The sequence below is a fragment of the Rutidosis leptorrhynchoides genome, chromosome 9, assembly GCF_046630445.1.
Source record: "Rutidosis leptorrhynchoides isolate AG116_Rl617_1_P2 chromosome 9, CSIRO_AGI_Rlap_v1, whole genome shotgun sequence".
Lineage (NCBI taxonomy): Eukaryota > Viridiplantae > Streptophyta > Magnoliopsida > Asterales > Asteraceae > Rutidosis > Rutidosis leptorrhynchoides.
This window is the reverse complement of record NC_092341.1, coordinates 103,720,037-103,864,215: the sequence shown is the minus strand read 5'-3', so window position 1 is coordinate 103,864,215 and position 144,179 is coordinate 103,720,037. Positions and strand designations below refer to the sequence as shown.

Sequence of the window (144,179 nt, the reverse complement as noted above, 5' to 3'; positions counted from 1 at the left end):
GCACCGAAAACCTTCAGATTACGTAACTCATATTCCATTTTTCTGATCTCGTTTCGAGGACAGTACTCCTCGATTAGCATCTTTTTCAGTTCTTCCCAAGAGATATCGTATGCCGTATCTACTCCTTCTGGTTTAGCATAATTGTTCCACCAAGTAAGTGCACCGTCTTGCAACGTGCATGAAGCATACTTTGACTTGTCTCCATCCTCACAATTACTGATTTTGAAAACGGACTCCATCTTTTCGAACCATCGGGTTAGACCGACTGGTCCCTTGGTTCAACTATGCTTGAAAAGTTTTGTATGAGCATCCGTTTTGTGAATTTGTGTTCACGGCTGCTGCTTCGGTTGCTGCTTTTGTAGTGACCCGAACTTTTCCATGTTTATATATATTAATTGAGATTGATATTTACATGATTAAATGTTTCCAACATGTTAAGCAATTAAACTTGTTAAGACTTGATTAATTGAAATATGTTTCATATAGACAATTGACCACCCAAGTTGACCGGTGATTCACGAACGTTAAAACTTGTAAAAAAACTATATGATGACATATATATGGTTATATATATAGTTAACATGATATTATGATAAGTAAACATATCATTAATTATATTAACAATGAACTACATATGTAAAAACAAGACTACTAACTTAATGATTTGGAAACGAGACATATATGTAACGTTTATCGTTGTAACGACATTTAATGTATATATATCATATTAAGAGATATTCGTACATCGTAATATCATGATAATATAATAATTTAAAATCTCTTTTGTTATTATAAACATTGGGTTAACAACATTTAACAAGATCGTTAACCTAAAGGTTTCAAAACAACACTTACATGTAACGACTAACGATGACTTAACGACTCAGTTAAAATGTATATACATGTAGTGTTTTAATATGTATTTATACACTTTTGAAAGACTTCAATACACTTATCAAAATACTTCTACTTAACAAAAATGCTTACAATTACATTCTCGTTCAGTTTCATCAACAATTCTACTCGTATGCACCCGTATTGGTATATGTATGTACTATTGGTATATACACTCCAATGATCAGCTCTTAGCAGCCCATGTGAGTCACCTAACACATGTGGGAACCATCATTTGGCAACTAGCATGAAATATCTCATAAGATTACAAAAATATGAGTAATCATTCATGACTTATTTACATGAAAACAAAATTACATATCCTTTATATCTAATCCATACACCAACGACCAAAAACACCTACAAACACTTTCATTCTTCAATTTTCTTCATCTAATTGAACTCTCTCAAGTTCTATCTTCAAGTTCTAAGTGTTCTTCATAAATTCCAAAAGTTCTAGTTTCATAAAATCAAGAATACTTTCAAGTTTGCTAGCTCACTTCCAATCTTGTAAGGTGATCATCCAACCTCAAGAAATCTTTGTTTCTTACAGTAGGTTATCATTCTAATACAAGGTAATAATCATATTCAAACTTTGGTTCAATTTCTATAACTATAACAATCTTATTTCAAGTGATGATCTTACTTGAACTTGTTTTCGTGTCATGATTTTGCTTCAAGAACTTTGAGCCATCCAAGGATCCATTGAAGCTAGATCCATTTTTCTCTTTTCCAGTAGGTTCATCCAAGGAACTTAAGGTAGTAATGATGTTCATAACATCATTCGATTCATACATATAAAGCTATCTTATTCGAAGGTTTAAACTTGTAATCACTAGAACATAGTTTAGTTAATTCTAAACTTGTTCGCAAACAAAAGTTAATCCTTCTAACTTGACTTTTAAAATCAACTAAACACATGTTCTATATCTATATGATATGCTAACTTAATGATTTAAAACCTGGAAACACGAAAAACACCGTAAAACCGGATTTACGCCGTCGTAGTAACACCGCGGGCTGTTTTGGGTTAGTTAATTAAAAACTATGATAAACTTTGATTTAAAAGTTGTTATTCTGAGAAAATGATTTTTATTATGAACATGAAACTATATCCAAAAATTATGGTTAAACTCAAAGTGGAAGTATGTTTTCTAAAATGGTCATCTAGACGTCGTTCTTTCGACTGAAATGACTACCTTTACAAAAACGACTTGTAACTTATTTTTCCGACTAGAAACCTATACTTTTTTTGTTTAGATTCATAAAATAGAGTTCAATATGAAACCATAGCAATTTGATTCACTCAAAACGGATTTAAAATGAAGAAGTTATGGGTAAAACAAGATTGGATAATTTTTCTCATTTTAGCTACGTGAAAATTGGTAACAAATCTATTCCAACCATAACTTAATCAACTTGTATTGTATATTATGTAATCTTGAGATACCATAGACACGTATACAACGTTTCGACCTATCATGTCGACACATCTATATATATTTCGGAACAACCATAGACACTCTATATGTGAATGTTGGAGTTAGCTATACAGGGTTGAGGTTGATTCCAAAATATATATAGTTTGAGTTGTGATCAATACTGAGATATGTATACACTGGGTCGTGGATTGATTCAAGATAATATTTATCGATTTATTTCTGTACATCTAACTGTGGACAACTAGTTGTAGGTTACTAACGAGGACAGCTGACTTAATAAACTTAAAACATCAAAATATATTAAAAGTGTTGTAAATATATTTTGAACATACTTTGATATATATGTATATATTGTTATAGGTTCGTGAATCAACCAGTGGCCAAGTCTTGCTTCCCGACGAAGTAAAAATCTGTGAAAGTGAGTTATAGTCCCACTTTTAAAATCTAATATTTTTGGGATGAGAATACATGCAGGTTTTATAAATGATTTACAAAATAGACACAAGTACGTGAAACTACATTCTATGGTTGAATTATCGAAATCGAATATGCCCCTTTTTATTAAGTCTGGTAATCTAAGAATTAGGGAACAGACACCCTAATTGACGCGAATCCTAAAGATAGATCTATTGGGCCTAACAAACCCCATCCAAAGTACCGGATGCTTTAGTACTTCGAAATTTATATCATATCCGAAGGGTGTCCCGGAATGATGGGGATATTCTTATATATGCATCTTGTTATTGTCGGTTACCAGGTGTTCACCATATGAATGATTTTTATCTCTATGTATGGGATGTGTATTGAAATATGAAATCTTGTGGTCTATTGTTACGATTTGATATATATAGGTTAAACCTATAACTCACCAACATTTTTGTTGACGTTTAAAGCATGTTTATTCTCAGGTGAATATTAAGAGCTTCCGCTGTTGCATACTAAAATAAGGACAAGATTTGGAGTCCATGTTTGTATGATATTGTGTAAAAACTGCATTCAAGAAACTGATTTCGATGTAACATATTTGTATTGTAAACCATTATGTAATGGTCGTGTGTAAACAGGATATTTTAGATTATCATTATTTGATAATCTACGTAAAGCTTTTTAAACCTTTATTTATGAAATAAAGGTTATGGTTTGTTTTAAAAATGAATGCAGTCTTTGAAAAACGTCTCATATAGAGGTCAAAACCTCGCAACGAAATCAATTAATATGGAACGTTTTTAATCAATAAGAACGGGACATTTCAGTTGGTATCAGAGCGTTGGTCTTAGAGAACCAGAAAATTTGCATTAGTGTGTCTTATCGAGTTTGTTAGGATGCATTAGTGAGTCTGGACTTCGACCGTGTTTTCTTTAAAAATGATTGCTTAACATTTTTGTTGGAAACTATATATTTTTAACATATGAATATTATGTGATATATTAATCTCTTAACGTGTTTGATATTATGTGATAGATGTCTACCTCTAGAACAAGTCCCATTGACTCACCTAATAATAATGAAGAGTCAAATGTAAATTGGAATAATTTGTGGACTGATTCACAAGTTCCCGAAGAGGAACCGGAAGAAGAGTCGGAACCGGAAGAAGAATCGGAACCGGAAGAAGAATCGGAACCGGATGAAGAAATAGAACCGGTGGGGGAAATAATAAAACGGTTAAGTAAAAGAAAATCCTCAACCAACCGACCAAAGTTAATTATGGTCAATGGTGTTTCCGCCAAGGAAGCAAAATATTGGGAGGATTACCAATTCTCCGATGAATCGGATTCCGACGAGAATTCCGATGATGTTATAGAAATTACCCCAACTGAATTTAAAAAGGCAAAAGAAAATAATAAGGGAAAGGGCATAAAAATAGAGAAATCTAATTCCAACCCCGATGAACTTTATATGTATCGTCAACCCCCGAAGTCCTTAAGTTGTAATAATGACCCGGGAACCTCTAAACCACCAGGTTTTTCTAAACCAATGTGGACAACGACGGTTCGTATTAGGGGAACATCATATATCCCTAGAAACTTGGCAAAACGAACCAAAACCGAAGAAGAAGAAACGAGCGAGTCGGAATAAGATAGTTGTATTCGTGTGGTGTAATATATGGAATATAGTGTTCTTATGCTTTATGATATATGTAAAAATTGCTTGTATTAATAAGTATTTTTTTTATGAATCTAACTCTTGTCTATTTTACAGTTTAAAAATACAAAATGGATAGACAACCCAATATTTTAAGAGACCTACCCGGAGACATGATTGATGAAATCTTGTCTAGAGTCGGCCAGAATTCTTCGGCACAACTATTTAAGGCGAGATCAGTTTGTAAGACATTCGAAGAACGTTCCAAGAATGTCTTGGTTTATAAGAGACTTTCGTTTGAAAGATGGGGGATATCACATTGGGAAACCCATAATTTACGATGTGTTTACTTTGACGCATATATTGCGGGGAACCCAAATGCTATTTTACGCAACGGGTTAAGAAATTATTTTGACTCAATATATCCGAATATTGGACTTCGTGATTTAGAAAAAGCGGCTAACATGCAACATAAAGAAGCATGTTATGCTTACGGATTAGTAATGTTCGCTTCTCACCAAAGTGAGAACAAGAACATCGGGCTACAACTATTAAACAAAACGTTTCCACAAGTGACGGAGTCGGTAATTGGGGTAAGAAATGAGGTTTTTAGATTATTACGGGACTGTTGGACATTACGTAACCCTCGTCCCTTTGATGACGTTACAACACGCTGTCTTATCAACGGCCATAACGGTTATGTTGCACAAGACCAAGGATGGGAAGTAGTCCTAGTAAAACCAGAATGCATGACTTGTTTCTGGACGTATGAATTACGTGTATTTATTGCCTTTGCTGAACGACTTGTGTACTAGCTAGAATTGTCTTCACAACTATCTTGTATCAAAGTTATTGTGTGCTATATTTCATGCTTTATGTAAAATAAGCGGTATTGTAAGTTTGTAAAATATTGTATAAAAGTTTGAACGCGAAATATTATTATAATCAGTTTTTCATATAGAATTGTAGTAGTTGAATTGTATATTAGCTACTAAGTATGAACTTAACGGGTAGGTACTACCCGAATTTAAACTTATAAAACGCTAATATGAAGAAAAAGCTTTTATAAATGAGTTCATATTATGCTACGAAATACTATTAACTACTCTTAATATTCTGTATGATTAACTTGTTCCATTTAACTATTTTGAAGGAAATGGCACCGACTACTCGACACACCGTGAATATGAATGAAGAGGAATTCCGTACTTTTCTAGCTTCAAACATAGCCGCAGTACAGGCTGCGCTACATACCAACAATAACCTTGGATCTAGCAGTACAGGAAATCGTGTAGGATGCACCTACAAAGAATTCACTGCCTGCAAACCTTTGGAATTTGATGGAACCGAAGGACCGATCGGATTGAAACGGTGGACCGAGAAGGTTGAATCGGTGTTTGCCATAAGTAAGTGTACTGAAGAGGACAAAGTGAAGTACGCTACGCATACCTTCACAGGTTCTGCGTTAACATGGTGGAATACCTATCTAGAGCAAGTGGGACAAGATGATGCGTACGCACTACCGTGGTCAGCATTCAAGCACTTGATGAACGAGAAGTACCGTCCCAGAACCGAGGTCAATAAGCTCAAGACAGAACTTAGAGGGTTACGAACCCAAGGATTTGATATTACCACGTACGAAAGACGATTCACAGAATTGTGCCTATTGTGTCCGGGAGCATTCGAAGATGAGGAAGAGAAGATCGACGCGTTTGTGAAAGGATTACCGGAAAGAATCCAAGAAGATATAAGTTCACACGAGCCCGCCTCCATACAACAGGCATGTAGAATGGCTCACAAACTAGTGAACCAGATTGAAGAAAGAATTAAAGAACAGACTGCTGAAGAGGCCAATGTGAAGCAAGTCAAAAGAAAGTGGGAGGAAAACGGTGATAAGAATCACCAATACAACAACAACAGCAATTACAACAATAATCGCAACAATTATCCCAACAATCGCAACATCAATCGCAACTACAACAAACGGCCCAACAACAACAACAACAACAACAACAATAGCTACTACAACAATCATCCCAACAACAATAATAACCGCAACAACAACAACAATCAGAAGCAACTATGCCAAAGGTGTGAAAAGAATCACTCGGGGTTCTGCACCAAATTTTGCAACAAGTGTAAAATAAATGGTCATAGCGCGGCGAAGTGTGAGGTCTACGGACCAGGGGTTAATAGAACGAAAGGAACAAATGGGGTCGGAACGAGTAATGGCGGAGCAAGTAGTGTCGGAGCAAGTTATGCCAATGTAGTTTGTTATAAATGTGGAAAACCAGGCCACATTATTAGAAATTGCCCGAACCAGGAGAACACGAATGGACAAGGCCGTGGAAGAGTTTTCAATATTAATGCGGTAGAGGCACAGGAAGACCCGGAGCTTGTTACGGGTACGTTTCTTATTGACAATAAATCTGCTTACGTTTTATTTGATTCGGGTGCGGATAGAAGCTATATGAGTAGAGATTTTTGTGCTAAATTAAGTTGCCCATTGACGCCTTTGGATAGTAAATTTTTACTCGAATTAGCAAATGGTAAATTAATTTCAGCAGATAATATATGTCGGAATCGAGAAATTAAACTGGTTAGCGAAACATTTAAGATTGATTTGATACCAGTAGAGTTAGGGAGTTTTGATGTGATAATCGGTATGGACTGGTTGAAAGAAGTGAAAGCGGAGATCGTTTGTTACAAAAATGCAATTCGCATTATACGAGAAAAAGGAAAACCCTTAATGGTGTACGGAGAAAAGGGCAACACGAAGCTACATCTTATTAGTAATTTGAAGGCACAAAAACTAATAAGAAAAGGTTGCTATGCTATTCTAGCACACGTCGAGAAAGTACAAACTGAAGAAAAGAGCATCAATGATGTTCCCGTCGCAAAAGAATTTCCTGATGTATTTCCGAAAGAATTACCAGGATTACCCCCACATCGATCCGTTGAATTTCAAATAGATCTTGTACCAGGAGCTGCACCAATAGCTCGTGCTCCTTACAGACTCGCACCCAGCGAGATGAAAGAACTGCAAAGCCAATTACAAGAACTTTTAGAGCGTGGTTTCATTCGACCAAGCACATCACCGTGGGGAGCTCCTGTTTTGTTTGTCAAGAAGAAAGATGGTACATTCAGGTTGTGTATCGACTACCGAGAGTTGAACAAACTTACCATCAAGAACCGCTACCCACTACCGAGAATCGACGACTTATTTGATCAACTACAAGGCTCGTCTGTTTATTCAAAGATTGACTTACGTTCCGGGTATCATCAAATGCGGGTGAAAGAAGATGATATTCCAAAGACTGCTTTCAGAACACGTTACGGTCATTACGAGTTTATGGTCATGCCGTTTGGTTTAACTAATGCACCAGCTGTGTTCATGGACCTTATGAACCGAGTGTGTGGACCATACCTTGACAAGTTTGTCATTGTTTTCATTGATGACATACTTATTTACTCAAAGAATGACCAAGAACACGGTGAACATTTGAGAAAAGTGTTAGAAGTATTGAGGAAGGAAGAATTGTACGCTAAGTTTTCAAAGTGTGCATTTTGGTTGGAAGAAGTTCAATTCCTCGGTCACATAGTGAACAAAGAAGGTATTAAGGTGGATCCGGCAAAGATAGAAACTGTTGAAAAGTGGGAAACCCCGAAAACTCCGAAACACATACGCCAGTTTTTAGGACTAGCTGGTTACTACAGAAGGTTCATCCAAGACTTTTCCAGAATAGCAAAACCCTTGACTGCATTAACGCATAAAGGGAAGAAATTTGAATGGAATGATGAACAAGAGAAAGCGTTTCAGTTATTGAAGAAAAAGCTAACTACGGCACCTATATTGTCATTGCCTGAAGGGAATGATGATTTTGTGATTTATTGTGACGCATCAAAGCAAGGTCTCGGTTGTGTATTAATGCAACGAACGAAGGTGATTGCTTATGCGTCTAGACAATTGAAGATTCACGAACAAAATTATACGACGCATGATTTGGAATTAGGCGCGGTTGTTTTTGCATTAAAGACTTGGAGGCACTACTTATATGGGGTCAAAAGTATTATATATACCGACCACAAAAGTCTTCAACATATATTTAATCAGAAACAACTGAATATGAGGCAGCGTAGGTGGATTGAATTATTGAATGATTACGATTTTGAGATTCGTTACCACCCGGGGAAGGCAAATGTGGTAGCCGATGCCTTGAGCAGGAAGGATAGAGAACCCATTCGAGTAAAATCTATGAATATAATGATTCATAATAACATTACTACTCAAATAAAGGAGGCGCAACAAGGAGTTTTAAAAGAGGGAAATTTAAAGGATGAAATACCCAAAGGATCGGAGAAACATCTTAATATTCGGGAAGACGGAACCCGGTATAGGGCTGAAAGGATTTGGGTACCAAAATTTGGAGATATGAGAGAAATGGTACTTAGAGAAGCTCATAAAACCAGATACTCAATACATCCTGGAACGGGGAAGATGTACAAGGATCTCAAGAAACATTTTTGGTGGCCGGGTATGAAAGCCGATGTTGCTAAATACGTAGGAGAATGTTTGACGTGTTCTAAGGTCAAAGCTGAGCATCAGAAACCATCAGGTCTACTTCAACAACCCGAAATCCCGGAATGGAAATGGGAAAACATTACCATGGATTTCATCACTAAATTGCCAAGGACTGCAAGTGGTTTTGATACTATTTGGGTAATAGTTGATCGTCTCACCAAATCAGCACACTTCCTACCAATAAGAGAAGATGACAAGATGGAGAAGTTAGCACGACTGTATTTGAAGGAAGTCGTCTCCAGACATGGAATACCAATCTCTATTATCTCTGATAGGGATGGCAGATTTATTTCAAGATTCTGGCAGACATTACAGCAAGCATTAGGAACTCGTCTAGACATGAGTACTGCCTATCATCCACAAACTGATGGGCAGAGCGAAAGGACGATACAAACGCTTGAAGACATGCTACGAGCATGTGTTATTGATTTCGGAAACAGTTGGGATCGACATCTACCGTTAGCAGAATTTTCCTACAACAACAGCTACCATTCAAGCATTGAGATGGCGCCGTTTGAAGCACTTTATGGTAGAAAGTGCAGGTCTCCGATTTGTTGGAGTGAGGTGGGGGATAGACAGATTACGGGTCCGGAGATTATACAAGAAACTACCGAGAAGATCATCCAAATTCAACAACGGTTGAAAACCGCCCAAAGTCGACAAAAGAGCTACGCTGACATTAAAAGAAAAGATATAGAATTTGAAATTGGAGAGATGGTCATGCTTAAAGTTGCACCTTGGAAAGGCGTTGTTCGATTTGGTAAACGAGGGAAATTAAATCCAAGGTATATTGGACCATTCAAGATTATTGATCGTGTCGGACCAGTAGCTTACCGACTTGAGTTACCTCAACAACTCGCGGCTGTACATAACACTTTCCACGTCTCAAATTTGAAGAAATGTTTTGCTAAAGAAGATCTCACTATTCCGTTAGATGAAATCCAAATCAACGAAAAACTTCAATTCATCGAAGAACCCGTCGAAATAATGGATCGTGAGGTTAAAAGACTTAAGCAAAACAAGATACCAATTGTTAAGGTTCGATGGAATGCTCGTAGAGGACCCGAGTTCACCTGGGAGCGTGAAGATCAGATGAAGAAGAAATACCCGCATCTATTTCCAGAAGATTCGTCAACACCTTCAACAGCTTAAAATTTCGGGACGAAATTTATTTAACGGGTAGGTACTGTAGTGACCCGAACTTTTCCATGTTTATATATATTAATTGAGATTGATATTTACATGATTAAATGTTTCCAACATGTTAAGCAATTAAACTTGTTAAGACTTGATTAATTGAAATATGTTTCATATAGACAATTGACCACCCAAGTTGACCGGTGATTCACGAACGTTAAAACTTGTAAAAAAACTATATGATGACATATATATGGTTATATATATAGTTAACATGATATTATGATAAGTAAACATATCATTAATTATATTAACAATGAACTACATATGTAAAAACAAGACTACTAACTTAATGATTTGGAAACGAGACATATATGTAACGTTTATCGTTGTAACGACATTTAATGTATATATATCATATTAAGAGATATTCGTACATCGTAATATCATGATAATATAATAATTTAAAATCTCTTTTGTTATTATAAACATTGGGTTAACAACATTTAACAAGATCGTTAACCTAAAGGTTTCAAAACAACACTTACATGTAACGACTAACGATGACTTAACGACTCAGTTAAAATGTATATACATGTAGTGTTTTAATATGTATTTATACACTTTTGAAAGACTTCAATACACTTATCAAAATACTTCTACTTAACAAAAATGCTTACAATTACATTCTCGTTCAGTTTCATCAACAATTCTACTCGTATGCACCCGTATTCGTACTCGTACAATACACAGCTTTTAGATGTATGTACTATTGGTATATACACTCCAATGATCAGCTCTTAGCAGCCCATGTGAGTCACCTAACACATGTGGGAACCATCATTTGGCAACTAGCATGAAATATCTCATAAGATTACAAAAATATGAGTAATCATTCATGACTTATTTACATGAAAACAAAATTACATATCCTTTATATCTAATCCATACACCAACTACCAAAAACACCTACAAACACTTTCATTCTTCAATTTTCTTCATCTAATTGAACTCTCTCAAGTTCTATCTTCAAGTTCTAAGTGTTCTTCATAAATTCCAAAAGTTCTAGTTTCATAAAATCAAGAATACTTTCAAGTTTGCTAGCTCACTTCCAATCTTGTAAGGTGATCATCCAACCTCAAGAAATCTTTGTTTCTTACAGTAGGTTATCATTCTAATACAAGGTAATAATCATATTCAAACTTTGGTTCAATTTCTATAACTATAACAATCTTATTTCAAGTGATGATCTTACTTGAACTTGTTTTCGTGTCATGATTTTGCTTCAAGAACTTTGAGCCATCCAAGGATCCATTGAAGCTAGATCCATTTTTCTCTTTTCCAGTAGGTTCATCCAAGGAACTTAAGGTAGTAATGATGTTCATAACATCATTCGATTCATACATATAAAGCTATCTTATTCGAAGGTTTAAACTTGTAATCACTAGAACATAGTTTAGTTAATTCTAAACTTGTTCGCAAACAAAAGTTAATCCTTCTAACTTGACTTTTAAAATCAACTAAACACATGTTCTATATCTATATGATATGCTAACTTAATGATTTAAAACCTGGAAACACGAAAAACACCGTAAAACCGGATTTACGCCGTCGTAGTAACACCGCGGGCTGTTTTGGGTTAGTTAATTAAAAACTATGATAAACTTTGATTTAAAAGTTGTTATTCTGAGAAAATGATTTTTATTATGAACATGAAACTATATCCAAAAATTATGGTTAAACTCAAAGTGGAAGTATGTTTTCTAAAATGGTCATCTAGACGTCGTTCTTTCGACTGAAATGACTACCTTTACAAAAACGACTTGTAACTTATTTTTCCGACTAGAAACCTATACTTTTTTTGTTTAGATTCATAAAATAGAGTTCAATATGAAACCATAGCAATTTGATTCACTCAAAACGGATTTAAAATGAAGAAGTTATGGGTAAAACAAGATTGGATAATTTTTCTCATTTTAGCTACGTGAAAATTGGTAACAAATCTATTCCAACCATAACTTAATCAACTTGTATTGTATATTATGTAATCTTGAGATACCATAGACACGTATACAACGTTTCGACCTATCATGTCGACACATCTATATATATTTCGGAACAACCATAGACACTCTATATGTGAATGTTGGAGTTAGCTATACAGGGTTGAGGTTGATTCCAAAATATATATAGTTTGAGTTGTGATCAATACTGAGATACGTATACACTGGGTCGTGGATTGATTCAAGATAATATTTATCGATTTATTTCTGTACATCTAACTGTGGACAACTAGTTGTAGGTTACTAACGAGGACAGCTGACTTAATAAACTTAAAACATCAAAATATATTAAAAGTGTTGTAAATATATTTTGAACATACTTTGATATATATGTATATATTGTTATAGGTTCGTGAATCAACCAGTGGCCAAGTCTTACTTCCCGACGAAGTAAAAATCTGTGAAAGTGAGTTATAGTCCCACTTTTAAAATCTAATATTTTTGGGATGAGAATACATGCAGGTTTTATAAATGATTTACAAAATAGACACAAGTACGTGAAACTACATTCTATGGTTGAATTATCGAAATCGAATATGCCCCTTTTTATTAAGTCTGGTAATCTAAGAATTAGGGAACAGACACCCTAATTGACGCGAATCCTAAAGATAGATCTATTGGGCCTAACAAACCCCATCCAAAGTACCGGATGCTTTAGTACTTCGAAATTTATATCATATCCGAAGGGTGTCCCGGAATGATGGGGATATTCTTATATATGCATCTTGTTATTGTCGGTTACCAGGTGTTCACCATATGAATGATTTTTATCTCTATGTATGGGATGTGTATTGAAATATGAAATCTTGTGGTCTATTGTTACGATTTGATATATATAGGTTAAACCTATAACTCACCAACATTTTTGTTGACGTTTAAAGCATGTTTATTCTCAGGTGAATATTAAGAGCTTCCGCTGTTGCATACTAAAATAAGGACAAGATTTGGAGTCCATGTTTGTATGATATTGTGTAAAAACTGCATTCAAGAAACTGATTTCGATGTAACATATTTGTATTGTAAACCATTATGTAATGGTCGTGTGTAAACAGGATATTTTAGATTATCATTATTTGATAATCTACGTAAAGCTTTTTAAACCTTTATTTATGAAATAAAGGTTATGGTTTGTTTTAAAAATGAATGCAGTCTTTGAAAAACGTCTCATATAGAGGTCAAAACCTCGCAACGAAATCAATTAATATGGAACGTTTTTAATCAATAAGAACGGGACATTTCAGCTTTGGCCGCTTCTTCGACTGCTGCTTTTGCCGCCTCTGCTGTAGCAATTATTTCATTTCTCGACTAGTTCTTCAAATTCAGCATCCGACATTTGAGACATGTTTCTTCAATAAACACAACAGAGATAAATTAATCATATAGAATATTATAGATATAATGAGTAGCCAATAGTTAATCGTAGCATATTAATAATATGAACCAATTATAAAAGCCTTTTCTTCTTATTAGCATTTTATAATTATTTCTAGGGTATTACGTACCCGTTAAAGTTTATACTTAATAGCTTAGTACAACAATTAACTACTACCATTCAAATAATATTCCATTATGAAAAACTAATGCATTTTCATTTCACGCTTTATTCTTCAATGCATTATGGTACAACGATACAATACCACTTATTCACATAAATTTATTTTACATAAAACATATGTAGAATAAATTAAAGCACACTAATTAATATTATACAATGCGTGAAGTGATGTCGTAGCAGAAATGGTTTTTAAAAGCGGCGAGGCTTCTTGTTATCAGGTACTGGAATAACGCTTATTTGAGCGGTACGTTTATATTTTAGTCGGGGTTCTGAGGTACTTGATACCTCAATAGAGTTGGTAAGAGAAGGGTGACTAGGGGTAGCAATATTAGGAGCAACAATTGCTTTATAAATTTTTGGATTTGGTAATTCTGGGTTGGTGACTACAGGTTCCTTTCCTTTGTTAACTTCTTTTTCAGTAATCTCCGTTACTTCCTTCTCCTCCTCCTCACTGCTCTCACCTAATGAACTGTCTGAGTCATGTGTAGGAGAATATGTGCGACCGATGGTCATGATCCGATATCTGCCAGGCGTAATCGGCACAACCCGCCCGTCGGCGGTGTATCTGGCCCAGTGTCCATGTTCGTTTAGAAATGGACGGCCCTCGTTTATTCCAGGGATCACGGTACCATCGAAACGATACTGTGGCTCCGGAAAACTAGGGCTGGAAAACTAGGGTGGAGTTGGGACCTCCTCTGGGTTTACCGGGAGTTGAGATTCCCCGGCTACCACAATTTCTTTTTTAATAGGTATTGGAACTCCCTTTTTAGTTATGGAGAAAATAGATTCAATGTCTGATAACGAGTCGTACAAAATGATAGGATTAGAAGAAGTCATCTATCACATAATTGAAACAATAATTACGTTAGCATATAAATATATCACATATAATATTTTTGACAAAATGATAAGCAAAAATCGGTAAAAACAAACATGGTCATAGTCCAGACTCACTAATGCAACCTAACAATTACCAGTTGATAATGCTAAAAACGAACATATATTTAATAGCATTATTCCCCAAGAAAGACAAGCTTTTAGTTGCAATTGTTCTATTTAAAAGTGATATTCGTTTAAATAATAAAAGGTGAAGACAAAAGATAGATTCGATGAATTGAAGACGCAAACGACCAAAAAGCTCAAAAGTACAAAATACAATCAAAGAGGTTCCAATTATTGATAAGAAACGTCTCGAAATTACAAGAGTACAAGATTCAAAACGCAAAGTACAAGATATTAAATTGTACGCAAGGACGTTCGAAAATCCGGAACCGGGACCAGAGTCAACTCTCAACGCTCGACGCAACGGACTAAAAATTACAAGTTAACTATGTATATAAATATAATATAATATATAATTAATTATATAAATTATATATATATTATATTATATAATAAACCGTCGGCAGACTAAGATCCAATTTGGAGTGAGCTGGAATTTCAAACTCCGCGACTCGCGGAGTTTGAAGAGCAAAAATGCCGCGAGTCGCGGAGCCCCAAAAACTGAAACTCCCTATAAAAGCAAACGAATTCTGATCGCAAAAATAACATATATATCCATCCATCTATCTAAACGTATATATTTATATTTATATTTTAATTTTAATTTTAATTTTAATTTTAATCCTAATAATAAGGGTATGTTAGCAAATGTTGTAAGGGTGTAAGTCGAAATTCTGTCCGTGTAACGCTACGCTATTTTTAATCATTGTAAGTTATGTTCAACCTTTTTAATTTAATGTCTCGTAGCTAAGTTATTATTATGCTTATTTAAAACGATGTAATCATGATGTTGGGCTAATTACTAAAATTGGGTAATTGGGCTTTGTACCATAATTGGGGTTTGGACAAAAGAACGACACTTGTGGAAATTAGACTATGGGCTATTAATGGGCTTTATATTTGTTTAACTAAATGATAGTTTGTTAATGTTAATATAAAGATTTACAATTAGGCGTCCCTATAAATTACCATATACACTCGATCGGACACGATGGGCGGGGTATTTATATGTACGAATAATCGTTCATTTAACCGGACACAGGAATGGATTAATAGCCACTAGAATAATTAAAACAGAGTTGAAATTATGTACAAAGACACTTGGTATAATTGATAACAAAATATTAAAACCTTGGGTTACACTCAGTCGACATCCTGGTGTAATTATTAAACAAAGTATTAAAATCTTGTTACAGTTTAAGTCCCCAATTAGTTGGAATATTTAACTTCGGGTATAAGGATAATTTGACGAGGACACTCGCACTTTATATTTATGACTGATGGACTGTTATGGACAAAAACCAGACGGACATATTAAATAATCCAGGACAAAGGACAATTAACCCATGGGCATAAAACTAAAATCAACACGTCAACCATCATGATTACGGAAGTTTAAATAAGCATAATTCTTTTATTTCATATTTAATTTCCTTTATTTTATATTTAATTGCACTTCTAATTATCGCATTTTTATCGCATTTTTAATTATCGTACTTTTTAATTATCGCAAGTTTATTTTATCGCACTTTTATTATTCGCAATTTCATTATCGTTATTTACTTTACGCTTTAAATTAAGTCTTGTATTTATTTATTATTTTACATTTGGTTTTAACTGCGACTAAAGTTTTAAAATCGACAAACCGGTCATTAAACGGTAAAATCCCCCCTTTATAATAATAATATTACTTATATATATATTTGTATTTTTACAAAAGTAAACTAATATAGCGTTAAGCTTTGTTTAAAGATTTTCCCTGTGGAACGAACCGGACTTACTAAAAACTACACTACTGTACGATTAGGTACACTGCCTATAAGTGTTGTAGCAAGGTTTAAGTATATCCATTCTCTAAATAAATAAATATCTTGTGTAAAATTGTATCGTATTTAATAGTATTTTCTGCTAAAAATTAATAGCTATTTTATATACACTCCGCTACCACATCAAGTTATTTTTGGCGCCGCTGCCGGGGAACTCTTAAACGCCAGAAGCGCAACGCTAATATAAAGAAAAAAAAGATTTTTAGTTTACTTTTATTAAAATTCGTTTTTATAAAAATACGTTTTAAATATTCGAAAATATAAAAAGAAAAACAAAAATATAAATATTTTTTAGAGTTTGATAAATATTTAAGTTTTATAAAGTTTCATTAGTTTGTAAAAATATAAGTTTTATTTAATTAAATATTTTTATTTAAACAGAATATAAAAAAAAACGCGTCAAATTTAAAACTGTACCAGAGTTGAATTTTGGAACCCCGCGACTCACGGGGTTTGCTGCTTGGAATACCGCAACTCGCGGAGCTACCCTGACACCGACAGAAACCCTAATCTGCATTTAATTACGGGTAATTATTAATTATTATTATTATTAACCCTAATTAATTATTATTATTATAATTAGTTTTACTTTTTATTTAATTTATATTTTAGTTAAATTAGTTTAATTAAATTGTAAAATTAATAGTTTTAATAAATAAATAATATAAAAATAATATTTTTATAAAAATTGTATTTTTTTTACAACTTTTTGTATATTTTTATATTTTGTCCCTTTTCAATTGTTTTAGCGTAATATTTGTATTTTTCGCTCATATTTAGTTTTAAACTTAGTTTTTTGCCATAGTTATGTTTACTTCTAGATTTTTAGGCTTTGCCGTAGAATTCCTTAAGTGCTTTTTCTTTAGACTAAGATTTAGGTACTTTAGAATTTTACGACGCCTTTTTAAGTTTTAGTTTCTTTTTTAAGTTATTTCCATTTGGGATATAGTTTTTCCTGTAAGCTTTAATATTTTTAGACGACTTTTACCTATGTATCAATTATCATTCCAATTAGTAATCTCAATTTGCGATTATAATTTTAAGTTAGTTGTAGTAATAAGGTTAGGTTAGTCAAGTGTTTTTAAGTGTTATAAGTTTCTTTTATTTTTCCGTCACCTTTTATTTTTCAACCATTTTTCTTTTTCGATCTTTTTCGACAAACTCTTTTTCTTTCTTATTTCTCGCTATTCTAGTTTTAGGACATAGATTTTTATTCTACTTCTTATCTAAATTTCTTAAAATTACGAAAATTTATTTTAAGTGGTTAAATTGATAGACATCAAAATTTTCTGGTTCGTAGTAATAGTTGGATTTGTACGTGGACCGGGTTATTGGAGCCAAACAGTCCTCAATTATATTGAGACCAAACGAATCCTGCCCCTCTGCTGCATCTTTTGGCTATTCGAAACGTGGGCAAAATCAGAAAAGTCTATTGATGGATAACTTATTATAATTTTTCTTTCCTTTTAAAAACTAATAGGATATTCAGTGAATGCACCGAGCAAGACGTTCACCACCTTTTGTACGTTCACCACCTGTAACTAGATCAAGACATTTAGCAAATATTACTACCGTTGATTTTTCTTTAGAATCGTCATCCAGTCGACCAAGTACTCCAGTTCAAATTTCCGATAATCCATTTTTTGAACCCGACCTCACAATTGAGAATCCGGAGAATATTCAGGAACGATTCATAGATCCTGAACCACTAAATTTTCCTCCGGAACCACCAATCATTCAAACAGAGATTGTTGAGGAACGAACCATTAAATCAGAATCCTCTAGTGATTCCGATTCAACAAATTCAATTATGGAGAATCTGGAACCTTTAAGTATGGAAGACCGAATGAGAGCTAAACGCACTGGCCAAGGTCACGCAATTACTCATCCAGACATTAATGCGCCAGATTATGAAATCAAAGGACAAATTCTACACATGGTGACTAATCAATGCCAATTTAGTGGTGCGCCAAAGGAACATCCAAATGAACATCTACGTACCTTTAATAGGATCTGCACACTATTTAAAATCCGAGAAGTGGAGGATGAACAGATATATCTCATGTTATTTCCCTGGACTTTAAAGGGAGAAGCCAAAGATTGGTTGGAATCGTTACCTGAAGGGGCGATTGATACATGGGACGTTTTAGTTGAAAAATTTCTTAAACAATTCTTTCCTGCATCTAAAGCCGTAAGACTTCAAGCAGAAATTGTTACATTCACACAGAAGCCAAATGAAACTCTATATGAGGCGTGGACTAGATTTGGAAAGTTGTTAAGAGGATGTCCGCAACATGGTTTAGACACCTGTCAAATAGTACAAATATTTTAACAAGGATGCGACATCACTACAAGGAAGGACATAGATATAGCAGCTGGTGGTTCTATTATGAAGAAAACCGAAACTGATGCTTACAAAATTATTGATAACACTGCTTCCCACTCACATGAGTGGCACCAAGAAAAAGATATCGTTAGATCATCTAAGGCAGCTAGAGCCGATTCTAGCCATGACTTAGATTCCATTTCCGCAAAGATAGATGCTGTGGAGAGACGAATGGAAAAGATGACTAAAGATATTCACTCAATACGAATTAGTTGTGAGCAGTGTGGAGGACCACATTTGATAAAAGATTGTCTCAGTATTGAATTAACAATGGAACAAAGAGAGAATATTTCATACATAAACCAAAGGCCTGGAAATAATTATCAGAATAATTATCAACCGCCAAGACCGATTTACAATCAAAACCAGAATTATAACAGAAATATTCCATACAACAACCAACAAGGTCCTAGCAATCAACAAGTATCCAATAATACTTACAACCAGCAAAGACCTAATTTTCAAAACAAACCACCACAACAAACTGATGATAAAAAGCCGAATTTAGAAGATATGATGACGAAGCTAGTTGAAACTCAAACGCAGTTTTTCACATCTCAGAAACAAACTAATGAATAAAATGCTCAAGCATTTAGAAATCAACAAGCTTCTATTCAAAATCTGGAACAAGAAGTAAGTAACCTAGCAAGGTTAATAGGTGAAAGAAAACCGGAAAGTCTACCTAGTGATACAAATGCTAACCCCCGGAATGAAACAGCTAAAGCCATTACCACAAGAAGTGGTACAACACTTAAACTACCTGAAATACCTGTAACTTCTGATGAAGCTATTCCTACTCCACAAGAACCACAACCTAATCAAGATAAGGAAAAAGAACCGGTAGTTGAAAAGGTTAATGAAGATAACACAGTTAAGGCTAAACCTTATGTTAAACCATACCAACCACCACTTCCTTACCCGAGTAAAATGAAGAAAGATAAACTTGAAGCCGAGCAATCCAAATTCTTGGATATGTTTAAACAGATAAATGTAAATCTTCCTTTCATTGATGTGATTTCAGGAATGCCTAGATATGCTAAATTCTTGAAAGATCTAATCTCAAATAGAAAGAAAATGGAAGAACTCTCGGCTGTTACTATGAATGCTAATTGTTCAGCAGTGCTGTTGAATAAGATACCAGAAAAATTATCTGATCCAGGAAGTTTCACAATTCCATATTTTCTGGGTAGTCTTAGTTCAATAGAAGCATTGGCAGACTTAGGTGCTAGTATAAATCTAATGCCGTATTCACTATACGCTAAACTAGACCTTGGAGAATTGAAACCAACCAGAATAAGCATACAACTAGCCGATAGATTAATAAAATATCCTAGAGGGATAATGGAGAACATGCTAGTTAAAGTTGGTACTTTAGTATTTCCAGTAGATTTTGTTGTTCTGAACATGGAAGAAGATTCTCAAGTTCCTCTCATATTAGGAAGACCCTTCTTAAACACGGCTAAAGCAATGATAGACGTGTTCGGTAAGAAACTGACCATAAGTATAGAGGATGAGAGTGTTACCTTTTCAGTTGATAGAGCAATGCAACAACCACAATCTGCAGATGATACATGTTATTATATTCAAACTATAGATGTACATGCAGAATTATTAGAAGAATTTTCAGAATTACAAGGAACAGGAGAATGTTCTTTAGGAGAAAGTAATGAACCAATTGATGAAGCTGAAATGTTAGCTACACTTATAGCTAATGGATATGAACCAACAACATAAGAAATTCAAATGCTAAAAGAAGAAGACAGATATCGATACAAATCATCGATAGAAGAACCTCCGAAATTAGAGTTAAAGCCACTTCCAAACCATTTGGAATACGCTTATTTACATGGTGAATCTGAATTACCTGTAATAATATCGTCTTCTCTTACTGAAAATGAGAAATCACAACTCATTTCTGTGTTGAAAGCTCATAAACCAGCCATTGCATGGAAGATTCATGATATTAAAGGAATAAGTCCTTCGTATTGCACACATAAAATCCTTATGGAAGAAGGTCATAAAATGTATGTGCAACGCCAACGAAGACTAAATCCTAATATGCAAGATGTAGTTAAGAAAGAGATTATTAAACTGCTAGACGCAGGTTTAATTTATCCAATCTCTGATAGTCCATGGGTAAGCCCAGTACAATGCGTGCCTAAGAAGGGTGGCATGACTGTCATTACAAATGAAAAAAATGAGCTTATTCCTACTAGGACTGTAACAGGATGGTGTGTATTTATTGATTATAGAAAATTAAATGACGCCACCAGAAAAGATCACTTTCCCTTACCTTTCATTGATCAAATGTTGGAAAGATTAGCCAGAAATAGTTACTATTGTTTTCTAGATGGATTTTCCGGATATTTTCAAATTCCAATAGCACCCGAGGACCAAGAGAAAACCACATTCACATGCCCTTATGGTACTTTTGCTTACAAACGCATGCCATTTGGACTTTGTAACGCCCCTGCAACCTTTCAAAGGTGTATAATGGCGATTTTTCATGACATGATAGAAGAATGCATGAAAGTTTTCATGGATGACTTTTCAGTCTTCGGTGATACATTTGAATCATGTCTAGCTAATCTTGAACGAATGCTTATTAGATGCGAACAATCAAATCTAGTGCTTAATTGGGAGAAATGCCATTTTATGATTAAAGAATGCATCGTTCTTGGACATAAAATTTCAAAAGAAGGCATTGAAGTGGATAAAGCTAAAGTAGATGTAATTGCTAAACTTCCACATCCCACCAATGTTAGAGGAGTTAGGAGCTTTCTAGGGCATGCCGGTTTTTACCGACGTTTCATAAAAGATTTTTCTAAAATTGCCACTCCTATGAATAAACTCCTAGAAAAAGATGCTCCATTCATCTTTTCAGATGAGTGTATCAAATCTTTTAATATTCTTAAAGAGAAACTCACTAATGCGCCGATCATGATAACACCAAATTGGAATCTACCATTTGAACTAATGTGCGATGCAAGTGATTTTGCAATGGGAGCCGTTTTAGGACAAAGGATTGAAAAACGATTTCAACCTATATATTATGCTAGTAAGACGTTACAAGGAGCACAAACGAACTATACAACTACTGAAAAAGAACTCCTTGATATTGTCTTTGCTTTTGACAAATTTCGATCATATCTCGTTCTAGCAAAAACGGTGGTCTATACCGACCATTCTGCTCTTAGATACTTATTTTCAAAACAAGATGCTAAACCAAGATTAATCCGTTGGATCTTACTCTTACAAGAGTTTGATATTGAAATCCGAGATAAAAAAGGAGCAGAAAATCTCGCCGCTGATCATCTTTCTCGTCTTGAAAATCCTGAGTTAGAAGTTCTAAATGAATCGGCCATACAAGACAACTTTCCTGATGAATATCTATTGAAGATAGATTATAAAGAAATTTCATGGTTTGCAGACTATGCAAACTACTTAGTTTGTGGATTCCTTGAAAAAGGATTATCGTACCAAAAACGAAAGAAATTCTTCAGTGATATAAAACACTATTTTTGGGAAGATCCACATTTGTTTAAAAGTTGTCCCGATGGAATAATACGTCGATGTGTATTTGGAGATGAAGCTAGTAAAATATTAAACCATTGTCACACAGGACCAACAGGAGGGCATTATGGGCCTCAACTAACAGCAAGAAAAGTTTATGATGCTGGATTCTATTGGCCTACAATTTACAAAGACTCACACCTTCTTTGCAAATCCTGTGATGCTTGTCAAAGGGCCGGAAAAATAAGTCAACGTGATGAAATGCCACAAAATGTCATTCAAGTATGTGAAGTATTTGACATTTGGGGTATTGACTTTATGGGTCCATTTCCAAAATCTTATAATAATCTATATATACTCGTAGCCATTGATTATGTATCTAAATGGGCGGAAGCACAAGCTCTCCTAACTAACGATGCACGAGTTGTAGTCAACTTTTTAAAACGTCTTTTTGCAAGGTTTGGAACACCGAAAGCTTTAATAAGTGATCGGGGTACTCATTTCTGTAATAATCAACTTGAGAAAGTTCTTAAAAGATATGGAGTAACTCATAAAATCTCCACCGCATATCATCCACAAACAAGTGGACAAGTTGAAAATACCAACCGAGCTTTAAAACGTATTCTAGAGAAAACCGTAGGATCAAATCCGAAGGAATGGTCCATTAAATTGGAGGATGCACTCTGGGCTTTTAGAACAGCCTACAAAACTCCAATTGGAACCACACCTTTTAGACTTGTTTATGGAAAAGCATGTCATCTTCCAGTAGAAATTGAACACAAAGCATTTTGGGATTTGAAGACATGTAATCTTGATTTACATGAAGCCGGACGTCTACGATTAAGTCAACTAAACGAATTAGAAGAATTAAGACATGAAGCATACGAAAATTCGTTAATCTATAAAGAAAGAACGAAGAAATGGCATGATAAAAGAATCAGAAGTTCAAAAGAATTTAAGGAAGGAGACAGAGTTCTTCTTTTCAATTCATGATTCAAGCTATTTCCTGGAAAATTGAAATCAAGATGGTCTGGACCATTCATAGTCAAAAGAGTTTTCCCATACGGAACGATAGAATTAATAAATTCAAATGGGATTGAATTTAAAGTTAATGGTCACAGAGTTAAACACTACATAGATAGTCCAATGGAAGTCGACAACGAAGTTAATCACAATTTCGACACCACAGCTAACTAAGTGTGGGGAGAATCAAGTCTTTAAAGGATAATATGTATTTCTGTTAGAGTTAGATTGTCTGTTTTCGTGTAATTCTCGAAAATGGAACCCGAATGGTCTATCCCTAGCAGACCCTAAAGAACTAGTCTTCTCCCCCCATTCTGAATTTTTATTTTTTTTAGGAAATGAAGACTGCCTGTGAACTAAACCATGGTCTAATGCTACCCGCTTTGATCACTAAACGTAATAATGACACACTACCGAGTGAAATAGTATCAGTAATCAGAGAAAGATTGGACGGAGTTAGAAAAGAATCCAGATGTGAAGATAATAAGTTACAATTTGGTAAAGGAAAATCAAAATCCGCAGCGAAAAGAAGAGCACGACACCTAGAAAGATGTCACAAATGCGGAAAATGGTCACATGGAGGTAAATGTTCAAATAATCAAACCTATTCAAACACCGAATTTGTTACTTTATGCAGAGACGGACCGTTCATATGTTTAGAAGAAAAGACACTGAATGCTCGAGGTTACGCCTATGTAGCCATGGAAAACCAATTAAACCGACTATCTTATGAATGGGATGGATCATATAACTAAGAAATCTATTTCACAGGTATGTTTGTACAGTTTTTATTTTTTTTATTTTTATTTTTAACCTTTTGATAATAAACGCTAATTTGTTCGCTATAAAGTATTAAATTGGTATTTAATAAAATTAGGTTTGGCGACCGAAATTATTGATATCATTCAAAAATTTATTACATCACTGCGAAATTTAACGTTTATTCTTAAGGTATAAATATCTTTAATCAATCAACCCAAAATATTTCAAAAATTCGTCATGAGTTAAATTAGGTCTTGGAACCGAAATTACTTTACCGAAAAGAGGGGCGTATATTTTTGATAATATTTGATTGATTAAAGTGGGATAAAAAGCCAAAAAGATTTTTAATTTTATTTTTACCATGTTTTTAAAATTAATATATAAATTTTAAATTAATATTGTACACTTTGTAAAAACAATATATTTAAAATTGTAAATATTTGAAAAATTAATATAAGTTTGGTGTGAATTTATAATATGAATTTTTAAATTAAGTTTGGTGTGAATTTTTAATTTTTAAAAATATGAATTTTTAATTTTATGCATTTCAAATTTTAAAGTTTGGTGTAAATTTTTAATATTAATTTTGAATTTTATATTTAAATTGTGAGAATTTAAAAACAAAAATTTACTTTATCTCATTAAGTTAAAAATATGATTTTTAAAATTCGTCGTAAGTTGAAGACTAGGTCGTTGAACCGAAATTGCTTTACCCGAGAGAGGGACGAGAACTTTTATTATCATTATTTTTAATCTTATTGAATTAAAGTATGCCAAAAACATTAAAAAAAAAAAAAAAAAAAAACCCCAAAAATCTTAGCTTTTAAAACAATCGCTACAAAAAGACAAATTTTAAAATTTTGTCGAAGGACGGACTAGGACATCGATCCGAAACGACCTCGTCCTAAATAATAAGGGAAACAAAATTTTAAAATTAATTACTTAATTGTTTTATAAGTTAAAGATTGTAAAAAAAAATAACAAACTCCGCGACTCGCGGAGTTTGAAGGTTTAAACCCCGCGACTCGCGGGAGGACCAAAATACAGAAAAAAAATAAAATCGAGCTGAACTGATCAGTCCACACACAACTCAAAAATAATGCGAAAATAATACCCGAAAAAACCCGAAAAACACCCTCAAAATCACAATTTTTAACCGTTAATCATCAAATCTTTTACTAAAATCATGTTAAGAAGGATGCTATCAAGGAATTACTCAAGAAAAACGGTAAATTTCTACACCTAAACACCATTTAATCTGAAAATTAGTGTTCTTGAGCAATTTTATACCCAATTTGATTTTGATGCTTTTTAGTGTAATTATGCTTAAATTGTTTATGTATTATGCTTGTATAACCTAGATTGATGCTATTTAACATGATTAGAAGCCTTAAACTTCAAATTTTGTGTAATCTAGGGTTTGTGTTCTTGAGCAATTTGGGGCTTTTTGATATAAACAGGTTATGGCCGATTTTTGTCATGAATTGTTGCTAAATTAAGTAGTGTAACATGTTTAGGTAGTTAAATGATCCAAACTTTGAGCCTAAACATGATTTTGAGAATTAAAGTGGACTTTTTCAAGTCTAAAATTCATGAACTTGATTTTTGAGAGATAATGCCATTTGAAACTTGTTTAATTGCTAGTAATGATTATTTTGACATGTTATTTGAGTTGAATGCTTATGAACTTGGCGAACATTTTCATATATGCTTATTTGAAAAAGTGTAGATTTAATAAAAATGTAAAATGAGCTTAAGTTTGATATAAATTGATCATGTCATTGTAATTATTTTGATTGATGATTTTACTGACACTAATGCATATTTGGATGCACAAAAATTGTATTTGATGTATTTTGCAGACTGAAAGGGGTGAATCTTCATCCCAAGCTCGCAATGCTCCTGCTGAGAATGCGGAACAACAGGAGGTGAATAACTACTACAAACAAGATATACCTCATCCAGTCATGACATTTTCTGATATGCACTTGGAAGATTTGCACCCGAACCTGAGATTTGACAGACTTTGGATAGATTATCCAAAATACCAAAGGGGTTTGCATACTCTTCATTCTAAAGTTGTTGAGGTACCTAGGGTCATAGAATGGGGACCATTAGAAGCTGTAGAATTGGCCGGGCCAATTAGGGAATTACTTGCACAGAGGTATGGTAATTCTACTTTTAACGACTGGGTACGTTTATTCACCATGCGTAGACCTGTATATAAAGTATGGTGTGAAAAATTGTTGTGTAGTATAGAATTAAATGATCGGGTAGCTAGTTTAACCGATCGATCTTTTATTAGATTTTTGTTAGGAGGTTCGATGCGCCACATGTCTTTACTAGACATGGCTCAGGCTTTACGTATATATACGCCTGAGGAGTTAGCATCTGCCGATTGTAGAGGGTTGATACTAAATGGTAGAAAGATAGATGAAAATTTTGATACACATGGTGTATGGAGTCAAATGACAAGCCATCACCGATTCAAAGGGGGAAATTACTCTTATTTGGATATAGATAGAGCTGAATTAAGAGTAATTCATAGGTTTTTAGCTAATTCGATTACACAAAGAGGTAAGAACAAGGAAAAGGTAAATGAACAGGATTTGTTTTACCATATGTGTATTCGAGACCCACAAAGCGCTGTAAGTATACCTTATTGTGTGGGTTATTATTTATCAGCTATGGTTAGGGGGATGAGACCACATAGCATAATAGGAGGTAGTATATTTATTACTTTGATTGCTGAATATCTCGGTGTGGATATAAGTCGGGGGGGATTATTAGTCGAAGAACCAGAACCCCGCAATACAATAGGTTTAAATGTATACCATGGTGCGAAAGTTTTGAAGAGGCGAAATAACGCCGCAGTACAATACCATGGTAGACATCTGTAGCGACCCGACCAAATCATGTTTGACGGCGCCGTCTACTTAGGTCCCGTTACGTGGTCATAAGTCTTTAAGACAAAGTTTGACCAAAATATGTCGCCTTCATTTCATAATAAAGATTGTTCCCAAAGTTTACAAGAATTGTTCAACCAATAGTTAAGTTACAACGTTATAATACGAATGAAATCTAGGCGACATGGTTTAAAGTAAAGTCAAAAGACGCTCCATGAAATGCACATATACTCGACATCCAATGCAAGTATCAAATAATGAGCGGAAGCATGTATCATGTATCGTTCAAGGACCTGAGAAAAACATAGAAATCTGTCAACGAAAACGTTGGTGAAATCATAGGTTTAAGTAAGTAAGTACAAGTGAACCACAAGATTTACATCAATGAAATAATAGTAATACATTCCAAAAGTTTGTTTCACGAGCACCCAATTATCAATGCTTAACATTTCCTTCCATTGAACCCCATCACTTAGTGCTAGAACATACACTGTTTCTCGAAAATATATTCCATTCGTAAACGGTAGCGAACCGTTTGAATGAGGGTTTGTCAAACCCATATGGATCCATACAACATAAGTTCTCGCTTACACCCGGCAAGTGTAACTAATGATAATCGAATTGAGGATTTTGTTCTAAACTCGTATGTAGAATGTTTGTTTTCCTGTACTTGTGTTCACTTAGTTCAAAAGAATCGTTTATGTTTTCTCATCCCAAATATAAGTTCAAAAAGAGTAAAAGTGGGACTATGATCTCACCTTGAGTGCACGAGTAGTAAAGTACTTCAACAAGTAAACGTGTGCAAAGAACAATGCTAGTCTTGACCTAAACAATAGGTTGTGTCAATAACGGTAAACACGATAGGTCAAATATGTTCAATTAGTCCTATGGCTCGTTACGACTCGATTATTTAGCATGTGAAATCAAATTGCCAAGTTTCATGCAAGATACAAGTATATAAATAAGTTAGGAAGGTTGCATAATCATTTGGTTAAGTTTGACAAAAAGTCAAACTTTGGTCGGTCAAAGTCAACGAAAGTCAACACGTTCGGGTCGGGTTCCGAACTATTTTTCTAATCTTAGAAATCATATATGAGCATGTTGGCCAAGTTACATGTTAATCGAAGGTCCGTAGCATAGCAAACATTTTCATGTCAAATGACCAAGGCGAACAGTCAGTTTTAGCACAATGGGACGGCGTCCCAAAGAGCTAGACGGCGTCCCACAATGAAGGGTGGGACGGCGTCCTGCCATCCTAGACGGCGTCTAGGTTCAAATGGTGGGACGGCGTCCCAAGTATCTGGACGGCGTCCCAAATGCCTTACAGGCCCTGTTTGCTGAATTTCTCAATTGCACGAACCAAAACACAAACCAACACATTTTACAAACCGCGAACAATTAGAACATGTATTTTATATCATCGGAAAGCTCTTTCGACAAGGAACGCAACTAAGCACTTTTCATCAAGCAAAAACATCGTATACTATAACCGAAATCCCGTCAAGCGATCAATAGAGGTTTATTTTCAAGTTTCAAGTTTATCAATTTTAATTTAAGTTTCGGGAATCCAATTTATACATATGATATGCCGTTTTGAAGGTAATTAAGCATACAACACAACCTAACACTTACAACTAACATTCCATGTCATTCAAATCATTAAAAAATCCATTTTAAGTTCATGAAACCTTAATCTAAATTCACCAAATTTCATAATCAAGTTTAGGAGGTTTCATTAATCAAACTATACATCATAATGAAGCTAGTAACACTAGAAATACAATTAAAACATGATCTCTTAGCATCAAACAACATATGAACACTCAAATTTCAAGATCAACACACCAAAATTCAAGTTCATGCTAGTTACACTAAAACAACGAGATCGAGCATATAAATCACATAAACAAACTAGACTCGAGCCATAGACACTAATTAACAACCTTATAACTTAAAAATCTCAAGAACACAAGGATTAGTGATTTTAGAAAGTTACCCAAAATTGATGAAATCGGTATGGAAACGAAGAGGAGATCACGAGGAGTTCAAATATGCAATTTGTTTTGATCGAATCCTTCTTGAACGAATTTGGATGATGATTGAAGGTTTGAGGGTTTTGAGAGAAAAAGGGTGAAGTATTATTTGGGAGGTGATAAAATGAATGGAGAGGAAAGAGTTGACTAGTTGACCTAGTCATCTCTTTCTCCATTTGGCAACTTTAGTCCCTCAACTTAGGAAACGGGTACGGGAATTACCTAAACGAGATAATTCAAACGCGTATTAACGAGATGTGTTATAAACATATAACGGAACTTAAATAGTTAAACGGAAAAGTAAATGGAAAAAGGCGGGATGTTACATTACCTACACCTTAAAAGAAATTTCGTCCCGAAATTTAAGTAGGCGTAGTAGTCGTTGTTTCTTCCTCGAGATCTTGCGTTTCCGAATTCACGAATAGATGAGGATACTTCCTTTGCATTTGATCTTGTCTTTCCCAAGTAAACTCGGGTCCTCTTTTGGCATTCCAACGAACCTTGACAATCGGGATTCGGCTTTGTTTCAATGTCTTGACGGAGGTGTCCACAATTTCAACCGGTTCCTCCACAAAATGAAGTTTGTCATCAATAGTAAGTTCTTCGAGAGGGATGACGATATCGGGTTCGGCAAGACACTTTTTCAAGTTAGATACATGGAAGGTAGGATGAACGGAGTTCAATTGAGGCGGAAGATCTAAACGATAAGCAACGGTTCCAATACGCTCCAAGATTTCGAAAGGACCAATATACCGCGGATTTAGCTTCCCGCGTTTCCCAAAACGGATTACACCCTTCCAAGGTGCGACTTTTAACATTACTCGGTCACCGACTTGAAATTCAAGATCGTTGCGTCGTTTGTCGGTATAGCTCTTTTGACGACTTCGGGCCGTCCTAAGCCTATCTCGGATTTGAACGATTTTCTCGGTGGTTTCGTGAATGAGTTCGGGTCCGGTGATTTGTACGTCGCCTACTTCGGCCCAACAAAGAGGTGAACGACATTTGCGGCCATATAGCGCTTCAAAAGGTGCGGCTTTAATACTCGCGTGATAACTATTGTTGTAAGAGAACTCGGCGAGAGGTAAGTGCTTGTCCCAAGCTTTTCCGAAGTCAACCACGCAAGCTCGTAACATGTCCTCTAAGGTTTGAATTGTACGTTCGCTTTGTCCATCGGTTTGAGGATGATATGCGGTGCTCATGTCTAAACGCGTTCCCAACGCTTCTTGCAATGTACGCCAAAATCTAGAAACGAAACGGCCATCTCGGTCGGAGATAATCGATAAAGGTACACCGTGTCGGGCTACGATCTCCTTAATGTAAAGTTGTGCAAGTTTCTCCATTTTGTCCGTTTCTTTCATGGCAAGGAAGTGTGCGGATTTGGTGAGACGGTCAACAATAACCCAAATGGTATCATAACCGCCCGTCGTTTTTGGTAGTTTGGTGATAAAATCCATCGTTATCCCTTCCCACTTCCATTGCGGGATCTCGGGTTGTCGAAGTAGTCCGGACGGTCTTTGGTGTTCGGCTTTGACTTTGGAACATGTCAAACACTTGGAAACATAAGTAGCTACTTCCCTTTTGATATTCGGCCACCAATATAGCTGTTTAAGGTCGTGGTACATCTTATTGGCACCGGGGTGAATCGAGTATCGTGACTTATGGGCTTCATCTAAAATAAGGCTTCGTAGGTCCCCATAACTAGGCACCCAAATTCTTCCGGCGAAATATCGGAGTCCGGTTTCTTTAACTTCGAATCGAGAGGTGAGGACGTTCAAGTGTTCGAGAGAGATGTTTTCATCCTTAAGAGCCTCATCTTGGGCTACCCGAATTTGGCTATTAAGGTTTGTGTGGATGGTGATGTTTAAAGCTCGGACACGGAGAGGCACCGCTCTTTCTTTTCGACTTAAGGCATCGGCTACTACATTTGCCTTCCCGGGATGGTAACGAAGCTCGCAATCGTAATCGTTCAAAGTTTCAATCCACCGTCGTTGTCTCATGTTTAGTTGCTTTTGATCGAAAATGTGTTGGAGACTTTTGTGGTCGGTAAAGATAGTACTCTTGGTTCCATAAAGATAGTGTCTCCACATTTTAAGTGCAAAGACAACGGCTCCGAGTTCGAGATCATGTGTCGTATAGTTTCGTTCATGAATTTTGAGTTGTCGAGAAGCATAAGCAATGACTTTCGTTCGTTGCATCAATACACACCCAAAACCATGTTTTGAGGCATCGCAATATACAACAAAGTCATCATTGCCTTCGGGAAGTGACAAGATAGGAGCGGTGGTTAGCTTCGTTTTCAAGATTTGGAATGCGGATTCATGTTCGGTCGCCCAAATGAATTTCTTTCCCTTGTGAGTCAATGCGGTTAGAGGACGTGCAACCAAAGAGAAATTTTCGATGAATCTACGATAGTACCCGGCGAGACCCAAAAATTGACGAATGTGAGTAGGAGTAGTAGGAGTCTCCCATTTGCTAATGGCTTCGATTTTCGTTGGATCGACTTTAATACCTTGGTCACTTACAACATGACCAAGAAATTGAACTTCCTTTAACCAAAATTCACACTTGGAGAATTTGGCATAGAGTTGTTCTTGTCTTAAAAGTTCAAGCACAAGTCGGAGATGTTGTTCGTGCTCTTCTTCATTTTTAGAATAGATCAATATGTCATCGATGAACACAATAACGAATTTATCGAGATACGGTTTGCACACGCGGTTCATAAGATCCATGAACACCGCCGGTGCGTTAGTGAGACCAAATGGCATGACAAGGAATTCATAACTACCATAACGAGTTCGGAAAGCGGTTTTGGAGACATCTTCCCCCTTAACCCTCAATTGATGATAACCCGAGCGGAGATCGATTTTCGAATATACACAAGACCCTTGTAGTTGATCAAAGAGGTCATCGATGCGAGGAAGAGGATATCGGTTCTTAACCGTCAATTTATTTAGTTCACGATAATCAATGCATATTCGTAGGGATCCGTCTTTCTTTTTAACAAACAAAATAGGAGCGCCCCAAGGTGAATGGCTAGGTTGGATAAAACCACGATCAAGTAGTTCTTGGATTTGACTTTGCAATTCTTGCATTTCGGATGGGGCGAGTCTATATGGTGCACGTGCTACGGGTGCGGCCCCCGGAATAAGATCGATTTGGAATTCAACCGGTCGATGAGGCGGAAGACCCGGCAATTCGTCGGGAAATATATCGGAATAGTCACTAACAATTGGCACATCATCGATATGCTTATCATCGGACTCGACTTTCTTAACGTGGGCAAGGATCGCAAAACAACCCTTACGGAGCAGTTTTCTAACTTTAAGGCACGAAACGAGGTTGAGTCTGGTGCAACTCTTATCGCCATAAACAATCAAAGGTTCACCATTCTCGATAGGAATTCGGATTGCGTTAAGATCACAAAGGATGTGAGATTTCGTTTTGGCTAACCAATTCATACCGATTATTACATCAAAGCTTCCTAGTTCCATGGGTATCAAGTCAATTTCAAATTCCTTACCCAAAATGTTTATCGTACACCCTCGGTAATATGTGTTGGCACTTAATAGTTTCCCGTTAGCCACTTCAATGGTATAAGCGGTATCTAATGGAAGAGGTGGAGTGCTAAAAGAATGAGTCAAAGTCTCGGATACAAAGCATTTATCGGCACCCGAATCGAATAAGCAAGAGACATAAGAATTGTTGAGAAGAAACGTACCCGTGACTAGTTCAGTGTCATCCCGGGCTTCCTCGGTGTTGATGTTGAAAGCTCGGCCGCGCGTATTGGTGTTATCTTTCCTTTTCGGGCATGCATTTCTATAATGACCCGTTTGACCACATTCGTAACAAGTGCCCGTCTTTGGTGCATTGGGCCACTTTCGAGCAACGGGAGTGGCACTTTTACAATCGTTGGCCTTATGACCAACTCCTTGGCACCGGTGGCAAATTAACTTGCCACATTCACCAAAGTGATGTTTGTTGCATTTGTTGCAAAGAGGTAGGTTCCCGGCATAACCCTTCTTGCCGTCGAAAGTGAAGGATTTCTTGGCAAAGTTGTTGTTGCTTGATTGGGAGGGTTCCCACTTTCTTTTGTTGCCGCCCGATTTATCCTCGGCCTTAGGTGCCGGAACTACGATTTCGTCAACCGTTTCAATTAGTTGGCGAGCCATGTTCATAGCGGCTTGATGAGTAGTGGGTTTGGATGACATCACCCCTTGTTTGATGCTTTTTGGAAGACCGAGCATGTAGAGCTCAATCCTTTGAGATTCGGGGTTAACAAGATTAGGACACATCAAGGATAGTTCGGCGAAGCGTTGATTATAAGCTTTGAGATCGTTTCCGACCGCTTTCAAAGCTCTTAGTTCTTCCTCAAGTTTTCGGGTTTCTTCGCGCGGAAAATATTCAACAATCATCTTTTCCTTTAGATCGGCCCAAGAGAGGGCATGAGCTTCATCGGTACCCACCGATTGAACATAGGTGTTCCACCATGTTAGAGCAATTCCGGAGAAAGTGTGAGTGGAGTATTTGACCTTGTCTTGGTCCCGACAACCGCTTATGCTAAAGACGGCTTCCGTTTGCTCAAACCATCGGGTGAGCACGACCGGTCCCCCGGTTCCATCAAAAGTGTGAGGTTTGCATCCCATGAAAGCTTTATAGGAGCATCCCTCGTTTGAGTTTCCGGCTCCATTGTTGTTGTTGTTGTTGTTATTGTGGTTGTTATTATTATTGTTGTTAGATGAGTGACCGGCCATGGCCGCATCTACGGCGGTTGCTATCATCCGTTCGAGAGCTTGTTCAGGAGTTTCATTGCGGCGTACACGACGAGGAGCCATTGTTCCTTCAAGACACAAGAATATCATTGATTAGTATTCTCAATAATACTAACCGTGATATAGAATAAAGATAAAGAGAAGTTTTTCCTCGACTCGCCTTAAATTCTTTATGTCAAAATGTCGGAACGTTCATATGAGTCACCGTAATATAATCCCGGAAATTATATTACCCTGATTCATATGTGCATTCGACATCATTTCATATAGTCAAGGTGGCGCGTCGATCAAATTAAACAACGTGAGATTAAGATGAACTAAGAGTAGGTATGAGTAGAAGCGTTCGAGTATAAATGCACAAGTAGTCAAGTAATTCCTACTTCAAGTCTATATGCCGGTTGTAGTCTAGACTCACTAATGTACCCTATGACTCGGGGTTGACACCAATGAACTCTAAATCCCTACAACCAACGCTCTGATACCATCTGTAGCGACCCGACCAAATCATGTTTGACGGCGCCGTCTACTTAGGTCCCGTTACGTGGTCATAAGTCTTTAAGACAAAGTTTGACCAAAATATGTCGCCTTCATTTCATAATAAAGATTGTTCCCAAAGTTTACAAGAATTGTTCAACCAATAGTTAAGTTACAACGTTATAATACGAATGAAATCTAGGCGACATGGTTTAAAGTAAAGTCAAAAGACGCTCCATGAAATGCACATATACTCGACATCCAATGCAAGTATCAAATAATGAGCGGAAGCATGTATCATGTATCGTTCAAGGACCTGAGAAAAACATAGAAATCTGTCAACGAAAACGTTGGTGAAATCATAGGTTTAAGTAAGTAAGTACAAGTGAACCACAAGATTTACATCAATGAAATAATAGTAATACATTCCAAAAGTTTGTTTCACGAGCACCCAATTATCAATGCTTAACATTTCCTTCCATTGAACCCCATCACTTAGTGCTAGAACATACACTGTTTCTCGAAAATATATTCCATTCGTAAACGGTAGCGAACCGTTTGAATGAGGGTTTGTCAAACCCATATGGATCCATACAACATAAGTTCTCGCTTACACCCGGCAAGTGTAACTAATGATAATCGAATTGAGGATTTTGTTCTAAACTCGTATGTAGAATGTTTGTTTTCCTGTACTTGTGTTCACTTAGTTCAAAAGAATCGTTTATGTTTTCTCATCCCAAATATAAGTTCAAAAAGAGTAAAAGTGGGACTATGATCTCACCTTGAGTGCACGAGTAGTAAAGTACTTCAACAAGTAAACGTGTGCAAAGAACAATGCTAGTCTTGACCTAAACAATAGGTTGTGTCAATAACGGTAAACACGATAGGTCAAATATGTTCAATTAGTCCTATGGCTCGTTACGACTCGATTATTTAGCATGTGAAATCAAATTGCCAAGTTTCATGCAAGATACAAGTATATAAATAAGTTAGGAAGGTTGCATAATCATTTGGTTAAGTTTGACAAAAAGTCAAACTTTGGTCGGTCAAAGTCAACGAAAGTCAACACGTTCGGGTCGGGTTCCGAACTATTTTTCTAATCTTAGAAATCATATATGAGCATGTTGGCCAAGTTACATGTTAATCGAAGGTCCGTAGCATAGCAAACATTTTCATGTCAAATGACCAAGGCGAACAGTCAGTTTTAGCACAATGGGACGGCGTCCCAAAGAGCTAGACGGCGTCCCACAATGAAGGGTGGGACGGCGTCCTGCCATCCTAGACGGCGTCTAGGTTCAAATGGTGGGACGGCGTCCCAAGTATCTGGACGGCGTCCCAAATGCCTTACAGGCCCTGTTTGCTGAATTTCTCAATTGCACGAACCAAAACACAAACCAACACATTTTACAAACCGCGAACAATTAGAACATGTATTTTATATCATCGGAAAGCTCTTTCGACAAGGAACGCAACTAAGCACTTTTCATCAAGCAAAAACATCGTATACTATAACCGAAATCCCGTCAAGCGATCAATAGAGGTTTATTTTCAAGTTTCAAGTTTATCAATTTTAATTTAAGTTTCGGGAATCCAATTTATACATATGATATGCCGTTTTGAAGGTAATTAAGCATACAACACAACCTAACACTTACAACTAACATTCCATGTCATTCAAATCATTAAAAAATCCATTTTAAGTTCATGAAACCTTAATCTAAATTCACCAAATTTCATAATCAAGTTTAGGAGGTTTCATTAATCAAACTATACATCATAATGAAGCTAGTAACACTAGAAATACAATTAAAACATGATCTCTTAGCATCAAACAACATATGAACACTCAAATTTCAAGATCAACACACCAAAATTCAAGTTCATGCTAGTTACACTAAAACAACGAGATCGAGCATATAAATCACATAAACAAACTAGACTCGAGCCATAGACACTAATTAACAACCTTATAACTTAAAAATCTCAAGAACACAAGGATTAGTGATTTTAGAAAGTTACCCAAAATTGATGAAATCGGTATGGAAACGAAGAGGAGATCACGAGGAGTTCAAATATGCAATTTGTTTTGATCGAATCCTTCTTGAACGAATTTGGATGATGATTGAAGGTTTGAGGGTTTTGAGAGAAAAAGGGTGAAGTATTATTTGGGAGGTGATAAAATGAATGGAGAGGAAAGAGTTGACTAGTTGACCTAGTCATCTCTTTCTCCATTTGGCAACTTTAGTCCCTCAACTTAGGAAACGGGTACGGGAATTACCTAAACGAGATAATTCAAACGCGTATTAACGAGATGTGTTATAAACATATAACGGAACTTAAATAGTTAAACGGAAAAGTAAATGGAAAAAGGCGGGATGTTACAACATCCGCAGGTTGAGAGAAACCAACAGCAAGGTAATGTAGGAGGGGGAAATGAAATGCAAGAAATGCAAAGGTTTATAGCTTCACAGGAGTACGAAAATGCTAGACAGAGAGCATTTGAAGATTGGCAAGTTCATCAAAACCAAATCATAGCTTATTGCCAACGTATAGGTAGAAACTATATTCCTACTACAAAGCCCATATTCCCTCCCTGGTCTATAGAGATTAAACCACCGTATCCTACGTATAACCCAGCCAAAGCATTTTATAGCACCTATGGTTATGCGTGGAACCCCTATTGGTATCAGTATCATCCCTAGTCTACTTAGTTTTATTTATTTTGTAATTTGTAATGTTGATACGTTTAATACTTATTTAATATTGTAATAGTTTTTATAATTTTCTAACTTTTATTCTTAGATTTTAATAATTTTTGAATGTGGGGTAATATACCAAACTTCAAAAATATGTATATATGTTTGCAGTTTATCTTATGTACACAACAGAGTAAAACAACGCATTTTCAAAGACTGATATTAAGTTCAGCAAAAGCAACTAATTTTGACGACAAGATGCAAAATATATGTGAAATAACAACAAGACGGAATGAACAAATGATATGCACCATTTATCATTCAGCAAACAAACACAAATATGTTTGGAAACTTTGGTAAAATTTAATCATTTTCACACAAATCACCCTCAATAATTTAAATTGTTACTGATTTCTTGCAAATGAGGGCATTGCAAGATCTTAAGTGTGGGAAGGGGTTAAATTCTTTCGGATTTTAAAATTTTTACTTTATACACTTGGTTACCATTAGAAATACTAGTAAAGTAGTAGTTGTATTAGAATCTAGTGCTCTCTGATAATAAAGAACAGCCCTAGTCTTATATACTGACTACCCAATTCTAGTAAAATTTTTCAAAATTTTCAATTAAATGAACTCAAAATCATGTTTATACATATTTATGAACGATAAAACTAGGTTTTAACACCGAAATTATTGTTACCTCGGAAAGGGCATAAATTGAGAAACAAACCAAAATGTTAAAATTCATTTAAAATAGAATAGAGGACAATAAAAAGGAAAATAAAAGCCAAGTGTGGAAAAAATTATCAAGTTATCTTAAACATATGTCACATATTTCTGTAACAAATAACTGAAAATACTTTTGCTTTGGACTAAACTAAACTGTTTTACCCAATGAAAGAAAAGAAGAGATGGATCTACACGATGAATCAATTCCATCATTAAAAGGAAGTAAAGTCTTCCGAAAAAGACACGCGCTTTGTGATTTAGGTCAAGAAGTTGTCGTCCAGACCAGCTGTAGGTTGACGAAAAATCTAGAAAAGTCATCACTAAAATCAGCAGGAAATCCACGGACCTCAGCATTAAACAAGGTCGCCAAGTGGTCAGATTTATCCTAACCATGAGAAGGATTTATCTCGTACAATGGGGGGCACCATGCAAATTAGCTGGATAAGACTAATGAATCAGATCCCCAGAAAGGATAATCTCCTTAAAAGATCAAAAATCAGCTTTTAAGCCTGATATTACTCAATCCTTGAGATTGACCTTAAAGATTGAGAATTACAAACTCATGGAATTCAATGATATCTAAACTCGAGCCTGAACGAGAAAATATTTTGATAAAATTACAAACCGATTTGTTTTCTGAAAACCCATTTTCAATGCGTTCATTACCATTGAACGTAAAATCCTAGGAATTCACCTGGAATTCATTAGGTCACCTGAACCAAATCAGGTGTCAACCATAAGAACGGTGGTTGCATAGCATGGTCAAGGACAGGACCTTGTGCCAAACCTACAAATTATAAGGGTGAGCTTTACTATTGCTCCTACCAAGGATAGTAATTGCGTTTGACACGTTATAGACCATAATTAAAAGCATGTCAGGGGACATTGCCATAACAGTTGCTTGTTCAACGCTTTCCTTTACAACCGGACGGTAGTTTACCGAAAGGTAATATACGGGACAAGTAAACTGAACGTGTTACTTTCCAAATACAAGGTTAGCGAGTGGGTGACACAAAACCATAAGTTTTGAGCTAAAATTTTCAAATCTTAAACCCACCAAACCCACAAAAATATTTTGCAAACACCGGTGAAGGGTTATTCCGGAAAACTTATCTAGGGTAAAAGCTAGATTTAATTTTCAAAAGATCAAATGTTTTCATAAAGATCCAATTTCCTTAATGGATCTAAATTTTTATAGTCATGTGGGACTGTAAACCATATCGTTACTACCATTGTTTATACCGCCGTATAGAAATCACTGATGTACAAAGTGTGAAGAATAAAGAAGTGATTCTAGTATTTCAAGACGATATTGCTTGAGGACAAGCAACGCTCAAGTGTGGGAATATTTGATAATGCTAAAAACGAACATATATTTCATAGCATTATTCCCCAAGAAAGACAAGCTTTTAGTTGCAATTGTTCTATTTAAAAGTGATATTCGTTTAAATAATAAAAGGTGAAGACAAAAGACAGATTCGACGAATTGAAGACGCAAACGACCAAAAAGCTCAAAAGTACAAAATACAATCAAAGAGGTTCCAATTATTGATAAGAAACGTCTCGAAATTACAAGAGTACAAGATTCAAAATGCAAAGTACAAGATATTAAATTGTACGCAAGGACATTCGAAAATCCAGAACCGGGACCAGAGTCAACTCTCAACGCTCGACGCAACGGACTAAAAATTACAAGTTAACTATGTATATAAATATAATCTAATATATAATTAATTATATAAATTATATATATATATATTATATTATATAATAAACCGTCGGCAGACTAAGATCCAATTTGGAGTGAGCTGGAATTTCAAACTCCGCGACTCGCGGAGTTTGAAGAGCAAAAATGCCGCGAGTCGCGGAGCCCCAAAAACTGAAACTCCCTATAAAAGCAAACGAATTCTGATCGCAAAAATAACATATATATCCATCCATCTATCTAAACGTATATATTTATATTTATATTTTAATTTTAATTTTAATTTTAATTTTAATCCTAATAATAAGGGTATGTTAGCAAATGTTGTAAGGGTGTAAGTCGAAATTCTGTCCGTGTAACGCTACGCTATTTTTAATCATTGTAAGTTATGTTCAACCTTTTTAATTTAATGTCTCGTAGCTAAGTTATTATTATGCTTATTTAAAACGAAGTAATCATGATGTTGGGCTAATTACTAAAATTGGGTAATTGGGCTTTGTACCATAATTGGGGTTTGGACAAAAGAACGACACTTGTGAAAATTAGACTATGGGCTATTAATGGGCTTTATATTTGTTTAACTAAATGATAGTTTGTTAATGTTAATATAAAGATTTACAATTGGGCGTCCCTATAAATTACCATATACACTCGATCGGACACGATGGGCGGGGTATTTATATGTACGAATAATCGTTCATTTAACCGGACACGGGAATGGATTAATAGCCACTAGAATAATTAAAACAGGGGTGAAATTATGTACAAGGACACTTGGTATAATTGATAACAAAATATTAAAACCTTGGGTTACACTCAGTCGACATCCTGGTGTAATTATTAAACAAAGTATTAAAATCTTGTTACAGTTTAAGTCCCCAATTAGTTGGAATATTTAACTTCGGGTATAAGGATAATTTGACGAGGACACTCGCACTTTATATTTATGACTGATGGACTGTTATGGACAAAAACCAGACGGACGTATTAAATAATCCAGGACAAAGGACAATTAACCCATGGGCATAAAACTAAAACCAACACGTCAACTATCATGATTACGGAAGTTTAAATAAGCATAATTCTTTTATTTCATATTTAATTTTCTTTATTTTATATTTAATTGCACTTCTAATTATCGCATTTTTATCGTTATTGTATTTAATTGCATTTTTAATTATCGTACTTTTTAATTATCGCAAGTTTATTTTATCGCACTTTTATTATTCGCAATTTCATTATCGTTATTTACTTTACGCTTTAAATTAAGTCTTGTATTTATTTATTATTTTACATTTGGTTTTAACTGCGACTAAAGTTTTAAAATCGACAAACCGGTCATTAAACGGTAAAACCCCCCCTTTATAATAATAATATTACTTATATATATATTTGTATTTTTACAAAAGTAAACTAATATAGCGTTAAGCTTTGTTTAAAGATTTTCCCTGTGGAACGAACCGGACTTACTAAAAACTACACTACTGTACGATTAGGTACACTGCCTATAAGTGTTGTAGCAAGGTTTAAGTATATCCATTCTCTAAATAAATAAATATCTTGTGTAAAATTGTATCGTATTTAATAGTATTTTCTGCTAAAAATTAATAGCTATTTTATATACACTCCGCTACCACATCACCAGTTAAACACACTAATGCAAATTCTGGTTCCCTATGACCTCAAGCTCTGATACCAACTGTAACGACCCGTCAAAATCGCTATTGACGTTGCACGTTAATCATTGATTCCACAGTGAGGTTTTGACCTCTATATGATACGTTTTGATAAAATATTGCATTCATTAAAATAAGTGACTTTCTAAGCATAGAAAGTTATAAGCATGTGGGCGAGTGCTTAGGTATAAGCAAAACCCCAAAAATACATAAGTCTTTATTTTACAGGTTGACATCACAGTCAATTTATTTATTACACAACGTGGTTTTGTTTCGAATGCAATAAACTTTATACAAAGCATGAGAGACTCCATGCAGGCAATAAGCACATAACAGCGGAAGCAGTCTAAGGACCTGAGAATAAAACATGCTAAAAAGTCAACACGAATGTTGGTGAGTTATAGGTTTAATTGCTCGAGTCATAAGTATATAAAGATAGACCACAAGATTTCATCAAAAGTTTATCAATAGATTCTACGTAACAGAGCACCCTGGTACTAAACTTAACGCTATAATGATAATTACCCTATTCGTTTTAATACATGCAAACCAACGTGTCAGAAACTCAAATAACATACGTCCGTTGAAAGGCTAGCGCTCTAGCTCGGACGGGGATGTCAAGCCCTATGGATCCATATACAATTATTCGCGCCCACCAGTCCATATCCTATGTACTGGCAGCTATTAGTTACCAAAGCTAAGGGATTTTCGGTTTAACTCAGTGTAGGATTTAGTATGTACTTGTGTCCATTGCGTTTAAAATAAATTGCATGTATTCTCAGCCCAAAAATATTTAAAGTATTTAAAAAAGGGAGACTATAAACTCACGGTTCAATATTGAGATTCAATATTGTAGGCAAATTGCGTAGACGTAATGATGGTAGACGACTGTATGGTTAGCCTTGGATTCAAGAACAATACCCCGAACAATACCCAATATTCCTTAGTTTTAAAACGGTTTGAAACCCGAATTAAAAACACCTGCGTATATACCTTATTATTATTAAACTTAACTTATAAATTATAAATTATAAATATCATTATAGATTACAGAAGAAAGAAAAGAAAAAGGTGTGTGTAACTCGTCGAGCAAACTGGCCTTTTATAGGCACATTTTCTGAATCTGAGGCCCATGCGATCGCATGGGTTTTCTGTGCTTTTGCCATGCGATCGCATGGCCAGGCTGGACAGCTCAAAATGTTTTTGTTTGCTAGTTTGTCAACATAATATTTACTATAGCAAATAGTGTTTTACTGTAACAAATAGTGTTTTACTGTAACAAATAGTGTTTACTGTAGCAAATAGTGTTTTTACTTGTACATCTTTGATTTAATTGCGTTTCTTCTTATAAATTTAAAAAAAAACTTACATTATAAAAATAAAACGATTATATAATTATCACAGGTTATGACGTTCGTGAATCGTCGAAAAAAGTCGAAAGGTACATGAATGTGTAAACTAGTTCAAAAAGTTTTAAGATTCAGCATAATAGGTTCGCTTATCGTGTCAGAAATATTTTATCCTGTAATTAATTTATTAATATGAAATTTTCTGGGTCTTTACAACGTGCGTGTGTAATAAACTTACACGCGCGGCCGAAATCAAGAACAAGGGTAAGGCTTTCCCGCGTCTGGAACACCCTCTCACGCGCGCGTGAGCTTACACGTGGGGATGATGAAGAATAGCTATCAGCATTCTGCTCTCGGGTTTGAGTTCAAATTCACGATTTCATGATGTTTCTGGTCGATTCAAGGCTCATGAAGTTACACAAGATCACACAGAATAATACTTAAGCACAAATAACTTAAACAAACACTCAAAAGCAAGAATCAAACTCAAAACCCAAAATTTTACAAAAAAAAAAAACATTTTTAGAACACTTGAATTCATCAAAATCTGAGTTGTTTACCTTGTTTGAATCCTTGAAATCTTAATAATCAAGTGCACGAAATCTCAAGCTTTGATTTACACTTTATAATTTTAGGGATTTAGAGAAGCAAGATGTGTTTAGGGTTCTAAGTTACTAAAAATGCTAACTATTGGAACGAGCAGATTATATATATGACTTGGGTTTTTTCATTGTGAAGAAACCTCACTCCCCATGGGGAGTCAAATAGCCAAAGTCTTTGCCTACTATAATATGGAAGTCCAACCACATTTACGATCTGCGTTCGGGAATCCCAATACTCGCGGTACTTCCACTTCCAGTACTCCCGCTAACGAAAATGAAAGCGAAAACAATGAGGAAGAAAAATGGTAAGTAGTTTGTTGGGCTTGTTTGGAGACAATTATTTTGAAACTATGTTAGATGTGTTTGGATTACATATTTTTTTATTGTTTAATTAATAGTTTGTTTGATGTTTAATGTTTGAATAATTATTGTAATTGTGGTATTAAGACTTTTATTTAATTTTGTTGTGGCATTTTGCGAAATAAATTGTATTCGTAAAGCAGGTTTTGATATTTGAAATATGCTGTTTTTACGGCTGGTAAATTACAGAATTAAATTTCGAAAAAAACTGCTCAGTACCAATTCCGGATGACCGGTCGTCCCGAAAGGGTCGTCCGCAAAGATAATAATTTTCGATTTAAAAAACAAATATTAAATACTAAAAAACATTATTTTACTATTAGTATTTTGCGGAAGACCAATCGTCCACGAAAAGTCGTCTACAAAGTACTTTATATTCTTTTATAATTAAATAATTTAGTTATTAAGTCGACAGCAAGCGTCGATTTATTGGCTACTTGACTAACTCTTAGAGCCTAAATTAAAATTCAGGCAGGATTTAAAACCCCTGTAAATTTGATTTTACCATTTTCATGGCGTCTCAATTTTATTTTTAATGTTATTTTATTTTTTTAAAAACTTTTTCCTACTTATTGGTCGGAGATCCACTCGGAAGCAATTCTCTCTATCAGTTGAAGAGAGAGGGATGATTTTCTCTACTTTTGATAGTGTTTTCACTCTTGGTGAAGAAATGACTTGTCTTTATTTTTCGGATAGGGGAAAGATTGTCTACATCTCACCTCTCTCATACACCACTTATGTGGTATTGAGTTTTGTTGTTGTTGTATATATCTTTCCGGACGACTAGTCATTTTCATTTATCGTCCAGGAATGTCGTCCATCATTTTAGTTGAAAAAGTCAAAGTGGGCCCCACGATCGTTGTGAAAAAAGCGTATCTCGTCCGAAAAAACATTATGGGACGAAGTTTTGCGGACGACATGCTGGGGACGACATGTCTTCCAGGAAAGTTTTCGAGAACGACATATCGTCCAGAAAGAGACATAAATGTCGTCCCAAAATACCCATTTTGTAGTAGTGTATATGGCTTTGCCCTCAAAATTCGTCATGCACAATTACCGCGGATAGCATATTTTGAAGTACGAATCTCTCTCCTACATGTGCTTTATTTATTTGTACCCAAAGCCTAAACAAATGTAACGTATTTATATACTTTGTAGTTAATTTTTGTGGGGTACGTGATGGGAATGAATTATTAGTGGTGTGTGATGGATATGTAATGTGAAGGAATTTGATAGAGAAAATTGATGTGACGTTAATGTAGTGGTCTGTTCTGAGTAGGGATGGCAATGGATACCCGATCCAGTGGATATCCATCCGATCCACCTGATTATTCGTGGATATGGACGATCTAAATGGATATGGATATGGATGTGGATAAAAAAATTCATCCATGGATGAACCCGCTTTCACCCGAAATAACTAAATATATAAATTTATCACTCAAATTAGTATCATTTATGTAGTGATATTTCATTAATTATATTCATATTCATCTTTCTTTATATTTTCTCTAAAAATATAACTTTCTTCTAATATTTTATTTTGTTTAAATAATCAAATGTATATATCGTACTTTGGTGGTTCAAATGTAATTTCATGTAACTAAAAGTAAGCAACTTACATGTCGATATCTGTACACGTTTAATAGGTTATCTATTGAATATTTGTTATATAGATTAGTAAAATGTGACTTTCGGTCTCATAAACTATTAAAAATATTACTTTTGATCGTATATAGTGAACCACTGCTTATAATTGTTAAAAATAAAATAAATTTAAACGGATATGGATAATTATCCATTAACCCGCTTCACCCGACGGATATGGATATGGATGGATGAAAAGTAAAAAAAATAAATGGATATAGATATGGATACGGATACGGCCTCACCCGATCCATATCCGATCCATTGCCATCCCTAGTTCTGAGAATGAAGGACGATATGGTAAATTTTGTGAGGCTATAACTTATAAGTCGTCTAAGACCTTATTTATTTACCTATATACTAAAAGTGACCAGAATTTTGGTTGTTTTAGTTTTATCGCGTCGTCGTTTTGAGTTTGCATTCACACTACAAACTCTAAAAGTGACCAGAATTTTGGTTGTTTTAGTTTTATCGCGTCGTCGTTTTGAGTTTGCATTCACACTACAAACTGTCCCTCACCTTTCGCTCAAATTACACAACGCCCCTCAACTTTACACTTTTTTAGGTGTAGAAATTGTAAATATATAATTTTATTAAAATAAAAGAAACTAATTCCACCCGAATTTATAACGGGCCATATCTTCTCGCTCGGTGCCAGTTAAGTTTTTCCGAGACCACCGTTCAACTTGAAAAAATCTGATGAACACAACGCGACTAACTATACGCAAAACGGACATCGTTAAAAAAATACTAAATAACGGGCCCTATATTCTCGCTCGGTGCGAGTTAAATTTTTCCGAGACCACCGTTCAACTCGAAATAATTTTACGAACACAACGCGACTAACTATACGCGAAACGTACATCGTTAAAAAACTAAATATTTTGGGCTATATTTCATACATATACATACACGTTCAACAAACAACCAAACCTACTAGATATATTACCTACCAAACAACGTATATCCAAATTCGACCGCGCGTTGAATACAACCGCAGCAACGCGCGGTCGAACTTTTTTCTAGTTATTAACTTTTGAAATGACGTAGATACGTTGTTTTATTTTTTTATTAAATAATGGTTAAATGTTTGAAATGATTATTAATAAAAATAACATGTATATATAAAGCATGATAAAGATCATGCCGTATCATGAATTTTGAGGGTCCTGTTCGAAATGTAAATTTAGCCCTCATAAATATTAAATTTTTCAATATGCATAAAAATTTAATATTACTAAAAGTAATCATCAAATAAAATATTCCCAAATAAAATGCATCAAAGTATTTTATTCTCAAATAGTTGTCATCTTATTATATTTAATTTATTCATGAAATAAAAAGACACTCCTAACATTTTTTAACGCAAAGTTGTTGACACTCTTTCTAATCAATACTCATCAATAATTATCAAGGTTGGTCCATTAGGACTCTCAATTAATTCATTTAATGCTCATTGAAGACGTATACATGAGTTAAAACTTAATGCATTTTCAATTAATAAGATTTGTACATATCTTTTGTGTCTTCATAATTTTTGAGTTGGTCTTCATAATTGTTGACACTCTTTTTTTTTTTTTTTTTTTAAAGAAAACTTTCGACCAAAATAAATTCATAAAAAATGAATAAACCTATCCAAATCAAGAGTACTTGGAGAAACCTAACGGGTTTCAAAACTAGAAAATAAAACTTAATAAGCTTAAGAGCTAAAATCGTAACTCGCCAAACACGGGGGACAAAAGTACAAAACAGCAAGAAAAGAGCTAAACAATCGCAACCGAAACAAAACAATGCAAGCGAAAAAGAATTCTCTATGTACATATGTACATTGTGCATACGAAAAACTTGTTAGTTAGATCACTCCCAACCATGACACCTTCCTTAACACTTCCTCAGCGCCACATCAGTTTTCTTTCTCTACCTTCCTCACCACTCCCTCCCATAACACTCTCATGACACACCATTGTCAATCATGACATACTTCTTCTTCATCACATATACCCCACAAAATTAATTAAATAAGATAAGGTACAAGTTGTTTATGCTATGGTACAAATAAATATTGCAAAGAAATATGAGAGAGAAATGTGCAGCTCGTCCTGGAAGATGCTTCATGAAGAAAAATTGCACGGCAAGGAAGATGAGGGCGGATGAGGGCAATGTGAGGGCTTGACAATACTAATGGAACCCTCGGATGATATTTTCGATGACTGCTCCATGGCTTGTCATTGGAAGTGGTCTTATGGTCATTGTATGTTATTTATGTTACTATCAAGATAAGATGTCACATGACGTCTTTATAAATTGAAACATCAGTAAATTGCATATCAGCAACAAATAACAATTTTTACATACACAATGTACACTCGAATAATTATCTACGTACACACTATGAATTAATGTCAAAACTTTATCTGTCTTTTGTTACATTTATTTCAACTGGCGAATTATATATTAGAGCACGAGGTGTTCGTGTCCCTTTGTCAAGGTCCATTTCAGTGTCTAAAATTGACTTTGAAATTGATTAAAGTGGAGTGTCGTTCAGTGTCTATTTCATGGTCGATTTTAGTTTTGGACCAATAGAAACATAGAATAATTAAAAAAGAAAAAAAATAGTTGAAACCACTGTCGGAGGGGAGACGGTGGCCAAAGACCCTGAAATTGACACCGAGCCGGTATCCATATTCTTCCGGTGTCCATTTTCGACGGTGAAATTGACTCCGAGGCACCGAGTGCTCTTAATGAATCACTTAACGAAAACTTAGAAAGATATTATGTGGTGACGTACATATGATTATTATTTTAATTTTAATATAAGTGTCATGTTTATTTTAATAAATTAGTGTCATGTTTACAAACAACGTCGACTACGTTAATTTATACGGAGTATATTACTACTAAATTATGATATGTTTATGATCGTGATAATCGTTGACAAGAATATGGAATACATGCACAACTTGAATATTCAAATGACCTGGTCATACGTAACAACCACCATATATAACAGGATATTTACTTTTAAAATAAAATAAAAAAAGATTGCTTTAAAAAAAAAAAAAAAAGATAAATAATAATATACTCCCAACATCTCATAATAAGTGTCACTTAACTTTTCAACTTTGACATCTAATATCTTTATCTATGTTATATAATATTTGATGAAACTCATACAAAAAAAAATTACATTTAAAACGCAATTCATTCATATAATTTTTTTATCAAATATTAGAGTATATAATACAAATAAATATATTTAAGGTTAAAAGTTGTTAAATAAAGATTTTGAAAAGTCAAAACATGACATTTATTATGTGACGGATGGTGTAATAACAACAGCAGCAGCAACAACTAGATTTTTTTGATTGAATAGTATCTAAATGGTATTCATTTATATAAAAAGTACTAAAAAAAAGTTACAAACATAGTAAAACCGGTGTTCGGAACACTGGTTTGACACATTTTACCCACTAATCGACGTTTTAAAAGCTGGTTTGACACATTTTGTAACACTTTTCATCTTTTTAGTGCCAACTTGTCAAACCGGTGTTTGTAATGTCGGTTTGACCAAATATTAACCCTCCAACTACCAAAATTAAACTACATGGTTGACAGGCGATCAAATCGTCATTTGTAATGTCGGTTTGATCTCTCTTCTACATATACCAATTTACAGCCATTGTATTAATCACGCACACATACACTCAATTTCAACTCCATTTCAGTCATTTTCAACTCGTTTTTGCAGTCATTTTCAAGCATTAAAATTACAAATGGCACACAACGTACATGCTCGAGATGAACTACATGCTCGAGGTGAACCGATTAACGATGAACTTCTTTTTTTACAAACGGCACATTCACATAGGTCATATGCTATCTTTGGCAACGCTCCTGATATACCAAAACAAATTAATCCGTGAAGATGTGATAGAAATCTTTGGAACGACATTAACCGACTTTCAAACCAGAATATAGATGCTCATGTGTTGAGGTGATTTTTTTTACTCATGTATAAATAAATATATGTATAAATATACGTATAAATATTTATAAATATGTATAATATGTATGTACGTATAAATTTGTATAAATATATTATGTTTATAAATATATTAGGTTTATTAATATATTACGTTTATTAATATATTATGTATAAATATATTACATTTATTGATATACTAAGTATATGTGTATAAATATATAAATGAAAAAATTACGCCGGTATTACATGTGGTTTGTACACTTTTGCACCGATACACCTAAACTTTTTTTGCTTGGTTGGTACCTATGGTTTGCACTAGTAACTTGTGTGGTACCTCATACTAACAGCCGTCAGTTTTGTCAGCTTAAACCCTCACATGTGCAACGCATGTGAGGGTATTTTTGTCCCATCAGTTTATTGACTGATTATTAAAACACCTTATATGTACCTATAACCTAATCGACGAGTATATCAACTGCAAAAAAACCTTAATCCCTAAACGAGTATAAGGTTGCAGGTGTGCAAGAGCTATTCAAGACTCGAAGATCTGCTGATGATTTCAAGAATATCATCATCATCTTCAATTTCTTATTGATCTTTTCCTATTTCCCAATTTCAAGAAATACATATACATATACCAGGTGTTGTATATACCCCGTTTCTATCTTAAAGTTTTGATTTTTATAGTATTTGAATTACTTTTAAGATGTTAGTGGCTTGCCCATGTGCTTAATGCTTCTTTTAATGTTACAATAATATATTTTTAGATCCCTCCACCCAATTTCAATTATTGACTCTTGTGATTCCCCGTACAAAATTAATGTGTACGGATTATCAACAACAGATCCATTACAAGGTTACAACACTATATGCTGTTTTAAAACAAGTTTGCATTCGTGAAACGATAACGTTTTACAAAAGATAGCATGCTTCTACAAATAGAAAGCGTTAACACAAGTACGTGACACGAAGGTCATTACAAAGCCATTGTTCAAATGTAACATAAGTTTTGAATGCAAAGTAAAAAGTTCCATGTTTGAGACATCTCTAAATAAGCAGCGGAAATCTAACACCGAGAGTCTAGTACAGTGGAAGCGACAAACGTCTAAGCACCTGAGAAATAACATGCTTAAAAGTCAACACGAATGTTGGTGAGCTATAGTTTAATTGTAACAGTAATGTAATGTAGGCCACGAGATTTCGTATTCAAAACAGTATGAAAAGTATATGCTTAACCGTGGACACTTGGTAACTAACTTAACGTATATATCACCCCCTAAAAGTACACTTGGCGAGTGCGTATGTTTATGAAGTATTAAACACCCGTTAAATGCTAGCGCGACTAGCCCGAGTGGGGATGTCAAACCCTATGGATCCATATCTAAGATTCGCGTTCACCGGTTCAAAAACCAATGACTAAACGTTACCGAACTAAGGGGAAATTTTATGCCGTTATATCACCCACACATATATAAAGTTTAAGTACTCGTGCCTAGTAAGTAAAACATAAAAAGCACATGTATTCTCAGTCCCAAAAATAGTTAGGTAAAAAGGGAGCTATAACTCACAGTGTTAGTGCAGAAAAATCGGTACGAATAAGTAAGCGAGTAAGTCGGTCCGAAAGGTCGTCAACCTAAGTCAAAGGTTACTACGTCAGTAAATCGTCCCAAAAGGTTTATATGTAAATAAATTAAGTCTTAAGTATCATCATCATCATCATCATCATCGTACGTAAAAAGTAAAATAAGTTTTCAATCAAGAATAGAGATCGAAACAAAGGCTGACTTCGATCAGCTGCTACGACCTCTATATAAACTTAAATGATGCGCGGTCAGTGGCCAAGGCTCCGTATGTGAGTCCTTTTACCGATTTCCGATTTTCAGATCTGAACTAGATGTCGTTTGGCCGTGGCGATGGTCCAAGCGCGAGTAGGTCAGAATTTTCAGCACGTCGTTACCAGGGCGTAGTGACTTTCGGAAGGCTATAAATCCTAAACCGTATATCGGATTAAGACTAGTCTTAAACGAAAAGTCATCTAATCAAACCGAAATATCTGGAAATCAACTTTTCCAGAAGCCCAGGAGCCTGATCAGATCCTAAAATACAGAAAGCAAGTGCTCTGGTGGGTTTCTTGGTGTTTGATGCTCATCACGGTTCTCATCCTTGATGCGTATAAGCCTCAAGTGTACAACTCTTGATGTTTTAGCATCACTTTAAACAAGTTTTAACCATCAACACACAAAGTTAAGAATAAGAAATAAAACACAACTCATGTGAGAGTTGAGCAAGGTGATGAACCAAAGTTACATCAATTTCTTAGTTTCAACACAAGTACAAGTTCTATTAAGCTATAAACTTTGAATCAAACTAAATAAGCAAGACCTTAAGCTATAGAACTTAGATCTTAGCTAAGTATTAAAGACCTTAGACTAAAAAGTCTAGATCTCATGTTCTTGGTGAAACCCTAAGTCATAACACTTAGACTTTCAACTTTTACACAACCATAAGTTATGACACTTAGATCTTGTAAAGTGAACATAAGCTAGTGAGTTTGTTTAAACAAAGTAGAAGATCATAAGTTACACAACTTACATCAAACACAAAAATGAAACCCTAAGCTAAAGAGCTTGGATTCCTAACAATACTTATGAGATCTCAAGCTAGTAAGCTTGTATCTTTTGTTTAATGAAAACACAAGTCACAAATCTAAAGTACAACAAACTAAAGAAGATCATAAGTTAGTAAACTTTTGATCCTAACTAACTTTTGGTAGAAACTTCAAGCTAGTAAGCTTTTATTTCAAACTTTCTTGATGATCCATAAAGTAAAGTGTTGGATCTACAAGTTACATGAAGATCATAAACATAGGTTTTGATCTTTAAACACAAATAAAGAGATCTTAAGTTAATAAAATTAGATCTAACAAGATTATGAAGATTCAAATCTAAAAAGCTTGAATCGTTCATGTTCTTGAAGATTCTTCAAAACAAAGTTTGAATCAACAAAAGTTATGAAGATTCAAGTTACAAAACTTGAATCTTTGTTCATGATGATGATGAACTATGAATTAAAGTAAGAAAAGAAAGAAAAAGAAGTTAAGAACTTACAAGTTCTTAAAGTATTTGAGAGAAAATTTTAGAGTGAGAAAGTAGAGAGAAGTGTGTGTGTGTTTGAGTGAAATGAAAATGAGAGAAATGAGAGTTTTAAAAAAAATAAAGTGGTGGTGATGGGGTGGTGGGTGCCAACGGTCAAGGGAGGGGATGTGTGACGACCCGGAAATTTCCAACCAAATTTAAACTTAATCTTTATAAGATTTCGACACGATAAGCAAAGTCTGTAATGTTGAATCTCGAAAACTTTGGAACAGTTTACATGAATACATTTGTCCTTTGACCATGCCCAACGATTCACGAACAATGGTTTGTAAATAAATATATATAAATATATAAATAGTAATGATGTTGTAGCGTGGGGGTACGAAATAGTTATATTTTTACTACGAAATACGACGAAATATGATACAAGTTTTAATTAATTTATTTACAAATGGGATATACCTAAACCTTGCTACAACACTATAGGCAGTGTACCTAACCGTAGAGTGGTATAGTTTTTAGTAAGTCCGGTTCGTTCCACAGGGAGACGGCCTATTACGTACACTATATTTTTAAACAATTATATTTGTATAAATATATATATTAGTAATATAGTAGTATTATTATTATTATTATAAAAAGGGGGTTTTACCGTTTAATGACCGGTTTGTCGATTTTAAATAAAGAGTAAAGATAAATGACGATAATATAAATGACAGAATTTAAATTGAGATAAAGTAAATTGCAGTAATTAAAATGACAGTAAATAAAGGTACGATGAAATATGAAATAAAAATATTATGCTTATTTAAACTTCCGTAATCATGATGTTTGACGTGTTGATTTTAGTTTATTACCATGGGTTAATTGTCCTTTGTCCTGGATTATTCAATATGTCCGTCTGGTTTTTGTCCATAACAGTCCATCAGTCATAAATATAAATTGCGAGTGTCCTCGTCAAATTATCCTTATATCCGAAGTCAAATATTCCAACTAATTGGGGACTTAAACTATAATTACACCAAGTGTCCTTGTATATAATTCACCCCCGTTTTAATAAGTCCATTGACTATTAATCCATTCCCGTGTCCGGTTAAATGAACGATTATTAGTACTTATAAATATCCCGCCCATCGTGTCCGATCGAGTGTATATGGTTATTTATTTTTACGTCCAATTGTAAATCTTTATATTAAATTAACAAACTATCATTTAATTAAACAAATATAAAGCCCATTAATAGCCCATAGTCTAATTTCCACAAGTGTCGTTCTTTTGTCCAAACCCCAATTATGGTACAAAGCCCAATTACCCCGTCTTAATATTTTAGCCCAACATCATGATTACTTCAACTTAAATAAGCATAATAATAACTTAAATACGAGACGTTAATTTAAAAAGGAGAACATAACTTACATTGATTATTTATCACGTAGTGTTACACGGACAGAACTTCGACTTTAAAACCCGTAAAATAACCTTTGCATAACCCAAAACTAACTAATATAAAACTACACTATATTATATATATATATATATATATATATATATATATATATATATATATATATATATATATATATATATATATATATATTATATATATTTATTATACAGAGGAAGTAAAGAGATTGAATTGGTGTGTTAAAACTGGCCGAAATTCGTTGCATTTATAATACTTGGCCCGCTACAGGGCTCCATGCGATCGCATGGAATTTGCTCTTCCAGGCCATGCGATCGCATGGAAAGCTGGATCCAGGTACATTGCTTTGTTTTCTTCTTTGTCGACGTTATTTATTATAATATATAATATATAAATAATTTATATAATTATTTAAATATTATATTATATTCTTGTGCATAGTAGACTTGTAATTTTTGGTCCGTTGAGTCGGGCGTTGATAGTTAGCTCAGGTTCCTGTTCCGGATTTTTGAACGTCCTTTCGTATAATTTAATATCTTGTACTTTGCGTTCCGCAACTTGTACTCTTGTCAATTTTAGACGTTTCTTATCAATAAATTAAATCACTTGGATTGTATCTTGTACATTTGAGCTTTTTGGACGTTTGCGTCTTCAAATCTTCGTTTTCGCCTTTTGTCTTCGCACTTATTTAATATAAACGAATATTACTTGAAATAGAACAATTACAACTGAAAACTTTACATATTGGAAGGATATTGATACTAAATATATGTTCATTTGGAGCACTATCAAATATCCCCACACTTGAACGTTGCTTGTCCTCAAGCAATACAGAACTTGAAATTAAATCACACGAATCACTTCTTTATTCTTCACACTTTATACATAAGTGATTTTGATACGGCGGTATAAACAATGATAGTAACATTTTTGATTTACAGTCCCACATGACTATGAAAATTTAGATCCTTAAGGAAATTGGATCTTTATGAAAATATTTGATCTTTTGAAAATTCAATCTAGCTTATACCCTAGATAAGTTTTCTGGAATAACCCTTTATCGGTGTTTCAAAATGTTTTTGTGGATTGTGTGGGTTTCAGATTTTTTAAAATTTTAGCTCAAAACTTGCGGTTTTGTGTCACCCACTTGCTAACCTTGTATTAGGAAAGCAACACATCCAGTATACTTGCCCCGTATATTACCTTTCGGTAAACTACCGTCCGGTTGTAAAGGAAAGTGATGAACAAGCAACTGTTAAGGCGATGTCTAATGACATGCATTTGTTCATGGTCCACAACATGTCGGATGCAGTTACTATCCTTTGTAGGAGCAATAGTAAAGATCACCCTATGATTTTTCGGTCTGGCACAAGGTCCTGTCTTCGACCATGCTATGCAATCACCGTTCTTACGGTTGACACCCGATTTGGTTCAGGTGACCTAATGAATTCCAGAAGAATTCTTAGGATTTTACGTTCAATGGTAATGAACGCATTGAAAATAGGTTTTCAGAAAACAAATTGGTTTTAATTTTGATCAAAATATTTTCTCGTTCAAGCTCGAGTTTAGATATCATTGAATTCCATGAGTTTGTAATTCTCAATCTTTAAAGTCAATCTCAAGGATTGAGTAATATCAGTCTTAAAAGCTGATTTTTAATCTTTAAGGAGATTATCCTTTCTGGGGGTCTGATTCATTAGTCTTATCAAGCTAATTTGCACGGGGCCCTTCCCATTTTACGAGACAGATCCTCTCATGGTTAGGATAAGTCTGACCACTTGGCGACCCTGTTTGATGTTGAGGTCCGTGGATTTCCTGCTGATTTTTGAGAAAACTTTTCAAGGTTTTTCGTAGACTCTACAACTGGTCTGGACGACAACTTCCTGACCTAAATCAAGAAGCGCGTTTCTTTTTCGGAAGACTTTACTTCCTTTTAATGATGGAATTGATTCGTCGTATAGATCCATCTTTCTTTCAAATATATTACAATTTACAGGGTAAAACGGTTAATTTAGTCCAAAACAAAAGCACTTGCAATAACTTTACAGAAATATGTGATAGATAGTTTTTAATTGAATAACTTGGTACATTCTCCCCACACTTAACTTTTATTTTATCTTTCTTTGCCTTTTTATTCTCTTCTATTCCATTTTAAATTAATTCAAGCATTTTGGGTTGTTTCTCAATTTATGTCCTTTCCAAGGTAACAATAATTTCGGTATTAACACCTAGTTTTATCGTTCATAAATATGCATAAACATGATTTTGAGTTCATGTAGTTGAAAATTTTTTAAATTTTCACAAAATTTGGCAATTAAACTAAGTGTAAACCCGAGAGAATTTATAACCCTTCCTCACACTTGAGATCATGCAATGCCCTCATTTGTATGAAATCAGACTATAATTATAAATTCATGAGGGTGATTAGTGTAGAAAAGTGATTAAAATACCCAGTTTGTAATTACAAAGCTCGTCGAATGATAGATGGTGCACCTAATCGTTCATTCCTTCTTGTTTTATCACACATGTTTTTCTTCAAAAACGGTTGCTTTTCTGAACTGTTTGCTAATTTTTGATAATGCGTCTTTTACCCTAATCGTGCATTTTTATTAATGAGTTATGCACTAACCCGAACCCCTAATTTAACGTTAAGTGGGTTTAGACTTCCCCACACTTAGCTGACGACATGTGAAGTCGGTAGAATAATTTCCACGAATTAGAATAGTGAGCCAGTTATTTACATCTCGGGTGGTGTATAATATATCAATGGGTTTAAAGTTTAGACTCACCCGATTGTCACTACTTAATTCTTTTTTAAGTGTAGCTTGTAGTAAATGGATATGTCTCTTTTCTGGTTCTTGGTCAAATGGATCGATATACACCGACATACATATTTCTATAGGGTGGACAATTCCTAACATTTCCTTCCGTTTATTCTCGGGATCAAAGTTTTCACCTCTATTACCCAATTGGGTGAAATCTGAGGTGTCATTATCTATTACAGCTCGTAGTTCATCTTCGGTAGAAGACTCGTCTATTGAGAAAATTGGGTTGGAAGGTTATGGAATGGTGAATTTCGGGATCGAAGTAGATTCTTCTTCATTAACGGTACTTATCGGTCCCACTACTTTGGTCTCGGGGGTAAAATTTTTAACGTTATCATTTTTCCAAGAGTACCAATTTGTCACCCTTACTTCTTCTTTATTCATTGATTGATCGATGATTTCGTCGGTAGAGGCTAATGTGTCGATATGTTGTGAAATTGGTAAAGCTGAATAAAAAGTATCATCGGGATAATTGGTGATTTCGGAGCTCTCGAATTCATCAAAATTCGATGATATGAGATTTTCTTGCACAATACTCCTCAGATTAACAGGTGTGTAATCTGATATAGTTTCAGCTTGCCTATTTACAAACTCTCTCATTTGTTCATTTTGAGCATCAAGTTCTTCGAGTTTGATTTTCATATAATCTAAAGAATTTTCAGACACATAATTTTCCTCGTCCTCTGGTTGTTGAGTTTGGATATATTCTTGGGAATAATCTCAATTTGAATTGTATTCTTTATAATCATTCCATGCAGGTTCCATGGGTGCATAATTTTCCATAGGAACGTAATAATAACATTCCCATGTTGAGTGATAATCTCCACAGATTTCACAACCAGTTATTGTTTCGTCATTCGTGATCCAAGATTGACCGAACGAATTATCATCAACACCCGTTTGAGGGTATTGATTTCGTATGTCATAAAGAGTTTCCAAAATATTTTCGAGATTTTTCATACTACACTTATTACTTAAATTTTATATTAATAGACTTTTCTGATTTTGCCCACGTTTCGAATAGCCAAAAGATGCAGCAGGTAGCCAGGACCCTTTAAATCGGAAGCCCACAACTCGTCACTAACAAATCCAACTATTACTACGAACCAGAAAATTGGTGTCTATTAATTTAATTGCTTACAATCCTAAATTAAAATATATCCTAAAAACTAGCGCGTAGAAACGAAAAAGAAAAAGAGCGTCGAAAAACGTCGAAAAATAAAAATAAGAAAGAAAAACGTCGAAACTAAAAAGTCTAAAAATTATATCTAAAAAGTTGCGCCTAAAGGTCTGAAGGTAAATGCAATTTTATTCGTAAAACGGCAATTACGTTATTAGGCACTAAAATCTATTAAAAACTAAAGCAAAAAACGGCGTCGCAAAATTCTAAAGCGCCTAAATCTTAATTCTAAAGAAAAAGCACTTAAGGGATTTTACGGCAAAACTTAGAAATCTGGAAATAAAAATAAACTACGGCAAAAACTAATTTGAAAACTAATTACGAACGATAACTATACAAATGACTAAAATATACAATTTATAAAAAGAGACAAAAATGATAAAATTACTTATTTTTATAAAAATATTATTTTTATATTATTATTTTTAAAAGTATTAATTTTATATATTAATAAAACTAAATAAAACTTATAATACAAATTTAAATTAAAAACTAAAACTGAATAATAATTTAATAAACCCTAATTAGGTTTAAATAATAATAATAATTAATAATACGTAATTAATGCTGGAATAGGGTTTGATCAGGCGTGTCCGAGTTTACCATGCAATCGCATGGAATTATCACGGCCAGCTCATGCGATCGCATGGGCTTGGATTCCAGGTTTTTTTTTTAAATAGATTTTATATTGTTTTTCTAAAAATTATATATAAAAATATTTACACAAATATATATTAAAATATACCGTTTCGCCGAGTCCCCGGCAGCGGCGCCAAAAACTTGGCCTTGTAGCGTGGGGGTACGAAATAGTTATAATTTTACTACGAAATACGACGAAATATGATACAAGTTTTAATTAATTTATTTATAAATGGGATATAACTAAACCTTGCTACAACACTATAGGCAGAGTACCTAACCGTAGAGTAGTATAGTTTTTAGTAAGTCTGGTTCGTTCCACAGGGAGACGGCCTATTGCGTACACTATATTTTTAAACAATTATATTTGTATAAATATATATATTAGTAATATAGTAGTATTATTATTATTATAAAAAGGGGGGTTTTACCGTTTAATGACTGATTTGTAGATTTTAAATAAAGCGTAAAGATAAATGACGATAATATAAATGACAGAATTTAAATTGCGATAAAGTAAATTGCAGTAATTAAAATGACAGTAAATAAAGGTACGATGAAATATGAAATAAAAATATTATGCTTATTTAAACTTCCGTAATCATGATGTTTGACGTGTTGATTTTAGTTTATTACCATGGGTTAATTGTCCTTTGTCCTGGATTATTCAATATGTCTGTCTGGTTTTTGTCCATAACAGTCCATCACTCATAAATATAAAGTGCGAGTGTCCTCGTCAAATTATCCTTATATCCGAAGTCAAATATTCCAACTAATTGGGGACTTAAACTATAATTACACCAAGTGTCCTTGTATATAATTCACCCCTGTTTTAATAAGTCCATTGACTATTAATCCATTCCCGTGTCCTGTTAAATGAACGATTATTAGTACTTATAAATATCCCGCCCATCGTGTCCGATCGAGTGTATATGGTTATTTATAGGTACGTCCAATTGTAAAACTTTATATTAAATTAACAAACTATCATTTAATTAAACAAATATAAAGCCCATTAATAGCCCATAGTCTAATTTCCACAAGTGTCGTTCTTTTGTCCAAACCCCAATTATGGTACAAAGCCCACAAGTGTCGTTCTTTTGTCCAAACCCCAATTATGGTACAAAGCCTAATTACCCCAATTATGGTACAAAGTCTAATTTTCAGATCTGAGCTCGATGTCGTTTGGCCGTGGCGAAGGTCCAAGCGCGAGTAGGTCAGAATTTTCAGCACGTCGTTACCAGGGCGTAGTGACTTTCGGAAGGCTATAAATCCTAAACCGTATATCGGATTAAGACCAGTCTTAAACGAAAAGTCATCTAATCAAACCAAAATATCTGGAAATCAACTTTTCCAGAAGCCCAGGAGCCTGATCAGACCCTTAAATATAGAAAGCAAGTGCTCTGGTGGGTTTCTTGGTGTTTGATGCTCATCACGGTTCTCATTCTTGATGCGTATAAGCCTCAAGTGTACAACTCTTGATGTTTTAGCATCACTTTAAACAAGTTTTAACCATCAACACACAAAGTTAAGAATAAGAAATAAAGCACAACTAATGTGAGAGTTGAGCAAGGTGATGAACCAAAGTTACATCAATTTCTTAGTTTCAACACAAGTACAAGTTCTATTAAGCTATAAACTTTGAATCAAACTAAATAAGCAAGACCTTAAGCTATAGAACTTAGATCTTAGCTAAGTATTAAAGACCTTAGACTAAAAAGTCTAGATCTCATGTTCTTGGTGAAACCCTAAGTCATAACACTTAGACTTTCAACTTTTACACAACCATAAGTTATGACACTTAGATCTTGTAAAGTGAACATAAGCTAGTGAGTTTGTTTAAACAAAGTAGAAGATCATAAGTTACACAACTTACATCAAACACAAAAATGAAACCCTAAGCTAAAGAGCTTGGATTCCTAACAATACTTATGAGATCTCAAGCTAGTAAGCTTGTATCTTTTGTTTAATGAAAACACAAGTCACAAATCTAAAGTACAACAAACTAAAGAAGATCATAAGTTAGTAAACTTTTGATCCTAACTAACTTTTGGTAGAAACTTCAAGCTAGTAAGCTTTTATTTCAAACTTTCTTGATGATCCATAAAGTAAAGCTTTGGATCTACAAGTTACATGAAGATCATAAACATAGGTTTTGACCTTTAAACACAAATAAAGAGATCTTAAGTTAATAAAATTAGATCTAACAAGATTATGAAGATTCAAATCTAAAAAGCTTGAATCCTTCATGTTCTTGAAGATTCTTCAAAACAAAGTTTGAATCAACAAAAGTTATGAAGATTCAAGTTACAAAACTTAAATCTTTGTTCATGATGATGATGAACTATGAATTAAAGTAAGAAAAGAAAGAAAAAGAAGTTAAGAACTTACAAGTTCTTAAAGTATTTGAGAGAAAATTTTAGAGTGAGAAAGTAGAGAGAAGTGTGTGTGTGTTTGAGTGAAATGAAAATGAGAGAAATGAGAGTTTTAAAAAAATAAAGTGGTGCCGACGGTCAAGGGAGGGGATGTGTGACGACCCGGAAATTTCCGACCAAATTTAAACTTAATCTTTATAAGATTGCGACACGATAAGCAAAGTCTGTAATGTTGAATCTCGAAAACTTTGGAACAGTTTACATGAATACATTTGTCCTTTGACCATGCCCAACGATTCACGAACAATGGTTTGTAAATAAATATATATAAATATATAAATAGTAATGATGTTGTAGCGTGGGGGTACGAAATAGTTATATTTTTACTACGAAATACGACGAAATATGATACAAGTTTTAATTAATTTATTTACAAATGGGATATACCTAAACCTTGCTACAACACTATAGGCAGTGTACCTAACCGTAGAGTGGTATAGTTTTTAGTAAGTCCGGTTCGTTCCACAGGGAGACGGCCTATTGCGTACACTATATTTTTAAACAATTATATTTGTATAAATATATATATTAGTAATATAGTAGTATTATTATTATTATAAAAAGGGGGTTTTACCGTTTAATGACCGGTTTGTCGATTTTAAATAAAGAGTAAAGATAAATGACGATAATATAAATGACAGAATTTAAATTGCGATAAAGTAAATTGCAGTAATTAAAATGACAGTAAATAAAGGTACGATGAAATATGAAATAAAAATATTATGCTTATTTAAACTTCCGTAATCATGATGTTTGACGTGTTAATTTTAGTTTATTACCATGGGTTAATTGTCCTTTGTCCTGGATTATTCAATATGTTCATCTGGTTTTTGTCCATAACAGTCCATCAGTCATGAATATAAAGTGCGAGTGTCCTTGTCCAATTATCCTTATATCCGAAGTCAAATATTCCAACTAATTGGGGACTTAAACTATAATTACACCAAGTGTCCTTGTATATAATTCACCCCTGTTTTAATAAGTCCATTGACTATTAATCCATTCCCGTGTCCGATTAAATGAACGATTATTAGTACTTATAAATATCCCGCCCATCGTGTCCGATCGAGTGTATATGGTTATTTATAGGTACGTCCAATTGTAAATCTTTATATTAAATTAACAAACTATCATTTAATTAAACAAATATAAAGCCCATTAATAGCCCATAGTCTAATTTCCACAAGTGTCATTCTTTTGTCCAAACCCCAATTATGGTACAAAGCCCAATTACCCCGTCTTAATATTTTAGCCCAACATCATGATTACTTCGGCTTAAATAAGCATAATAATAACTTAAATACGAGACATTAATTTAAAAAGGAGAACATAACTTACATTGATTATTTATCGCGTAGTGTTACACGGACAGAACTTCGACTTTACAACCCATAAAATAACCTTTGCATAACCCAAAACTAACTAATATAAAACTACACTATATTATATATATATATATATATATATATATATATATATATATATATATATATATATATATATATATATATATATATATATATATATATATATATATATATATATATATATATATTATATATATATATATTTATTATATAGAGGAAGTAAAGAGATTGAATTGGTGTGTTAAAACTGGCCGAAATTCGTTGCATTTATAATACTTGGCCTGCTACAGGGCTCCATGCGATTGCATGGAATTTGCTCTTCCAGGCCATGCGATCGCATGGCCAGCTGGATCCAGGTACATTGCTTTGTTTTCTTCTTTGTCGACGTTATTTAATATAATATATAATATATAAATAATTTATATAATTATTTAAATATTATATTATATTCTTGTGCATAGTAGACTTGTAATTTTTGGTCCGTTGAGTCGGGCGTTGATAGTTGGCTCAGGTTCCTGTTCCGGATTTTTGAACGTCCTTTCGTATAATTTAATATCTTGTACTTTGCGTTCCGCAACTTGTACTCTTGTCAATTTTAGACGTTTCTTATCAATAAATTGAACCACTTGGATTGTATCTTGTACATTTGAGCTTTTTGGACGTTTGCGTCTTCAAATCTTCGTTTTCGCCTTTTGTCTTCGCACTTATTTAATATAAACGAATATTACTTGAAATAGAACAATTACAACTGAAAACTTTACATATTGGAAGGATATTGATACTAAATATATGTTCATTTGGAGCACTATCGAGTAACTATTCAGTAAATATTATCATAGAATATAATATTAAATAAATAATAAATGATAATATATTATATGCTATATTATTATCATCAATTCTATTAATATTATTATTAATATTAGTATTTATATTATTAATATTATATTAATATATATATATATATATATATATATATATATATATATATATATATATACTTATGAAATTTGATAAGTAGAAGTTATTATATCATTATTGTTAATATTATTATTATCAATAAAATTAAAAATTATTATAACTAATAATAATGGTAGTACCATTAATGATATTAATATTTTTATGATCATTATTAAATCAGTGTTAGATGTGTTATTATCATCAATAAATAATATATAACTATGGAAATTGATATATATATATATATATATATATATATATATATATATATATATATATATATATATATATATATATATATATATATATATATATATATATATTGATATATTATTAGTATTATAGTTATTAATAATATTATTGTTATACATTAATTAACATCATTATCATTAGTAACAATATTATTATTATTACTATTTGTATTACTATTAGTTATAATATTAAGAGTATTATTATTATATTTAGATTTATTAATAAGATTAATTAAAATCTATAAATGTAAATATATCAATATAAGAGATATACAATTATGATAGTTGATACATATAAATTGTTATATTATTATTATTATTAGTATTATTATAAATAGTATTAATAATTGCATTATGAATAATATTATTATTGCTATTTTTTTAATATCATTATTATTATCTATTAATATTATAATTATTATTAGTATTATTATTATTATTTATTATTATTAATATAATTATTATTACTAATATATTTATTAGGTAATATAAAGTCAATAAATTCGTACAAGTTAGTTACTAGTATCAATCTAACTGTTCTAAATCTGATATCTTGTCTCTAATTTGATTACAAAACAAATTCAATCACAGGTAAACAACAAAATTTGTTAACAATCGAAATCGTCCTTTATTTTTTATTTTTTTTTATTTTTGTACAAATGATTCTTGCTGTCGAATCAATTTGGCTAAATATAAATTGTTCCAGTTGATAATTGAGATTGTACAACTTCACATTATCTTTTACAAGTCACTGAAACTCCCTAACAAACTCCTACTTAATCACAATTAATCATAATATTGAAGAACATCAGGTATTGCTCTGTTCTTGGTTTAATTTTTCAAAAACTTGATTTTTTAATCAAATTCAAAAAGTGTTAATGCAATATTATTAGATATGATTCGTTTAAACTATCTAAAAAGTTTCAAAACCCAAATTTTAGTATTGAATTCCAATTTTGGAGTCAAAGTTTTAAAACTTAAAAGTCAACTCCTTGTTCTTCACAAAATTAGAGTTCTTGTTGTGGTTTCTGTTTAAATTAAGGGTTCAAAAAGTCTCTATAAATGATTTACAACATGTTTCATGTTGTAATTATATTGTATAACAGCCTTGAATTTAAAAATTGATTAAAGGTTCATGGTGTTCAAAACTGAAATTAACAATAGCTTAAATTAGAATTTAATTTCAAAAACTATAAATGTAGAGTTGTTAAGAATCTTTTACTTAATGTATCTGCAAAGTTTCATCCCTCAAATCTTAATATCGAGTTTAGATTTACGAGTCAAAGTTTTGAATGTAAAAAGTCAATCGGTTGTTCTTCATAAAAATTCAAATTCATTTCTGTGTTTTAAGTTAAATTGATATATCAGAAAGTTTCTAATATGGATTGTGAATTGTTTTCATGTTATAATCTAAGGCTAAAACACTCAAAAATTTTGAAATTGGAATTGAGTCAAGAACGTGTTCTTTATTCTGCACAGGTCAATTTTTTTTTTATTTTGTCTGTTTTTAAACTGATTTAATCAATCATTAATTGTTCTGTATATTTTGTGAATCCTAAAATTCATTTAAGAAAATGTTTGGTTGATGGTAGGATCCCTGATCGTTTGATTATGAAGAAGTTATAGGAAACAGAAATAAACAGATAAGTAAATAATGGATACGTTTAATTTCAGAAAAGCAAAAATGGTGTGATGGTTAGGGATGTTTTGTACAAGCGAGAGGTCTCGGGTTCGAGTCACGTCTTGGGCATTTCTTTTTAGAGGAAGCCTTAAAGGGTATATATTTTTTATTTCCATTTCCATTATCATTACTATTATTAATATTAATATTAATATTATTATTATTATTATTATTATTATTATTATTATCATTATTATTATTATTATTATTATTATTATTATTATTATTATTATTATTATTATTATTGTTGTTGTTATTGTTATCATTATTAATATTTGTTGTAGTTATGTTAAAATAAATAATATGATTAATGTTATTATTATATTTTTTATATATTACTAAATAATATCATTAAGTAATATTAGTATTATTAATATAAATTATTGCTATTATTATTATTATTATTATTAATATTGATATAAGTACTATTATTATTATGATTATGATTATTATAATTAGCGTTATTATGAAAATAAAACAAGTTATAATTTTCATTAATATTAGTGTTATTATCATTTTTAATAAAATAAGTATTATTACTAATATTATCATTATTATTATAAATATGATTATCATTATTAGTATTATCATCAATAATATTAATATTAAGATTATTATTATTATTACAACTAATATGAATATAAGTATTATCATGAATATTATTATTATGTAACTACTAAAATCATTACCATAACTATCACTAACAATGAAACTAATATTTTTATAGTTATTATCATTAATATCATTATTATTATCACTAATATAATTATTAACATTATTACTTTTCTTAGAAATCTTAAGTTTTATAATTATTATCATACATAATATTATTTTAATATTATTATAATTACTATCTTCATTATCAAACAAATGATACACACACACACACACACACACATACATACATATATATATATATATATATATATATATATATATATATATATATATATATATATATATATATATATATATATATATATAATACATATAACATAACAAAAATTTATATTTTTATATACAAAATAAATATATGAAACATATATATATTACTAATATGAATATGATATAACTAAGAAATTCACATATAAATAATTGTTCGATTACAAATATGTGTATTAATATATATACAAATGATATAGGTTCGTGAATCCGAGGCCAACCCTGCATTGTCCAGTTTTGTCGTATGAATATTTTTACTACAAAATATTGGATAGTGAGTTTCATTTGCTCCCTTTTTAAATGCTTTTGCAATATATATTTTTGAGACTGAGAATACATGCGCTTCTTTTATAACTGTTTTATGAAATAGACACAAGTAATTGAAACTACATTCTATGGCTGGATTATTAAACCGAATATGCCCCTTTTTAGTCTGGTAATCCAAGAATTAGGGAACAGACACCCTAATTGACGCGAATCCTAAAGATAGATCTATTGGGCCCAACAAGCCCCATCCAAAGTACCGGATGCTTTAGTACTTTGAATTTATCATGTCCGAAGGGAGTCCCGGAATGATGGGGATATTCTATATGCATCTTGTTAAGGTCGGTTACCAGGTGTTCACCATATGAATGATTTTTATCTCTATGCAGTTTGCGAAATACCTGATATGAGATGTATATTTATGGAAAAATGAAAATCTTGTGGTCTATTAAAATGATGGAAATGGATGTTTATGATAAACTAATGAACTCACCAACCTTTTGGTTGACACTTGAAAGCATGTTTATTCTCAGGTATTAAAGAAATCTTCCGCTGTGCATTTGCTCATATTAGAGATATTACTTGGAGTCATTCATGACATATTTCAAAAGACGTTGCATTTGAGTCGTTGAGTTCATCAAGATTATTATTAAGTCAATTATAGCTGGATATATTATGAAATGGTATGCATGCCGTCAACTTTCGATGTAATGAAAGATTGTCTTTTCAAAAACGAATGCAATGTTTGTAAAATGTATCATATAGAGGTCAAGTACCTCGCGATGTATCCAAATGTAATGTATTCGTCCAGATGGATTAGGACGGGTCATTAGAGGATGGGGGACCATCTTGGCCTTATGTGGTGTGGCTTAGTGTGGTCCATGGTGGTGGTACTAGGTGATGTTGACATGTTGGGTGGTTTGAGACATAATGCAAGCCTTGGTACATAAGCATGCATGATACTTGTCTCATTATTTACATGGACTTAATTATAATTACATAGGCTAATTAACCCATTAAGTGGTCCAATAAGTTGAGTAGGTTGGGCCATGGAAGTCCATTAAAGTGTTAAGTCCATTAAGGTAACTAGTAAGCATTAGTAAGCACTAAACATGATTAAGGAACCATAAAGCCAAGTAATTGTCATAAATAAATAACAATTATGTTTACGCAGTCATAATATTTCAATTATGACAAAAGTTTAATGTGTACCAAGTACTTAGCTCGTTTTAAACAATAAGTGACACTATCGGTCATAAATGCATTCAAGGATCATGTTAAGCAACTAAGTACTTAAAAACACGTTGTAAGGCATTAACGAAAGTAATTAACATAATTAATGATCCCAGAATAAAAACTAAATTAGTACGCACAAATATGCAGTTTTGTGAAAGTAATAAATATAATTAAAAGTCAAAAAAAGTCGGGTCGTTACATTACCCACCTGTTAAAGAAAATTTTGTCCCGAAATTTAAGCTGAGGTAAATGGTGGAGTCGGGAAAAAGTGAGGATACTTCTGCATCATCTGATCCTCTCGCTCCCAAGTAAACTCAGGTCCTCGTTTTGCATTCCATCAGACTCGGACGATCGGAATCTTGTTACGTTTCAAGGTCTTGACCTCACGGTCCATAATTTCAACGGGTTCTTCCACGAAGTGGAGTTTGTCATCAATCGTAAGCTCATCGAGAGGGATGACAAGTTCTGGTTCAGCAAGACATTTCTTCAGATTCGACACGTGAAAAGTAGGATGAACGGAGCTCAATTGTGTCGGAAGATCCAAACGGTAAGCAATGGGTCCAATACGATCCAAGATTTCAAAAGGACCAATGTATCACGGATTTAACTTTCCACACTTTTAGAAATGGATTACACCTTTCCAAGGTGCTACTTTCAACATTGCGCGGTCACCCACTTGGAATTCGAAATCCTTACGTTTAAGGTCGGCATAGCTCTTTTGGCGATCACGGGCCGTCTTGAGCCTCGCTTGAATTTGGATAATCTTCTCGGTTGTTTCATGGACGAGTTCGGGTCCGGTGATTTGCTTTTCACCCACTTCGGCCCCACAAATAGGAGAACGGCACTTGCGGCCATACAACACTTCGAAAGGTGTGGCATTAATACTCGAATGATAGCTGTTGTAGTAAGAAAATTCGGCTAGCGGTAAATGCTTCTCCCAAGCTTTTCCGAAATCAATAACACATGCACACAACATGTCCTCCAAAGTTTGAATCGTACGTTCGCTTTATCCGTCAGTTTGCGGGTGATATGTGGTACTCATGTCGAGACGTGTTCCCAAAGCTTCTTGTAAGGAAAGCCAAAATCTAGAGGCGAAACGGGCATCTCGGTCTGAAATAATTGATAAGGGCACACCATGACGAGATACAATTTCATTTATGTATAGTTGAGCGAGTTTTTCCATCGTATCAGTTTCTTTCATGGCTAGGAAGTGAGCAGATTTGGTAAGACGGTCAATAATAACCCAGATGGTATCATATCCGCCCACCGTCTTTTGTAGTTTCGTAATGAAGTCCATTGTTATCCTTTCCCACTTCCATTGCGGGATTTCGGGTTGCTGAAGTAATCCGGATGGCCCTTGATGTTTGGCCTTGACCTTTGAACAAGTCAAACACTTCCCAACGTAAGTAGCAACATCCTTCTTAAGTTTTGGCCACCAATACTGTTCCTTGAGATCGTGGTACATCTTACCGGCTCCTGGATGAATCGAATATCTTGACTTGTGGGCTTCGTCTAGAATAAGGCTTCATAAATCCCCATAACTAGGCACCCAAATTCTTCCGGCGAAATATCGGAGTCCAGTCTCCTTGACTTCGAATTGAGAGACGAGAATGTTCAAGTGTTCATGAGAAACATTCTCCTCTTTGAGAGCCTTATCTTGGGCTACTCGAATTTGGCTATTGAGATTCGAATGGATGGTGATGTTCAAGGCTCGAACACGAAGAGGTACCATTCTTTCCTTTCGGCTCAAGGCATCGGCTACTACATTTGCCTTTCCAGGATGATAACGTAGTTCACAATCATAGTCGTTCAGCGTCTCGATCAACCGTCGTTGTCTCATGTTCAGTTGTTTCTAATCGAATATGTGTTGGAGGCTTTTGTGGTCGGTGAAGATAGTGCTCTTAGTTCCATAAAGGTAGTGTCTCCACAGTTTGAGCGCAAAGATGACAGCTCCAAGTTCGAGATCGTGAGTCGTGTAGTTTCGCTCGTGAACCTTCAGTTGACGAGAGGCATAAGCAATAACCTTTGTCCGTTGCATCAATACACACCCAAATCATGTTTCGAGGCATCGCAATACACAATAAAATCATTACTGCCTTCTGGAAGGGATAAGATAGGAGCGGTGGTTAACTTCTGCTTCAGGGTTTGAAACGCCAAATCTTGATCGATTGCCCAAACGAACTTCTTCCCTTTGTGAGTCAATGCGGTTAATGGACGTGCAATCAGAGATAAACCTTCGATGAATCTTCGATAGTAACCGGCGAGACCTAAAAATTTGCGGATATGAGTACGAATAGTGGGAGTTTCCCACTTGCTGATGGCTTCGATCTTTGCAGGATCGACTTTGATACCTTAATCACTTATGACATGGCCAAGAAATTGAACTTCCTTCAACCAAGGCTAGTTAAACCGAATGGCATCACAAGAAACTCATAATGATCTTAACGAGTTCGGAATGCAGTTTTAAGTACATCGCTCTCTTTCACCCTCAACTGGTGATAACCGGATCGCAAATCGATCTTAGAGTAAATGTTGGATCCTTGCAGCTGATCAAATATGTCGTCAATTCTGGGAAGGGGATACAGATTCTTGATTGTCAACTTGTTGAGTTCGCGGTAATCAATACACATGCGGAAAGATCTGTCCTTCTTCTTTACAAACAAAACAGGTGCGCCCCAAGGCGAAGAGCTTGGTTGGATGAATCCACGGTCTAACAGTTCTTGTAGTTGACTTTGAAACTCTTGTATTTCAGAAGGTGCGAGTCGATAAGGTGCGCGAGCTACAGGTACGGCTCCTGGTACTAGATCAATCTGAAACTCTACTGATCTCGGTGGGGGTAATCCTGGCAATTATTCTGGAAAGACGTCGGGAAATTCGTTCACTATTCGTACATCATCTACGCTTTTCTCCTCCGTTTCTAACTTCTTTACGTGCGCCAGAACAGCAAAACACCCCTTTTTCATAATCTTTTGTGCCTTCATGCAGCTAATAAGGTTCAACTTTGGGCTACATCTCTCCCCGTATACAATTAATGGCACACCGTCTTCTCGTGGTATACGAATAATCTTTTCTCCACAGATGACTTCTGCTTGTACTTTGGACAACCAGTCCATGCCAACTATCACATCAAAGCTTCCCAACTTAATGGGTATCAAATCTATCGCAAATTCCTTTCCAGCTAAGTTTATAATACCTCCTCGGCTAATTTGGTCAACTTTCTCAAGTTTTCCATTGGCTACTTCAACAAGTATACTCTCCTTCAAAGGTACTAACGACCAATCTATCTTAGAGAAAAAGTGTCTATCTACATAACTCCTATCGACACCAGTATCAAACAAGACAGAAGCTAATAGTTTATTAATAGTGAATGTACCTGTGATCAAGTCAGGATCCTCACGGGCATCCATGGCGTTCATGTTGAAGACTCTTCCACGTGCTGGCCCGCCATCCTTCTTCTTGTTCGGATATTCATTCTTAAAGTGACCTTGCTGGCCGCATTCAAAGCATTTCTTTGGCCCATTCAGATTTGTTCTCACAGTTGGGGGGTTGATCTTGCGATCCTTGCCGATATGTCGAGTCCGCTTACACTTTTCACATACCACGTTGCAGTACCCAGTATGATGCTTGTAGCATCTCTTGCACTACGGAAGGCTACCTTTGTATTTAGGGTTCGAGCTAGGGTTCGGGTTAGGGTTCCTCCAGTCGTTGTTTCCCTAGAAATTCTCATACCTCTTAGCTGGGTTTTGATCAAAGACTTTTCCCTTGTTTCCGTTCCACTTACGTTTCCCATTACTAGCTCCCAATTCTGATTTCACTTTTTCTGGCTCTTGTTTAGTAATTTGATTCATCAGGGTGTGCGCCATGCGCATAGCTTTCGGGATATCTGCTGGTTTCGAAGAGGTGATATTTCCCTGAATGGTCTTGGGAAGTCCCCACAAATACCGTTCCATTCGCTTAAATTCAGGAGTAACCATCGTGGGGCAAATCAAAGTTAACTCCAAGTACCTTCGGTTATAGCCATCAAGATCAGTACCTACAACTTTCAGTTCCCAAAACTCCGCTTCCATTTTTTGAATTTCGGTTCTGGGGCAGTACTCCTCAATCATAGCCTGCTTAAACTCCTCCCATGGTGTAGCATAAGCCTTGACAATTCTCTTGGCCTGGGCGAGTGTGTTCCACCAAGTTAAAGCGCCAACCGACAGCGTGTAGGAGGCGTACTTAGTTTTTTTTTGCTTCGGAACAGTTGTTCACGCGGAAAACAGCTTCCAACTTTTCAAACCATCTAGTCAGCCCAACTGGCCCTTCAGTACCACTGAAATTGTGGGGCTTGCAGCTCTGGAATTCCTTATAAGTGCACCCGTTATGAATGTTCTGGTTAACCAGTGAAGCTTGGGGGTTGATATCCGCCATAGCTGCAGCTACTTGAGCAGCTATGATCTCCTCTGTGCCGCTGTAGGCGTTTCCCTTGGAACTCTTCCATTTGTCATTGATCTTCTAAACAAAATTTCGACTTAAGTTAAAATCCAGTATTCAATAAGTCATAATATTATAGTCTATGGTAACCAATATGGAATAAACACAAAACACGATAACTAAGCATGGCAAACAGCAGCAGATAGCACAAAAGCCAACATGCAATAACTTAAATAAACATCGTACAATAATTAAACAACATTAAGTTCCATTCATTAATAAGAAAGTTGCATACATCTCCATAAGGTTCGTACAATACATGAATAAAACAAGAAACTACAAACGGGATTACATAACGAAATCTAATACAATAGCCCTATGATGATGGTGGGTAAATGATGTCCATCAGTTGGGTCATCTGGTCCTCGAGCTAAGTTACCCGAGCACTGAGGGTATGCACTTCCCTCGTCAGCTCCTCGACGGTGGGAGATGCTGGTGGAGCAGGTGGTGCAGGTGGTGCAGATGGTGCAAGTGGTGCTGGTGGTGCAGTGCCAGAAGTAGATGGCGCATAACGAGCGACCTTACGCACGAATGGATCAGCATGATATGGCACAACCCGCTTATGGGCGGTGACCCTAACCAACAGTCCACGTGTGTTCATGAACTGCTTACCTCCATTAACCCCTGGAATAACAGTACCATCAAAGCGGTACCGCTTCTTCGGCGGGGTAGAGGGTGGCTGCACGGGGTCCTCCTTAAAATCCTCCTCGGGATCCACCTCGTTGGTGTCATTGGATAATGTATTGTCTGAATCATCTGAGGATGGATGTGCCTGGCCGGTGGTCATAAGTCGATATCTGCCAGGTGGAATCAGCACGACTCGTCCGTCAGCGGTGCGTCTAAACCAATGTCCATGCTCATTACGGAAAGGACCGTCCCCGTTTCCCCCAAGGATCACAGAACCACCGGAATGGTGTTGTGGCCCCGGGAGCCTAGGGCTGGGTGGAGCTGGAATCTCTTCTGGATCCTCGTCTCCGTCCGAGATGTCCTTCAGGTCAAGCGCGTGTCCACTATCTCCAGAAGACGAATTGCCAGAGTCGTCGGAGAGTAACGGTGAATCAGCAACAATAGTAGGCGAAGCAGCAGATGAATCTGAGTCACTCTCCAAATCAACGATAATAGGCGGTATGTCCGACATCTGAACAAGGAAAAATAACTTTTTCCATGTCAGTAAGACATATAGCAAGCACGTAATTAGGCTCTACAACATCCTAGCAGTACGTAGCATGGCAATATTAACAGTATTAAACAAAAGTAACATGCAATCAAAGGCAGATGGTAGCATGCAATAGTGAGAATAAACATTAGCATACAGTAAGTTCACATAGCAGTAAAAGTAAGCAGTAGCATGCAGCAGTTCCGCAGAAGCAAGTAAACAAGCAAGTTGTAGATTAGTCCTATTAGCGAATCCTACTCGGCTCGGTCAAGACTCACTAATGCAACCTAATTCCCTACAACCAATGCTCTGATACCAAATGTGATGCCCCGTACAAAATTAACGTGTATGGATCATCAACAAGAGGTCCATTATAAGGTTACAACACTATATGCTATTTTAAAACAAGTTTGTATTCGTGGAAATATAACGTTTTACAAAAGATAGCATGCTTCTACGAATAGAAAGCGTTAACACAAGTACGTGACACGAAGGTCATTACAAAGCCATTGTTCAAATGTAACATAAGTTTTGAATGCAAAGTAAAAAATTCCATGTTTGAGACATCTCTAAATAAGCAGCGGAAATCTAACACCGAGAGTCTAGTACAGCGAAAGCGACAAACGTCTAAGCACTTGAGAAATAACATGCTTAAAAGTCAACACGAATGTTGGTGAGCTATAGTTTAATTGTAACAGTAATGTAATGTAGGCCACGAGATTTCATATTCAAGACAGTATGAAAAGTATATGCTTAACTGTGGGTACTTGGTAACTAACTTAACGTATATATCACCCCCTAAAAGTACACTTAGCGAGTGCATATGTTTACGAAGTATTAAACACCCGTTAAATGCTAGTGCGACTAGCCCGAGTGGGGATGTCAAACCCTATGGATCCATATCTACGATTCGCGTTCACCGGTTCAAAAACCAATGACTAAACGTTACCGAGCTAAGGGGAAATTTTATGCCGTTATATCACCCACACATATATAAAGTTTAAGTACTCGTGCCTAGTAAGTAAAACATAAAAAGCGCATGTATTCTCAGTCCCAAAAATAGTTAGGTAAAAAGGGAGCTATAACTCACAGTGATAGTGCAAAAAAATCGGTACGAATAAGTAAGCGAGTAAGTCGGTCCGAAAGGTCGTCAACCTAAGTCAAAGGTTACTAAGTCAGTAAATCGTCCCAAAAGGTTTATAAGTAAATAAATTAAGTCTTAAGTATCATCATCATCATTGTACGTAAAAAGTAAAGTAAGTTTTCAATCAAGAATAGAGATCGAAACAAAGGCTGACTTCGATCAGCTGCTACGACCTCTATATAAACTTAAATGACGCGTGGTCAGTGGCCAAGGCTCTGTATGTGAGTCCTTTTACTGCTTTTCGATTTTCATATCCGAACTCGATGTCGTTTGGCCGTGGCGACGGTCCAAGCGCGAGTAGGTCAGAATTTTTAGCACGTCGTTACAAGGCCGTAGTGACTTTCGGAAGGCTATAAATCCTAAACGTATATCGGATTAAGACGAGTCTTAAACGAAAAGTCATTTACTCAAACCCAACTATCTGGAAATCAACTTTTCCAGAAGCCCAGGAGCCTGATCAGATCCTGAAATACAGAAAGAAAGTGCTCCGGTGGGTTTCTTGGTGTTTGATGCTCATCACGGTTCTCATCCTTGATGCGTATAAGCCTCAAGTGTACAACTCTTGATGTTTTAGCATCACTTTAAACAAGGTTTAACCATCAACACACAAAGTTAAGACTAAAAAATAAAACACAACTCATGTGAGAGTTGAGCGAGGTGATGAACCAAAGTTACATCAATTTCTTAGTTTCAACACAAGTACAAGCTCTATTAAGCTATAAACTTTGAATCAAACTAAATAAGCAAGACCTTAAGCTATAGAACTTAGTTCTTAGCTAAGTATTAAAGACCTTAGACTAAAAAGTCTAGATCTCATGTTCTTGGTGAAACCCTAAGTCATAACACTTAGACTTTCAACTTTTACACCACCATAAGTTATGACACTTAGATCTTGTAAAGTGAACATAAGCTAGTGAGTTTGTTTAAACAAAGTAGAAGATCATAAGTTACACAACTTAGATCAAACACAAAAATGAAACCCTAAGCTAAAGAGCTTAGATTCCTAATAATACTTATGAGATCTCAAGCTAGTAAGCTTGTATCTTTTATTTAATGAAAACACAAGTCACAAATCTAAAGTACAACAAACTAAAGAAGATCATAAGTTAGTAAACTTTTGATCCTAACTAACTTTTGGTAGAAACGTCAAGCTAGTAAGCTGGTATTTCAAACTTTCTTGAAGATCCATAAAGTAAAGTGTTGGATCTACAAGTTACATGAAGATCATAAACATAGGTTTTGATCTTTAAACACAAATAAAGAGATCTTAAGTTAATAAACTTAGATCTAACAAGATTATGAAGATTCAAAGCTAAAAAACTTGAATCCTTCATGTTCTTGAAGATTCTTCAAAACAAAGTTTGAATCAACAAAAGTTATGAAGATTCAAGTTACAAAACTTGAATCTTTGTTCATGATGATGATGATCTATGAATTAAAGTAAGAAAAGAAAGAAAAAGAAGTTAAGAACTTAAGAGTTCTTCAAGTATTTGAGAGAAAATTTTAGAGTGAGAAAGTAGAGAGAAGTGTGTGTGTGTGTGTGTTTGAATGAAATGAAAATGAGAGAAATGAGAGTTTTAAAAAAAATAAAGTGGTGGTGATGGGGTGGTGGGTGCCGACGGTCAAGGGAGGTGATGGGGGGACCATCTTGGCCTCATGTGGTGTGGCTTGGTGTGGTCCATGGTGGTGGTACTAGGTGATGTTGACATGTTGGGTAGTTTGAGACATAATGCAAGCCTTGGTACATAAGCATGCATGATACTTGTCTCATTATTTACATGGAGTTAATTATAATTACATGGGCTAATTAACCCATTAAGTGGTCCACTAAGTTGAGTAGGTTGGGCCATGGAAGTCCATTAAAGTGTTAAGTCCATTAAGGTAACTAGTAAGCATTAGTAAGCACTAAGCATGATTAAGGAACCATAAAGCCAAGTAATTGTCATAAGTAAATAAAAATTATGTTTACGCAGTCATAATATTCCAATTATGACAAAAGTTTAACGTGTACCAAGTACGTAGCTCGTTTTAAACAATAAGTGACACTATCGGTCGTAAATGCATTCAAGGATCATGTTAAGCAACTAAGTACTTAAAAACACGTTGTAAGGCATTAACAAAAGTAATTAACATAATTAATGATCCCAGAATAAAATCTAAATTAGTACGCACAAATACGCAGTTTCGTGAAAGTAATAAATATAATTAAAAGTCGAAAAAGTCGGGTCGTTACAACTCTGTTTTCTTGGTTTATATTAAATTCAAAGATTTGGGATTGTAAATTTGTCTAATTTGTGATCAAATTCATATGGGTATTTTTAATTATTTTTAAATTCATAAATTTTAAAGAACGACGAATGTGTTTTTAGTGATAACTCATTAGCTCTCCATCTTTATTGAGACAGTTGTTTATTGCAAGCAAAGTGTTTCATGTTGTGTGCAAATGTGATTCTTTTGACCCAAATACAGATTATTCTTTGTCACATCCAACACCTGATATAAACGAGAATCCATCTCGTTCGCAAATAGGGTTACTGTTTTGTTTCTGATGATGAACGCATAAGAAGAAGGAGAAAACAAACCGTCGTATAATTATTTGCTGATCACTATACGTATTCTATGTATTATACTAGGGAAACATTTATTTGATGGGACGAAAATACCCTCACATGAGTTGCACGTGTGAGGGCTTAAGCTGACAAAACTGACGGCTATTAGTATGAGTTACCAGACACGTTACTAGTGCAAACCATAGGTACCAACCAAGCAAAAAAAAAAAAGTTTAGGTGTATCGGTGCAAAAGTGTGCATACTACAGGTACTACCGACGTAATTTTATAAATATATAAATATTTATGTTTTATATATCAATATAACAAAAAGTATATTAATATACGTAATTGTTAGACTAATTTTTTTTTATGAAAAGCAAGTTATTGATATGGAATATAATTGTCTAACTATTAACAACGTAGTCATGCTAATCAGTAAATATCTTACGCAATGCCGACGATAGAGATCATATCCACCAAAACATATTGTTTAACGACTTACCAATTTTGCGTCTTAGTTCTTACCCTTCGATATCATTACAAGGTCGGTCCATAAGTGATACTATTTTCCACATACGTTTACTCAGAGAAAAACTATCAATGGAGGGTAGCTAAAACATAAACAAATGTTAGTTGTTGGTGATGTTTTGACGAGGTTAATTTTGAGACATAACTAGCTGTCACCTCCAACTCTTGTTTTGGGCCAAAGGGTACCAACCCTTGATCTACTTTAATTGGTTAACATATGTTACAAACTAGAATATTAATTAACACGACATGATCAAAGGGGCAGAAATTAATGAGTATAGATTCTTTTTAATTATTTATTAAAGTTCACAAAACACACATGGACACCCCCAGAAAACCCTTTAAATCCAAGTCGTGCAAAGCCGGCCATATATTAACGAACAAAATCTGATAATACTGTAAGGTTGCAAATCTTAAGATACGAGATCTTATTCTTATATACATTATACATTATACTAATAATAATAATAATAATAAGAATAATTATTATTATTATTATTATTATTATTATTATTATTATTATTATTATTATTATTATCATTATTATTATTATTATCATTATTATTAATCGTTAGTTATATATGTCATCTGTTTAATAAAACGAAATAAGTCAAGACTTGTTTGTTGTCTTTAAGATTTGATCATTTGAACCCTGGTACTCTCTTGGTTGGATTATTATGACCATGGACAGGTTCAAACGAGAACCACAAAAATGGCGAGAACTGAGAGAACTTTTTAATTTCATAGTTTTTATGCATTTAAATGGAACAAATTACATGCAAATGTTAATTAATGCTCATATCATCAATAAACATATGTTCATTACCACAAATTACATGTTAAATTGTTAATTATATGAAAATGTTCACAAGTTCATAAACAAATATGCACATGTGAACGAGAAACTATATATTTGATTATATAGGTAAAATATAAGTTTTTTCAAACTATTTTATGTTCATTTCTTACTCTCAATCAACATTTATGGGTGATTAAATCTAGTTACATGTGAAAATCTTTATAAATCCAAAGTTCTCACAGTTCTCGCATTTTTTGTGGTTCTCGTTTGAACTTTTGACATTAAGACCAAACTATTAGATTGTCACGTCAGAACTTTTTCAGAAAAAAATTGAATAAATACAGAATGATGAAAAGATTCACTCTTTGTTTAATTTTTAACTGGGAAAACAAACTCGTACTTCGCTTAGGGTAGTTTCGGTCGATTAACGGTGATTAACGGTCGATGGTATTGTTGATTATCGGTCGGTTAATTGGACGTTTAAAAGATTATGAAATAAAAATAGAAGTGAAAAAAAGGTTGTAAATAACTGATAAACAAATTTCAAAAATAAAATTTCGAATTACCAAAATACCCCCAAAATTAGAGGTATTTAAATATTTGTCATCGTAAACACTACCAAGTTCATAGTTTTTGGTATATTTATATAATTTTGAAATAATAAAATTACAATTATAGTTATAATGTAAGATGATTAAAATAGCCATGTGAAAAAGAAAAAAAGAAAAAAAGATTTACAATTAGTATGAGATTAATTAATACAATTATAATTTTCAAGCATTATAAAAACATTTTAAAGTTTTTTTTTTTTTTTTGGCTTCTCCCATCTATCGAGTAAAGATTTCACAAAATTATGGATCATTTATTATTTAGTTGCGATTTAGTTAGAGAGCTATGAAAAAAGATCAAGATTTGGGTTGAGGTCGATTCTGTACGCGATCTTGGCTCTGGTCCGACTGGATTGACTGCTTTGATTCATGGCACTCGTCTTCTGATTCGAAAGTCAAGTGTTATGTTATTGTGTCTTGCTTATCACGGCATACTTGGAGCTTTCGCAATAACACCTTGTTCGGGTCTCGATCGATGAAAAAAGCTTTTTTGTTCGATTCAACATGCAACTTTTCCTTTAATTGGCTTTTTGTAATAGAGGAAAATGTAATATTTATTTGGATAATTGGCTCATGAAACCATTGTAATTGTTTGTTTTTCTCTTTCTATCGCTTTGCTAGTGAGGGTTTGTTAATTAAAATTACTTTTTGGTGGAAAAAAATAAAATAAAAAGGCTTATTTTATATGTATTGGTTTGATGTGCCATGGCTCCAACTATTTCCTCCTCTTACTGTTTTCCGAAAGAAGCAACCTCTAAAGAAGGTCAAAAGATAGGAGAAATACGTTATGTTGCCTTTCGTGTCTTTCTCCAAGAGGTAACATCGGCCATAATGGGTCAAGAATAAAATGGCTTTTACTCGAAATGGGTCATGGATCGAAATAAGTCGGCTTTTAAATAGGTCGAACGAGTTGGGTCGAGACATGGCCGTGTTGGGTCGAAGCCCATATTTTATTTATAATTTTTTGGTCGGGTTAGATCGAGACCCATTTTTAGTTTTCAGTTTCGTGTTTCGCAATTGTGTTTCATTTGTAGTTTTCTTTTTCTCCTTTCAGTTTTACGTTTCTGTATGACATTTCGGTTTTCAATTTTGCTTTTCAATTTTCATATTCTCATTTTAGTTTCATATTTCAACTTTTAGTTTCACGTTTCCATTTGCATTTCCGCTTCAATTTATGTTTTGCGTTTCGCATTTCATTTTTCAGTTTTGCGTTTTATGTTTGAGTTTTCCGATTAATATATTTTGTTTGATAATGCATGTTATGCTTTCTGGAATGCTATCAATCACGCTAAAAAAAGCCACCCATCACACCACGTTAAGCGCGTCATGAGGTCACAAATGGACGATGGCGTTGCGTTAAAAATGTTCTACATGTCCTTATTTGGTCTGCACAACGCTAGTTTACGTCAAGTTTATCATGCTTTGATTGGACATAAACAACAGTTGAGTTCGCACCGGTGGATCTAGGAATAATGATTTCTCATGTGAATAAAGGAAACGGATGTAGCAGCTACTACGCATGATGATATCAATATACTCATTACTACAGAGATTATAATTTCAATTTCAATCATATCCTGTTGGTTGCGTTATTTACAGTTTACATTTAGTTGATAAGAGGTTTGCCATTGGTCTTTGATTTGTGGCTTCAAACCCTGAATTTTCCACTTACCTCAAAAGAAAAGTGAACGTTATAATTACTTCCTATAATCCACAGCAACTTTGGTTCGCATGTGCAGGGGTGTAATTTTGTCAATTCCTTTACTTCTAGAACCAACTCATAGAATAGTTGTACTAATTAAGCTAGAAATCCAAAATTTAACAGTTTTTAGTAAACATGTAGTATACATACTATACTAACATATAAGCCTAATATTGCATTTGATAAAATAGAATAATCTGTGCTGTGATTCAAAATCTAAATAATAATAAAATCAGTTTAGTTCTAATTGGCGGTAACATATTTGATAATTATTCTGGATAAATTCTAAACTCTATAAATGGCGTTAAATTACCATATTGACTTTTTAAATTAATATATAAAAAATATAATTATTTAATAAACTTTCTTAATACTGTACAACTTAAAGAGCAGATAAAGAAAAAGAGTTGCTGAATAATTAAGAATGATTAAAATTTAAAAGAGTAGTTCAACTCTAAATGGTTCAGCAAAGATTGTTGAATAGTTCAACATCATATGTCATTTAAATATCAGAAACAAACAAGCTGAATGTTGAATAGCTCAACATTAAGTGTTTAAATCATTCAATTAAGAGTCAACAAACGCACCCAAAATTCATACTTTATTTAATTTCAATACAGTCAAATCACAATCACTGATCAAATTAATTGATTTCCCCGGTTCTTGAAATCATAAAAGTACATACATGAGTACTGGTTACATGAACTCCATTTGTAAAAGAGTGATAATAATTTCAGTTACTTTTTTGATAAATCCACTTTTATTGTGCAATATATGTGTATACTGTACAAGTCATCAATACATAATGTAAATGGATTTATCAGATAAGTGAGTGAAAATATCAATTTCCTTTGGAAAACCGGTAATAGCAATCAAAGCTTTTTAGGAAATAATGGTAAGATTAAAAACTTAACTCACGAGCACGAACAAAGGCTTGTCTCCTAGTCGGTCCCGACCCTAAAATCAAGAAAATTGTATCAATTATCAACAAATTAAAAGCCATTTCATAATCAAAAGTTACAAGTATGAGAACAGACAATGAATCACAACAAACATTAAGATTTATTATGTACCTTCAAGTCAGGCAATTCAATAACGCATGCACACTCGACTACTGTCACACCAACCCGCTCTGATAACAAAAAGTTAAAATAAGTTAAAATAAAATTTGTAAATCAAAGGAAAATGGGATTGAAAAACAAAAATACTACCAAGTAGACTGATAGCAGCACACAAGGTTCCACCAGTTGCAATTAGATCATCTATAACAAGAGCACGTTCGCCTTTTTCTACAGCTCCAACGTGCATCTCGATTTTATCTGTACCGTACTCTAAGGAATATTCCTCTGATATAACAGGCCCTGAAATGATATAAACTCAGCAGCACATAAACATGCAAATGACAAATAAAAAAAAGAAAGAATGTAGCGTATTCTATCAAGCTATGCAAAAAATATCAAAAGATCAAAATGTAAGATTACAACTTACTTACTTTACATGAAAGCTACACTAAATATACATAAAACAACGCTAGCTTGGGTCCTTGCTAATTTAAATATAGGTATATGGAAACAACTAAATTACAAGAAAGTAAATGAAAGAAGTTCAATGTAATAAAAAAAATATTATAGAACAAAATAAATAAAAATGACTTACCGGGTAACTTATTCGGTTTTCTCATAGGAACAAACTTTGCACCAATAGCCAATGCAATCGGAGGACCAAATATGAACCCTCTTGCCTCAACACCTACATATTTATTACCAAAATCAGCAACAAATAATATGTGCTACAAATTACCAGATACAATTACAAACACAATTAAATTAATACATTATCTCAAACATTTTCATTGAATCATAAAATAACATTTTTTTACTGTATCAGAATAACATGTATTACAAGTATACCTATTTTACCAAATAAACACAAATAGAAGATAGAGTAGAATATGTACCAGCAACAACGGAGATATCTTTATCTTTATACCTCTCAACAAACAGATCAATCGTATCCTTAAACGCCACCGGATCAAGCAACAACGTTGTGATATCCTGAAACAAAATTCCTAAAAACAAACACAAAACCCTAATTAACACTTTACTTAAGATAAACAGTTAATCCGTCTTAAAGAACCCTAAATTCGACATTAAAAATTGTGATGAGTGTGTGAACCTGGTTTGGGGAAATCTGGAATCACGCGAATAGCGGAAGTAATACGAGCGATACGATCATCAGAAGTATGAGCAGCCGCCATTTTAGAAAGACAGACGGAGCTGCGGTTTAGATCGGCGGCGGCGTGGATATGGCGGCTGGCGGACGAGATGGAATGGTTGGTTTGGCAACTGGGTTTAAGTGGTATGAAAGTGGAAAGTGGAAAGTGGTAATTATAATAATTAATAATTATTATATATTAATATATTAATTATATAATATATATTATTATTATTATTATTATTATTATTATTATTATTATTATTATTTACTATTTTATATAATTATAGAAAAAAAAATTGCTTAGTCATAGGCTGGGTTACATTTACGATATTCACTGAATCAAACCATCTCCTACCTCCGCCTATAATCGTCTCTATCGCAACCACCGTCATCGTCTATACCGTCGTTTGTAAGCATATCCTTCGCGTAGAGAGAATCGTTCGAATTACAGAGAGAATCATTGTTACACGAATTGAATGAAAAGCTAACTATCAACTAACAATTCTGTTTCATTTAATAAAAATGAATATGTTGGTTAATGATCCAATGATAGTATTTAAATGTTAACCACTTTGTTATGATTATGACACCAAGTCTTAAGTACTTAAAAGCGTATAGAACAATAAAAGTTCACAAGCTTACATGATCTCTAGCAAAGGACCAATACACATAATAAACAAGTCAAAAGAGTCTTTTGAAAAACTCAGGAAATACATGGCTGGGTCCACGGTCGACCGCAGGTCAGACCGTGGGTGTACTGTACCTTGGTTTCTAAAGAACAATGTACATGGTCGACTCCACAGCTCACCGTGGGGCGACCGCAGTTCTCTCTGTCCAAATTTTTAGCCAAATAAAGTTTGACCACTTCGGGGCATCTATAATTCACGAAACCTGTTCCAACATGGTTAGAATAGTTGCCCTCTTCATATTCAAAAGAGTTTTGGTCTCTAGGATTGATGTGCTGAATCGCAACCTTTATTTATGAACGGATTTGAGTTGTTTTGTTACACGAATTGATTTATTGTATATATGGTGTTTTAATGAATTCGGATTGATTTCACACATATATAGGCAACTAGTCCTATCCGCGTAGTTTAGTTTTATAGGTAAATCCGATTCGTTCCACAGGGAGATGGAGTGTTTAATGTTTTTTTAATAGTCTTTGATGTTAAACTAGTTTAAAGGGGGGTTTTTTTTTTTTTGAATTAGGAATTATATAATATAACAATAATGAAAAAATAACTTAATTAAACTAACTTACTTGATAATTAAAATTACAAGATTACAAGATTTATAATCATTATATTAAAAGTGAATTAAATGAAATTACACTATTTATGATAATACAATTATATTAGTGAATGGTAATAAGTAAAAATAATAACTTGTAATATAATTAAATGAGAGTGTTTACTTAAATGTTTTGCCTCTAGATTCATGGATTGTTTTGAGATTAAGCCTGATTAAAATGTTTTTATATATAACTTATATTTTCTTTCGAAATTATAAAGTTTTAACTAACTAAATTAAATCTAATTTTCATCGGATCTTATTTAGATAGTTAACTATACCCCAAGTATTTAAATTGAGACCTAACCTAGTTTTGACTTTCGCCAAAACCTTAAATCGTAACGGTTTCCCTTTTTACAATTTCACTATTATATAACTAATGATATTACCCAAACCACCGAACCTTATTTCTAAATTGGTGTTAATAACTTATCCATAAGTTCATCTAAACCACTATTAGTGTTAAAGCTTAATTTATATTAATAGAAATAACCTTCGCTATTTATATCTAACAAATTAAGTGATAAGGATTAAATATCTAATCATATAACAATGGTTCTTTTAGCTAGACACAATGTTAAAAATACCTAGGTTACATTTTAATATTTACAAATGATAACAATCCATTTCACTAGGGCTCTACATCTAAGCAAACACTATAGGAAATTAGCTACTCATTATAATAGGACGAACATAAAATTTTAAATATACAAACATAATAATAATGATAATGATAATGATAAAAAATGATAACAATAATTTTGGTAGAACAAACTTACGAAAATCTTCACTTTCATTAACTTCAAATGGTAGAAAATTACAATAATAACACTCTTGCAACTCGAACAATAATACCCTTAATCAAGAACAATACCACCCTTAATATTGAAACTATCCTAATTCTTGAACTTTAAAATTAATACGGAACTGAAATAAAAATAAAACTCAAATGATATGGAGTACTCAAATATAAATTGAGACAGTAGCTAAAAGATGAATAATGATAGGTTCTATTCTAAATTTTTGTTGCATATGTTTTGTAACTCTCTCCGTATTCTCTTTTCAACCAGTGCAAACCTTTCTCTTTATAATCTCAAATCATGAGATTTAAGATTCAATTGATTACTATTATATTTTAGATTTATTATTATATGTTAAACTGCATCTGAATCTGAGATGTTTTCTTGGTCCAGCCGAAAGTGTTGATTAAACTATGATATAGTTGAGCCACCTATGTTCTTTATCTTGACACGATGTATCCTTTGTTCCTTCTTTTTAATGTGTAAAGTATATCTCTAGATGTAGAACAGCAAAAAGAATTATATGTTTAGGCACAAAAGTAACCATCCCATGTTCCAAAGTCGGATAAAAGCTGGCAATGAATATGCGTTGTATTTGAGCCAGTACAGACATGATCTGTTTCATATATTAATATTGAAAAGTATCTTGAAACTGTAAAGGAGTTTGATTATTTGTCTTGCTTTTCTCCTTTTTCCCCACATGTTGCTCCTCATCTATTTACCCCATGAATCTTGAGAATACATGAATATGTATTTTTATTCTTGTAATTTCATTTCTCGATTTCGGATAAATGATTCTTGATATGTATTTTGTTTAAATCATCGTTTTATTTAACTGGTCGTCTCTTTTATCATCTTTTTTTCATTCATGCGCACTTGAGTCATTTTCCTTGCGAAATAGGTATTAAATATTCTTGAAATCGACAAAAGCATATCAAATATAAATGACACTGCGTCGGAATATATGTATGTTTATAGCAATATCAAAATACCCCACACTTGAATGTTGCTTGTCCTCAAGCAATAACATATTTTTAATAGACTAGGAATACTACATATTTTTTCATATCAATCATTCATCTCACACACACGTCACACGAAACGAAAACACACGCTTTATGAAACTACTTGAAAACACCACATGAATTTATTGGATCACACACACACCACACGAAACGAAAACACACGCTTTATGAAACGACTTGAAAACACCACATGAATTTATTGGATCACACACACACCACACGAAATGAAATTCTGACAACAGAAACAAAGTTAAAATTCGTGATTAAGGTTTAAAAATTTGGATCCTTAGGGAAAATTGGATCTTAGGAAAACGTTTTATGATTTTTAAAAATGTCATGCTAGTTTTTACACTAGACACGTTTTTCGGTTTTAAACTCAAATTCTGGTTGAGGGTAACTGAAAACCGAAGCCTCAGTCGGCGATTAGCAAGCTATCTGCCCCCATGATTGTAGTATCATGGAACTCTTAACCGGGCGCCCCCTGACGCGATATTTCTATCGGTCTTTTACGACAATTTGTACATTTCAATTCAAGGGTTAAAACTGCGAAGACTGAGCTATCGCGCGGGACAGATCCTGCTCCAGCTTATACACCGTAATCGTTCTTGCACTGGATAGCGACTCGGATTTACCCTACCAAGTTTATTTTCCGGTTTGAAAGTTCAAGACTTTCTCTTCTCACGTTACTTTTATATCGTGATATGATATTATTATGAAATGATATAGTTTAGGAAGTATGCTATACCAAGTAAAACAACATTTGGAAGACATTACTTCCTTTAAGGATGGACTTGATTCATCCTTTATTACTCGCATCAATGGGATAAAAAGGTTTATACATTCCAAAGCAATGACATCTGCAATAAACTTCATAGAAACACGTGATAAATGGTTCTAAACATATGGGTTTATAAATTTCGTTATACTTGATTTTCTTTTTATATGTTTTAATCAAATAAACTTATGTATTTTTAATGTATGGAGACGATAATTTCAGTTTTTTTGACACCTAAACTTTAATCGCTCATAATTACCTTAAAAATTGACTAGGTATATTTGTTTAAAAATTTTCAAAATTTTCGTAAAAACCACCAAGTTATAAGTTCTCTAGAATTTATATATCCCCACTCCACACTTAAGATTATGTAATGCCCTCATTACACAAAATCAGATAAAATATATAAATTTGAGAGGGCAAAAAGTGTAAAGTATTTAGAACTTCCTTTGTTAAGCAATTGGAGAGCATGAAATGCTTATTGTATGAACGTATCCAATCCTTTTATCACAATATAAATTTTGTGTTCATTATGTCGAATATCTCATCATCGTAAGTACATGTCAACAAACATGTTAATCATACACAAGATGGGGTTGTACTTTAATAGTACGAAAATTTTACCACACACTTAAAATTTTTGTATATTTAAATAAAAGCAAAAGAAAATATTAAAAACACACCATTAAAATTAATTTTTTTTTATTTTTTTTATTTTTTATATAACTTATAACTGATTAAAATTATGAAATATCCTTTATAAAATTTATATTTGAAGAAACGGAAATTTCGGTTGTTATACCTAGTCGTTATCCGTGTATAAATTTTTAAATTCAATTTATAAATTTTAATGCATTAAAAGTTAAAGTTTTAATATTTTTAATAAAATAAATTTAAAATAAAATAAAACACTCTATTTTTGTGTTAAAAAGATTAACGTTTTAAAATTTTAAAACTAGTATATGAAAAATAAAAATTACATGAATTTAAAATACACTCTATTTTTTTTTTTTTTTGTATACTTTTAAACTAACTAATTTTCAAACTTAAAACTTTGTTTCCTATCGACTAGGTAGAGATAAATTCGGTTGTTACACCTATCGTTATCCACGACAAAGTTTACAAGTTATATATTTTTACGGTTATTGATAAAAAGGTATATTTTTAGTAGAAATAATTTTTCAAATTTTATCTTTTTTTTTGTGGTTTACTATTTAATAGATATCTTATGAATCCAACAAAAAAATTTCGTGCAATTTGAAGAATGAAAATTCAGTTGTAACACTTAACATTATCATTTTCAATGAAAACAGGTTGAACTCAAGGTTCATCAATTTATAAATGGTAAACCATTTTTTTTTTTTTAAAAAACACACAACAAGCAAATACAAACTAAAATACACCAAAACACAAACACACACAAACATACAATTGGCGAGAAAAAGATTTAGAGGGTGAAACCGCGTTGACTCGCCTCGTAGTAGAGTCGTACCATTTCGCCCCCCATGGCTTCGTAGGCGTACCCTCGTTGGTTTAAGAGGTTTTCCTCTGAACATTTAAAAGGCCCTTCTCGGCAAAAGGTTACGTATTCGTAATTAGAGTCCGTTTGGTTCTTTGGGCAATCTCCGTAATGAGTCGGTTTTCCACATTTTACACACTTGCCCAAATGACGCGCTCGACGCTTCTTAGCTGATTTTGATTTGCCTTTTGCATAATTTTTTTCATTAAGTTCTTGCCTTATTTCTTTTCTCACCTGATCGCATCTACTCTTTATATCTAATACCACATCCCTCGGTAACACATTATCGCACATAAAAAAGAAATGATTGTAGACATATTGATTGCGCATCTTGAAAATAAAAAATAAATAAAAACGAAAGAAAATAAAAAGGTAGAATGGAGGGAGAAGACTAGTTCTTTAGTGTCTGCTAGGGAAAGATCGAACAAACCCCACTCTTAAAGATAAAACTAAAGATCGAGAATGGAGTTGAAAACCTTAAAGTTACCCCAAATTTACTTGTCCTTAGGGTAGAAGGTGATTTCGTCTCTTTCCGTAGTGTTGATTACGTCAAAGTATAACTTGAGTCGATGACCGTTCACCTTGAAAGTTCCACCGTCTTTGCTATATAACTCTGCATATCCAGATGGAAAAATCTGTTTTATTATATATAGCCCAGTCCACCGGGATCTAAGTTTCCCAGGTGAAAACTTAAAATGTGATTGGAAAACTAATACTTTATCCCCTTGTTTGAATTCTTTCCTTTCTTTTAATCGTGCATCGTGCCATCTCTTAGTTTTCTCTTTGTATGTTATAGAGTTTTCATAAGCTTGTAGTCTTAATTTATCTAATTCATTAAGTTGTAAGAATCGGTTTTCTCCGGCTTCCACAAGGTCAGTGTTACATTCTCTCAGAGCCCAATATGCCTTGTGTTCAACTTCGACAGGTAGATGACACGCCTTACCATAAATTAATCGGAAAGGTGTAGTACTAATGGGCGTTTTGAATGCAGTTCTAAATGACCAAAGCGCATCATCTAACTTTCGATGCCAGATTTTAGGATTATTTTTAACCGTTCTTTCTAAAATCTGTTTAAGACCTCGATTTGTGTTTTCAACTTGGCTACTCGTTTGAGGGTGGTAAGAAGTTGAGAAACGATGATTAACTCCGTACTTTTTAAGTACTTTCTCGAGTAATTGATTTGTAAAATGAGTTCCACGATCATTGATTAATGCTTTTGGAATCCCAAAACGTGAAAATAGGTTTTTTAGGAAGTTCACAACAACACGGGTATCATTTGTGGGTAAAGCTTTTGTTTCGGCCCATTTAGAAACGTAGTCAACTGCCACAAGGATGTATTTGCATTTATTCGATGCGGAAAATGGACCCATGAAGTCAATACCCCAAATGTCAAATACTTCACATACAAGAATGCCTTTTTGTGGCATTTCGTCCCCTTTTGAGATGTTACCGGATCTTTGACATGCATCACATGCTTTAACCATGTGGTGTGCATCTTTGAAAATGGTTGGCCAATAAAAATCTGAGTCAAAGACCTTCTTAGCTGTATAGCTAGGTCCGAAATGACCACCAGCTGGGCCTTGATGACAGTGCTCCAATATTTGTTGAGCTTCTTTACCATATACGCATCGGCGGATAACTTGATCTGCTCCTATTCGAAAAAGATTAGGGTTTTCCCAGAAGTAAAACTTTAAATCAGCAAAGAATTTCTTCTATTGCTGGTACGTTTGGTTTTTAATTAATACTCCTGCAGCGAGATAGTTTGCAAAATCCGCAAACCATGGAGCTTCAAATTCGGTTTCTATTCTCATTAGAAACTCATCGGGAAAAGTGTCATGAATAACTGACTCATCTAGTTTTTCTAGGTCGAGATTCTCAAGACGAGACAAGTGATCAGCAGCGAGATTTTCAGCACCCTTTTTATCCTTGATTTCTATATCAAATTCTTGTAAGAGAAGAATCCAACGTATCAATCTAGGTTTTGCATCTTGTTTCTTGAACAAGTACTTTAGGGCTGAATGATCGGTAAAAAAAATCGTTTTGGATAACACAAGATATGATCTAAATTTATCAAAAGCAAATACAATTGCAAGGAGTTCTTTTTCGGTAGTTGTATAGTTGAATTGTGCTCCTGTTAGTGTTTTACTTGCATAATATATTGGTTGAAATTTGTTATTCTGGCGTTGTCCTAAAATGGCTCCTGGTGCGAAATCACTAGCATCACACATTAGTTCGAATGGTTTGGACCAATCGGGATATACTATGATAGGTGCATTCGTAAGTTTATCTTTTAGAATGGAGAAAGCTTGTAAGCATTCGTCATTGAAGTCGAATGTACTATCTTTCTCAAGAAGTTTAGTCATGGGTAGAGCAATTTTGGAACAATCCTTTATGAATCGTCGATTGAATCCCGCATGACCTAAGAAACTACGAATTCCTTTAACGTTAGTTGGAGGAGGAAGCTTTGAGATTACATCGATCTTAGCTTTGTCTATTTCCATTCCATCTCGAAAAATCTTGTGTCCTAAAACAATGCCTTCCTTCACCATGAAGTGGCATTTTTCCCAATTTAAAACAAGATTTGATTCCTCACAACGAATTAACATTCGTTCAAGGTTTGAAAGGCATGAATCGAAGGAGTCTCCAAAAACAGAGAAATCATCCATAAAGACTTCCATACTTCCTTCTATCATGTCGTGAAAGATTGCCATCATACACCTTTGAAAGGTGCCTGGCGCGTTGCATAATCCGAACGGCATTCGTTGGTATGCGAAGGTACCAAATGGACAAGTAAATGTTGTCTTCTCTTGGTCTTTTGGATCAATGGGAATTTGAAAATAACCGGAGAATCCATCAAGGAAACAGTAATACTCCTTTACCGCTAAACGTTCTAGCATTTGGTCAATAAAAGGAAGTGGGAAATGATCTTTCCTTCTGGCTTCGTTTAAACGACGGTAGTCTATACAGACTCTCTGATAATGCTAAAAACGAACATATATTTCATAGCATTATTCCTCAAGAAAGACAAGCTTTTAGTTGCAATTGTTCTATTTAAAAGTGATATTCGTTTAAAAAATAAAAGGTGAAGACAAAAGACAGATTCGACGAATTGAAGACGCAAAGGTCCAAAAAGCTCAAAAGTATAAAATACAATCAAAGTGGTTCCAATTATTGATAAGAAACGTCTCGAAATTACAAGAGTACAAGATTCAAAACGCAAAGTACAAGATATTAAATTGTACGCAAGGACGTTCGAAAATCCGGAACCGGGACATGAGTAAACTCTCAACGCTCGACGCAACAGACTAAAAATTACGAGTTAACTATGTATATAAATATAATATAATATATAATTAATTATATAAATTATATATATATATATATATATTATATTTATATAAAAATCCGTCGGCAAGAAAGGAGCCAAAATGGAGTGAGCTGGAATTTCAAACTCCGCGACTCGCGGAGTTTGAAGAGCAAAAATGCCGCGAGTTGCGGAGCAGCCAAATTCGAAAATCCCTATAAAACCCAACGAATTCTGATCATTTTTAATATCAAAAAATCAATCTCTCTCTATATATGTATACGTAAATATTTATATTTATATTTATATTTTAATTTTAATTTTAATTTTAAATCCTAATAATAAGGGTATGTTAGCGAATGTTGTAAGGGTGTAAGTCGAAATTCTGTCCGTGTAACGCTACGCTATTTTTAATCATTATAAGTTATGTTTATATTATTTTCATTAATGTCTCGTAGCTAAGTTATTATTATGCTTATTTAATACCGAAGTAATCATGATGTTGGGCTAATTACTAAAATTGGGTAATTGGGCTTTGTACCATAATTGGGGTTTGGATAAAAGAACGACACTTGTAGAAATTAGACTAAGGGCTATTAATGGGTTTTATATTAACTAAACAATACCTTGTTAATTTAATATACAAACTTATAATTCGACGTATTTATATATAACCACATACGCTTGACTGGGTACGGTGGGCGGGATATCAATAAATACCAATAATTATTCATTTTACCGGACACGGAACTGGATTAATAGTTAATAGACTTGTTGAAACAGGGGTGAATTACATTCAAGGGTAATTGGTGTAATTGTTAACAAAGTAGTAAAACCTTGGTTTACACGCAGTCGATAACCTGGTGTATTCATTAAACAAAGTATTAAAACCTTGTTACAATTCGAATCCCCAATTAGTTGGAATATTTGACTTCGGGAATAAGAATAATTTGACGAAGGCTTTCGCTCTTTATATTTATGACTGATGGACTATTATGGACAAATCCGTATGGACATATTAAATAATCCAGGACAAAGAACAATTAACCCATGGGCATAAAACTAAAAATCAACACGTCAAACATCATGATTACGGAAGTTTAAATAAGCATAATTCTTTTATTTCATATTTAATTTTCTTTATTTTATATTTAATTGCACTTCTAATTATCGCACTTTTATTGTTATTGTATTTAATTGCACTTTTAATTATCGTACTTTTTAATTATCGCAATTTTATTGCACTTTTATTTATCGCAATTTCATTATCGTTATTTACTTTACGCTTTAAATTAAGTCTTTTATTTATTTAATATTTTACATTTTGTTTTAACTGACTTAAAGTTTTAAAATCGACAAACCGGTCATTAAACGGTAAAAACCCCCCTTTATAATAATAATATTACTTATATATATATATTTGTATTTTTATAAAATAAAACTAATATAGCGTTAAGCTTTGATTAAAAGATTCCCTGTGGAACGAACCGGACTTACTAAAAACTACACTACTGTACGATTAGGTACACTGCCTATAAGTGTTGTAGCAAGGTTTAAGTATATCCATTCAATAAATAAATAAATATCTTGTGTAAAATTGTATCGTATTTAAAGTATTTTCTAGTAAAATTTAAGCTATTTTATATACACCTCGCATAACATCAAGTATTTTTGGCGCCGCTGCCGGGGAACATCTAGCTTAAAAGCCGGAAGCGCAACGCTAATATAAAAAAAAAAATTTATTTTTTTACTAATATAAAAAAATACGCTTTTTTAAAAATACGTTTTAAATATTCAAAAATTTAAAAAGAAAAACAAAAATATAAATATTTTTAAGAGTTTGTTAAATATTTAAGTTTTATAAAGTTTCTTTATTTTTATTTTTTAAAAAAAATATAAGTTTTATTTAAATATTTTGTGTTTATTTAAAATATAAATTTTTTTTTAAAAAAACCGAAAAAAATAAATATATATAAATCAATTTTTTAGATTGTTATTTTTATAAAATTATAAAGTATTTCTATTTTTATTTTAGTTTTTAAAACATAAGTTTTATTTAGTTTTTATAAATATTTTATTTAAATATTTAAACAGAAAATATATAAAAAAAAACTGAAACGAACGATTTTTGGCCTGCATCTAATCTGAAATTTCGAACCCCGCGACTTGCGGAGTTTTTCAGCTTCTAGAACCGCGACTCGCGGAGCCACTCTGACACGGGTACACAGAACCCTAATCAGACATTAATTACGGTGTAATTATTATTATTAATAATTAAAAACCCTAATTAGGTTTTACTTTTTAATTAATTAAGTTTAGTTTATTTAATTGTTTAGTTATTTATTTAATTTATATATTTAGTTTATTTAATTTAATTAAATTGTAAAATTAATAGTTTTATAAAATAAATAATATAAAAATAATATTTTAATAAAAATTGTACTTTTTACAACTTTTAGTATATTTTTATATTTTGTCCCTTTTTTTAATTGTTTTAGCGTAATATTTGTATTTTTCGCTCGTATTTAGTTTTAAACTTAGTTTTTGCCATAGTTATTTTTATTTATAGATTTTTAGGCCTTGCCGTAAAATCCCTTAAGTGCTTTTTCTTTAGACTAAGATTTAGGTGCTTTAGAATTTTGCGACGTCTTTTTAAGTTTTAGTTTCTTTTTAAGTTATTGCCATTTGGGATATAGTTTTACTTGTAAGCTTTAATATTTTTAGAAGCAACTTTTAATTTTTAGTTTTTAGTGCCTTTTTAAGTTTCAACGCGCTACTTTCTTATTTTTATTTTTCGACGCCTTTTACCTATGTATCAATTATCACTCCAATTAGTAATCTCAATTTGCGATTATAATTTTAAGTTAGTGATAGTAATAAGGTTGGGTTAGTCGAGTGTTTTTAAGTTCTATAAGTCATTTCTTTTTATTTCTTATTTTTCGACGCCTTTTATTTTTCAACCCTTTTCTTTTTCTTTTTCTTTTTCGACGCACTCTTTTTCTTTCTTATTTCTCGCTATTCTAGTTTTAGGACATAGATTTTTTTTTTCTACTTCTTATCTAAATTTCTTAAAATTACGAAAATTTATTTTAAGTGGTTAAATTGATAGACATCAAAATTTTCTGGTTCGTAGTAATAGTTGGATTTGTACGTGGACCGGGTTATTGGAGCCAAACAGTCCTCAATTATATTGAGACCAAACGAATCCTGCCCCTCTGCTGCATCTTTTGGCTATTCGAAACGTGGGCAAAATCAGAAAAGTCTATTAATTGGATAACTTATATAATTTTTCTTTCCTTTTTAAAAACTAATAGGATATTCAGTGAATGCACCGAGCAAGACGTTCACCACCTTTTGTACGTTCACCACCTGTAACTAGATCAAGACATTTAGCAAATATTACTGCCGTTGATTTTTCTTTAGAATCGTCATCCAGTCAACCAAGTACTCCAGTTCAAATTTTCGATAATCCATTTTTTGAACCCGACCTCACAATTGAGAATCCGGAGAATATTCAGGGACAATTCATAGATCCTGAACCATTAATTTTTCCTCCGGAACCACCAATCATTCAAACAGAGATTGTTAAGGAACGAACCATTAAATCAGAATCCTCTAGTGATTCCGATTCAACAAATTCAATTATGGTGAATCTAGAATCTTTAAGTATGGAAGACTGAATGAGAGCTAAACGTACTGGCCAAGGTCACGCAATTACTCATCCAGACATTAATGCGCCAGATTATGAAATCAAAGGACAAATTCTACACATGGTGATTAATCAATGCCAATTTAGTGGTGCGCCGAAGGAAGATCCAAATGAACATCTTCGTACCTTTAATAGGATCTGCACTCTATTTAAAAAAAGAGAAGTTGAGGATGAACAGATATATCTCATGTTATTTCCCTGGACTTTAAAGGGAGAAGCCAAAGATTGGTTGGAATCGTTACCTGAAGGGGCGATTGATACATGGGACGTTTTAGTTGAAAAATTTCTTAAACAATTCTTTCCGGCATCTAAAGCCGTAAGACTTCAAGGAGAAATTGTTACGTTCACACAGAAACCAAACGAAACTCTATATGAGGCGTGGACAAGATTTGGAAAGTTATTAAGAGGATGTCCGCAACATGGTTTAGACACTTGTCAAATAGTACAAATATTCTACCAAGGATGCGACATCACTACAAGGAAAGACATCGATATAGCAGCTGGTGGTTCCATTATGAAGAAAACAGAAACTGATGCTTACAAAATTATTGATAACACTGCTTCCCACTCACATGAGTGGCACCAAGAAAAAGATATCGTTAGATCATCTAAAGCAGCTAGAGCCGATTCTAGCCATGACTTAGATTCCATTTCCGCAAAGATAGATGTTGTCGAGAGACGAATGGAAAAGATGACTAAAGATATCCACTCAATACGAATTAGTTGTGAGCAGTGTGGAGGACCACATTTGACAAAAGATTGTCTCAGTATTGAATTAACAATGGAACAAAGAGAGAATATTTCATACATAAACCAAAGGCCTGGAAATAATTATCAGAATAATTATCAACCGCCAAGACCGATTTACAATCAAAATCAGAATTAATATTCCATACAACAACCAACAAGGTCCTAGCAATCAACAAGTATCCAATAATACTTACAACCAGCAAAGACCTAATTTTCAAAACAAACCACCACAAACCGATGATAAAAAGCCAAATTTAGAAGATATGATGACGAAGCTAGTTGAAACTCAAACGCAGTTTTTCACATCTCAGAAACAAACTAATGAACAAAATGCTCAAGCATTTAGAAATCAACAAGCTTCTATTCAAAATTTGGAGCAAGAAGTAAGTAACCTAGCAAGGTTAATAGGTGAAAGAAAACCGGAAAGTTTACCTAGTGATACAAATGCTAACCCCCGGAATGAAACAGCTAAAGCCATTACCACAAGAAGTGGTACAACACTTAAACCACCTGAAATACCTGTAACTTCTGATGAAGCTATTCCTACTCCACAAGAACCACAACCTGATTAAGATAAGGAAAAAGAACCGGTAGTTGAAAAGGTTAATGAAGATAACATAGTTAAGGCTAAACCTTATGTTAAACCATACCAACCACCACTTCCTTACCCGAGTAAAATGAAAAAAAGAGAAACTTGAAGCCGAGCAATCCAAATTATTGGATATGTTTAAACAAATAAATGTCAATCTTCCTTTCATTGATGTGATTTCTGGAATGCCTAGATATGCTAAATTTCTGAAAGATCTAATCACGAATAGAAAGAAAATGGAAGAACTCTCGGCTGTTACTATGAATGCTAATTGTTCAGCAGTGCTGTTGAATAAGATACCAGAAAAACTATCTGATCCAGGAAGTTTCACAATTCCATGTTTTCTGGGTAGTCTTAGTTCAATAGAAGCATTGGCAGACTTAGGTGCTAGTATAAATTTAATGCCATTTTCACTATACACTAAACTAGACCTTGGAGAATTGAAACCAGCAAGAATAAGCATACAACTAGCCGATCGATCAATAAAATATCCTAGAGGGATAATGGAGAACATGCTAGTTAAAGTTGGTACTTTAGTATTTCCAGTAGATTTTGTTGTTCTGGACATGGAAGAAGATTCTCAAGTTCCTCTCATATTAGGAAGACCATTCTTAAACACGGCTAAAGCAATGATAGACGTGTTCGGTAAGAAACTGACCCTAAGTATAGAGGACGAGAGTGTTACCTTTTCAGTTGATAGAGCAATGCAACAACCGCAATCTGCAGATGATACATGCTAGTATATTCAAACTATAGACTCACATGCAGAATTGTTAGAAGAATTTCCAGAATTACAAGGAACAGGAGAATGTTCTTTAGGAGAAGGTAATGAACCAATTGATGAAGCTGAAATGTTAGCTACACTAATAGCTAATGGATATGAACCAACAACAGAAGAAATTCAAATGCTAAAAGAAGAAGACAGATATCGATATAAATCATCGATAGAAGAACCCCCGACATTAGAATTAAAGCCACTTCCAAACCATTTGGAATACGCTTATTTGCATGGTGAATCTGAATTACCTGTAATAATATCGTCTTCTCTTACTGAAAATGAGAAATCACAACTCATTTCTGTGTTGAAAGCTCATAAACCAGCCATTGCATGGAAGATTCATGATATTAAAGGAATAAGTCCTTCGTATTGCACACATAAAATCCTTATGGAAGAAGGTCATAAAACGTATGTGCAACGCCAACGAAGACTAAATCCGAATATGCAAGATGTTGTTAAAAAAGAAATAATTAAACTGCTAGATGCAGGTTTAATTTATCCAATCTCTGATAGTCCATGGGTAAGCCCAGTTCTATGCGTGCCTAAGAAGGGTGGCATGACTGTCATTACAAATGAAAAAAATGAGCTTATTCCTACTAGGACTGTAACAGGATGGCGTGTATGTATTGATTATAGAAAATTAAATGACGCCACCAGAAAAGATCACTTTCCCTTACCTTTCATTGATCAAATGTTGGAAAGGCTAGCCGGAAATAGTTACTATTGTTTTCTTGATGGATTTTCCGGATATTTTCAAATTCCAATAGCACCCGAAGATCAAGAGAAAACCACGTTCACGTGCCCTTATGGTACTTTTGCTTACAAACGCATGCCATTTGGACTTTGCAACGCCCCTGCAACCTTTCAAAGGTGCATGATGGCGATTTTTCACGACATGATAGAAGAATGCATGGAAGTTTTCATGGATGACTTTTTAGTCTTCGGTGATACATTTGAATCATGTCTAGTTAATCTGGAACGAATGCTTATTAGATGCGAACAATCAAATCTAGTACTTAATTGGGAGTAATGCCATTTCATGGTTAAAGAAGGCATCGTTCTTGGACATAAAATTTTAAAAGAAGGAATTGAAGTGGATAGAGATAAAGTAGATGTAATTGCTAAACTTCCACATCCCACCAATGTTAGAGGAGTTAGGAGTTTTCTAGGGCATGCCGGTTTTTACCGACGTTTCATAAAAGACTTTTCTAAAATTGCCACTCCTATGAATAAACTCCTAGAAAAGGATGCTCCATTCATCTTTTCAGATGAATGTATCAAATCTTTTAATATTCTTAAAGAGAAACTCACTAATGTGCCGATCATGATAACACCAAATTGGAATCTACCGTTCGAACTAATGTGCGATGCAAGTGATTTTGCAATGGGAGCCGTTTTAGGACAAAGGATTGAAAAACAATTTCAACCTATATATTATGCTAGTAAGACGTTACAAGGAGCACAAACAAATTATACAACTACTGAAAAAGAACTCCTTGCTATTGTCTTTGCTTTTGACAAATTTCGTTCATATCTCGTTCTAGCAAAAACGGTGGTCTATACCGACCATTCTGCTCTTAGATACCTATTTTCGAAACAAGATGCCAAACCAAGATTAATCCGTTGGATCTTACTCTTACAAGAATTCGATATTGAAATTCGAGATAAAAGAGGAGCAGAAAATCTCGCCGCTGATCATCTTTCTCGTCTTAAAAATCCCGAATTAGAAGTTCTAAATGAATCAGCCATACAAGACAACTTTCCTGATGAATATCTATTGAAGATAGATTATAATGAAATTCCATGGTTTGCAGACTATGCAAACTACTTAGTATGTGGATTTCTTAAAAAAGGATTATCGTACCAAAAACGAAAGAAATTCTTCAGTGATATAAAACACTATTTTTGGGATGATCCACATCTGTTTAAAAGCTGTCCCGATGGAATAATAAGCCGATGTGTATTCGGAGATGAAGCTAGTAAAATTTTAAACCATTGTCACACAGGACCAACAGGAGGGCACTATGGGCCTCAACTAACAGCAAGAAAAGTTTACGATGCTGGATTCTATTAGCCTACAATTTACAAAGACGCACACCTTCTTTGCAAATCCTGTGATGCTTGTCAAAGGGCCGAAAAAATAAGTCAACGTGATGAAATGCCGCAAAATGTCATTCAAGTATGTGAAGTATTTGACATTTGGGGTATTGACTTTATGGCTCCATTTCCAAAATCTCATAATAATCTATATATTCTCGTAGCCATTGATTATGTATCTAAATGGGTGGAAGCACAAGCTCTCCCAACTAATGATGCACGAGTTGTAGTCAACTTTTTAAAACGTCTTTTTGCAAGGTTTGGAACACCGAAAGCTTTAATAAGTGATCGGGGAACTCATTTCTGTAATAATCAACTTGAGAAAGTTCTTAAAAGATATGGAGTAACTCATAAAATCTCCACCGCATATCATCCACAAACAAGTGGACAAGTTGAAAATACCAACCGAGCTTTAAAACGTATTCTAGAAAAAACCGTAGGATCAAATCCGAAGGAATGGTCCATTAAATTGGAGGATGCACTCTGGGCTTTTAGAACAGCCTACAAAACTCCAATTGGAACCACACCTTTTAAACTCGTCTAAGGAAAAGCATGTCATCTTCCAGTAGAAATTGAACACAAAGCATTTTGGGCTTTGAAAACATGTAATCTTGATTTACATGAAGCTGGACGTTTACGATTAAGTCAACTAAACGAATTAGAAGAATTAAGACATGAAGCATACGAAAATTCGTTAATCTATAAAGAAAGAACGAAGAAATAGCATGATAAAAGAATCAGAAGTTCAAAAGAATTTAAAGAAGGAGACAGAGTTCTTTTTTTCAATTCACGATTCAAGCTATTTCCTGGAAAATTGAAATCAAGATGGTCTGGACCATTCATAGTCAAAAGAGTTTTCCCATACGGAATGATAGAATTAATAAATTCAAATGGAATTGAATTTAAAGTTAATGGTCACAGAGTTAAACATTACATACATGGTCCGATGGAAGTTGACAATGAAGTTAATCATAATTTCACCACCCAAGAAAACCTTCAAAATGAAAACATAAATATGTTATCAACAACATATGAAAAATCAAAATTAGAATATAAGGAGGATTCAAATTTGAGTGATGAAGAAGAATTCTTATACAAACCTCCCATTCCAATAAACGAAGAAAAATGTGAACAAGAAATTCAAATAGAAGTGAAAGAACCAAGGAAAGAACACCCGAAAAAGGTTTACAAACCAACTCGACTTACTAAAGCAGGAGACCCGGGTGAATTTATCATTTCTTGCTTGCTTAATGATGGTGCTGTATATAATGGACTCGCAGATTTAGGAGCAAGTGCAAATATTATGTCTCTTTCCTTATACAAAAGATTAGGCATGGGTAAATTAAAACCAACCAAAATAGGTGTTCAATCATTTGACCAAACCATTAAACACCCGATTGGAATAGCAAATAATTTACTTGTTAACGTGGGAAGTTTGACCTTTATTGCAAACTTCATAGTGATTAATATGGAGGAAAGCCTTGATATTCCTCTAATTCTAGGTCGCCCATTTTTAGCAACCACCGAGGCATTCATTGATGTAAGAGAAGGTAGAATGACACTTAGGGATGGTGATACATCGATCACCTTTGTGAACCGAAAGTTTAGATCTCCACCAACCAAAACTGTTAGACCAATAAAAACGCATAAGTGTGGGGAAGATGAAGAAACACTTAATGATGATCCAATCACAAAGAATGCCGTTGATGATACGAAATTAGATGAACCCATTTTTAACAGTTCAATGAAGAAACTTTATAAACGGATTCACGATGCTAAGATTAAAGGAAACTTTAAGTTATATAACCGATTAATATCCAATTTATCGTCAAAAGAAAAGGCGATGTTAGTTGAATTTGTGAAAGTTACAGAGGAAATTAACAAATGGATTGAAGTAAAAGTCAAAGATATACAAGTTGTTGATGATTCAATTGAAAATAATGTTAATCACAATTTCAACTAAGTATAGGGAGGTTTATGTATTTCTGTTAAAGTTAGATTTTCTGTTTTCGTGTAGTTCTCGAAAATGGAACTCGAATGGTCTTTCCCTAGCAGACCCTAATGAACTAGTCTTCTCCCCCCATTCTGAATTTTTATTTTTTTAGGTTTTTACGAAATGAAGACTTCCTGTGAACTAAACCATGGTCTAATGCTACACGCTTTGATCACTAAACGTAATAATAACACACTTCCGAGTGAACTAGTATCAGTAATCAGAGAAAGATTGGACGGAGTAAGAAAAGAATCCAGATGCGAAGATAATAAGTTACAATTTGGTAAAGGAAAATCAAAATCCGCAGCGAAAAGAAGAGCACGACACCTAGAAAGATGTCACAAATGCGGAAAATGGTCACATGGAGGTAAATGTTCAAATAATCAAACCTATTCAAATACCGAATTTGTTACTTTATGCAGAGACGGACCGTTCATATGTTTAGAAGAAAAAACACTGAATGCTCGAGGTTACGCCTATGTAGCTATGAAAAACCAATTAAACCGACTATCTTATGAATGGGATAGATCATATAACTAAGAATACTATCTCACAGGTAAGTCTGTACAGTTTTTATTTTTTTTTTATTTTTTTTTTAACCTTTTGATAATAAACGCTAATTTGTTCGCTATAAAGTATTAAATTGGTATTGAATAAAATTAGGTTTGGCGACCGAAATTATTGATATCATTCAAAAATTTATTACATCACTGCGAAATTTAACGTTTATTCTTAAGGTATAAATATCTTTAATCAATCAACCTAAAATATTTCAAAAATTCGTCATGAGTTAAATTAGATCATGGAACCGAAATTACTTTACCGAAAAGAGGGGCGCATATTTTTGAAAATATTTGATTGATTAAAGTGGGATAAAAGACCAAAAAGATTTTTAATTTTATTTTTACCATGTTTTTAAAATTAATTTATAAATCTTAAATTAATATTGTGACCTCTGTAAAATCAATATATTTAAGTTTGTCAATATTTGAAAAATTAATATTTTTAATATAAGTTTGTATGTATAAAAAAAAAATATAATATAAGTTTGGTGTGAATTTTTAATATTTTGCATTTTTAATTAAGTTTGGTGTAAATTTTTAATTTTATGCATTTTTAAATTTAAGTTGTGTGAATTTAAAAACAAAAATTTACTTTATGTCGCTAAGTTAAAAATATGATTTTTAAAATTCGTCGTAATTGAAGACTAGGTCTTTGAACCGAAATTGCTTTACCCGAGGGAGGGACGAGAACTTTTATTATCATTATTTTTAATCTTATTGAATTAAAGTATGCCAAAAACATTTAAAAAAAAAACCCAAAAATCTAAGCTTTTAAAACAATCGCTTGAAAAAGACAAATTTTAAAATTTTGTCGAGAGACGGACTAGGACATCGATCCGAAACGACCTCATCCTAAAACAAAGGAAAACAAAATTTTAAATTTATTTTATATTTGTTTTATAAGTTAAGGCTTATTAAAAAAAAAAAAACAAAAAAAAAAAACGCCGCGACTCGCGGAGTTTGAAGAACAAAATCACCGCGACTCGCGGAGAGACCAAAATCCAGAAAAAAATAAAACGGCCAGAACAGATCAGTCAACACACCCAACCCAAAATTACTGCGAAAATACAAACGAAAAACACACACAAAAACCTCCGAAATTCACAAATTTTCACCATTTTTCATCACATTTTTTACTAAAATCATGTTGAGAAGGATGCTATCAAGGAATTACTCAAGAAAAAGGGTAAATTTCTACACCTAAACACCATTTAATCCGAAAATTAGTATTCTTGAGCAATTTTATACCCAATTCGATTTTGATGCTTTTTAGTGTAATTATGCTTAAATTGTTTATGTATTATGCTTGTATAACCTAGATTGATGCTATTTAACATGATTAGAAGCCTTAAACTTCAAATTTTGAGTAATCTAGGGTTTGTGTTCTTGAGCAATTTGGGGCTTTTTGATATAAACAGGTTATGGCCGATTTTTGTCATGAATTGTTGCTAAATTAAGTAGTGTAACATATTTAGGTAGTTAAATGATCCAAACTTTGAGCCTAAACATGATTTTGAGAATTAAAGTGGACTTTTTTAAGTCTAAAATTCACGAACTTGATTTTTAAGAGATAATGCCATTTGAAACTTGTTTAATTGCTAGTGATGATTATTTTGACATGTTATTTGAGTTGAATGCTTATGAACTTGGCGAACATTTTCGTATATGCTTATTTGAAAAAGTGTAGATTTGATGAAAATATGAAAATGAGCTTAAGTTTGATATAAATTGAACATGTCATTGTAATTATTTTGATTGATGATTTTGCTGACACTAATGCATATTTGAATGCACAAAAATTGTGTTTGATGTGTTTTGCAGACTGAAAGGGGTGAATCTTCATCCCAAGCTCGCAATGTTCCTCCTGAGAATGCGAAACAACAGGATGTTAATAGCTATTATAAACAAGATATACCTCATCCAGTTATGGCATTTTCAGATATGCACTTGGAAGATTTTCACCCGAACTTGAGATTTGACAGACGTTGGATAGATTATCCAAAATACCAAAGGGGCTTGCATACTCTTCATTCTAAAGCTGTTGAAGTACCTAGGGTAATAGAATGGGAACCATTAGAAGCTGTAGAATTGGCCGGGCCAATTAGGGAATTACTTACACAGAGGTATGGTAATTCTACTTTTAACGATTGGGTACGTTTATTCAACATGCGTAGACCTGTATATAAAGTATGGTGTGAAGAATTATTGTGTAGTATAGAAATAAATGATCGGGTAGTTAGTTTAACCGATCGATCTTTTATTAGATTTTTGTTAGGAGGTTCGATGCGCCACATGTCTTTACTCGACATGGCTCAGGCTTTACGTATATATACGCCTGAGGAGTTAGCATCTGCCGATTGTAGAGGGTTGATATTAAATGGTAGGAAAATTGATGAAAATTTTGATACGCATGGTGTATGGAGTCAAATGACTAGCCATCACCGATTTAAAGGGGGAAATTACTCTTATTTGGATATAGATAGAGCAGAGTTAAGAGTAATTCATAGGTTTTTAGCCAATTCGATTACACAACGAGGTAAGAATAAGAAAAAGGTAAATGAACAGGATTTGTTTTACCACATGTGTATTCGAGACCCACAAAGTGCTGTAAGTATACCTTATTGTGTGGTTTATTATTTATCAGCTATGGTTAGGGGGATGAGACCGCATAGCATAATAGGAGGTGGTATATTTATTACTTTGATTGCTGAATATCTCGGTGTGGATATAAGTCGGGGGGGATTATTAATCGAAGAACCAGAACCCCGCGATACAATAGGTTTAAATGTATATCATGGTGCGAAGGTTTTGAATAGGCGAAATAACGCCGCAGTACAATACCATGGTAGACATCCACAGGTTGAGAGAGACCAACAGCAAGGTAATGTGGGAGGGGGAAATGAAATGACAGAAATGCAAAGGTTTATAGCTTCACAAGAGTACGAAAATGCTAGACATCGAGCATTTGAAGATTGGAAAGTTCATCAAAACCAAATCATAGCTTATTGCCAACAAATAGGTAGAAACTATATTCCTACTCCATCGCCCGTATTTCCTCCCTGGTCTATAGAGATCCAACCACCGTATCCTACGTATAACCCAGCCGAAGCATTTTATAACACATATGGTTATGCATGGAACCCCTACTGGTATCAGTATCATCCCTAGTCTACTTAGTTTTATTTATTTTATAATTTGTAATATTGATACATTTAATACTTATGTTGGAATTGTATTAGTTTTTATAATTTACAAATTTTTATTTTTAGATTTTAATAATGTTTGAATGTGGGGTAATATACCAAACTTCAAAAATATGTATATATGTTTGCAGTTTATCTTATGTACACAACAGGGTAAAACAACGCATTTTCAAAGACTGGCATTAAGTTCAGCAAAAGCAACTAATTTTGACGACAAGATGCAAAATAAATGTGATATAACAACAAGACGGAATGAACAAATGATATGCACCATTTATCATTCAGCAAACAAACGCCAATATGTTTGGAAACTTTGGTAAAATTTAATCATTTTCACACAAATCACCCCCAATAATTTAAATTGTTACTGATTTCTTGCAAATGAGGGCATTGCAAGATCTTAAGTGTGGGAAAGGGTTAAATTCTTTCGGATTTTAAAATTTTTACTTTATACACTTGGTTACTATTAGAAATACTAGTAAAGTAGTAGTTGTATTAGAATCTAGTGCTCTCTGATAATAAAGAACAGTCCTAGTCTTATATACTGACTACCCAATTCTAGTAAAATTTTTCAAAATTTTCAATTAAATGAACTCAAAATCATGTTTATACATATTTATGAACGATAAAACTAGGTTTTAACACCGAAATTATTGTTACCTCGGAAAGGACATAAATTGAGAAACAAACCAAAATGTTAAAATTCATTTAAAATGGAATAGAGGACAATAAAAAGGAAAATAAAAGCCAAGTGTGGGAAAATTTACCAAGATATTTTAAACATATGTCACATATTTCTGTAACAAATAACTGAAAATACTTTTGCTTTGGACTAAACTAAACCGTTTTACCCGATGAAAGAAAAGAAGAGATGGATCTACACGATGAATCAATTCCATCATTAAAAGGAAGTAAAGTCTTCCGAAAAAGAAACGCTCTTCTTGATTTAGGTCAGGAAGTTGTCGTCCAGACCAGCTGTAGGTTGACGAAAAATCTAGAAAAGTCATCACTAAAATCAGCAGGAAATCCACGGACCTCAGCATAAAACAGGGTCGCCAAGTGGTCAGATTTATCCTAACCATGAGAAGGATTTATCTCGTAAAATGGGGGGGCACCGTGCAAATTAGCTTGATAAGACTAATAAATCAGATCCCTAGAAAGGATAATCTCCTTAAAAGATCAAAAATCAGCTTTTAAGCCTGATATTACTCAATCCTAGAGATTGACTTTAAAGATTGAGAATTCAAACTCATGGAATTCAATGATATCTAAACTCGAGCTTGAACGAGAAAATATTTTGATCAAAATTACAAATCGATTTGTTTTCTGAAAACCCATTTTCAATGCGTTCATTACCATTGAACGTAAAATCCTAAAAATTCACCTGGAATCCATTAGGTCATCTGAATCAAATCGGGTGTCAACCGTAAGAACGGTGGTTGCATAGCATGGTCGAAGACAGGACCTTGTGCCAGACCGAAAAATCATAAGGGTGAGCTTTACTATTGCTCCTACAAAGGATAGTAATTGCGTCTGACACGTTATAGACCATAATTAAAAGCATGTCAGGGGACATTGCCTTAACAGTTGCTTGTTCAACGCTTTCCTTTATAACCGGACGGTAGTTTACCGAAAGGTAATATACGGAGCAAGTATACTGGATGTGTTGCTTTCCTAATACAAAGTTAGCAAGTGGGTGACACAAAATCACAAGTTTTGAGCTAAAATTTTCAAATCTGAAACCCACCAAACCCGCAAAAATATTTTGCAAATACCGGTAAAGGGTTATTCCGGAAAACTTATCTAGGGTAAAAGCTAGATTAAAATTTTCAAAAGATCAAATGTTTTCATAAAGATCCAATTTCTTTAATGGATCTAAATTTTATAGTCATGTGGGACTGTAAACCATATCGTTACTACCATTGTTTATACCGCCGTATAGAAATCACTGATGTACAAAGAGTGAAGAATAAAGAGGTGATTCTAGTATTTCGAGACTATATTGCTTGAGGACAAGCAACGCTCATGTGTGGGAATATTTGATAATGCTAAAAACGAACATATATTTCATAGCATTATTCCTCAAGAAAGACAAGCTTTTAGTTGCAATTGTTCTATTTAAAAGTGATATTCGTTTAAATAATAAAAGGTGAAGACAAAAGACAGATTCGACGAATTGAAGACGCAAAGGTCCAAAAAGCTCAAAAGTACAAAATACAATCAAAGTGGTTCCAATTATTGATAAGAAACGTCTCGAAATAACAAGAGTACAAGATTCAAAACGTAAAGTACAAGATATTAAATTGTACGCAAGGACGTTCTAAAAATCCGGAACCGGGACATGAGTAAACTCTCAACGCTCGACGCAACAGACTAAAAATTACGAGTTAACTATGTATATAAATATAATATAATATATAATTAATTATATAAATTATATATATATATTATATTTATATAAAAATCCGTTGGGAAGAAAGGAGCCAAAATGGAGTGAGCTGGAATTTCAAACTCCGCGACTCGCGGAGTTTGAAGAGCAAAAATGCCGCGAGTTGCGGAGCAGCCAAATTCGAAAATCCCTATAAAACCCAACGAATTCTGATCATTTTTAATATCAAAAAATCAATCTCTCTCTATATATGTACACGTAAATATTTATATTTTAAATTTAATTTTAATTTTAAATCCTAATAATAAGGGTATGTTAGCGAATGTTGTAAGGGTGTAAGTCGAAATTCTGTCCGTGTAACGCTACGCTATTTTTAATCATTGTAAGTTATGTTTATATTATTTTCATTAATGTCTCGTAGCTAAGTTATTATTATGCTTATTTAATACCGAAGTAATCATGATGTTGGGCTAATTACTAAAATTGGGTAATTGGGCTTTGTACCATAATTGGTGTTTGGATAAAAGAACGACACTTGTGGAAATTAGACTAAGGGCTATTAATGAGTTTTATATTAACTAAACAATACCTTGTTAATTTAATATACAAACTTACAATTTGACGTATTTATATATAACCACATACGCTTGACTGGGTACGGTGGGCGGGATATCTATAAATACCAATAATTATTCATTTTACCGGACACGAAACTGGATTAATAGTTAATAGACTTGTTGAAACAGGGGTGAATTACATTCAAGGGTAATTGGTGTAATTGTTAACAAAGTAGTAAAACCTTGGTTTACATGCAGTCGATAACCTGGTATATTCATTAAACAAAGTATTAAAACCTTGTTACAATTCGAATCCCCAGTTAGTTGGAATATTTGACTTCGGGAATAAGAATAATTTGACGAAGGCTTTCGCTCTTTATATTTATGACTGATGGACTATTATGGACAAATCCGTATGGACATATTAAATAATCCAGGACAAAGAACAATTAACCCATGGGCATAAAACTAAAAATCAACACGTCAAACATCATGATTACGGAAGTTTAAATAAGCATAATTCTTTTATTTCATATTTAATTTCCTTTATTTTATATTTAATTGCACTTCTAATTATCGCACTTTTATTGTTATTGTATTTAATTGCACTTTTAATTATCGTACTTTTTAATTATCGCAATTTTATTGCACTTTTATTTATCGCAATTTCATTATCGTTATTTACTTTACGCTTTAAATTAAGTCTTTTATTTATTTAATATTTTACATTTTGTTTTAACCGCGACTTAAAGTTTTAAAATTGACAAACCGGTCATTAAACGGTAAAAACCCCCCTTTATAATAATAATATTACTTATATATATATTTGTATTTTTATAAAATAAAACTAATATAGCGTTAAGCTTTGATTAAAAGATTCCCTGTGGAACGAACCGGACTTACTAAAAACTACACTACTGTACGATTAGGTACAATGCCTATAAGTGTTGTAGCAAGGTTTAAGTATATCCATTCAATAAATAAATAAATATCTTGTGTAAAATTGTATCGTATTTAATAGTATTTCCTAGTAAAATTTAAGCTATTTTATATACACCTCGCATAACATCACTCTCCAACCAGTGACTGTTCTTGTAGGAATGAGTTCATTCTTATCATTAAGGATGACAGTTGTACCCCCTTTCTTTGGTACCACTTGAACATGACTAACCCATGGGCTATCGTATATAGGGTATATTAACCCGGCATCAAGTAACTGGATAACCTCCTTCTTGGAAACTTCTTTCATGTTAGGGTTAACCTTCGTTGTCTTTGTACCACGGGTTTAAAATCTTCTTCCATTAGAATCTTATGAGTACAATAAGCGGGGTTAATCCCTGGAATATCAGTTGTTTTCCAAGCAATTGCTTTCTTGTGAGTTTTTAGAACGGACATTAACCTACCCTTTTCGTCATCGGAAAGTTTTGATGAAATTATAACAGGTAACTGTGATGTACCTTGGAGATAAGCATACTCCAAATGTTCCGGGAGTTCTTTAAGTTCCAAGGTTTGTGGTTCTTCCAAGGAAAATTTTATCCGGAACCTATTACCATCGGTAATTTCTTCAAAAGGTTCATCTTCCTTGAGAATTTCTTCCTCAACGTCATCTTCATCGATGACTACTTTCAACAATTCGTCAAGTTCAACCTCGACATCAAATTCATTACTTTCACTCATTGGGGTGAAGTTCGAGGTGTCGACATTTAGTAATTCTTGTAATTCTTTTTCAACACAATAATCAACAATGTCTACTTTATAACATTCGTCATCGGAGGGGATAGGTTGTTTCATAGCTGATAATGCTAAAAACGAACATATATTTCATAGCATTATCCCTCAAGAAAGAAAAGCTTTTAGTTGCAATTGTTCTATTTACAAGTAATATTCGTTTAAATAATAAAAGGTGAAGACAAAAGACAGACTCGACGAATTGAAGACGCAAACGACCAAAAAGCTCAAAAGTACAAAGTACAATCAAAGAGGTTCCAATTATTGATAAGAAACCTCTCGAAATTACAAGAGTACAAGAAGCGAAACGCAAAGTACAAGATATTAAATTATACGCAAGGACGTTCAAAAATTCGGAACCGGGACCAGAGTCAACTCTCAACGCTCGACGCAACGGACTAAAAATTACAAGTCAACTATGCACATAAATATAATATAATATTTAAATAATTCTTATAATTATTTATATATTATATAATATATTAATAAACCGTCGGCAGAAGAAAACAACCACATGTGAGCCTCCCCAGCTGGCCATGCGATCGCATGGCCTTGAAGGACAAAGCTCATGCGATCGCATGAGCCCCTTTTTCTGGTCACAGGCCTATAAAACTCGCGTTTTGGTGATCATAAAAAACATCTTTTTCTCTTCATTCATCAACGTAAGATATATATATATATATATATATATATATATATATATATATATATATATATATATATATATATATATATATATTTATATTTTAATTTTAATTTTAATTTTAATTTCTAATAATAAGGGTATGTTAGCGAATGTTGTAAGGGTGTAAGTCGAAATTCTGTCCGTGTAACGCTACGCTATTTTTAATCATTGTAAGTTATGTTCAACATTTTTACATTAATGTCTCGTAGCTAAGTTATTATTATGCTTATTTTAAACGAAGTAATCATGATGTTGGGCTAAATACTAAAATTGGGTAATTGGGCTTTGTACCATAATTGGGGTTTGGACAAAATAACGACACTTGTGAAAATTAGACTATGGGCTATTAATGGGCTTTATATTTGTTTACTAAATGATAGTTTGTTAATTTTAATATAAAGATTTACAATTGGACATACCTATAAATAACCATATACACTCAATCGGACACGATGAGCGAGATATTTATATGTACGAATAATCGTTCATTTAACCGGACACGGGAATGGATTAATAGTCTATGGAATTATTAAAACAGGGGTGAAATTATGTACAAGGACACTTGGCATAATTGATAACAAAGTATTAAAACCTTGGGTTACACGCAGTCGATATCCTGGTATAATTATTAAACAAAGTATTAAGACCTTGTTACAGTTTAAGTCCCCAATTAGTTGGAATATTTGACTTCGGGTATAAGGATAATTTGACGAGGACACTCGCACTTTATATTTATGACTGATGGACTGTTATGGACAAAAACCAGACGGACATATTAAATAATCCAAGACAAAGGATAATTAACCCATGGGCATAAAACTAAAAATCAACACGTCAAACATCATGATTACGGAAGTTTAAATAAGCATAATTTCTTTATTTTCATATTTAATTGCACTTCTAATTATCACATTTTTATTTATTGTCATCGTATTTAATTGCACTTCTAATTTTCACACTTTTATTTATTGTCATTGTATTTAATTGCACTTTTAATTTTCGTACTCTTTAATTATCGTAATTTTATTTTATCGCATTTTTATTATTCGTAATTTCATTATCGTTATTTATTTTACGCTTTAAATTAAGTCTTTTATTTATTTAATATTTTACATTAGGTTTTAACTGCGACTAAAGTTTTAAAAATTGACAAACCGGTCATTAAACGGTAAAAACCCCCTTTTATAATAATAATATTACTTATATATACACTAGTAAAATATATGTATCGTATTTAATAGTTTTTCCTAGTAAAATATACACTATTTCATATACGCCTCGCATAACATCAAGTATTTTTGGCGCCGCCGCCGGGGAACAATTCTGCTAAAACGCCGGAAGCGCAACGCTAATATATATATATATAAAAAAAAGATTTTTATTAATTTTTAAGTCTACTTTTATAAAAATTACGATTTTGTAAAAATACGTTTTAAAAATTCGAAAATATAAAAAGAAAAACAAAAATATAAATATTTTTAAGAGTTTGTTAAACATATACGTTTTATAAAGTTTCTTTAATTTTATTTTAGTTTGTAAAAAAATATATAAGTTTTATTTACATATATATAAATATATAAAACAGAAAACAGAAAAAAAATAATAAAAACTCTCGACCCGTACTGTAGCAGCCCGTAACCTGGCCCAAAATCAAATCTCATGCGATCGCATGAGCCCGAAGGCATAACTTCATGCGATCGCATGAAGGCACCTGACACGCCACAGTAAAACCCTAAACAGCATTAATTACGGGTTATTATTATTATTATTATTATTATTATTATTATTATTATTATTATTATTATTATTATTATTATTATTATTATTATTAATTAAACCCTAACTAGGTTATTATTATTATAATATTTAGTTTTAATTCTTTAATTTGTATTTTCAGTTAATTTAGTTTTAATAATTTATAAAATTAATAGTTTTATAAAATAAATAATATAAAAATAATATTTTTATAAAAATTATACTTTTTACAACTTTAAGTATATTTTTATATTTTGTTCCTTTTTATTTGTTTTTAGCGTAATATTTGTATTTTTCGCTCGTATTTAGTTTTAAGTCATAGTTTTTGCCATAGTTATTTTGTGTTTACTTCTAGATTTTTAGGCTTTGCCGTAAAATCCCTTAAGTGCTTTTTCTTTAGACTAAGATTTATGTGCTTTAGAATTTTGCGACGCTGTTCTAAGTTTTTAGTACCTTTTTAAGATATTGCCATTTGGGATATAGAATTCATTGTAAGCTTTAATATTTTTAGACGCAACTTTTAATTTTTAGTTTTTAGTGCCTTTTTAAGTTTCGACATGCTACTTTCTTATTTTTATTTTTCGACGCCTATTATTTTTCAATCTTTTATTTTTCGACGTTTTTCGACGCGCTCTTTTTCTTTCTTATTTCTCGCCATTCTAGTTTTTAGGACTTAGAATTTTCTCTATTTCTTATCTAATATTTCTTTAAATTACGAAAATTTATTTTAAGTGGTTAAATTGATAGACATTAAAATTTTCTGGTTCGTAGTAATAGTTGGATTTGTGCGTGGACCGGGTTATTGGAGCCAAACAGTACTCAATTATATTGAGACCAAACGAATCATGCCCCTCTGCTGCATCTTTTGGCTATTCGAAACGTGGGCAAAATCAGAAAAGTCTATTAATTGGATAACTTATATAATTTTTCTTTCTTTTTAAAAACTAATAAGATATTCAGTGAATGCACCGAGCAAAACGTTCACCACCTTTTGTACGTTCACCACCTGTAACTCGATCAAGACATCTAGCAAATATTGTCGCCGTTGATTTTTCTTTAGAATCGTCATCCAGTCGACCAAGTACTCCAATTCAAATTTTCGATAATCCATTTTTTGAACCCGACCTCACAATTGAGAATTCGGAGAATATTCAGGGACAATTTATAGATCCTGAACCTTTAATCTTTCCTCCGAAACCACCAATCATTCAAACAGAGATTGTTAAGGAACGAACTATTAAATCAGAATCCTCTAGTGATTCAGATTCAACAAATTCAATCATGGAAAATTTGGAACCTCTAAGTATGGAAGACCGAATGAGAGCTAAACGCACTGGCCAAGGTCACGCAATTACTCAACCTGACATTAATGCGCCAGATTATGAAATCAAAGGACAAATCCTACACATGGTGACTAATCAATGCCAATTTACTGGTGCGCCGAAGGAAGATCCAAATGAACATCTTCGTACCTTTAATAGGATCTGCACTCTATTTAAAATAAGAGAAGTTGAGGATGAACAGATATATCTCATGTTATTTCCCTTGACTTTAAAGGGAGAAGCCAAAGATTGGTTGTAATCGTTACCTGAAGGGGCGATTGATACATGGAACGTTTTAGTTGAAAAATTTCTTAAACAATTCTTTCCGGCATCTAAAGCCGTGAGACTTCAAGGAGAAATTGTTACATTCACACAGAAACCAAATGAAACTCTATGTGAGGCATGGACCAGATTTGGAAAGTTATTGAGAGGATGTCCACAACATGGTTTAGACACATGTCTAATAGTACAAATATTCTACCAAGGATGCGACATCACTACAAGGAAAGACATCGACATAGCAGCTGGTGGTTCTATTATGAAGAAAACAGAAACTGATGCTTATAAAATTATTGATAACACTGCTTCCCACTCACAAGAGTGGCACCAAGAAAAAGATATTGTTAGATCATCTAAAGCAGCTAGAGCCGATTCTAGCCATGACTTAGATTCCATTTCTGCAAAGATAGATGCTGTCGAGAGACGAATGAAAAAGATGACCAAAGATATTCACTCAATACGAATTAGTTGTGAGCAGTGTGGAGGACCACATTTGACAAAAGATTGTCTCAGTATTGAACTAACAATGGAACAAAGAGAGAATGTTTCATATCTAAACCAAAGGCCTGAAAATAATTATCAGAATAATTATCAACCGCCAAGACCGATTTACAATCAAAACCAAAATTATAATCGCAATGTTCCATACAACAACCAACAAGGTCCTAACAATCAACAAGTATCCAACAATACTTACAACCAGCAAAGACCTAATTTTCAAAACAAACCACCACAAACCGATGATAAAAAGCCGAATTTAGAAGATATGATGACGAAGCTAGTTGAATCTCAAACACAGTTTTTCACATCTCAGAAACAAACGAATGAACAAAATGCTCAAGCATTTAGAAATCAACAAGCTTCTATTCAAAATCTGGAACAAGAAGTGAGCAACCTAGCAAGGTTAATAGGTGAAAGAAAACCGGGAAGTCTACCTAGTGATACAAATGCTAACCCCCGGAATGAAACAGCTAAAGCCATTACCACAAGAAGTGGTATTACACTTAAACCACCTGAAATACCTGTAATTTCTGAGGAAGCTATTCCTACTCCACAAGAACCACAACCTGAACAAGATAAGGAAAAAGAACCGGTAGTTGAAAAGGTTAATGAAGATAACACAGTTAAGGCAAAACCTTATGTTAAACCATACCAACCACCACTTCCTTACCCAAGAAAAATGAGAAAAGAGAGACTTGAAGCCGAGCAATCCAAATTCTTGGATATGTTTAAACAGATAAATGTAAATCTTCCTTTCATTGATGTGATTTCAGGAATGCCTAGATATGCTAAATTTCTGAAAGATCTAATCTCAAATAGAAAGAAAATGGAAGAACTCTCGGCTGTTACTATGAATGCTAATTGTTCAGCAGTGCTGTTGAATAAGATACCAGAAAAACTATCTGATCCAGGAAGTTTCACAATTCCATGTTTTCTGGGTAGTCTTAGTTCAATAGAAACATTGGCAGACTTAGGTGCTAGTATAAATTTAATGCCGTATTCACTATACACTAAACTAGACCTTGGAGAATTGAAACCAACACGAATAAGCATATAACTAGCCGATAGATCAGTAAAATATCCTAGAGGAATAATGGAGAACATGCTAGTTAAAGTTGGTACTTTAGTATTTCCAGTAGATTTTGTTGTTCTGGACATGGAAGAAGACTCTCAAGTTCCTCTCATATTAGGAAGACCATTTTTAAACACGGCTAAAGCAATGATAGACGTGTTCGGTAAGAAACTGACCCTAAGTATAGAGGAAGAGAGTGTTACCTTTTCAGTTGATAGAGCAATGCAACAACCACAATCTGCAGATGATACATGTTACTTTATTCAAACTATAGAATCACATGCAGAATTGTTATAAGAATTTCCAGAATTACAAGAAACAGGAGAATGTTCTTTAGGAGAAGGTACTGAACCAATTGATGAAACTGAAATGTTAGCTACACTTATGGCTAATGGATACGAACCAACAACAGAAGAAATTCAAATGCTAAAAGAGGAAGACAGATATCGATATAAATCATCGATAGAAGAACCACCGACATTAGAGTTAAAGCCACTTCCAAACCATTTGGAATACGCTTATTTACATGGTGAATCTGAATTACCTGTAATAATATCGTCTTCTCTTACTAAAAATGAAAAATCTCAACTCATTTCTGTGCTAAAAGCTCATAAACCAGCTATTGCATGGAAGATTCATGATATTAAAGGAATAAGTCCTTCGTATTGCACACATAAAATCCTTATGGAAGAAGGTCATAAAACGTATGTGCAACGCCAACGAAGACTAAATCCTAATATGCAAGATGTTGTTAAAAAAGAAATTATTAAACTGCTTGATGCAGGTTTAATTTATCCAATCTCTGATAGTCCATGGGTAAGCCCAGTTCAATGCGTGCCTAAGAAGGGTGGCATGACTGTTATCACAAATGAGAAAAATGAGCTTATTCCTACTAGGACTGTAACAGGATGGCGTGTATGTATTGATTATAGAAAATTAAATGACGCCACCAGAAAAGATCACTTTCCCTTACCTTTCATTGATCAAATGTTGGAAAGATTAGCCGGAAATAGTTACTATTGTTTTCTTGATGGTTTTTCTGGATATTTTCAAATTCTAATAGCACCCGAAGACCAAGAGAAAATCACATTCACGTGCCCTTATGGTACTTTTGCTTACAAACGCATGTCATTTGGACTTTGCAACGCCCCTGCAACCTTTCAAAGGTGCATGATGGCGATTTTTCACGACATGATAGAAGAATGCATGGAAGTTTTCATGGATGACTTTTTAGTCTTCGGTGATACTTTTGAATCATGTCTAGTTAATCTTGAACGAATGCTTATTAGATGCGAACAATCAAATCTAGTACTTAATTGGGAAAAATGCCATTTCATGGTTAAAGAAAGCATCGTTATTGGACATAAAATTTCAAAGGAAGGAATTGAAGTGGATAGAGCTAAAGTAGATGTAATTGCTAAACTTCCACATCCCACCAATGTTAGAGGAGTTAGGATTTTTCTAGGGCATGCCGGTTTTTACAGACGTTTTATAAAAGATTTTTCTAAAATTGCCACTCCTATGAATAAACTCCTAGAAAAGGATGCTCCATTCATCTTTTCAGATGACTGTATCAAATCTTTTAATATTCTTAAAGAAAAACTCACTAATGCGCCGATTATGATAACTCCAAATTGGAATCTACCATTTGAACTAATGTGCGATGCAAGTGATTTTGCAATGAGAGCCGTTTTAGGACAAAGGATTGAAAAACGATTTCAACCTATTTATTATGCTAGTAAGACGTTACAAGGAGCACAAACAAATTTCACAACTACTGAAAAAGAACTCCTTGCTATTGTCTTTGCTTTTGACAAATTTCGTTCATATCTCGTTCTACCTAAAACGGTGGTCTATACTGACCATTATGCTCTTAGATACCTATTTTCGAAACAAGTTGCTAAACCAAGATTAATCCGTTGGATCTTACTCTTACAAGAGTTCGATATTCAAATCCGAGATAAAAGAGGAGCAGAAAATCTCGCCGCCGATCATCTTTCTCGTCTTGAAAATCTCGAATTAGAAGTTCTAAATGAATCGGCCATACAAGACAACTTTCCTGATGAATATCTATTGAAGATAGATTATAATGAAATTCCATGGTTTGCAGACTATGCAAACTACTTAGTATGTGGATTCCTTAAAAAAGGATTATCGTACCAAAAACGAAAGAAATTCTTCAGTGATATAAACCACTATTTTTGGGATGATCTACACTTGTTTAAAAGCTGTCCCGATGGAATAATATGCAGATGTGTATTCGAAGATGAAGCTAGTAAAATTTTAAACCATTGTCACACAGGACCAATAGGAGGGCACTATGGGCCTCAACTAACAGCAAGAAAAGTTTACGATGCTGGATTCTATTGGCCTACAATTTACAAAGACGCACACCTACTTTGCAAATCCTGTGATGCTTGTCATAGGGCCGGAAAAATAAGTCAACGTGATGAAATGCCACAAAATGTCATTCAAGTATGTGAAGTATTTGACATCTGGGGTATTGACTTTATGGGTCCATTTCCAAAATCTCATAATAATCTATACATTCTCGTTGCCATTGATTATGTATCTAAATGGGCGGAAGTACAAGCTCTCCCGACTAATGATGCACGAGTTGTAGTCAAATTTTTAAAACATCTTTTTGCAAGGTTTGGAACACCGAAAGCTTTAATAAGTGATCGGGGTACTCATTTCTGTAATAATCAACTTGATAAAGTTCTTAAAAGATATGGAGTAACTCATAAAATCTCCACCGTATATCATCCACAGACAAGTGGACAAGTTGAAAATACCAACCGAGCTTTAAAACGTATTCTAGAGAAAACTGTAGGATCAAATCCGAAGGAATGGTCCATTAAATTGGAGGATGCACTCTGGGCTTTTAGAACAGCCTATAAAACTCCAATTGGAACCACACCTTTTAAACTCGTTTACGGAAAAGCATGTCATCTTCCAGTAGAAATTGAACACAAAGCATTTTGGGCTTTGAAGACACGTAATCTTGATTTACATGAAGCCGGACGTCTACGGTTAAGTCAATTAAATGAATTAGAAGAATTAAGACATGAAGCATACGAAAATTCGTTAATCTATAAGGAAAGAACGAAGAAATGGCATGATAAAAGAATCAGAAGTTCAAAAGAATTTAAAGAAGGCGACATAGTTCTTCTTTTCAATTCACGATTCAAGCTATTTCCTGAAAAATGGAAATCAAGATGGTCTGGACCATTCATAGGCAAAAGAGTTTTCCCATACGGAACAGTAGAATTAATAAATTCAAATGGAATTGAATTTAAGGTTAATGGTCACAGAGTTAAACATTACATAGATAGTCCGATGGAAGTTGACAACGAAGTTAATCACAATTTCGACACCACAGCTAACTAAGTGTGGGGAGAATCAAGTCTTTTAAAGGATAATATGTATTTCTGTTAGAGTTAGATTTTCTGTTTTCGTGTAGTTCTCGAAAATGGAATCCGAATGGTCTTTCCCTAGCAGACCCTAAAGAACTAGTCTTCTCCCCCCATTCTGAATTTTTATTTTTTTAGGTTTTTCGAAATGAAGACTTTCTGTGAATTAAACCATGGTCTAATGCTACACGCTTTGATCACTAAACGTAATAATGACACACTTCCAAGTGAATTGGTATCATTAATAAGAGGTAAATTGGACGTAGTAAGAAAAGAATCCAGATGCGAAGATAATAAGTTACAATTTGGTAAAGGAAAATCAAAATCCGCAGCGAAAAGAAGAGCACGACACCTTGAAAAATGCCACAAATGCGAAAAATGGCCACACGAAGGTAAATGTTCAAACAATCAAACCTATTCAAACACCGAATTTGTTACTTTATGCAGAGACGAACCGTTCATATGTTTAGAAGAAAAAACGTTAAATGCTCGAGGTTACGCCTATGTAGCCATGGAAAACCAATTAGTCCGACTATCTTATGAGTGGGCTAGAGCATATCACTAAGAAATCTATTTCTCAGATAAGTTTGTACAGTTTTCATTTTTTATTTTAATTTTTAACCTTTTGATAATAAACGCTAATTTGTTTGCTATAAAGTATTAAATTGGTATTCGATAAAATTAGGTCTTGCGACCGAAATTATTGTTATCATTCAAAAATTTATTACATCATTGCGAAATTTAACGTTTATTCTTAAGGTATAAATATCTTTAATCAATCAACCCAAAATATTTCAAAAATTCGTCATGAGTTAAATTAGGTTATTGAACCAAAATTACTTTACCGAAAAGAGGGGCGCATATTTTTGATAATATTTGATTGATTAAAGTGGGATAAAAGCCAAAAAGATTTTTAATTTTATTTTTATTTAGTTTTTAAATTTAATATTAAAATAATATTGTAAACTTGTTAAAATTAATATATATTTAAAATTGTAAATATTTGAAAAATTAATATTTTTAATATAAGTTTGTATGTATAAAAACAAAAATATAATTTAAGTTTGGTGTGAATTTTTAATATGAATTTTTAATTTTATGCATTTTGAATTTAAGTTTGGTGTGAATTTAAAAAAAAAAAAATTTACTTTATTTCGTTAAGTTAAAAATTTGATTTTTAAAATTCGTCGTGAGTTGAAGACTAGGTCATTGAACCGAAATTGCTTTACCCGAGGGAGGAACGAGAACTTTTATTACCATTATTTTTAATCTTATTGAATTAAAGTATGCCAAAAACATTAAAAAACCCAAAAATCTTTACTTTTAAAATCGCGCTTTAAATTGACAAATTTTAAAATTTTGTCGAGGAACGGACTAGGACAACGATCCGAAACGCCCTCATCCTAAAAAGAAATAAATTTTTAAAATTTTATTAATTTTATGTTTTATTAAGTATAAGGTTTTATAAAAAAAAAAAAAAAAAAATCTGAAAGTACTGTAGCCGGACACCCATGCGATCGCGTGGGATTCTCATTATACCTCCATGCGATCACATGGAGGCAAAAATCAGGCCTGATACAAGGCAGTCGCCTGTTCTGTCTTCTCCATAAACACACACACATATACGAAAATACTCCCAAATCACCTCTAAAATTCGCCAAAATTCATCGTAGTTCGTCAAATTTTTTGTTCTAATCATGCCTAGATTCTCATTCTTCAGCAAAAAGGTAAAAATTACACCCTTAAACTCTATAAATTCCTAGTTTTTGTGATAATTACCAATATTTTACCTAATGCAATTTTGTTAATTTCTAGTGTAATTAGTGTTAAATTGTTAGTATTTTATGCATGTATAACCTAGATTGATGCTATTTAACATGATTTGAAGCCAAAAACTTCAAAATTTTTAGAAATCTAGGGTTTGTGTTCTTGAGCAATTTGGGGCTTTTTGATATAAACAGGTTATGGCCGATTTTTGTCATGAATTATTGCTAAATTGAGTAGTGTAACATGTTTAGGTAGTTAAATGATCCAAACATTGATCCTAAACATGATTTTTAAAGATTAAAGTGGACTTTTCGGGTACAAAATTCATGAACTTGATTAATTTGATATAATTGCCAATTGAGACTTGTTTAATTGTTAGTAATGACTATTTTGACATGTTATTTGAGTTAAATACTTATGAACTTTGTATACATTTTCATATGTGCTTATTTGGAAAAGTGTAGAATTGTGAAAAATTGTGAAAATGTGTATAAGTTTAATTTTGATTTAACATGTTATTGTGATTGTTTTAAGTTGTTATTTCGCTAACACTAATGCATATTTGGATGCACAAATTTTGTGTTTAATGTGTTTTGCAGAAAGCCAATACTGGAGGTTCAGGATCATCATCATCTAGACAGCCTGCTCCAGCTCCAGAACCAGAACCAGAAATGCAATATGAACTTGAACAACAACCACAACAGGAACCACAACATCAGCCTGATCAGCACGTACCTTATTATGATCCGCTACAGTTACCTAATGAATTCACAGTATTTCCCCCGTATCCGCCTGTCGAATACCCAACAATTCCGGAACACAAGTTACATCCTAATCTAAGATTCGATAGACGATAGAGAGATTACCCGGCATATCAAAGTAATAAATTTAAATTGGTAACAAAAGAGGTAGAGGTGCCGAGGGTAATTGATTGGAATCCTTTGGAAACGGTCCATCTGGCTGACCGTGTTAGACAGCAAATGATTCAAAGGTATGGCAGTTCTTCTTTTACAGATTGGGAACGTCTTTTCACCATTCGTAGACCTGTATATAAGGAATGGTGTGTTTAGTTGATGAGTACTATAGCGTTAAATGTAGATGTAGATAGGTTAGATGATAGAAGTTTTCTTAGATTTATCCTTGGCGGTAGGATGTACAGAATGTCCATGATGGACATGGCCAGGGCATTACAAATTTACACTCCTAGTGAATTGCTACTACCCGATTGTATGAGTTTGATTTATCGTGGTGAAAGGGTAGATAGGAACTTTGACGCGAACGCCGTTTGGAGGCGTATGTCAAACTATAATGTTTTTACACTGGGAGGAAAACACTCCTACTTACATATTAACAAAGCCGAGCTTCGTGTAATTCATAGATTTTTGGCTAACTCGATTACACAGAGAGGTCACAATAAGGAGAAAATGACCTTACATGATTTATTTTACCTAAAGTGTATTCGAGACCCGAGAAGCTTTGTTAATATCCCTTAATGTGTTGGTTTTTATTTATCTAAAATGGTAGAAGGAATGCAGGACGGGAGTATAATAGGAGGAGATATTTTTGTTACTCTCATTGGAGAGTATTTAGGTGTTGATAGGAACCAAGGGGGTCAATTACAGATTTGTAGAGAACAGGATGAGACCATAGGATTGCGAGTTTATGTGGGTGCTAAGGTATTGAAGAGTATACGCAACCAGGCATTACCCTATGAAGGTAATCATCTACAGGTAGAAAGGGGTTCAGACGAAGAAATGGAGGAAGCGGAAGACATTAGGGATGTCATTCGAGATGCTATTCTTGACGTCCACGTTCGTATAGATGAGGAAGCAATGACGAGCGCAGCCAGACATAGTATGTATGAACAGTGGAACTCCGAGCGAGTATACGAGGATTATAGGCGACGCCAACACGATAGCTGGTTAGTTCATTAGCACCAAATCATGAGCCAGCTATCATATCAGGTACCAAATAATTATGTGCCTACTCGACCTGCTCATTTTCTGCCACACAACCCCGAAATCCGACCACCCTTTAACCGGTATGACAATAACCAAGCCTATCAGGACACCTATAACCAACAATGGAACCCACCTGACGAGATGAACTGGAACCCCTATCCAGACTGATTTAGTTCCATTGGTTATTTTTATGATTTTTATGTTTTTATCTTTCTACTTTCTCATGTTTAAACTTATGTTATTGGATATATTTATGTAATTTTTATCATTTTTATTATTATTGTGTACTAATATTTCACATTTTGGATTTGAAAGTGGGATTTTAAGTCCCATTTCAAATTGGCATGCATGTTTCTATTTGTATTATATGTATATTGTCAATTGTACAAAACAGGGTAAAACAGCGCATTTTCAAAGACTGGCATTAAGTTCAGCAAAAGCTAGTACTTTTGACGACAAAACGAAAAACAAATGTGATGAAACAACAAGACGGAATGAACAAATGATGTGCACCATTTATCATTCAGCAAACAAACGCCAATATGTTTGGAAACTTTGGTAAAATTTAATTATTATTCTACGCTAATCACCCTCAATAATTTAAATTGTTACTGATTTCTTGCAAATGAGGGCATTGCAAGATCGTAAGTGTGGGAAGGGGTTAAATTCTTTCGGATTTTAAAAAAAAAATTTGATTTAAACACTTGGTTACCATTAAAAATACTAGTAACGCAGTAGTTGTATTAGAATCTAGTGCTCTCTGATAATAAAGAACAGCCCTAGTCTTATATACTGACTACCCAATTCTAGTAAAATTTTTCAAAATTTTCAATTAAATGAACTCAAAATCATGTTTATACATATTTATGAATGATAAAACTAGGTGTTAACACCAAAATTATTGTTACCTCGGAAAGGACATAAATTGAGAAACAAACCAAAATGTTAGAATTCATTTAAAATGGAATAGAGGACAATAAAAAGGAAAATAAAAAGCCAAGTGTGGGAAAAATTACCAAGTTATTTAAAACATATATCACATATTTTTGTACAAATAACTGAAGATACTTTTGTTTTGGACAATTTCTAAAAAGTTTTACCCGATTTACTGTAAGAAAGATGGATCTACACGATGAATCAATTCCATCATTAAAAGGAAGTAAAGTCTTCCGAAAAAGAAACGCGCTTCTTGATTTAGGTCATGAAGTTGTCGTCCAGACCAGCTGTAGGTTGACGAAAAATCTAGAAAAGTCATCTCTAAAATCAGCAGGAAATCCACGGACCTCAGCATTAAACAGGGTCGCCAAGTGGTCAGATTTATCCTAACCATGAGAGGATCTGTCTTGTAAAATGGGGAGGACGCCGTGCAAATTAGCTGGATAAGACTAATGAATCAGATCCCCAAAAATGATAATCTCTTTAAAGATCAAAAATTAGCTTTTAAGCCTGATATTACTCAATCCTAGAGATTGGCCTTAAAGATTGAGAATTACAAACTCATGGAATTCACTGATATCTAAACTCGAGCTTGAACGAGAAAATATTTTGATCAAAATTACAAACCGATTTATTTTCTGAAAACCCATTTTCAATGCGTTCATTACCATTGAACGTAAAATCCTAGGAATTCACCTGGAATTCATTAGGTCACCTGAACCAAATCGGGTGTCAACCGTAAGAACGGTGCTTGCATAGCATGGTCAAAGACATGACCTTGTGCCAGACCGAAAAATTATAAGGGTGAGCTTTACTATTGCTCCTACCAAGGATAGTAATTGCGTCCGACACGTTATAGACCATAATTAAAAGCATGTCAGGGGACATTGCCTTAACAATTGCTTGTTCAACGCTTTCCTTTACAACCGGACGGTAGTTTACCAAAAGGTAATATACGAAGCAAGTATACTGGACGTGTTGCTTTCCCAATACAAGGTTAGCAAGTGGGTGACACAAAACCACAAGTTTTGAGCTAAAATTTTCATATCTAAAACCCACCAAATCCACAAAAAGAATTTGCAAACACCGGTGAAGGGTAATTCCGGAAAACTTATCTAGGGTAAAAGCTAGATTTAATTTTCAAAAGATCAAATGTTTTCATAAAGATCCAATTTCCTTAAAGGATCTAAATTTTTATAGTCATGTGGGACTGTAAACCACATCGTTACTACCATTGTTTATACCGCCGTAAAGAAATCACTGATGTACAAAGTGTGAAGAATAAAGAAGTTATTCTAGTATATTTCAAGACTATATTGCTCGAGGACAAGCAACGTTCAAGTGTGGGAATATTTGATAATGCTAAAAACGAACATATATTTCATAGCATTATCCCTCAAGAAAGACAAGCTTTTAGTTGCAATTGTTCTATTTACAAGTAATATTCGTTTAAATAATAAAAGGTGAAGACAAAAGACAGACTCGACGAATTGAAGATGCAAACGACCAAAAAGCTCAAAAGTACAAAGTACAATCAAAGAGGTTCCAATTAATGATAAGAAACGTCTCGAAATTACAAGAGTACAAGAAGCGAAACGCAAAGTACAAGATATTAAATTATACGCAAGGATGTTCAAAAATCCGGAACCGGGACCAGAGTCAACTCTCAACGCTCGACGCAACGGACTAAAAATTACAAGTCAACTATGCACATAAATATAATATAATATTTAAACAATTCTTATAATTATTTATATATTATATAATATATTAATAAACCGTCGGCAGAAGAAAACAACCACATGTGAGCCTCTCCAGCTGGCCATGTGATCGCATGGCCTTGAAGGGCAAAGCTCATGCGATCGCATGAGCCCATTTTTCTGGTTACAGGCCTATAAAACTCGCATTTTTGGTGATCATAAAAAACATCTTTTTCTATTCATTCATCAACGTAAGATATATATATATATATATATATATATATATATATATATATATATATATATATATATATTTATATTTTAATTTTAATTTTAATTTCTAATAATAAGGGTATGTTAGCGAATGTTGTAAGGGTGTAAGTCGAAATTCTGTCCGTGTAACGCTACGCTATTTTTAATCATTGTAAGTTATGTTCAACCTTTTTACATTAATGTCTCGTAGCTAAGTTATTATTATGCTTATTTAAAACGAAGTAATCATGATGTTGGACTAAATACTAAAATTGGGTAATTGGGCTTTGTACCATAATTGGGGTTTGGACAAAAGAACGACACTTGTGGAAATTAGACTATGGGCTATTAATGAGCTTTATATTTGTTTAACTAAATGATAGTTTGTTAATTTTAATATAAAGATTTACAATTGGACGTACCTATAAATAACCATATACACTCAATCGGACACGATGGGCGGGATATTTATATGTACGAATAATCGTTCATTTAACCGAACACGGGAATGGATTAATAGTCTATGGAATTATTAAAACAGGGGTGAAATTATGTACAAGGACACTTGGCATAATTGATAACAAAGTATTAAAACCTTGGGTTACACGCAGTCGATATCCTGGTATAATTATTAAACAAAGTATTAAGACCTTGTTACAGTTTAAGTCCCCAATTAGTTGGAATATTTGACTTCGGGTATAAGGATAATTTGACGAGGACACTCGCACTTTATATTTATGACTGATGGACTGTTATGGACAAAAACCAGATGGACATATTAAATAATCCAGGACAAAGGACAATTAACCCATGGACATAAAACTAAAAATCAACACGTCAAACATCATGATTACGGAAGTTTAAATAAGCATAATTTCTTTATTTTCATATTTAATTGCACTTCTAATTATCACATTTTTATTTATTGTCATCGTATTTAATTGCACTTCTAATTTTCACACTTTTATTTATTGTCATTGTATTTAATTGCACTTTTAATTTTCGTACTCTTTAATTATCGTAATTTTATTTTATCGCATTTTTATTATTCGTAATTTCATTATCGTTATTTATTTTATGCTTTAAATTAAGTCTTTTATTTATTTAATATTTTACATTAGGTTTTAACTGCGACTAAAGTTTTAAAAATCGACAAACCGGTCATTAAACGGTAAAACCCCATTTTATAATAATAATATTACTTATATATATATATATATATATATATATATATATATATATATATATATATATATATATATTGTATTTTTTATAAATTAAAACTAATATAGCGTTAAGCTTTGTTTAAATATTTCCCTGTGGAACGAACCGGACTTACTAAAAACTACACTACTGTACGATTAGGTACACTGCCTATAAGTGTTGTAGCAAGGTTTAGGTATATTCATTCTATAAATAAATAAATATCTTGTGTAAAATTGTATCGTATTTAATAGTTTTTCCTAGTAAAATATACACTATTTCATATACCCCTCGCATAACATCAATAGCTTTATCTATGTTTAAGGTAACTCTATCTTCCCCTACACCTAGACTAAGTTTTTTATCTTTAACACGCACAATCTCGTCGGCGGTATTTAGAAAAGGTCGCCCTAGAATTAGGGGAACCTTGCTATCTTCTTCCATTTCAAGGACAACGAAATCGGCAGGAAAGATTAAATGATTAACTTTAACCGGTAGGTTTTCGGCAATACCAATAGGATAGTTAAAAGTTCTATCGGCTAGGCGTATACACATCCTAGTTGGTTTTAGATCACCTACGTTTAGTTTTAAGTACAAGGAGTGTGGCATAATATTATTACTTGCGCCTAAGTCATCTAATGCATCGTACATTATTGAATCTCCCATCAGACACGAAATAATGAAACTACCAGGATCTCCAAGTTTCGGTGGCATCTTTTGCTTTTGCAAAATTTCCGAGCATTCCTCATTAAGGAATGTGGTTGAAACTTCTTCATATTTACCTTTATCGTCTATGAGATCCTTGATAAACCTTCCATAATTTGGCATACCCGCAAGAACATCTACAAGTGGTACATTGATACAAATTTGCTTAATCATTTCGACAAACTTGTTGTACTGTGCTTGTAATTTATCTTTCTTCAAATATTGTGGATATGGAATTGGATGTTTGTATTCTTTTAATGGCAGTTGAGTTTTAGGTGCACTTGTGGTTGGCACCTTATCTTCTTCCACCGAAGACTCTTTTTCGTTAGGAATAGGAACACGAACAAGAGGTTTTGGAATATCGGGGTTAATGGTTAACCCACTTTTCGTAGTTATGGAATTAACTTGCTCATTCCTTGTTTGACTGTTGTTGGGATTCACTTGAGTATTTGAGAGGAGAGTGCCTGGTGGTCTCTCTGCTGGTAACTGTGAGATCCTTCCAACATCTCTTTCTAAATTCTGTATCGTAGCTTGTTGATTTTGAATTTGCTGAGTTTGAAGTTCCGCAGTTTGCTCGTGCTTAACCATAAAATCTCTCAAAAGATCTTCTAAACCGGATTTCTTCTCGGGTTGTGGTTGTATAGGTGCTTGTGGTTGTGGTTGATTGTGTTGGAAATTATTTTGGTAATTTCGTTGAGGTTGATTTCGATTATTTAGGTGATTGTAACCCGGTGGTGCATTTCTTTGATTTTGATTTGAGAAATTCCGGTTATTTTGGTAAACTGGATTTCCTCCTTGGTAATTATTGTTTGAACCTGAAGGTCCTCCTACTTGGTAGCTGTTGATAGGAGGATATTTTCGGTTCATTGCTTCAACCGCCGGAAAATCGTTGAAATTCATTTCACCTTTTCGCAAGTAACCTAAGAAATTCGCTTGCTCTTCCATTGTTGTTTGATCACAATCTCTAGTAAGGTGAGGACCTTGGCACAATTCACACCCTACCCTAATAGCATGCATTTCCTTGGTCACCTTCTCAATTTACCTTCCTTGATTTGCCAATTGAACTTTTAAAGCAGCGATTTCATCGTTGCTTTCAATACTAGCAACAATTGTTGATCTAGAGAACTCCATCTCTTGATGCCAATTATGAGAATGTGCTGCTATATCGGCAATGATTGTGTGAGCTTCTTCGGGTGTTTTCTTCATGATTAAACCTCCTGCTGCAACATCAATATCTTTTCGAGTAGCCACATTGACTCCTTTATATAATATTTGGACATTTTGGAATGTATTCAACCCGTGTTGAGGACATATTCTAAGCATTTTATTGAATCGGGTCCAAGCTTCATAAAGAGTCTCATTAGTCTTTTATTTAAAGTGATTTATGTCACTTTGTAACTTTGCTGCTTTTGAAGCAGGGAAGAACTCTGACAAAAACTTATCCATCATATCATTCCAATCTTCGATATAACCTTCTGGTAACGAGTCTAACCAATCTCTCGCATCATCTTTTAACGACCATGGAAAGATTTTTAAACATGCGACATCATCGGAGACATCTTTGATTTTGAATAGCTTGCAAATGCTTATAAATTTACGAAGATGCTCGTTAGCATCCTCATTCAGAGCTCCACCGAATTGGCATGTACTAGTCACCATGTGGAGAAATTGACCATTTATTTCAAAGCCGTCAGACATCGTGGGTTGAATAATTGCGTGGCCTTGACCTGTTCTTGTTGCCCTCATTAATGCATCCATCGTTTGATTTGTAGCAGCCATCTCTTCCTCTTCTTTAATAACTGGCTCTATGAATGGTTGAATAACTAGTTTAGAGTTAGAATCCAATGAAAGTGATTCTAAACCCTCGGCGAGAGACTCTACTTCTTGAGCTCTTAAGCGTTCGTGAAATTCCCTTTCGGGTTCAGGATATGAAGGAGTTAAATCAGTGTTGGAAGAACGTAAATTCATGCATTAATTTCTATTATGCAATCACAACACCAAAAGCTTTTCTAAGAATTGAATTCCTACAAAAGGATCGAATAACATAAAAATAATGATAAAAACCTTTAAACAAACAGATTTTCCTTCCGATTTTGCTCACGTTTCGAATAGCCAAAAGATGCAGCAGAGGGGCAGGATTCGTTTGGTCCCAATATAATTGGGTACTGTTTGGCTCCAATAACCCAGTCCACGTACAAATCCAACTACTACTACGAATCAGAAAAATTATCTATTTATTTAACTTCCAACTCCCAGGCAGCGGCGCCAAAAAGTTGATGTGCTGAATCGTAACCTTTATTTATGAACGAATTTGAGTTGTTTTGTTACACGAATTGATTTATTGTATATATGGTGTTTTAATGAATTCGGGTTGATTTCACACATATATAGGCAACTAGTCCTATCCGCGTAGTTTAGTTTTATAGGTAAATCAGATTCGTTCCACAGGGAGATGGAGTGTTTAATGGTTTTTTAATAGTCTTTGATGTTAAACTAGTTTAAAGGGGTTTTTTTTTTGGATTAGGAATTATATAATATAACAATAATGAAAAAATAACTTAATTAAACTAACTTACTTGATAATTAAAATTACAAGATTACAAGATTTATAATCATTATATTAAAAGTGAATTAAATGAAATTACACTATTTATGATAATATAATTATATTAGTGAATGGTAATAAGTAAAAATAATAACTTGTAATATAATAAAATGAGAGTGTTTACTTAAATGTTTTGCCTCTAGATTCATGGAATGTTTTGAGATTAAGCCTGATTAAAATGTTTTTATATATAACTTATATTTTCTTTCGAAATTATAAAGTTTTAACTAACTAAATTAAATCTAATTTTCATCGGATCTTATTGATAGTTAACTATACCCCAAGTATTTAAATTGAGACCTAACCTAGTTTTGACTTTCGCCAAAACCTTAAATCGTAACGGTTTCCCTTTTTACAATTTCACTATTATATAACTAATGATATTACCCAAACCACCGAACCTTATTTCTAAATTGGTGTTAATAACTTATCCATAAGTTCGTTTAAACCACTTTTAGTGTTAAAGCTTAATTTATATTAATAGAAATAACCTTCGCTATTTATATCTAACAAATTAAGTGATAAGGATTAAATATCTAATCATATAACAATGGTTCTTTTAGCTAGACACAATGTTAAAAATACCTAGGTTACATTTTAATATTTACAAATGATAACAATCCATTTCACTAGGGCTCTACATCTAAGCAAACACTATAGGAAATTAGCTACTCATTATAATAGGACGAACATAAAAATATAAATATACAAACATAATAATAACAATAATGATAATGATAAAAAATGATAACAATAATTTTGGTAGAACAAACTTACGAAAATCTTCACTTTCATTAACTTCAAATGGTAGAAAGTTACAATAACAACACTCTTGTAACTCGAACAATAATACCCTTAATCACGAACAATACCACCCTTAATATTGAAACTATCCTAATTCTTGAACTTTAAAATTAATACGAAACTGAAGTAAAAATAAAACTCAAATGATATGGAGTACTCAAATATAAATTGAGACAGTAGCTAAAAGATGAATAATGATAGGTTCTATTCTAAATTTTTGTTGCATATGTTTTGTAACTCTCTCCGTATTCTCTTTTCAACCAGTGCAAACCTTTCTCTTTATAATCTCAAATCATGAGATTTAAGATTCAATTAATTACTATTATATTTTAGATTTATTATTATATGTTACACTGCATCTGAATCTGAGATGTTTTCTTGGTCCAGCCGAAAGTGTTGATTAAACTATGATATAGTTGAGCCACCTATGTTCTTTATCTTGACACGATGTATCCTTTGTTCCTTCTTTTTAATGTGTAAAGTAGATCTCTTGATGTAGAACAACAAAAAAAATTATATGTTTAGGCACAAAAGTAACCATCCCATGTTCCAAAGTCGGATAAAATCTGGCAATGAATATGCGTTGTATTTGAGCCAGTACACGACATGATCTGTTTCATATATTAATATTGAAAAGTATCTTGAAACTGTAAAGGAGTTTGATTATTTGCCTTGCTTTTCTCCTTTTGCCCCACATGTTGCTCCTCATCTATTTCATTACTTTCAATTTTACCCCATGAATCTTGAGAATACATGAATATGTATTTTTATTCTTGTAATTTCATTTCTCGATTTCGGATAAACGATTCTTGATATGTATTTTGTTTCAATCATTGTTTTATTTAACTGGTCGTCTCTTTTATCATCTTTTCTTCATTCATGCGCACTTGAGTCATTTTCCTTGCGAAATAGGTATTAAATATTCTTGAAATCGACAAAAGCATATGAAATATAAATGACATTGCGTCAAAATATATGTATGTTTATAGCAATATCAAAATACCCCACACTTGAACGTTGCTTGTCCTCAAGCAATAACATATTTTTAATAGACTCAGAATACTACATATTTTTCCATATCAATCATTCATCACATACACACGTCACATGAAATGAAAACACGCGCTTTATGAAACTACTTGAAAACACCACATGAATATATTGGATCACACACACACCACACGAAACGAAAACATACGCTTTATGAAATGACTTGAAAACACCACATGAATTTATTGGATCACACACACAGTGCACGAAATGAAATTCTGACAATAGAAACAAAGTTAAAATTCGTGATTAAGGTTTAAAAATTTGGATCAGTAGGGAAAATTGGATCTTAGAAAAACGTTTTATGATTTTTAAAAATGTCATGCTAGTTTTTACACTAGACATATTTTCCGGTTTTAAACTCAAATTCCGGTTGAGGGTAACTGAAAACCGAAGCCTCAGTCGGCGATTAGCAAGCTATCCGCCCCCATGATTGTAGTATCATGGAACTCTTAACCGGGCGCCCCCTGACGCGATATTTCTATCGGTCTTTTACGACAATTTGTACATTTCAATTCAAGGGTTAAAACTGCGAAGACTGAGCTATCGCGCGGGACAGATCCTGCTCCAACTTATACACTGTAATCGTTCTTGCACTGGATAGCGACTCGGATTTACCCTACCAAGTTTATTTTTGGGTTTGAAAGTTCAAGACTTTCTCTTCCCACGTTACTTTTATATCGTGATATGATATTAGTATGAAATGATATAGTTTAGGAAGTATGCTATACCAAGTAAAACGACATTTAGAAGACTTTACTTCCTTTAAGGATGGACTTGATTCATCCTTTATTACTCGCATCAATGGGATAAAAAGGTTTATACATTCCAAAGCAATGACATCTGCAATAAACTTCATAGAAACACGTGATAAATGGTTCTAATCATATGGGTTTATAAATTTCGTTATACTTGATTTTCTTTTTATATGTTTTAATCAAATAAACTTATGTATTTTTAATGTATGGAGACGATAATTTCGGTTTTTTTTTTACACCTAAACTTTAATCGCTCATAATTACCTTAAAAATTGACTAGGTATATTTGTTTAAAAATTTTTAAAATTTTCGTAAAAACCACCAAGTTATATTTTCTCTAAAATTTATATATCCCCACCCCACACTTAAGATTATGTAATGCCCTCATTACATAAAATCAGATAAAATATATAAATTTGAGAGGGCAAAAAGTGTAAAGTATTTAGAACTTCCTTTGTTAAGCAATTGGAGAGCATGAAATCCTTATTATATGAACGTATCTAATCCTTTTATCACAATATAAATTTTGTGTTCGTTATGTCGAATATCTCATCATCGTAAGTACCTGTCAACAAACATGTTAATCACACACAAGATGGGGTTGTACTTTAATAGTACGAAAATTTTACCCCACACTTAAAATTTTCGTATATTTAAATAAAAGCAAAAGAAAATATTAAAAACACACCATTAAAATTAATTTTTTTTATTTTTTATATAACTTATAACTAATTAAAATTATGAAATATCCTTTATAAAATTTATATTTGAAGTAACGGAAATTTCGGTTGTTATACCTAGTCTTTATCTGTGTATAAGTTTTTAAATTCAATTTATAAATTTTAATGCATTAAAAGTTAAAGTTTTAATATTTTTCAAAAATAAATTTAAAATAAAATAAAACACTCTATTTTTGTGTTAAAAAGATTAACGTTTTAAAATTTTAAAACAAATATATGAAAAATAAAAATTACATGAATTTAAAATACACTCTATTTTTTTTGTATACTTTTAAATCCACTAATTTTCAAACTTAAAACTTTGTTTCCTATCGACTAGGTAGAGATAAATTCGGTTGTTACACCTATCGTTATCCACGATAAAGTTTAAAAGTTATATATTTTTACGGTTATTGATAAAAAGGTATATTTTTAGTAGAAATAAGTTTTCAAATTTTATCTTTTGTTTTTGTGGTTTACTATTTAATAGATATCTTATGAATCCAGTTGTAACACTTAACATTATCGTTTTCAATGAAAACAGGTTGAACTCAAGGATCATCAATTTTTAAATGGTAAACCATTTTTTTTTTTAAAAAAACACACAACAAGCAAATACAAACTAAAATACACCAAAACACAAACACACACAAACATACAATTGGCGAGAAAAAGATTTAGAGGGTAAAACCGCGTTGACTTGCCTCGTAGTAGAGTCGTACCATTTCGCCCCCCATGGCTTCGTAGGCGTACCCTCGTTGGTTTAAGAGGTTTTCCTCTGAACATTTAAAAGGCCCTTCTCAGCACAAGGTTACGTATTCGTAATTAGAGTCCGTTTGGTTCTTTGGGCAATCTCTGTAATGAGTCGGTTTTCCACATTTTACACACTTGCCCAAATGACGCGCTCGACGCTTCTTAGCTGATTTTGATTTGCCTTTTGCATAATTTTTCTCATTAAGTTCTTGCCTTATTTCTTTTCTCGCCTGATCGCATCTACTCTTTATATCTAATACCACATCCCTCGGTAAAATATTATCGCACATCAAAAAGAAATGATTGTAGACATATTGATTGCGCATCTTGAAAATAAAAAATAAATAAAAACGAAAGAAAATAAAAAGGTAGAATGGAGGGAGAAGACTAGTTCTTTAGTGTCTGCTAGGGAAAGATCGAACAAACCCCACTCTTAAAGATAAAACTAAAGATCGAGAATGGAGTTGAAAACCTTAAAGTTACCCCAAGTTTACTTGTCCTTAGGGTAGAAGGTGATTTCGTCTCTTTCCGTAGTGTTGATTACGTCAAAGTATAACTTGAGTCGATGACCGTTAACCTTGAAAGTTCCACCGTCTTTGCTATATAACTCTGCATATCCAAATGAAAAAACCTGTTTTATTATATATGGCCCAGTCCATCGGGATCTAAGTTTCCCAGGTGAAAACTTAAAACGTGATTGAAAAACTAATACTTTATCCCCTTGTTCGAATTCTTTCCTTTCTTTTAATCGTGCATCGTGCCATCTCTTAGTTTTCTCTTTGTATGTTTTAGAGTTTTCATAAGCTTGTAGTCTTAATTCGTCTAATTCATTAAGTTGTAAGAATCGGTTTTCTCCGGCTTCCACAAGGTCAGTGTTACATTCTCTCAGAGCCCAATATGCCTCGTGTTCAACTTCGACAGGTAGATGACACGCCTTACCATAAATTAATCGGAAAGGTGTAGAACCAATGGGCGTTTTGAATGCAGTTCTAAATGCCCAAAGCGCATCATCTAACTTTCGATGCCTAATTTTAGGATTATTTTTAACCGTTCTTTCTAAAATCCGTTTAAGACCTCGATTTGTGTTTTCAACTTGGCCACTCGTTTGAGGGTGGTAAGAAGTTGAGAAACGATGATTAACTCTGTACTTTTTAAATACTTTCTCGAGTAATTGATTTGTAACATCCCGCATTTTTTCGTTAAATTTGTTTTTAACACCGTCTTTTTTTAGATAATATCTTTCGTCATCTAAATTCGTATCTTTCGTTAACTAACGTTCTCAATATTTCCGTTATTAGATTATAACATCTCCCGTTTATTCTCACGTATTTAAATTAATTCGTTTGGTTAATTCACGCACCCGCTTTCAAACTCGAGGGACCGAAGTTGCCAAGGGGCCAAACTAGTTGACTAGGTCAACTAGTCAACCCCACCTCTTCCATTCATTCATACTCCACCTCCCTCATCTCTTTTTCCTCTCTAGCTTAAGAACACACTTTTTAATATCTTCAAAGAATCATCATCTAAATCATTTCAATGAAGCAAACATCAAAACAAATTACATATTCGTGATCCTCTTTTCATCCTCTTCGATTGGGTACCAATTTCACTACTTGGGGCAAGGTTTCTAAAAACTCTAGATTTCTCAAATTCGTTTTATAGACTTGAAATGGTGTTAGTTAGTGTCTATGGCTCAAGTCTAACATGAATATGTGTTTAGTTTGCTCGATTTGTTGTTTTGAGTAACTAGCATGAACATTTGAAATGGGTGTGCTTAATCTTGAGTTTTGGGTGATTAAATGTTGTTTAAATGTTAAAGTTCATGTATTAAATGTGTTACTAGCATCATTAGCTTCATTTTGATGTGTAGGTTGATTTAGAAAAGCTTCATTTACAAAATTGATGAATTCATGATTCTTGGTTAGGGTTTGATGAACTTTAAAATGAACTTTTGATGCATTGAATGCTATGAAATGTTATTAGTAAGTGTTTAGTTGTATTGTATGTTTAATTACCTTCGAAACGGCATATCGTATGCGTAGATTAGATTCTCGAATCATGAAATGCATTTTATGAACTCGAAACTTTGATAATGAACTTTTAGCGATCAATTGATGAGGTTTTCATTGTTGTTAATGATAGATTTGATATGAAATGTGTTTAGTTGTATTCCTCGTCAAAATACCTTTCTAATAATATAAGATACGTGTTTTAAATGTTTACGGTTCATAAGTTACATTCGTTTGAAGTTTGGTTCGAGACTTGTCATTTTTCAGCTTTTTCCACATGAATCAGGCACAGATGCGGTGCATCCCTTATAGATGCAGCGCATCTGATGCAGGCTGCCCAAAATCTTCTTTTTTCATTTAATTCCAACTATGCTATGCAACTCCGATTGACATGAAACTTGGCCAACATGCTTATATATGACTTCTAAGCTTAGAAAAATTGTCCGAGACCCGGCCCGAACGTGTTGACTTTTTCGTTGACTTTGACTTTGACCAAAGTTTGACTTTTTGTCAAACTTAACCAAGTACTTATGCAATCTTTCTAACATGCTTTTATACTTGATTCTTGCATGAAACTTGACAACGTGATTCACATGCTATATATATTCGAGTCGTAACGAGCCATAGGACTAATTGAACACTTTTCGCCTGACCTTGTGTCGTAACCGGTTAATTGATACAACTTACTTGTTTGAGTCAAGGCTAAACAACTTTCATGCACACGTTTACTTTGTGAAGTACCTTTATACTCGTGCACTCGAGGTGAGATCATAGTCCCACCTTTTCAACAACTCTTATTCTTTAAATCGTGGGCTGAGAAACATATACATTACATACTTATATACATTTCATATGTATATATACTTTTCATACTTTTATACTTTGAACACAAATACGAATACAAAGATACAGATGAGTTAGAACAAAAGTCCTCAATCCAATTATCATTAGTTTCACTTGCAGGGTGTAAGTGTAAGTGAGTAATTATGTTGTGTGGCCATACGGGTTTGACGAACCCTCATTCAGATGGTTCGCTACCGTTAGTGAATGAATATAATTTTATCGGGTATAGTGTAAGTTCTAACACTATAGATTCAAGATTCAGAGGAAAGATTCAGTTAAGCTTTGGTAATTGGGTGCTCGTGATACAAACAACATTCTTTGGAATATATACGATTTGGATAATCAACTATACAAAATCTTGTGGTTCAAAAACAACATTTACAAATACACCTATGATTTCACCAACGTTTTTCGTTGACAGTTTTCTATATGTTTCTTAGGTTCATGAATGGGTATTTGATACATGCTTCCGCATACACTCATACTTGCATGGAGTCAAGCATATATGCATACACTCTGATTACTTGCTTGGAGTCAAGCATACATACATACTTACGCTATTGATAGCATTCGTGATTTACAACTTATATTATGTCGCAAGTTATTTCATTTATACTTTGCAACTTTTGTAAACTTAAACTTGTTGTCGAACCGTTGGTAACTTAAAACTTTGCAAGTCATACTTATCAAATGAATGCGACATAATTTTGGTCAAACGCGTCTCATTTAGGGACTATGACCACGTAACGGGACCTAAGTTAACGGCGCCATCAATGATGATTTTGTCGGGTCGTTACAGACGATATCAGAGCTGGTTTAACCTTAGCTGTAAAGGTAGTCATGCGCTTCGGCTATCACGCCGGGCACCCGAACGGACTGTGCTTTTTGGCGGGTTAATCGTAGAGGGGGTTCTTACAGTGTAACCTGTGACGAAGCATTGGCTCTTACCCCTTGCGGTCCCTTTGTAGGAGGGTTGGCAGTTTGGCAGAAATGTGGGCCGTAAAATCAGTGTCTGAGGTACGCTCAGTGGTCACCAAGCTGTTAGCTGGAAAGGCACTGGGTGGGTTTCTACCCCATCTGTCGTTACAGATGGTATCAGAGCGTTGGTTGTAGGGATCTAGGATGTGGATTAGTGTGTCTGACAGAGTCGTTAGGACGCATTAGTGAATCTAGACTACAACCGGATAGTTAGCCATTGCATTCTGACATACATTTGCTATAAATAGCACTTACTTGACTACTTGTGCATATATACTTGAATCACTCTTAGGCAAACTTCTTAATGGTACAAAATTTCCATCATACGAACTCGTACTCTGCCACTTTCTGGTAACACAAGTAAATTCAAGATTCGTACGCGTAAGGATGACGACGACTTCATCCGTTACACAAGTTCGGGAACTTTGTCTCCCAGGTTGTTATTCACCACCGTCCCAGCTTACTATCTACGAGTACTATAAAGTTACCACCACTAGGGTAATCACTAACCACTAACGATGTTACACCGGTAACCTTCACTATCTCCCACTTCTTGTTGCTACCATCACTACTCTAGATGAGTATCGTCATCACCGCTTATCACTACGATTGCGCACTACTCGTTATCATAATTCGTTATTCCTTTCGTACGTAAAGACATTATTGTTTGACTTGAACCACATTTACGTGAATAATCATTTATACACTTCTCTCGGGAAACACTTCTTCAGAGTTGCACTAATTCTTTCTATCGAATACGAGTCATGTTTGAGATGTCGTTACACTTTGTTCATTTTAGATCTTTACGATTACATTAACTTGATGTTATGGAGTGATGTGGGGATGGAGGTATGAGTTAGCATAATATAACGACACTCGATCAATGTGGTTATATTATGGTAAGTCATACCAAAGTTCTAATGACACGTGATGGTGATTGGACTTAATCAACCTAATCACCACCATGTGCCATGTTCATGACTTCATTTTTCTTGTTGGACATCCAAAAACTCTGAGGATATTGATAACAAACATACCAAGGACACACCTTTGATTATTTCCGAACCACATTTATGCTTCCGAATGAATGACAAATTCCTTCAACTTTAAACATATGTTACACGTGTATACTATCTCGTTTTCGCACAGTTTTATCGACAAACTACAATATGCTTGTCATGCTCACATCGAGGCGAAAACTTCTCTCACCTTACACTCGTATCTCTCCATTGAAATGTGTTTAGTTGTATTCCTCGTCAAAATACCTTTCCAACGATATAAGATACGTGTTTTGAATGTTTACGATTCATAAGTTACGTTCGTTTGAAGTTTGGTTCGAGACTTGTCATTTTTCAGCTTTTTCCACCTGAATCAGTCACAGATGCGGCGCATCCCTTATAGATGCGGCGCATCTGATGCAGGCTGCTCAAAATCTTCATTTTTCGTTTAATTCCAACTATGCTATGCAACTCCGATTGACATGAAACTTGGCCAACATGCTTATATATGACTTCTAAGCTTAGAAAAATTATCCGAGACCCGACCTGAATGTGTTGACTTTTTCGTTGACTTTGACTTTGACCAAAGTTTGACTTTTAGTCAAACTTAACTAAATACTTATGCAATCTTTCTAACATGCTTTTATACTTGATTCTTGCATGAAACTTGACAACGTGGTTCACATGCTATATATATTCGAGTCGTAACGAGACATAGGACTAATTGAACACTTTTCGCCTGACCTTGTGTCGTAACCGGTTAATTGATATAACTTACTTGTTTGAGTCAAGGCTAAACAACTTTCATGCACACGTTCACTTTGTGAAGTACCTTTATACTCGTGCACTCGAGGTGAGATCATAGTCCCACCTTTTCAACAACTCTTATTCTTTAAATCGTGGGCTGAGAAACATATACATTACATACTTATATACATTTAATATGTATATATACTTTTCATACTTTTATACTTTGAACACAAATACGAATACAAAGATACAGACGAGTTAGAACAAAATTCCTCAATCCAATTATCATTAGTTCCACTTGCAGGGTGTAAGTGTAAGCGAGTAATTATGTTGTGTAGCCATACGGGTTTGACGAACCCTCATTCAGACGGTTCGCTACCGTTAGTGAATGAAACATAATTTTATCGGGTATAGTGTAAGTTCTAACACTATAGATTCAAGATTCAGAGGAAAGATTCAGTTAAGCTTTGGTAATTGGGTGCTCGTGATACAAACAACATTCTTTGGAATATATACGATTTGGATAATCAACTATAAAAAATCTTGTGGTTCAAAAACAACGTTTACAAATACACCTATGATTTCACCAATGTTTTTCGTTGAGAGTTTTCTATATGTTTCTCAGGTTCATGAATGGCTATTTGATACATGCTTCCGCGTACACTCATACTTGCTTGGAGTCAAGTATACATGCATACACTCTGATTACTTGCTTGGAGTCAAGCATACATACATACTTACGCTATTGATAGCATTCGTGATTTACAACTTATATTATGTCGCAAGTTATTTCATTTATACTTTGCAACTTTTGTAAACTTAAACTTGTTGTCGAACCGTTGGTAACTTAAAACTTTGCAAGTCATACTTTTCAAATGAATGCGACATAATTTTGGTTAAACGCGTCTCATTTAGAGACTATGACCACGTAACGGGACCTAAGTTAACGGCGACGTCAATGATAATTTTTTCAGGTCGTTACATGGGTGCTCAAAGGTCAAGCACTAACAAACAAGGGTAGGGTTTTAAAGAAAGTCTTTCCAAAATGAAACAATCAAAACAACAACCTATAGTGTTCGTTAAGTCTCAAGATAAACCAAAAATCACAGATGAATTGCGATCGAATTACGGTAAAGCCATAGGGTCGACCGCAGACCAATCTTCAAAACTGAAGGTTTCATAAAAAGAAGAAATTAAACAATTCAAGACATATAAGAAGAATTCCTTAGAAAGAAAAACTAACCATTCGAGAAATCCTAGAAAGAAAATCTTTGAAACTATGTCACAACACAAAAGGTATCACAATACTAAAATTGTGAAAAGATGGGTTAGAATAGGAATTTTTGATGCTAATCATCCCAGACCCAATAAAAATTGGGTACAAAAGATATTAATTAACAAAATTTAGGTTTGCCTACATGGCGTTGTACAAGAAGAAGATTGGATAATAGATAGTAGATGTACAACACACATGACGAGGAACAAAGACTTCTTCACCAATGAAACAACCCGTCCTAATCCATCCGGACGAAGTCCATATCGATTATAAACGAATTACAATAGTTGGTTACATCGCGAGGTATTTGACCTCTATATGATACGTTTTATAAACATTGCATTCTTTTGAAAAGATATACCATAAATGAATATTTAAAATTCAATGTTTTTGACATCTGATGATTTCTACATATAGACAATCACCGTAAATAATAGTTTACAAGAATACTTCCGTTGACAATGCAGTCAAAATAAATACACGGTGATGATTTTGTGAATGCAATGCTTCCTCGAATAAAACATGTATGACTCCATGCACATAGTTTCTCTAACATATATTCAAACAGCGGAAGACTTCTAGGAACCTGAGAATAAACATGCTTTAAAACATCAACATAAAGTTGGTGAGATATAGGTTTAATGCTAGCAGCGTTATAAATATAGACCACAAGATTTCATATACATAAACGTTTTAATAAAAATATTCTAAGTGGTTGAGCACTTGATAACCATACTTAACATTTAATCAACGTCGCATATTCCCTTTATTATGAAATCTCACTACACCGTATCAAGTGTAGTCACCGAAATGAAATACTGTGCAACCGTTGAATACTGGTCGTCCAGTCCGGTTGGGATTGTCAGGTCCGATAGATCTATCAACAGGATTCGCGTTTACAATACCACATGTAAATAGTAGTTACCAAGTTACAGGGAAGTATGCCAGTGGTACAACTCAACGTAGAATATATATTTTTAATCACTTGTGTCCATAACGTAAATCATAAAATGCATGTATTCTCATCCCGAAATATTTAGAGTTTAAAAGTGGGACTATATACTCACTTTTGCTTTGAAGATATTTAACACGACTTGGTCTCCGATAGATATCACGAACCTAACCATATATATAATATATTAACATATTTTCTTTTCAAATAATTGTTACATATATACTTATAATACTTTTAATATCTATTAGTCCGTAGTTAGCAGTCCGATGTTAGTGGTCCACAATTAGTTGCTCAATAAATAAATAAAGACCCCATCGTATTCGTATTGATCAGAATTAAACTCGACCCATGGTACCATGTTGTCAAATGACGTGTTGCGTACATAAAGTACCGTGTTGTCAAATGACGTGTTGCGTACAATCATGAGGTCTTATAATTAATCTTCTCGTGTTGTTTACGGATGGTCCTGAAATATATAAAATCAAATCATAAGTAAATATATATAAAATATCATATTAATTAGCAAAGATATGATTATTTTAGTTTTACTCCAATTAATTTCGTAGCTAAACTAGCTTTGGATACCCAATTTTGTTTTAGCTGTAGTTTCTTCAATATAACTCCGTTTTTGTTGGTTCAACTTGCCACTTCCTTGGATCGAGTCATTATTTATGAATATAAACTGTAAATACCTTAATTTGCATTTGAAATCACAGGTTATAGGTCAAACTTTGGTGAATCTTATGAAAGTGATCATTTCCGTTGTAAAAACAACATCTAGATGATCATTTTTACAAAAATACTTACACTTTGAATTACACCATGAGATTTTTATATATTAACATATTCATAAGAAATATAATTTTTCCAAAATATAAACTTCCAATTCAAAGTTTAAGATCGTTTTTAATTATCCAACGCAAAACAGCCCCCGGTTGCACTCCAACGATGTAGATTCAGTTTTAAGGTGTTCTTTGTAAAATCAAGTTGTATCTTGTTAAGTTAGCATATCATTATGATATATTACAGGTCTTGAAGTGTTTTAAAAGTCAAGTTAGAAGGATCTATTTAGTTTGCGAACAAATTTGAAATCATTCAAACTTTGTTCTTGTTGTTATAATTTATAACTCAAAATAAGATAGCTTTATGAATATGAATCGAATAAGATTATAAATAAGGTTACTACCTCAAGTTACTTGGAAAAGCTACTGGAAGGGAAGTATAATTCTTGATCTTCGAAGAGTTTTTGAATGGGTTCAAAAGATTGAAAGTATAAACTTGAAATAGATGATCATCATGAAGTGTTCTTGTTTGGTTTTTCTTATGATAATTTTAGGTTGTTTTAAGGCTTATAATTGAAGTGTTTTTGCTGAATTTAAGTAGTAGAACAAAGGCTTTCAAGTGTGTGTTTTTAGGGAGTAAAATCTTAGAATAAAAATTGAAATGGAAATGATATAGATATAGATATATAAAATGTCATATGTATATAGATATAAAGAGATTCCAAGTTGAAATTTTAGCTAAAAGTTTAATACTAGATGTTAAGAGTTGTTAAACATGTCCCCCCATGATTAAAAAGGTTGAAAATGATGTTTTACTATTGATATATACTAATAGTAAATACATCCAGAAGTTGTGTATAATACGGGTATAAATACAAAATTATTTTGTTTATGTGTTTAAAGATGTCTCATGAGTCATATGTAATAACAAGGATGTCATTTTCCATGATAAAAGGTTGAAAATGATGTTTTCCTATTAGTATATTCCAATAGTAAATACATCTAGAAACTTTGTATTAATACATCTTAATACAATACATATATATTTATTTTAAGTTAGAAGTTATAACGTCGTTAAGCGTTATATATATATATATATATATATATATATATATATATATATATATATATATATATATATATATATATATATATATATATATCGTTTCGAAGTCCTTAAGTTAGTAGTCTCATTTTATGTATATAATCCATTGTTAATATATTTAATGAGATACTTAATTATCATATATTCAAGTTAGATATAATCGATATATATCCATATATATACATAAGTATATAATTAATACAAGTTATGACGTTCGTGAATCGTCGGACAAATGGATAGTCAATTGTTTGTATAAAACTCATTTCATTGTCAAAATTCATTGCTTATTATGACGAAATTATTAAATCATATAGAGAATTGGTTTAAAATAAGTTGAAATTTTCCAGGTCGTCACAGTACCTACCCGTTAAAGAAATTTCGTCCCGAAATTTGAATGGGATGGTCATGGCTGACAATAAGTATGTTTACATGACGTATACGAGTTGGAAATTAGAGTTTTATTATCATCAAGTAGTATTGATAAAACAATTTGATTTTTG

At 33.6% G+C, this 144,179-nt stretch overlaps 1 protein-coding gene across 1 annotated transcript; it reads right to left on the bottom strand.

Annotated features, from left to right (window-relative positions):
* Positions 1-81,092: 81,092 nt before the first annotated feature.
* LOC139865929 (adenine phosphoribosyltransferase 1-like) lies at positions 81,093-82,821 on the bottom strand. Its single transcript, XM_071854039.1, has 6 exons — positions 82,633-82,821; positions 82,415-82,525; positions 82,114-82,206; positions 81,669-81,818; positions 81,531-81,589; positions 81,093-81,414 (listed from the first exon to the last, which is right to left on the bottom strand). Exons 1-6 carry the CDS (start codon positions 82,712-82,714, stop codon positions 81,367-81,369), a joined length of 543 nt encoding a protein of 180 aa, XP_071710140.1. The 5' UTR covers positions 82,715-82,821; the 3' UTR covers positions 81,093-81,366.
* Between the last annotated feature and the right edge of the window lie 61,358 nt (positions 82,822-144,179).

Bases quoted from the DNA above. Each gene is read 5' to 3' on its own strand.
- LOC139865929 (XM_071854039.1), bottom strand. From the start codon at position 82,714: ATGGCGGCTGCTCATACTTCTGATGATCGTATCGCTCGTATTACTTCC. The intron at 81,819-82,113 runs GTAAGTCATTTT...ATATCATTTCAG, and splicing joins AAAACCGAATAAGTTACCCG to GGCCTGTTATATCAGAGGAA. The intron at 81,590-81,668 runs GTAGTATTTTTG...TTTTGTTATCAG, and splicing joins TGCTGCTATCAGTCTACTTG to AGCGGGTTGGTGTGACAGTA.